Source organism: Zea mays, chromosome 8, assembly GCF_902167145.1.
Source record: "Zea mays cultivar B73 chromosome 8, Zm-B73-REFERENCE-NAM-5.0, whole genome shotgun sequence".
NCBI lineage: Eukaryota > Viridiplantae > Streptophyta > Magnoliopsida > Poales > Poaceae > Zea > Zea mays.
Window position 1 is genome coordinate 173,184,252 of NC_050103.1, and position 121,624 is coordinate 173,305,875.

At 51.5% G+C, this 121,624-nt stretch overlaps 5 protein-coding genes, 1 long non-coding RNA gene and 1 other non-coding gene across 9 annotated transcripts; 5 read left to right on the forward strand and 2 right to left on the reverse strand.

Annotated features, from left to right (window-relative positions):
• The first annotated feature begins 7,104 nt into the window (after nt 1–7,104).
• On the forward strand, nt 7,105–11,298 carry LOC100194251 (Sorting nexin 1). Of its 2 annotated transcripts, none has more exons than XM_020541911.2 (11): nt 7,105–7,255; nt 7,362–7,493; nt 8,153–8,288; nt 8,407–8,540; nt 9,125–9,196; nt 9,370–9,520; nt 9,971–10,104; nt 10,221–10,289; nt 10,378–10,457; nt 10,672–10,732; nt 10,831–11,298. In XM_020541911.2, the coding sequence occupies exons 1-11, from the start codon at nt 7,244–7,246 to the stop codon at nt 11,038–11,040; spliced, it is 1,191 nt and encodes a 396-aa protein (XP_020397500.1). In that variant the 5' UTR covers nt 7,105–7,243; the 3' UTR covers nt 11,041–11,298. The 2 variants fall into 2 exon arrangements, with proteins under 2 accessions (XP_020397500.1, NP_001132764.1); NM_001139292.1 differs by having other exon boundaries at nt 7,196–7,255; nt 9,361–9,520; nt 10,831–11,297.
• Nucleotides 11,278–12,382, reverse strand: LOC100276195 (uncharacterized). 2 transcript variants are annotated; one of them, NM_001174237.2, is made up of 3 exons: nt 11,935–12,332; nt 11,763–11,816; nt 11,310–11,676 (listed from the first exon to the last, which is right to left on the reverse strand). In NM_001174237.2, exons 1-3 carry the CDS (start codon nt 12,238–12,240, stop codon nt 11,443–11,445), a joined length of 594 nt encoding a protein of 197 aa, NP_001167708.2. In that variant the 5' UTR covers nt 12,241–12,332; the 3' UTR covers nt 11,310–11,442. The 2 variants fall into 2 exon arrangements, with proteins under 2 accessions (XP_035817266.1, NP_001167708.2); XM_035961373.1 differs by lacking the exon at nt 11,763–11,816 and having other exon boundaries at nt 11,278–11,703; nt 11,935–12,382.
• A 95-nt stretch (nt 12,383–12,477) lies between these two features.
• Nucleotides 12,478–12,557, forward strand: TRNAL-UAG (transfer RNA leucine (anticodon UAG)). The gene has a single exon. It is a non-coding gene; the product is annotated as a tRNA-Leu (tRNA).
• Nucleotides 12,558–14,825: 2,268 nt separating this feature from the next.
• LOC100284912 (uncharacterized) lies at nt 14,826–16,960 on the forward strand. Its single transcript, NM_001402550.1, has 3 exons — nt 14,826–15,747; nt 15,841–16,009; nt 16,109–16,960. The coding sequence occupies exons 1-3, from the start codon at nt 14,995–14,997 to the stop codon at nt 16,582–16,584; spliced, it is 1,398 nt and encodes a 465-aa protein (NP_001389479.1). The 5' UTR covers nt 14,826–14,994; the 3' UTR covers nt 16,585–16,960.
• Nucleotides 16,961–19,266: 2,306 nt separating this feature from the next.
• LOC103636454 (uncharacterized) lies at nt 19,267–61,087 on the reverse strand. Its single transcript, XM_008658805.2, has 5 exons — nt 61,038–61,087; nt 55,831–56,726; nt 26,599–26,753; nt 19,590–19,918; nt 19,267–19,481 (listed from the first exon to the last, which is right to left on the reverse strand). The coding sequence occupies exons 1-5, from the start codon at nt 61,085–61,087 to the stop codon at nt 19,427–19,429; spliced, it is 1,485 nt and encodes a 494-aa protein (XP_008657027.2). The 3' UTR covers nt 19,267–19,426.
• A 27,557-nt stretch (nt 61,088–88,644) lies between these two features.
• LOC103636456 (uncharacterized) lies at nt 88,645–90,241 on the forward strand. The gene has a single exon (XM_008658806.3). It carries the CDS (start codon nt 89,077–89,079, stop codon nt 89,899–89,901), a length of 825 nt encoding a protein of 274 aa, XP_008657028.1. The 5' UTR covers nt 88,645–89,076; the 3' UTR covers nt 89,902–90,241.
• Nucleotides 90,242–94,265: 4,024 nt separating this feature from the next.
• On the forward strand, nt 94,266–95,090 carry LOC111589954 (uncharacterized). The gene is made up of 2 exons (XR_002749047.1): nt 94,266–94,341; nt 94,423–95,090. It is a non-coding gene; the product is annotated as an uncharacterized lncRNA (long non-coding RNA).
• Nucleotides 95,091–121,624: the final 26,534 nt, after the last annotated feature.

The window sequence follows — 121,624 nt, forward strand, 5'->3', positions numbered from 1 at the left end:
CAAGAACTCTCAAATTGAAAGCTTCCTTGAGGAGGAGGGCATCAAGCATGAGTTCTCTTCTCCCTACACGCCACAACAAAATGGTGTAGTGGAGAGGAAGAATCGAACTCTATTGGACATGGCAAGAACCATGCTTGATGAGTACAAGACACCGGACCGGTTTTGGGCCGAAGCGGTCAACACCGCCTGCTACGCCATCAACCGGTTATATCTTCACCGAATCCTCAAGAAGACATCATATGAACTCCTAACCGGTAAAAAGCCCAATATTTCATATTTTAGAGTTTTTGGTAGCAAATGCTTCATTCTTATTAAAAGAGGTAGAAAATCAAAATTTGCTCCTAAAACTGTAGAAGGCTTTTTACTTGGTTATGACTCAAACACAAGGGCATATAGGGTCTTTAACAAGTCCACTGGACTAGTTGAAGTCTCCTGTGACGTTGTGTTTGATGAAACTAACGGCTCTCAAGTGGAGCAAGTTGATCTTGATGAGATAGGTGAAGAACAGGCTCCATGTATCGCGCTAAGGAACATGTCCATCGGGGATGTGTGTCCTAAGGAATCCGAAGAGCCTCCAAGTACACAAGATCAACCATCCTCCTCCATGCAAGCATCTCCACCAACTCAAAATGAAGATGAGGCTCAAAATGATGAAGAGCAAAATCAAGAAGACGGGCCACCTCAAGATGATAGCAATGATCAAGGGGGAGATACAAATGATCAAGAAAAGGAGGATGAGGAAGAACCAAGACCGCCACACCCAAGAGTCCACCAAGCAATCCAACGAGATCACCCCGTCGACACCATCCTCGGCGACATTCATAAGGGGGTAACTACTCGATCTCGGGTTGCTCATTTTTGTGAACATTACTCTTTTGTTTCCTCTATTGAGCCACACAGGGTAGAGGAAGCTCTCCAAGATTCGGATTGGGTGGTGGCGATGCAAGAAGAGCTCAACAATTTCACGAGGAATGAGGTATGGCATTTAGTTCCACGTCCTAACCAAAATGTTGTAGGAACCAAATGGGTCTTCCGCAACAAGCAAGATGAGCATGGTGTGGTGACAAGGAACAAAGCTCGACTCGTGGCCAAAGGGTATTCACAAGTCGAAGGTTTGGATTTTGGTGAAACCTATGCACCCGTAGCTAGGCTTGAGTCAATTCGCATATTATTGGCCTATGCTACTTACCATGGCTTTAAGCTCTATCAAATGGACGTGAAAAGTGCCTTCCTCAACGGACCAATCAAGGAAGAGGTCTATGTTGAGCAACCTCCCGGCTTTGAAGACAGTGAGTGCCCTAACCATGTCTATAGGCTCTCTAAGGCGCTTTATGGGCTCAAGCAAGCCCCAAGAGCATGGTATGAATGCCTAAGAGATTTCCTTATTGCTAATGGCTTCAAAGTTGGCAAGGCCGATCCTACACTCTTTACTAAAACTCTTGAAAATGACTTGTTTGTATGCCAAATTTATGTTGATGATATTATATTTGGGTCTACTAACGAGTCTACATGTGAAGAGTTTAGTAGGATCATGACACAGAAATTCGAGATGTCAATGATGGGGGAGTTGAAGTATTTTCTAGGATTCCAAGTCAAGCAACTCCGAGAGGGCACTTTCATTAGCCAAACGAAGTACACTCAAGACATTCTGGCTAAGTTTGGGATGAAGGATGCCAAGCCCATCAAGACACCCATGGGAACTAATGGGCATCTCGACCTCGACACGGGAGGTAAGTCCGTGGATCAAAAGGTATACCGGTCGATGATTGGTTCATTGCTTTATTTATGTGCATCTCGACCGGACATTATGCTTTCCGTTTGCATGTGTGCAAGATTTCAAGCCGACCCTAAGGAATCACACCTTACGGCCGTAAAACGAATCTTGAGATATTTGGCTTATACTCCTAAGTTTGGGCTTTGGTACCCTAGGGGATCCACATTTGATTTAATTGGTTATTCGGATGCCGATTGGGCGGGGTGCAAAATCAATAGGAAGAGCACATCGGGGACTTGCCAGTTCTTGGGAAGATCCTTGGTGTCTTGGGCTTCAAAGAAGCAAAATTCGGTCGCTCTTTCCACCGCCGAAGCCGAGTACATTGCCGCAGGACATTGTTGCGCGCAATTGCTTTGGATGAGGCAAACCCTGCGGGACTACGGTTATAAATTAACCAAAGTCCCTTTGCTATGTGATAATGAGAGTGCAATCAAAATGGCCGACAATCCCGTCGAGCATAGCCGCACTAAGCACATAGCCATTCGGTATCATTTTCTTAGGGATCACCAACAAAAGGGGGATATCGAGATTTCTTACATTAATACTAAAGATCAATTAGCCGATATCTTTACCAAGCCACTTGATGAACAATCTTTTACCAGACTTAGGCATGAGCTCAATATTCTTGATTCTAGAAATTTCTTTTGCTAAGCTTGCACACATAGCTCATTTGAATACCTTTGATCATATCTCTTTTATATGCTATGACTAATGTGTTTTCAAGTTTATTTCAAACAAAGTCATAGGTATATTGAAAGGGAATTGGAGTCTTCGGCGAAGACAAAGGCTTCCACTCCGTAACTCATACTTCGCCACCACTCCGAGCAACTCTCTCTTCTTTGGGGGAGAAATGAGCATCAAGGAAAAGGACTTCATCCTTGGGGGAGAGAGTAAAAGCTCAAACGCAAAAGGACTTCGTCTTTGGTATAATCTTAACTCACTTATTTATGACCAAAGGGGAAGATTGCACTTCGAGGGCTCTAATGATTCCGTTTTTGGCGATTCATGCCAAAAAGGGGGAGAAGTGAGCCCAAAGCAAAAGGACCGCACCACCACCACCAAATTCAAAAACTTAGTGCTTTCCAAAAGTCTTTATCATTTGGTATCCTATTGTGTTCAAAAGGGGGAGAAAGTAGTATTTCAAAAATGGTATATCAAAACCCTCTTGAACACTAAGAGGTGGATCTCTTTTAGGGGGAGTTTTGTTTAGTCAAAGGAAAAGCATTTGAAACAGGGGGAGAAAATTTCAAATCTTGAAAATGCTTTTGCAAACTCTTATTTATGTACCTTTGACTATTTGCAAAAGATCTTTTGAAATGGATTTACAAAAAGAATTTGCAAAAACAAAACATGTGGTGCAAACGTGGTCCAAAATGTTATATAAGAAAGAAACATTCCTTGCATATCTTGTAAGTAGTTACATTGGCTAAATTCCAAGCAACCTTTGCACTTATTTTATGCAAACTAGTTCAATTATGCACTTCTATATTTGCTTTGGTTTGTGTTGGCATCAATCACCAAAAAGGGGGAGATTGAAAGGGAATTAGGCTTACACCTAGTTCCTATATAATTTTGGTGGTTGAATTGCCCAACACAAATCTTTGGACTAACTAGTTTGTTCTAGTGTATAAGTTATACAGGTGTAAAAGGTTCACAACATAGCCAATAAAATGACCAAGTGTTGGGTTCAACAAAAGGGCAAAGAGCCAACCGTAGGCCCTCTGGTCTGGGCGCACCGGACTGTCCGGTGTGCCACCGGACAGTGTCCGGTGCACCACCGGACAGTGTCCGGTGCACCAGGGGACTCCAGCTCGAACTCGCCACCTTCGGGAATTTCCAGGGGCTCTCGCGCTATAATTCACCGGACTGTCCGGTGTACACCAGACAGTGTCCGGTGCGCCATGGAGAAGCGGCCTCAGGAACTCTTCAGCTTCGGGAAAAGCCAACGGCTCGTCCGCTATAATTCACCGGACATGTCCGGTGTGCACCGGACTGTCCGGTGTGACTCCAGCGCAACGGCTATCCCGCGCCAACGGCTACCTGCAGAGGCATTAAATGCGCCGCAGCGCGCGCAGACGTCAGGTTTGCCCATACTGGCGCACCGGACAATGAACAGGAGCTGTCCGGTGCGCCACCGGACATCAGGGGTGGCCCACAAGTCAGAACTCCAACGGTCATATTCCAACGGCACTGATGACGTGGCAGGGGCACCGGACATGTCCGGTGTGCACCGGACTGTCCGGTGCGCCATCGAGCAGGCTGGCTCCCCAACGGCCACATTTGGTGGTTGGGGCTATAAATACCCCAACCACCCCACATTCATTGCCATCCAAGTTTTCCACTTCTCAACCACTTACAAGAGCTAGGCATTCAATTCTAGACACATTCAAAGAGATCAAATCCTCTCCAATTCCACACAAAACCCTAGTGACTAGAGAGAGTGATTTGCCGTGTTCTTTTGAGCTCTTGCGCTTGGATCGCATTCTTTCTTTCTCTTTTGCTCTTGTGATCAACACTCAATTGTAACCAAGGCAAGAGGCACCGATTGTGTGGTGGCCCTTGCGGGGAAGTTTTGTTCCCGGTTGATTGAGAAGAAGGAAAGCTCACTCGGTCCGAGGGACCGTTTGAGAGAGGGAAGGGTTGAAAGAGACCCGGCCTTTGTGGCCTCCTCAACGGGGAGTAGGTTTGCAAGAACCGAACCTCGGTAAAACAAATCCACGTGTCACTCTCCTTATTTGCTTGCGATTTGTTTTGCGCCCTCTCTTGCGGACTCATTTATTATCACTAACGCTAACCCCCGCTTGTAGTTGTGATTATTTTTGTAAATTTCAGTTTCGCCCTATTCACCCCCCCTCTAGGCGACTATCACCACCGGACATCGTAACTCTAGCGGTTAAGCTAATCTATGAGCAACAAGGCTTTGATACCAATTGAAAGGATCACGATGCCCAAGAGGGGGGTGAATTGGGCTTTTCTAAAAATCAACACTAATTAAAACCTAAGCAAGAGCTAAACAAGAGCCCAACTTCACCCCAACAACTAGCACTAAGAATATAATACTAGAAATGTAACAAAGCTAAGATAATACTTCAAATACTTGCTAAACAAATACACAATGTAAAGTGCTTGAATTAAGTGCGGAATGTAAAGCAAAGTTTAGAAGACTCCTCCAATTTTTCCCGAGGTATCGAAGAGTCGGCACTCTCCACTAGTCCTCGTTGGAGCACCCGCGCAAGGGTATCGCTCCCCCTTGGTCCTCGCAAGAACCAAGTGCTCACTACGAGATGATCCTTTGCCACTCCGGCGCGGTGGATCCCTCGAGACCGCTTACAAACTTGAGTCGGGTCACCAACAAGATCTTCACGGTGATCACCGAGCTCCCAACGCCACCAAGCCGTCTAGGTGATGCCGATCACCAAGAGTAACAAGCCGTAGACTTTCGCTTGACCAAGAGAAGCCTAATGCAAGTGGTGTGTGCTCTAGGTGGCTCTCACTAGCGCTAATGAGGAACAAGCGCGGATTATGATTCTCTAATCTCCTCACTTAGGCTCTTGGTGCTTGCAATGCTCTAGCAATGTGCTGGAATAAATGTGGAGTGCAAGACTTTGAATATGGTGGGTGGAGGGGGTATAAATAGCCCTCACCCACCAACTAGCCGTTACAGGCAATTCACTGCGCGATGGCGCACCGGACAGTCCGGTGCGCCACCGGTGCGCCAACGGTCACTTCCAACGGCTAGTTCTGACAGAGAGCCGTTGGACTCATGGCGCACCGGACAGTGAACAGTCTATTGTCCGGTGCACACCGGACAGTCCGGTGCGGTGTCCGGTGTGCCACTAAAATTCATCTCCGAAGGCTGCGCTCTCGGGTTTCTGCGAAGGGGAGGACTCTGCCGTGGACCAGGCTGGCCCCACCTGGCAGAGGGTGCACCGGACAGTCCGGTGCACACCGGACAGTCCGGTGCCCCTAAGCCAGAAACAATAAGTCTTGATTTTCAGCTGATTTTCAAATCGGTTTTCGTTCTAACCTGTGTGTGAGTTCTAGAGTGACACCTAGCACTGTATATGAGTGTGATTGTGCACCAACACTACACTAGAACTCTCTTGGTCAAACTACTCATCGACAACCCCTCTTTATAGTACGGCTAAAAGAGAATAAAAGACCTAACTAAATCGCGAGTGTCCACATCTCCTTGACACTCGGACTCCGTAGACCTTCACCTTTTGTTCCGTCGTTTTAGCCGTCGCTTCGAGTTCTTATCTCCGGGATTGTTTTCACCGTTGTAGTACTTCTACCTGTCATGCGACCTAACTTACCATTTGTCTCTGCAAAACACACGTTAGTCACATATAATATTACGTTGTCATTAATCACTAAAACCAACCAGGGGCCTAAATGCTTTCAGTGGCATTAGATTAAATTGCTCATTACATTTTGTTATGTCATCAAGGCTAGAAATATTTACATCTCTTGTTGTTTTGATTAAATTTGTCTAGTGTATTTTTTAGTCAAAATCGTTTATTCACCCCCTCTAGCCGATGTCCTATATCCTACACATATCATGATATCACATGAAGCGATTGTCAAAATATCATTTCCTCTTTTTAAAGAAAAATATTTTGTTTCTACACTTATAGAGTTTGTGGTTCAATTCTCCACATTGCATGTTTCTTTCTCGATCGGAAGAATTCCCGTACAATTTTGCACAACTCTTTATAAAAATTTGTATAATATAGTAAAGTTGCTCTTGATGACCTTAACAATATTTTCAGCTCGATTTGTCGTTGTGTGGAGATAAATCTGTATCCACCGATAGATATGGGTAATTCTATGAGATTTTTTTATCGTGCGTATAAATATGTGATAGTAAGTAGGTATTTACCATTGTCATCTTTAATCCAATAATATGTGGTGTAGCTCGCCCCTCTAGGCCTTGTTCGTTTGTGGATTACATCCGGAATCGTTCCAGCTAATTAAAGTTTATATAAATTAGAGAAGAAATCCGCTTAAAAATCGTTCCGACCCACCAATCTGGCACAAACGAAAACCCTAGCGAAGACGAGAGGGTCATGAGGGTTTTGAGATTCGTGCGCCGTTTCAACGTATCTGGACCGACAACTTCTGGGTCCGGTCCTGAGCGCGGGCACATAACTAACAAACCATTTCTAACCATCTCTAAACAAAAAATAAAGGGAAATTTGGATCATACCATTAAAAGATCATCACTTTGGATCCATACCATTACTATCTCACTTACATGTGGGTCCACATGAGTCAATGACATGTGGGGTCCATGGTATATATCTAAAGTTTGGATCTTTTAATGGTATAGATCCAATTGTTCCAAAAATAAAATCCAATCGAGGGGAAAAATAATCCTTTTCCCGTTCTTCTGAAGCTGTCCTCTTCTTCCCGTCGCTTCGCCGTCCCGCACCAGGGAGGAGAGGAGGCTTCACCGCGAAGCTCGCCATGATCTCGCCGGTAACCACTATGCCCGCTCCCCCGCATCATCTCTTATGCCGCGCTTTTGACGATTGGTTCGGTCGGTTGTAAATTGGTGCTGAATCTGTATACGGGGCTCTCGCAGGAGAGGAGTTCGTCACAGAGCCCGCGGTCGCAGGCGGTGGCGGGGGCGCCATTCCTGTGGATATCTGTCATGGATCCCGTCAAGATGGGCACCGGCGTGCAGGCCTACATCTCCTACCGCGTCATCACCAAGGTAAAAATGTTATTTGGTCTCGGCTGCCGAACCACTCAGTTGCTCCTGGTTTAGTGATTGTTTTTTGTAACATGGTGTTCATCGAGTGCTTTGCTTGCACCTGTGCGGGCTTGCCTAATTTTAGAGCTAGTTTTTGCACAGTATATGTATATGTGGAGGCACAAAAGCCGGACCAGTGGAATTGGATCATAACCTCCTAATATAGATCTGGAAATAGTACCGGTTGTAATCCAGTAGTAATTGGAGCTCATTGGTTTGAAAAACTCATGCATCGCTCTAGATTGGAGTAGAGCTATCAGCAAAGTATTTGCTGGGCAAAGAAGACAGTGGGAAATCAAATTGTTTCTCAAACATTTAAGTCGAGGGGAAATGAAGAACAAACTATTGGGCACTAGGGCTATGAAGGAAGGTGGTATTATGACTTGACAGGTGGTTGTGTTGGAGTTTGTGAAAAATGTATATTTAAGTTTCAATAAGAAACCATAACAGTATCAATTAGATGAAAGATTCTATCTAGTAAGCAAATTAACAATGGAATGACATGATAATCTTATGTCTAATAGCCAGTGTCTATGCACTTTTCTTGTACCGACATATGGGTCTTGTTTTCACCTTCAAAACTAGTTGATTTGCCAGGCTAGTAACATTTGTTTCTGCAGACCAACCTCCCTGAATTTGAGGGACCAGAGAAAATTGTTATTCGACGCTATAGTGATTTTGAATGGTTGCATGATCGGCTTGCTGAGAGGTACAAAGGCGTTTTTATACCTCCCCTTCCGGAGAAGAATGCTGTTGGTAAAATCCCAAATTATGTTTTTTTGTCAACGTTTTTCATTTAATCTCTTGGGACATGGAATCTCTGGATTGCTGTTGTGTTTTGCTTACTGATCTATTTCTATTCTTTTTCCTTCAGAGAAATTCCGGTTTAGCAAGGAGTTCATTGAATTGCGTCGTCAAGCTTTGGATTTATTTGTTAACAGGATAGCTTCACACCCTGAACTCAAGCAAAGTGATGTCTTGAGGACATTTTTGCAGGCAGATGAAGAGGTAAAACATTTCAATGCAGATCAGCAGACTGCTGCGCCTTTTCTTGTGCATTTATTTGGATTCTTATTGAGAACTGACTCAAAACTTCGTTGGATACACGAAATTGGTCCTTAATTAGTTTGTTTTCATAAACTCATGATTCTTGAAATCTGAGTTTTGATTTAATTTTGAGAAATGTGAATTGAAGTCTTTTGGTATTTTCTTTCAATGATTTTTTTGGCATGATATGCACAGGTCTCCGTAGGATAACTGCTAATAACTACGTAACTCTTATGTCCAGTGATCATTTGACCTGATCTCTTGCTGAAATTTCCATCACAACATAAATAATAAGTAAGTCAGACATATCCATGTGAAGGTTTGATAGTTTGAGTATGTTATATGAATTCAACTGCTGACTTTGCAATAGGCATTTGCAGCCTTCTACCTCACATGCTTGGGTGATGGTTGTCTTATAACTTTCTTTATCCATGACTCCATGCCTTGCAAATATCATTCCTTTGACTAAATAATTCTTTGATGGTTACTTGGTTTTGATGGCATTTCTTCTGCTTCTATTTCTTTTTCCCATGCTTTTGAAGCAGATAATGGATAGGGCAAGATCTTATGAGACCGGTATTTTTAAGAAACCATCAGATTTTTTACAGATGTTTAAGGTACTGTCTCTCGTATCTCCTGTGAGACATTCTTGCTACTTTCTGAACATTTTTCTTAGTTCTTACAAGATTAGAACCAGTATTATCAGCTGTATAGCTCCCATACATCCTGGTCACTGTTGATATCACATTGCAAGTTAACAATCGTGGCATCATTTCTTTAGGACGTACAGTCAAAAGTCAGTGATGTTGTTCTGGGAAAAGAAAAGCCCGTGGAGGAATCTACTCCTGAATATGAGAAGCTTAAAAGTTACATATTTGAGCTAGAAATTCATTTAGCAGAGGCCCAAAAACAAGCATACCGTCTTGTGAAAAGACACAGAGGTATATCAGTTGGTCCTTTGAAAACAGGCCCTTCATTACTTCTTTGAGTTTCTTCGTGTTTAAAATACCTTGCAACTTTACAGTTTCCTTTTCATTTCGAGATTGTTTTGACTAATTTCAGCAAACAAATAATGTTTGTTCTGAATTTTATTTTCCAAACAAAAATATCTGTCTTAAACATGTGGGCAGACCTGGTGCAGTGATGAGAGTTGTCTCACTGAGTCATCAGGTTGCAGGTTCAAAGGAACCTCTCTGCATTTTTATGGGCGGGGCAGGGGGGCTCCCTAGACCCCACTTATGTGGGAGACCCAGCACTGAGTCTGCCTTTTATCTGGCTTAAACATCACGAGGAACTCTAGCTCAAAGACGATCAATAAGACCCTCAATTTTTTCCTGTTTTTTAGCACGGATATCAAGATGAATTACACAGTTCTATTTTTGATTCATTAGAACTTGGACAATCTTTGGCGGACTTCGGAAAGGCGATTAAGCTTTTGGGCTCTTGTGAAGGAGATTTGATGGAAAAGGTGTTTTCTGAAGTTGGTTCAAAGTCAGAGATGTTGTCAATAAAGCTACAAAGAGAGGTAATCATGATATACTCTTACTGTCTTTGAAAGTACTGCTTGATACTGGATATCTTACGGAACAGTTTATATGGATGTTTCTGTGACCCTATGATGTTGACACGCTTCTACTGTAGGCAGACAACCTTCTCTTTAACTTTGAAGAACCCTTGAAAGATTATGTGCGTGCTCTACAATCTATAAAAGTGAGCATTTCCCTCTCTCACCATCTCTATGGTATCACATTATTTGTTGTGAAGTCAGAAATTTTAACTAAATTGGGTTTCATTACAGGCCACTATGCTGGATCGAGCTAATGCTTTCAGGCAGCACTTTGATTTGGATCAGGAGAGGAAGTATAAAGAGCTTAATCTGTACGTTTTGCAAAGCCCATTTTTTTCTTTTTCTTTTCCTGACCAGTCTAGAATAATGTTAAGTAATCAGGAAAATAGGAATCCCTGTGTGTTTGCAATATCAAATTCAGAGTCCTCAACGAACTAGTACTCCGTAATTTATTAGTACAGTGCTGATCTCATGGTTGTTACATATTGCAACTTTAAGAACTTTATAATGCTGTTCTCACTGCAGTGAAAAATTGAAGTTCATGAACCCTGAGAAGTATGCCGAAGCAGAATCTGAGTTTAGAGGGGCAAGTTGCTGTAACTTTCCATTGAGGAATTCTTTACATAGCCTTGTGGACGAGGTTTACAGAAGTTTTTGTTCGCTGATGTGTTGCTGTTCTTACAGTTGAAAGCAGACAGTGAGGAGGCTACGAAGAAGTTTGAACACATAGTAAGACTAATGAACGAAGAGCTCTCTCGTTTCCAGGAGCAGAAAACAGCTGACATTGGACTCGCATTCCATGAATTTGCCAAGGGTCAGGCTAAGCTAGCTAAGGACATTGCGGATGCATGGCGCAGCGTCCTCCCAAAGCTCGAAGCTTGTTCCACATCATAAAGTGTGATCCGTGTTTCCTCATGATGTTTGGGAAGGGGTTGGTAGCTGGTGAGGTTTAGGCTGTTTTTTTTTTCCAGCCTGTTTTGACACGGATTCCTGTATACTTGAACTGCGGGTTGGAAATGTACCAGCTGTTAGATTCAGTTGACATAATTTCTTGCTGTTTGAGCCTGTAACCATCATCTCTTCTTAGATCAATTGACACAACTGCTGGAATCGCGTAATAATGGTAATCAATAATGAAGAAATGCTGTACCACGGTGCTGGTTCCTGTAACTTTCTTGGTTTATTTTTTTCCCTGGAATGGTCAAGACTCAAGAGACAACTAGAATAGCAGGGTTTAGAGGGCTCTTAATTAATAGTTACAGAGATGCAGCGCTTGATCGTGTGGCGTTTACACGGTCAAACACGAGCGATCTGAATAGACTTTTCGAGAGCCTGAAGGAGGCTTCTCATGATCCTGGGCTCCCCAGGTGGCTCCTTGTCCTTCATAGGACCGTTCCTGATCGCTCGGAACACCGGACCAGAGCCATCCGGGGCCGGAGAGACCAGGCAATCGATGTACACCAGCGTCCGCGTCGCGCCGTCCTCGACCGCGACGAACCCTAGCCTGATCCCGCCCTCAACCTTGTCCACCTGGTCGATCGCATCAGGTGAAGAAATCTGGATCAACAAGCCATATCAGAATTGTAGCAGGTCGCTCTATTTTTTTGCTCCCCTACCTTGAGAGGCACCGGAAGTGGCAGGTTGGCGCCTTGGCAGAGGCTGTTCCCCCACTGCCAGCGTCAAGTCAAATACCATCAGTGTCAATTACGCACGCTAGAAAACGCAGAAAAAAGATGCACGGAGCTCGTACTCTCTCAGGCACGCACGCACGACACGAACAGCGCTAACCTGGAAGAGCAAGGACTCCAACCGAGCGGTGTCGATGTTGCCCGGCAGCTTCACGGTGCCGAGGCTAACGCCGTCGTCATCGTCGCTGGCCGGGACAATGCCGCCCTTCGCCGGTGAGGCGCGCGGCGGCTTGCCGGCCAGTCTGGCCCTGAAGCAGGGGAGCTCCTCGCGCTTCTTCTTCCAGCTCCAGCATGCGGCGGCGGCGAACTTGCCGACGCCCGCATGCAACTGCTGCGCTGTTGACGAGCAAGAAACGCTGGACAGACGAGTCAGCAACATCTGCCTTGCGGAGCTGCAGCTGCGCATACACGCTCTCGAGGAGGGAGGGAGCGCCGTGTACTATTCATTCGTGACTCGTGAGGGAGAGAATGGATAAGCTGATGGGCCTGAAGGCTGAAGCGAATGGCTCGGCGGCCTCACCTCCTCACAAGGTGTGTGGTTCGCTCGACTCCTCGACCTGCCGCCTAACGTTTGTCAAATTGTTCTGACCATTGCCTAAAATAACTGATATTAGTATTATAAATAAAATTATATCAACAATAAGACAGTTTGGCCGAGTGGTCTAAGGCGCTAGATTTAGGCTCTAGTCCGAAAGGGCGTGGGTTCAAATCCCACAGCTGTCACTATTTTTTTCTTTTTATTTTGTCTGTGCTAAAGTTAATTCTTTTTTGCAGCCGGTACTCCCACTAGCAGTGTAATAATGAAGCACAATAATTTTGTTATCTAGTGCACATCCACCGAAACACAGGTTAATTGCTATTCATAAGGGACGTGGTTCTCCTGGATTTAAGGAACCATGGCAGGTCCGCTGGGATCAATAAACGGCACACGATTTTAGCGAAGTTCTTGTGTACCTATGCATTATGCACGAGCATTGTGATTCGAGAATTAGTAAATTACCTGTTGACATGAATTATATCTAGAGATGGCCAAACGGGTCGGCCCGGCCCGCCAGGCACGATTATAAAATCGGGTCGAGCTGTTTAAGCACGCGAGCTCAATTTCCTGCTCGAGCCCGTGCCACAACGGGCCGGCCCGGCCCGTTGAACACAAAAAACGGGTCGAAAAGCGGGCTTAACGAGTCGTGCCTAGTTTCCTATCCGAGTCCGGCCCGCTTATTCGTGCCGAGTCGGCCCGGGCCCGCATAGAATCGGACTGTGTCAGGCTCGGACCGGGCCCAAACAGCGGGCTTCATTGCCGGGCTCGCGGACCTCGTGCTTATTGGCCATCTATAATTATATTATTAGGCAGCCCTATCCTTTGTTATTAATTTATGTTGTTGGTCGAAGTATTGTTAATTTCCAGGGAATCATATAAGGCTTTGTTTGGTTACATGGGATAAAATCCCATCATAGATTTAATCCAGGCATGGATTAGGTGAATCCATATTCCACACCAAATCCATGGTGGGATTAAATCTATCAACTAATCCATGTGTCTTTTAAAGCTAGTTATTCTTTTGATCCATGGATTCTAATGTAAACTTGTGCAATATCTCATGGATTTATTCCATACCTAATGAGCTATGGATAGAATCCATGTCTTCCATAGTTTAAAAAATTCCCAAACCTTTGGGTTATATTCCATGATGGGTTTAACCGAATAAAAAAATTTAAGTAGTCATGGATTATTTTAGGGCATGGATTGTGGTATGGATTTAATTCCAATCCATGCTAATACAGAGCGGGATTGGTGTAAACGAACAAAGCCTAATTAGGCTAGCCGGGGCGGGACTTCACCACTGCTTTGGAACAATGCCTCCCTCTTTGATCATCTCTTCTCTGCCCGCCCGTGAGTCCAAAATCCAAATAGCAGCAAACAAATGGAAAATGTTGGTTGTTGGTCATGACAACAGTTTTAATAATATAGCAGGTTTAGAAAGAAGGTATGCATGTCTTGAAAATTTTTGATGTCAATGAGTGATAATCTTGTATACTAAGGGACTAGATTATAGGAATCTATGGTCCATCAAATCTATGATACTTCTGAGTTACAGTCTGGAAGACTTATAGTCAACTGAAAACCTAAAATATGCTCTCGTGATGCCTGAAGCATGAAGGTCAACGATTTTCTTTTCAACATAGGTTCAATCTGTCAAGCAACTATTATTACTCAAGAACAAGCAATATTTTGGACCTTTTCCAAATGTTTAGCACGAGCAGTGTCTGGACCTGCACATGTTAAAAGGTTTACATGTGTTCATGTCCTTAATGTTGATTCCAGTTGTTGCGTGCTACCAGGTTGGGTTGTCAATCACATGCTATCAACCTTGGATTTTGAAACTCTCTTTTAGAATTGCAATAACTTGAGGAAGGACAACAGTCATGTCATCTTGGCTAACCTTCAGGCTGCCGTTTACATGTTTAGTTCTTATAGGTAAATTTTAGTAAAGTTCTTGTGTAGCTATGTATTATGCATGAGTATTGAGATTCGAGAATTAGTGAATTGGCTGTTGGCATGAATCGTATCATTAGAGCGGCCTATGCTTTGTTGTTAATTCATGTTGCCGGTTCAAGTATTGTTAATTTTTAGGGAACCATATCATGCCACTGCTTTGGAACAACATTAATGTTCCTCTCAGTGTTACCTGACTAACCCTCGTGACTCCCTCTGTCTCCCTCTTCAATCATCATTCATCTCTTCTCTGCCCGCCCGTGACTCCAAATATGCTGCTCGAAGTCCGATGAGCAAGCACGCTGCCAATCACAAATCAGCTCGTGATCGCGTTATCGCCGCACAGTAGAGTGTTGACTCTGTTTTCTCGTCACTGATCGTCACAGTACGGCATCGGCATTCCACGGGGTGTGGACTGCGAATTTCGCGCCATTTTCCATCCGTTAATTAACGCCGAGCATGACAATATACGTCTCGTCGTTCACCATCAGCGGAGGCGGCCCCGGAACGAGGTGCTGACTGGTGAGCCGACGAGCAAGACGACAAGAGCCACCCCCACCCACCACATCTCAGACCACAAACGCCATCATGCACCGACTCTGATCCAATTTCACACGCATACTAGCGCCGCCGGTAGCAGCACCGGCAGCCGCGTTCCTCTCCGCCATGGATCCCGCGAACAGCAGCGCGGGCGCCGAGCTCGACGACGCGTCCGAGTGGCGCACCCGGGCGCTGGGCGGCACGGAGTACAGCTGGCTCCGCGCCGTGCCGGGCGGCACCGGCACCACGCTGCTCGCGCTCCGCCTATCCCGCGGCGACGCGGCCGAGGCGGCGCTGCGCTCCCTGCGGGACGCGCACCCCGTCCTCCGCGCCCGCCTCCGGACCTCTTCTCCCTCCGGCCCGACGCTGGCGTTCCCCGATCCGGCACCGCCGTTCCCGCTGGCGCCGCTCCCGGCCCCGGGCTCCGCGCCCGACTTCCACGCGCTCCTCGAGCACGAGCTCAACCGCAACCCGTGGGCCGACGACCCCGCGTCCTCCGACGACGCCCCGGTCCTCTTCGCGACGCTCTACGAGCTCCCAGCCGCCACGGGCGACGCGGCGCTGTTCGTCCGGATCCACACGGTCGCGTGCGACCGCTCGGCGGCGAGTGCGCTGGCCAGGGAGCTCGTCGCGCTGCTGGCCGGCGCCGGCGGCGAGGAGCCCGACCCGGAGGATGCGGCGGCGGAAGCGGGGCTGGAGGCGAGGATCCCCCAGAGGGACACCTGGAAGCCGTTCTGGGCGCGCGGGTTGGATATGGTGGGCTACTCCATCAACGGCCTGCGGACGTCCACGCTGCCGTTCGTGGAGACCGGCACGGAGAGGTCCACGCAGATGCTGCGGCTCGGGCTCGGCCTCGACGAGACGACGAGGCTGCTCGACGTAAGTTCAAGCCTGGACTGTTTCTACTCCTGTGCGTGCGAGTGTTTTGCATTGGCAACAGATAAGGCCCGTAGCTCATTGTCCTCTGTCTAGGCGTGCAAGGAGAACGGGGTGAGGCTGTGCTCCGCCGTGGCCGCCGCGACGATGCTCGCCGCGCGGCAGTCGAAGCCGCTGGAGAGCGGCCAGCAGGAGACGTACTCTGTCGTGACCCTTATCAATTGCCGCAAGTTTCTTGAGCCAGTCTTGGAGGACCGCAACGTTGGTGAGTACGAGTCCTCCGTCTCTCCGATAGTAAGCTCATTCAATGTTGCAATGCTAGAGGTACCAGTGTACCACCATTAATCCATTGTTAATGTTGCAGGGTTCTTCTACTCCGCCATCACCAACACGCACACGATCCACGGCGGGGAAGGGCTGTGGGAGCTGGCCAAGAGATGCCACGACTCGTACACCAGCGCCAAGAGCAACAAGAAACACCTCACCGACATCAACGACCTCAACTTCCTCATGTGCCGGGCCATCGAGAACCCCCAGCTGACGACCGCCGGCGCGCTACGGACGGCGCTCGTCTCCGTGTTCGAGGACCCCGTGGTCGCCGACGTGGCCGAGGTGCAGAGCAAGGCCGGCGTGGAGGACTGCGTCTGCTGCGCCACCGTGCACGGCATCGGCCCGTCGATCGGCGTGTTCGACTCGATCAAGGACGGCAAGCTGGACTGGGCGTGCGTCTACCCTTCTCCTCTGCACTCCAGGAAGCAGGTCCAGGAGATCTTCGACAAGGTGACGCAGATTTTGCACCATGCAGCTGCGGCTGAGGAAAATTTTGGAGACTGCACCTAACGATGTCGTCGGGAGCTTTAGACTGTGTTCAACGGTGTGCCCTTGGCTCCCCCTCCCCTACCACTGTAGCCGATTTAGGGGCTACAGTGCGCCCCTAAATCCTTCACCGGCTTCCTCCTCCTCCTCCTCTCCCCTCCCGATTCCTTCTCTCTCCCGCTAAATGGATGGGCACGCTACGCCGGATTTCTCCCCCGCGGTCGGTTCGTTGGGCCACACAATCGCGCGGTCGGAAAACTCCGCGGAGGGCAAAGGAGGCGAAGCAAGGGCGACGTATCCGCCGCCGGAGAAGGTAGCCGTCGATCCGCTTCATTGGAACTTCAAGGTCCACCCGCGATGAGCAAAGCAGGCGGTCGATCCGGCGCGGCGGTCGGGTATGGCGGCCGCGGAGCAGCTGAAGGAGCTGGGGGAGAAGCTGCAGGCGGTGGTGCCGGCTCCTGCGGATGAACTCGCCAAGCTCCTCGAGGTGAGCCCCTAGCTTCTCTGTTTTGGTTGGCTGCGAACCTTAGCCGCCATCCCTTCCCGTCCGGTCTTGTCGGGACGCGATTCGCGCTGTTGCGTTGCGCGGATCGCTGCGGAATTTCGGTTTCCCTGATGGGATCTTCCCGCCGCTTTGCCGTGCAGGTAGTTCTGGTTGATTTGGTTCAAGATGACGGAGGAAAAGGTGGGGCGGATCTTCATCGGCGGGCTGTCGTGTAACACCACGAAGCGCACGCTCGAGCGCACCTTCGGTCAGTACGGCAAGGTCATCGAGGCTCAGGTACAGCAAAGGCTCTGGCCTGCCGTGATGCTTGTAATTTGAGGGGATTGGGGTTAGTTTGTGTTAGCAACGTTATGAGTTTGGGGCTTGTTTGGATGCAGTAGGCGCAGAAATAAATGATTTCTGCTCGATCTGGGGGAAACAGATGATTAAAGATTAAACTGTTGTAACTTGGGTATGTTTAATTTGGTTACCAGGAACTATAGAGTTTCATTGAATTGTTACCAGTTGCATGCTGTCACCATTTTGATTATGTTTCCAGTTTCCACCATTCCTAGTTATAGGTAACTGAAATGTGTCTCATGACTTCAGTAAAGTTATTGTTATTATAAAAAAACCTCATGGTCTTAAGTCGTTTTTTTATAACCGCAGCTATGGCTACAAAATTATATATCATAAACTGGAACAAGTGATGTTTCTTATTTGTGTATGTTATGGTTTGTTTTTCCCCCTATAGTCTTACAATTTCATTCTAATAGCAGCTGCTGATTCACAGAGACTGCAGTCAGTTCAATTTCTGCATGTTAGGAAGTTAGCAAAGTTGCTGGAAAAGAAATTCACTAATCATGTGAGCTCACTGGTTAGCATTTTTGCGGTGATGGGTTCAGTAAAGATCAATTGGAGGCATATACACTGTTAGATTCAGTTTTGCTAGGTGTGATCTGTTTTGTGGACAGAACCAGATACCTGTTTTTGGCTTGTTAGCACTTAAGATAACTGCTGCCAGCTTTAGAACACAAAAGAATCATCACCGGCATGGTTAATGAACTCCAGTCAAGTAAACATGGTTGCATTAAGAAGTGTCTAGCTCTAGCAGGACCTTGAATGCTGTGTTTATACGGTGGTTTAATTTTGGTAATTTCGATACTATTTATCGCAGGAGACAGTTCTATTATGTTTGACATATGTGCATGTGTTGAAAGACCAAATGCCCATCCATATGTGTTAGGGAAGGAAACTGTCCAGTGAATCTTGTGCCATTTGGCCACATTATTGGTATTGGACCCTTATATGTTCTGGCGTGGACTGTTCTATGTTAGAATTTAGGATGTGGACAGCTCCATGGGTTCAACCTTCGTGTGTTAAATAGCATAATTTATAGCTACTTGTTGTATCGATCTCTATTAAGAGGAGTTTGTAGTTGCAATTGCAAACATACTTAATAGCTATCCTGACCGATAGCACTATGGAACCAGGATTTAACTGTCATGTCTTATTTTAGTATTAAATAGGTTGGTCATACATACCTGACATGGGGATTAATTGTGAAGTTTTAATACTAATTACGAAGTTTGCTAATTAATTGTGGACCAAGTTATGGCCGTGTACTATGCATAGAACAAATAAAAATAAAACTAATATTGGATGGTAGTTGAGTTAGTTGATGATGAAAGTATATAATATTGATGTAGTGGGGTATAGAGGTTTGATATAGGGGGAACCGCTGTAGACCGTGGAGGTATAGGGGGAGAGAGAACGCTGACGTGGCACGTGAGTGGGATATAGGGGGAGAAATTTAGGGGGAACCGCTGAAGTCAGTCTTATGGGACATCTCGGTAGAGCTATTGCTCCATTTGTGTCTTTGTGAGCAGTGAGGCATTCTTTTCTCGTGCGGGTTTCAGCTTATAGATTATATAATCTGGATTATAATCTGATTATATAATCTAGATTATAATCTAAATTATCATCTAGATAGATTATAATCTACATTTAGCTGTTTGGTAGTCTAAATTATACAAATGTAGATTATTTAAAAAGACAACAGCACCTTTGTTTGTTTATTTGAGGTGGGGAAAGAAGAATGACATATATTGTGATTTATATTTACATAATCATGGGTAATGAGTCTTTTGCCAAAAAATAATCTCAAATAAGCTACATACATAGCAAACCGGATCACATCTGTGCACGTGAAGCCGACAACAGATCACAAAGTTAATATGGCAACATCCTTCACTGTGAATGAGATTAGCAGTCAGCAGAGAACATCCGGAAATAGAGTAAAGTAGGTCAGAAACAATAATGCCCATTTCAATCACTTCCTTTTTTTCCGTGTAGTTACTCACGCTTGGATAACACAATCAGCTATACACGCCACGCTTTCACAATCGTCCAAAACCCCCCAAATACATTAGCTACACTACACACAAGAAAAAGAAAAGGTTAGAATTCACGGTTTAGCACATGCCGCGTCGCTGCACATAGGGGACTCGAGGTTTATGGGGACTTTACGAGTAGGTGCTCATACAGTTTGGTAGGGTTGTTGTGTATAATTGACGGGTTCGCGTCTTCCAGGCGCTCGGCAAGGGATCTGAGCATGGAGACCAGATGGCGCGTGTTCTTCGTGCATCGGCACACTAGGTCTAAGTATTGCATGGCCTCCTGAGGAAGGAGACCAGTCATGAAGAAGGGGAAGAGCTTCGAGTGTGTCATCTCCATTGTAGATACTGCCTCCGAAGCCCATGCAGAACTGGACCTGCCAGAAACCTTCCCCTCCTCCCGCTGCATCCGTCTTACTTGTTCTAGCCGTGGGAGAAGGTCGCTCTCTTCTTCTTTGAAGTGCTCTTTGGTGCGATCCTGCCAATGTTTTGATAATATCAGAGATACACCGAACGCTAACAGATAGAGGTATAAATTTACAAGCTCACTGCCTAGGAGTTACAATGGCTCATTGAGTTTATTTTATAGGACGCGTCCAGATATGGAGTGTTTGGTATTATCAGCAGACCTCTTTACTAAATAGCTAGTAGGATATTCTATAGACAAGGTTCTCATTATCCATGTAAGTATGCACCAGTCTACAATACTATATTAACAAAAAATATCAAAACAAACTTCAAAGGCCGTTAAGAGCCTAAAGTTTCTTAGCTGGTTCAGAGATAAATTGCTGGCTAATTTTGCCTGACCATTTGTTAACCCATGCTATCAGTAACCAGCTCAAATCAACATAAGCCCACACACTGAATGCAATCACCAAATTTACAGTTTGCAACAAGGACTGTCTGGTGACCACAGAGATGAAGCATCCATGGAATGAGAGTGCTCGCTACGATTGCACCATTTATGGTAAATGGCCTCCGGACCTACGTCAAATTCTTTTCAAAAGCTTGGTAAGAACATGTGAGATAGGGCCAGCTGTAATGAGCACAAAATGTTGAAACCTTTATTGTCAGGTAAAGTAATCATTTCTTAATTGCTTGGGCCAGGCTGCACCCTACAATCTTCCCTCGACTTTCATTACACAATACACATCTTCCAAGTTTCCAATAAAAAGGAGAGCTGTACGCTAACGCTATGGCGGCCCATTCCTATCAATCTCAAAACATTGAAGTTCCCATGCAATATTTTGCTGAAACAATGCCAGTTTTACAGATCAAACAGGCTGAGAATGACACAGACTGCCTCCTACTTTACTTTTTCCTTCGCAACTTTTTCCCAGTATGCACAAAAGCAATGCAGTAGAGCTGTGAAGATAGCGTTATGCGGTATGGTGGTGACTCCAGATCCATTTTGACAGGCCATGCGAGTTCTAGAGACAACAGGTTGGAAGTGTCCTTATCCAGGACCTACATGATCTTCCAATCCAATTCAATGAAAAGTGCAAGTATAAATGGTACTCCCTGTGTCTCAAAATAGTATTTGTTTTAACTCTTGAATTTTATGTCTATATTCATCTGGATAATGATGAATGTAGACACATATATAGAACACATACACCGAATATTGTATGAATTCACTAAAAAGCTAAAACAAATTTCATTCGTCTCAAGTGGAAACGAGTTTTAGAGACAATAGGTTGGAAAATATAACAAACTTTTCCACTTTTTTTTGAAGAATCAGGAGGGGAGGCCCCTACTGAGGATTTTATTAAAGAAGCGAAAAGAAAACGTTAAAACTTAGTCTTTTTACAAACGTTAAAAAGCATTGAATAAGAGAGCACTACTCCTATGCCTGCCACAAACTCAGCCAATTCGGGATAGAGGTGTCAAAGTTCCCCCGCGCTCTGTGTATGATCAACCGCAGCTCTTTGCTGAATTCCTGCGTACAGCGATGCACCGAAGGATCTTTGTTTGAAAACAACCACTCGTTTCGGCTTTTCCAGATGCTCCAAGTCATGAGAATAATAATCTCCATAGAGAAGGGAACGTTAAGCTGGTGGTTAAGGTTCGCTGATGCCTCCTCAGGATTAGAAATTCTAGGCGGAGTTATGCCAATTGAATTCCAGCAGGCTTTCGTGAAATTGCATCTGAGGAACAGATGATAGAGTCTCCTCTCTTTGCCATAGACAGTTCTCGCAAGAATAAGAATCCAGCTCCATGTTTCTCCTTCTCAGCATATCTCTGGTAGTTCCAGCAGGCAATTGAATTTTTCCTGTGCCTAATGGTGGCATGGGCGTGAAAGAAGCGAGAGCAAATGTCTCCATCAGTAACCCACCTAATAGCCGCACGCTGCTTCCAATAGATTTTCTGAATGTTAAGCAATTCGGTCACCTTTTGTCGCAGAATTTCTCTGAAATTCCATTCCTCAATAGATAGATCCCGATGCTCTTCCATGTTGTCAATAAGCTCAATTAGCAGCTTGATGTTCTTCACCGTTTTATCAATTTTTGGCAGCGATCTCTGCCAATCTTTCAGAACTTTTCTTACATACTTGAACTTGGCAGTCAGGTTTTTAGCTTTGTCGGGTATGCTAGGGAGCGCATTCCATGTAGTTTGGAAAAGATTCATGAAACCATCCAATTCAAGCCAGAAGTTCTCAAACCGAAATAACTTAGGTTTAGGAATTCTAGACTTAAAGGAAACCAAACAAGGAACATGATCGGAGATATCTCGCGGCATTGTCTTAGCATGGGAGTCCGGGTAGACAATCGACCATTCTTGAGAGATGAAAAACCAATCCAGCCTCTGAAGAAGAGGTTCCCGCTGTCTGTTCGACCAGGTGTACGTTAGCCCGTGTAGGGGAATTTCAATCAAGTCTAAGTTGCTAATTGCTTCATTGAACTTCAACATAAGGTTAGTATCACCCCCAATCCTATTCCTGTCCTCCGGCCGACGGATTAAGTTGAAATCACCAACGAGAAGCCAAAGTTTGTCAGAAGGCATAGAGATATTATGTAGCCAGTTGAGGAAATCAATTTTCCCATGGTGGGTACAAGGAGCATAAACATTTGTAATAATCCAGGAACAAGCCGACAAATTTGAAGTGAATTCCACCGACTGGGCATAATTGTTTTGAAAGATAACATTCCCCGAAAGCCTTGAGCTCTTCCAAATGATAACAGATCCTCCCGAGTTCCCCATCGAGGGTACAAAAGCAAATGAGTCAAAATGAGCAGGACAAAAGTTTTTAAGGTATGCCGAGTCAAAGAACTCCTTTTTTGTTTCTTGCAAACAAATAACCTCACAACCAGCATCCCGAATAGAACACCGAATAGCATTCCACTTAGCGGTAGAGTTAATTCCTCTAACGTTGTGGCTCAGCACAGACCACTCCAGGAAGTTAACAGTATTGGGATTACTCATTGAGTAAACAAGAAGTTTTTGGGGTATAACAATACCCAAACCAGTGGGTAAAGCCAGATTCAGTCCACAAGCAAAATATTAACAAAACATTAAAACAAGCACGCACAGGTGCTAGCCAAGTATCCAGAAGACCTGCATGAACCAAAAGTAAAACCAAGCACACCCAAAAGTTAATGGGGCCCACTCCGTAGCCCAGATCACCCGCTGTCCGCCTATTGTTTGTCTTGCTTATCTTCATCAGATGAATCATCAGTCTTTTCATCATCCAGATCCTTCCTGCCAACCCTCCGCTGCCCAACAGATCCCACAGTCGATTTCTTTTGCTTTAACCTATGCTCAGAAAGGTCATCCTCAGACAGGTTACAAAACCTGGAGCCCAGATTCCGCAGCACCTTGGAGGATAGCGGGGGGCATCGAAGTTATGTTGGCACATGAGGCAGTTCCTTTTTGGGCAGGCCCCATGCCTGAACCCAGCACGTGATTCTTTCAATCGTTTGCTTCTTCTGAGCTCTGACTCCACAATGATTGGTGACGGCCCACCACAACCGTCAGAATCCTTGGAGATCCCAGAAATGACATCCTCCAGGGAGGAATCATTCGGACATTCCTTAGGGACCACAAAAGGGATGGATTTCATTCCCTGCTCCTGCAAAGTTGGGGGAATATCTGACAGCAGAAGGGTCTTCGACCAATTGAAAGCATCAGGCTGAAGCAGATTCGAAAGGAAAAAAGGTGCCCACTTCTTAGGGATGTCCACCGAGTGGTCAGCCGACCCAGCAGGAGCAAAGTATTTGGCTCAGAGCCTAGAGAACTGGGCAGATCTTTTTCTCTCCTCAAACATCTGGAAAACGGGGTCAGGCTGCCATTCCTGAGAGAGCATGAAGTTCATCTCTAAATTCTGAAGATGATTATTGTTAGGCTCACCAACATGGGCCTGATGAGGCAAGTCCTCCATATCATGGACATGGTCCACCTGAGGCACCGGTCCATCAACCTCCTGAGGCCCAATGAATGGGACAGCATTGATATCAAATCCATCCCCAAGCAGCACATGTCCATTCTCCACAAAATGACCATTCGGAAGGGGCACAAGCTGACCAGCACCAATGGAGCTATCAGACGACAAGCCAGAGTGCTGGTTACCGAGTTGTAGTTCTTCCTGCTGAATGGGTTGCTCCTCTGGCAAGATGGGCTGCGGGACCTGCTGATTGGGCTGGTCATTCACAATCCACTGGTCCCAATCTCCCTGGCCAAAGTCATCCTGCTGAGCCGGCAGCTCTCCACCCGCAGGCTCCGGAGGGAAATTTAGGTCAAGCCCTGCCGGAGGCAAGGGCTGACCCAGCCCGAAGAAGACCAGGGGGAGCTGATGGCCATCCTCGGGGGCCGGGGGGATGGGGTCCTCATCTTGAGCTTGCCCGCCAAGCATGAGTTGCTGAATAATTTCACATTGAACAGTCCAGGAGTCACCAGCAAAGCCCTCAGCCTCCGAAAAAACAATAAATTAGGGGACCTCATCAAGTGAAGTGACACGAACACGAAGCAAAGTTCTAGAGATATTACTCCGATCCTCCTCCCAGAGAATCAGTCTTCCAAACGACCCAATGGCGGCCTGCAAGTACTCTGAAGAACGATAATCCAATGGAAACCCCAGAAGCATAAGCCAGCACTCATGGTTGAAAAGAAGAGCACGGTGATTCCAAGCATCATTATGACGGACCGCGGTGAAAGTAGCATCCAAATATTGCTGGGGGCCAAGCAGAACCAAATTATCCCGTTCCAGAACACTACGAAACTGCACTATCACCTGCCCCAAGTGCGAGCGCTGAATGGCTCGAACACCGACCCTACGATGCTCAACAAGATACTCCCTGACCACATCTCTGACCGCAGGGAACAAGACCTCGTGCTCAGGCAAAGGATGAATATTGATAACCGCCCAGTCCTCATGCATTGGCGGTAAACGCTGCGAGACTGACCTGACCATGATCCCACGATGCTGGACCACCGAGGCGCTGAAGCCTGGTGGGAGGAACGGCTCCGGGTCTACGCGCTGGTACGCCATTGACAGATTCTCAGAGGGTCGCCGGAGAGCCAAGAGCAAAGGAGCGGTTTGGGGTTTTGGTGAAGTGACACCCAGCGAGAGCTCCAAGGACGTTTCGGGCGCCTGTTCGTATATTTTTAATAAGACCGCCCTGGCGAATTCACCGAAGCAGGCAAAGGTGGGAGGGGTCCCACCCGTCAGGGACCCGGGGGGAAGGGCGGAACCAGGACCCGAAGTCCAAGAGGTGAGACGACCCCTCCAAAAGGCAATTACTTTCGAAGGAAGGGAACGAGGAGAGGGGAAATCCAAATTCCGATTTCTTACGATTGCAGAACAATTCCAAATGCCCACTGGCTTTACAAAACTGGCAGAGAAACGCTGAGGAAACCGGACCAGACAAATCCGCCCTCCCAAGGGTGGGGGGGACCGAAAGGCCAGGCCCAGGCCTGAGAGGCCCATTACGCAAAATGGGCCGCCAATGAAGCCTACGAATCCTGGGGAGCCCAGCAGTTGAATTTGAAATTGAAAAGGAGCAATCATCACGGCCCTGACGCCCGCGTCCAATCATGCTTCCGTTAAGCCTAGGAAGACCCACTGAAGGAACAAGCCAGCGATGAAGATCACGCGACGGGGCTCCCGAGGTCGAAGCGGCGATAGGAAACCTCGAGCCCCGAGCTCCTGAGGAGGATCCCAATCTATTGAAGACAGAAATCCTCGGCGCATTCAAATTTCCAGCGAAGCGGGAAGGAAGATTATGACGAAGAACTGGGACAGCGTTCGCACCGGTCAACGGCGGACGCCTAACCATATCAGCGAACGAGATTTTTTTTCTGCCCTAAACAAACCACCAGTTGGCCTTCTCCTCTTGAAGGAATAATCTGAATTCATAATTCCAATTTGGTCCACCAGAGTTCCACAAGTTGAAGAAAGCTTTGAATTCCGGACGAACAATGCATCTAGAGTTGTAAATGTGGAACCCAACATCCTTGGAAGAAACTGTGAAGCGGAAAACCCGGTCAGCAAGCGAGAGGACCTTAAATCCCCTGGCAAAACCACCAAAAGCAGCTTGAAGAAGATGACCAACCGAAACCGGGTCGAGCTTGAAGATGCATCTACCAAACGAGACAACTAGCCAAAAGGCCGACGGAGAGTTCGGACTTCCAGAGCAAACAGGAGAAGAAAACCGGCGCCTAACATCAGCCTCAAATAACGAACCCGGCCGGAAGTCCAAACGAGACAAATCCATCACCCAGCACGAAGAGAGACAAACTTTTCCACTTGAAAACGGAAGGAATCGATTTCCTTCTTTGGTAACATGGTGAATGGTCCCCCTCATCATTCTCATGGTAGGTTATTTGCTAAAGCGATGCAGATTAGGACAGGGCAACATCCACACAAATAAATTATTGCTTTTGCCTGAAGGTCCTATAGAAGCCTTGAAAGTTACAACAGGTGAAGTTTGCAAGCAAAACCTCCTAAGCAGTCGAAGGTTTCCATATGGCTCACTTCTGAAGACACCTAAGATGGCGCTTTGCCTATTCCTTCAAGCGTGACGTTCATAACTAAATACATGCTTCTACCACCAAAAAGCCTTACACTAGTGTATATTCTGAAGTAGAAACGTTTCACAAGCAATGCACATTTGGCAGATAAAGAACAACCAATGCAGTTATTGGATAACACAGGAACTGTACCTGCAACGCTTTGAGGCGAACCAAGAGGTTGACCAGAACTTCATGGAATAGGGGGCTCCCCAATTCCAACGTCAGCAGTGTTTTTATATCCTCTTTGATTCCATTCATTATTGGCAGGTGCCTCCCATGCTGCTCGTTAACCTTGTCGCACACCCCTTGTCACACAAAATATTGGTGTCAGACTAGATTAGATCCTAATCATATCAGTATGCAAACAGTTGATGCTTAAATAAATGTTCTATTAATATCTTGGATCGAAGATGACAAGATGGGCATCTGGTGCGAGTGTGACAGTTGATTCCCACTTCGGTCGTCTAGTATTCACTCCAATCCATATGTATTTCAATCCATATGTATTGAGATGAATTAGAGTGTAAATTAAATTAATTTACACCATAATCTACCTCAATACATATGGATTGTGGTGAATAAAACAAAGCCTTCGGGTGCGGGAGTTAGTCAACCCGGTACTCGTGAAGCCGTTTATTTGTTTTCACTTAAAAACAGCCAAATATCTATCTTTGAGCTAATGCATTTGTAACGCCCCGAATTTTGCAGTTGAATTTTTTTCTTTTCTTTACTCGCCAAATTCGGGCGTTACCTTTTCTTTTTCTTTTTGCCCTCGCTAGACCTTGACTTTTTCCAAAGCTAGCGGGATTCGGTTTGGAATTCCCGTGTAAAGAAAAACTCAAAAAAATACTTTATGTTGTTTGATGCACCATGCCGAGCTATGCATTCTTTGATTGTTTGAAAGTGCAAATGCATTCATCTAGGAAGATCGGATTTCGAAAACAGGGAAATAATCTTTTCTTTTTCTTTCTCTTTCTTTCTCTCTCCCTCTTCCCCTTTCCCTCTCTCCCGCGCCATGGGCTCCTTGGCCGGCCCAGCCGCCCCTTGGCCGGCCCAAGCCCCCTGCGCGCCCCCCCTCTTGGGCCTTGGCAGGCCCAGCCGCCCCCCACCTCCCCTTTTTTTCCCCAATTCCCTCTCCCTCTCTCTCTCCCTCTCATTTTCCCTCTCTCTCCCTAAGCCGCCGCCCCTACCCCTCTGCCCTAACCGCCGCCGCCCCCTGCTCGGCCGCCGCCCTCGCCGTCGGCCGCCCATCGCCGGTGAGCCCCCCCCTTTTCCCTCTCCTCCCTCCCTCTCCCCTCTCCCCTCCTCCCTCCCCTTGGCAGCCCAGCCGCCCGGCCACCCCTGGCCGCGCCCCTGGCCGCCCCCAGCCCAGCCGCCGGCCGCGCCCTGGCCCCAGCCGCGCCTGGCCAGCCTCGGCCGCGCCCTGGCCGCGCCCTCGGCCGCCCCTGGCCCCTGGCCGCCCGCCAGCCGCCCCCTGCCCGCTGGTTCGGCCGCGCCCCTGGCCGGCCCAGCCGCTCGCCCAGCCGGCCGGTTCAACCGCCCTAGGGCCGGTTCAACCGCCCCCCCCCTGTTTTTTTATTTTTTTATTTTTTTTATTTTATTTTATTTACTTTCTGTGATCATAATTACCTTATTTTGGGTAGACTAATCATGGTTCATGCTATGGAAATGAGAAGTTTAATTTAGAATTTCGTTGCGCTAGTTGATTCATTTAGTTAATTGTTTATCCCGTGCAATGTTAATCAACTTAAAATGATTAGGTTCCCACTAGTGCATATAACAGAATTCTTTTGTTAGGAACCTATTGAAACTAGAGTGCATAATTTAACTAATCATTAGTGCATAAACTTTAACCCCCCTGCGAGACCCTTTTCCCGTTTCTTTCTAACCATAACAAATGCAATGTCAAATGTCATACTTGATGCATATTCGCTTTATTTGTTCCCTTGTATGGTGTACTGTTCTTTTGTATTAAATATGTGGATGGATGTATGTATGTTTGCGCTCGCATAGAGAACGATCCGATCGAAGAGCCCGAGGAATTCGCAGGAGAAGCCCCTGAGCAGCAGTCGGTTGGTGGAGGCAAGCGTCCTTTGACCTATCTCTGTCCTAATCATTCTTTAATTCACCTCCCGCATCACACATTTATACCTAAGGATTGACTAGCTTTTTGTTATCCATGTCCTTGTTTACCTATTTGGGTCGGATTATTACTGCTTAGTTTGATGCTATTGCTCAACTTTAATCAATGAACATGATGTGGTTATCTATGATACGCTGTTTTCCCGTTCTTATTTATGATTATACTTGTGGCATTTAAGGGGACTCGAGCGGTTTCTCGAGTGCCTCTCCGTAAGGACCTGTTCAATGGATGACCGCCCGGGAAAACAGTGCAACCATGAGGGTGGAATGGGGTGCCCTTAGCTGAATAATTAGAGGATCCGGGGTGTAGTTCGCTTCGCCGTCGTGCCGTCAATGGGGCTCGGTGTATGCGGCTTGCTCTGCCAAGGTTGATTTGTCCCTTGGGGAGGAGTGCGGTACATTTAGGAAACCTAACGGGTGGCTACAGCCCCGGGGAATCTTTGTAAAGGCTTCGTAGTGAATCCTTGGCCATTCACCTCGGGAGTGAATAAGGGTCTTGCAAGCCCGGGCCAGAGAGGGAATCACGGCTTGTGGGTAAAGTGCACAACCTCTGCAGAGTGTTATGAAACTGATATATCAGCCGTGCTCGCGGTTATGAGCGGCCAAGGGAGCTCCAGAGATTAGTGATACTTGATCAGAGATACTTTGGTACAGGTGACAATGAGATTGATGGTTCTGATTACGATTATGGTATTGGTAAGTGGTATTCTTTCCGTTTGGAAAGGATACATTGGGCTAATAACTTGGGTTAATGTTAAAACCTGGCTTTCTACTAGTAAGTAATAACCTGACCAACTAAAAACAACTGCTTGACTTATCCCCACATAAAGCTAGTCCACTACAGCCAAACAGGATACTTGCTGAGTATGTTGATGTGTACTCACCCTTGCTCTACACACCAAACCCCCCCCCCAGGTTGTCAGCATTGCAACCACTGCTCAGGCGAAGATGAAGCTGTGGAAGGAGACTTCCAGGAGTTCCAAGACTACGACGAGTTCTAGGTGTGGGTTAGCGGCAACCCCCCAGTCGGCTGCCTGTGAAGGCCGCGTTATCTACGTTTCTTTTCCGCACTTTGATTTATTGTAAGAACTATATGGACGTCTCAGACGTATGATGTAATCGACTATTTCCCTTATTAATACTATTTTGAGCACTGTGTGATGATGTCCATATTATGTAACTGCTGTGTACGTGAATAACTGATCCTAGCACGTACATGGTTCACATTCGGTTTGCCTTCTAAAACCGGGTGTGACATAAGTGGTATCAAAGCCGCGCTGACTGTAGGACCGCTAACCTAGAGTAGAATGGTCGTTCTAAGGACTATAGACCTCTGTCCCTACCTTGACTTTGATATCTCTTCAAAAGTTGGTCCTACCGACCAAACCTATGTTCTACTATATATTATACCTTGCTAAAAAATTGTGTTTCATTCTGATCCTTCATTTACTTATGATTCATTATTTGCTGGTCATATTAATTCTGTTCTCACCCTTTTGCTTGCGATGTCTTTTGTAGATGGCTCGACTTAGACACACTGCACGAAAGTCCGTCATCCCCTTCTTACCCTCTCGCCTTGCTGAGCGTCCGCTTCGCCGTCCCGTGGCCGGACAGTCCAGCCACTTGGAGAGACTACACCACCGCCTGCGTGAGGAGCAGGAACGTCGACGACAGGAGCAGCAGGGCTCTTCTTTCTCGCTCCACCAGGAGATAGAGTCTGTGAGGAGCTGCTCTCCTGTGCTTCCTCTGGAGGCGCCCCCTGCACCACCACTGGGCGCCCCAGCTTCTGGAGTAGCTGCTGGAGGAGACCCAGACGACGGAGATGGCGACGACAACTCGAGCCACGACACCGACTTCTCTGCTAACCCTGAGCCGGAAGGATGGGTTGCTCGACCCATCACTCGCGACGCTGCTCGCGGGTGTCACTTCCACGATGCGCTCGACACCCTGCTACGTCGGGCATTTGACCGGCATACTTGGTCCGTCGAGTATCGCTGTGTGGTCTACCAGCATAGTCGCGGGGTCTACCCGGACCGCTGGGAGGCAACTTGCTTGGTGCGCTGCCCGGAGAACAGTCTCCAGGGTGCAGAGGCCTGCTCAGAGCACTATTCTATCTCTGAACGGGACTCAGCTGAGGCAGCCATGCAAGATGCTGCACGGCGTGCATTTTCGCACTACTGCTCGGTTTTCGATGGGGCAGCTGACGGTCTTGACCTGAAGTATTACCCCCGCCGTCCATCTGGCAGCACAGGAGGCGTGATTGTCTCACCTGTCGGTGAGGGCAATCCTAGGTTGAGCAGCACCGTCAACCTAGCCGCCGTGCTAAACACGGAGCTGGACCATGCATTAGACGAGCTGAGTAGGGCTCGTGCTGAGATCGCCCTGCTGCGGGCTGAGCGCGCGGAACGTCGTCATCTGGATGGTGGTTCCCCCGCTCCCGTCGGGACTCAGCACCCGTACCGCTCACCTCAGCGTGGACACCAGCCTTATGGCAATCCCGACTGCAAGACCAAGATAAATCTAGAACCATAGATCGCTAGAGTTGGATCTTGTAATTAATACGAAATATATGCATAGAAGCTTCAGTCTTAGCGTTAATCTCGGTCTTAGTTAGTCTTAGTTAGACAGGGTAGTTTGCTATATCCTGTGCATTTATGTTTGTCATGATGAACTATGTTTGGTTTGGATCTTTGTAATGACTGTTACCAGAGTGTGGGTATCCCCTGCATTTTGGTTTACATATTATGTTAATGGAGTTAGTTATATAGTTGGGAAACCTTTTATTCCACTTTCCTCTTGATCTGAGAAGTTGTGTGGTCTGTGTTGGAGATCAGTGAAGATGCTCACCTGCTCAGTGCTGTTGAAGAATTCTATACTCTTTTCTTATGCTGCAAGATTTGCCAGATCAGTTCTGATGTGTGGTTGCATTCTGCAGATGTCAGAGAACAGGCGCAGAGGAGGAAGGCGTGCTCAGCAGGAGCAAGCCGGTCAACAAGATGAGGCGCCCCAGCAGCAGCAGCTGCCGCCCCCGCCCCCGATGTCGATCGAGCAAATGTTTATGATGCAGACTCAGGCAGTTCAAGCCATCGGTCAGACTCTGGCCGCCATTCAGCAGCAGCAGCAGCAGTAACAGCAGCAAGCACCACCCCAGCCTCAGATGCCTCAGATGCCCAGAGACAAGCGTGCTGAATTCATGAGAGGTCATCCCCCAACGTTCGCTCACTCTTCTGACCCCATGGATGCTGAAGATTGGCTGCGCACTGTGGAGCGGGAGTTGCATACCGCTCAGTGTGATGACAGGGAGAAAGTCTTGTATGGTCCCCGTCTGTTGAGAGGAGCAGCCCAATCATGGTGGGAGTCTTACCTCGCCACCCATGCCAACCCCGACACCATCACCTGGGAAGAATTCAGAGGTAGCTTTCGTCAGTACCACGTGCCTGCAGGTCTGATGACAGTGAAGGAGGAGTTCCTGGCCCTTAAGCAAGGGTCATCATCTGTCAGTGAGTATCGAGACAGGTTTCTGCAATTGTCTCGCTATGCTCCTGAGGATGTCAACACTGACGCCAAGCGACAATACCGTTTTCTGAGAGGCTTGGTCGACCCCCTGCAGTATCAACTGATGAATCACACCTTCCCGACATTCCAGCACCTGATTGATAGAGCGATCATGACAGAAAGGAAGCGTAAGGAGATGGAAGATCGTAAGCGCAAGATCAGTGGACCCCAGCCTGGAAGCAGCAGCCGCCCTCGTTTTTCAGGCAATCAACCTCAGCAGTTCAGGCAGAACCAGCGTCCACCTCAGCAGCGTCAGCAGCATCAGCAGTTCCAAAGGCAGTATCCTCAGCATCAGTACCAGAACCGTCAGAGCAATCAGTCAGGAGGTCAGTTTCAAAGGCAGAATCAGCAAGCACCCCGTCTTCCTACCCCAGCAAACCAGCAGAACAGTCAGGCAGCACCAGCTCAGGTTGGAAACAGGGCATGTTTCCACTGTGGAGAGCAGGGCCATTGGGTGATGCAATGTCCGAAGAAGGCAGCCCAGCAGCAGTCAGGCCCCAATGCCCCAGCAAAGCAGAATGTGTCTCAGCCTGGAGCAGGCAACCGCCCTCAACAGCGCTATAATCATGGAAGATTGAATCACTTGGAGGCTGAAGCAGTTCAGGAGACCCCCGGCATGATAGTAGGTATGTTCCCAGTCGACTCCCATATTGCAGAAGTGTTATTTGATACTGGAGCAACGCATTCTTTCATTACTGCATCATGGGTAAAAGCACATAATCTTCCAACTACTACCATGTCAACCCCCATTCAAATTGACTCAGCTGGTGGTAGAATTCGAGCTGATAGCATTTGTTTAAATATAACTGTGGAAATAAGGGGGATAGCGTTTCCCGCCAACCTTATAGTAATGGGTACTCAGGGAATAGATGTCATCCTAGGGGTGAATTGGTTAGATAAGTATCAGGCAGTTATCAGTTGTGATAAAAGGACAATCAAGTTGGTGTCCCCACTAGGAAAGGAAGTGGTGACCGAGTTAGTCCCACCTGAGCCGAAGAAAGGAAGTTGTTATCAGATGGCTGTCGATAGCAGTGAAGCAGATCCAGTTGAGAGTATCAAGGTTGTGTCTGAATTCCCAGATGTGTTTCCAAAGGATTTACCGGGTATGCCACCAGAGCGGAAAGTTGAGTTTGCCATAGAGCTTCTTCCTGGAACCGCCCCCATCTTTAAGAGAGCTTACAGAATATCCGGACCAGAGTTGGTTGAGCTTAAGAAGCAGATTGATGAGCTGTCAGAGAAAGGTTACACCCGGCCAAGCACCTCGCCTTGGGCCGCCCCTGTCTTATTTGTGGAAAAGAAAGATGGCACCAAGAGGATGTGCATCGATTATCGAGCTTTGAATGAGGTCACGATCAAGAACAAGTATCCCTTGCCCAGAATAGAAGATCTGTTCGACCAGTTGAGAGGAGCCAGTGTGTTCTCCAAGATTGATCTGAGGTCAGGTTATCATCAGCTCAGGATCCGACCTTCGGACATTCCGAAGACGGCATTCATTACCAAGTATGGTTTGTATGAGTTCACAGTGATGTCTTTTGGTTTGACCAATGCACCAGCGTTCTTTATGAATCTGATGAACAGTGTATTCATGGATTACCTTGATAAGTTTGTGGTGGTATTCATTGATGACATTCTGATTTATTCCCAAAGCGAAGAAGAGCACGCAGATCATTTGAGGATGGTATTGCAGAGATTGCGAGAGCACCAGTTGTACGCAAAGTTGAGCAAGTGTGAGTTCTGGATCAGCGAAGTCCTGTTCTTGGGTCACATAATCAACAAGGAAGGATTGGCTGTGGATCCGAAGAAAGTGGCAGACATTCTGAACTGGAAAGCGCCAACGGATGCTCGAGGAATCAAGAGCTTCATTGGAATGGCCGGATACTATCGGCGATTCATTGAAGGGTTTTCGAAGATTGCGAAGCCAATGACAGCGTTGCTAGGCAACAAGGTTGAGTTCAAATGGACCCAGAAATGTCAAGAGGCCTTTGAAGCGCTGAAAGAGAAGTTGACTACCTCGCCTGTCCTAATCTTGCCTGATGTGCACAAGCCCTTCTCGGTGTATTGCGATGCTTGTTACACAGGTTTGGGATGCGTATTGATGCAAGAGGGAAGAGTTGTGGCTTACTCGTCCCGACAGTTGAAGGTTCATGAGAAGAACTACCCAATCCATGATCTAGAGTTGGCAGCAGTGGTTCACGCACTGAAGACATGGAGGCACTATCTGTATGGACAGAAATGCGATGTTTACACAGATCACAAGAGTCTGAAGTACATATTCACTCAGACAGAGCTGAACATGAGGCAACGAAGATGGTTAGAGCTGATCAAAGACTATGAGTTGGAGATTCATTACCATCCAGGCAAAGCAAACGTAGTGGCAGATGCTTTGAGCAGAAAGAGTCAAGTCAATCTGATGGTCGCTCGCCCGATGCCTTATGAGTTGGCCAAGGAGTTCGACAGGTTGAGTCTCGGGTTTCTGAACAATTCGCGAGGAGTCACAGTTGAATTGGAACCTACCTTGGAGCGAGAAATCAAAGAAGCGCAGAAGAATGATGAAAAGATCAGTGAGATTCGGCGATTGATTCTAGATGGCAGAGGCAAAGATTTTCGAGAAGATGCTGAAGGCGTGATATGGTTCAAAGACCGCTTATGTGTTCCCAATGTCCAGTCTATTCGGGAGTTGATTCTCAAGGAAGCTCATGAGACAGCCTATTCGATTCACCCTGGTAGTGAGAAGATGTATCAGGATCTGAGGAAGAAATTCTGGTGGTACGGAATGAAGAGGAAAATCGCAGAGCATGTGGCTAAGTGCGATAGTTGTCGAAGAATTAAGGCAGAGCACCAGAGACCAGCTGGATTGTTGCAACCGTTGCAGATCCCTCAGTGGAAATGGGATGAAATTGGTATGGATTTCATAGTCGGATTGCCTCGCACTCGAGCCGGCTACGATTCTATTTGGGTAGTGGTGGACCGTTTGACCAAGTCAGCCCACTTCATACCTGTCAAGACCAGCTACAACAGTGCAGTATTGGCAGAGTTGTATATGTCTCGGATCGTTTGTCTTCATGGTGTGCCAAAGAAGATAGTGTCAGACAGAGGAACGCAGTTCACCTCTCATTTCTGGCAGCAGTTGCATGAAGCCTTGGGCACACATCTGAATTTCAGTTCAGCTTATCACCCGCAGACAGATGGCCAGACTGAAAGGACCAATCAAATTCTCGAAGATATGTTGAGAGCCTGTGCGTTGCAAGATCAGTCCGGATGGGACAAGCGATTGCCTTATGCAGAGTTTTCCTATAACAACAGTTACCAGGCCAGTTTGAAGATGTCACCGTTTCAGGCGCTTTATGGAAGGAGTTGTAGAACTCCGTTGCAATGGGATCAGCCTGGAGAGAAGCAAGTGTTTGGGCCAGACATTCTGCTTGAAGCCGAAGAGAACATCAAGATGGTCCGAGAGAATCTGAAGATAGCGCAATCGAGGCAGCAAAGCTATGCAGACACAAGAAGAAGAGAGCTGAGTTTTGAAGTCGGAGACTTTGTCTATCTGAAAGTGTCACCGATCAGAGGAGTCAGAAGATTCGGAGTGAAGGGCAAGCTAGCACCCCGCTACATTGGTCCGTACCAGATCCTCTCAAAGCGTGGAGAAGTGGCTTATCAGCTCAGCCTGCCAGAGAATTTGTCTGTTGTGCATGATGTCTTTCATGTGTCTCAGTTGAAGAAGTGCTTGCGTGTGCCAGAAGAGCAGTTGCCAGTGGAAGGTCTTGAGGTCCAGGAGGACTTGACCTATGTTGAGAAGCCAGCTCAGATCCTTGAGATTGCAGACAGAGTCACCCGAAGGAAGACCATCAGAATGTGCAAAGTCAGATGGAATCACCACTCTGAGGAAGAAGCAACCTGGGAGCGTGAAGATGATCTAGTGGCCAAGTACCCAGAGCTCTTTGCTAGCCAGCCCTGAATCTCGAGGGCGAGATTCTTTTAAGGGGGATAGGTTTGTAACGCCCCGAATTTTGCAGTTGAATTTTTTTCTTTTCTTTACTCGCCAAATTCGGGCGTTACCTTTTCTTTTTCTTTTTGCCCTCGCTAGACCTTGACTTTTTCCAAAGCTAGCGGGATTCGGTTTGGAATTCCCGTGTAAAGAAAAACTCAAAAAAATACTTTATGTTGTTTGATGCACCATGCCGAGCTATGCATTCTTTGATTGTTTGAAAGTGCAAATGCATTCATCTAGGAAGATCGGATTTCGAAAACAGGGAAATAATCTTTTCTTTTTCTTTCTCTTTCTTTCTCTCTCCCTCTTCCCCTTTCCCTCTCTCCCGTGCCATGGGCTCCTTGGCCGGCCCAGCCGCCCCTTGGCCGGCCCAAGCCCCCTGCGCGCTGAAAGTCGCCTAGAGGGGGGGGGGGGTGAATAGGCGGAACCTGAAAATTAAAACTTTATCCCCCAACTAGATCCCTTGATTAGTGGATAGAACAAGATATACAAATATCGAAGAATAGAAACTAAGTTCTTGCTAGTAAAGAGTATAGCTTTCAAATAATGTGAAAGTGATAAATCTATACAACTAATAGTTCTATGATAACAAAGCAAGAAAGCTTAGATGAAAAAGAGCACTGACTCAAGTTCTTTTCTTGCGGAGCGTTGCTTCACTTAAATGAGATTTTAACTTGAAGCAACACCAAATGATATGAGCAAAGAATAGCGCAAGAGAACTTAGAGTAAGGGAAAGCAAACAAATCACAAGCAAAAGCACAATGAACACGGGTGATTTGTTTTACCGAGGTTCGGCCCTCGAAGGCCTAGTCCCCGTTGAGGAGTCCACTTAAGGACGGGTCTTTTTCAACCCTTTCCCTCTCTCCCGATCACACAAGGATCGGCGAGCTCTTCTTCTTCTCAAGGATCACTCTCGATCCCACAAGGACCACCACAATCTTTGGTGTCTCTTGCTAGCTTTTACAAGCCTCCAACACTTTGGAGGAAGTTCGAATGGGAGTCAAAAACTCCACGCGCAAATGAACACAAAGATGTAGCACACACTATCTCTCAATGAATCTCACAAGGCGCTAGGGCTAAACTCAATTGAGTAGCTCTCAATTGCTTGCTCTCTTCTTTTGTGGCACTTGTGTTGGTTGTAGTGGACTAAATCTTGTGTATAGGATGGATCAATGAATATAGGTGGTTGGGAGGGCTTGAGTATGTCAACTAGATGACTTGGAATGTTGCTTGGACTCCCACACATTGAAGTGGCCGGTTGGGGTGGTATTTATAGCCCTCAACCACCCATATAGCCGTTGGGGCGCATCTGCCAGAAATTGCACTTGCGGACGGTCCGCGGCTAGGGCCCGGACGGTCCGCGACCCTCCAACGGTCGATTCTGACATCTTCAACGGATACATCTGTCAGATCAACGGCTAGATCAACGGCTATCTGCCTCGGTGACACCACGCGGACGGTCCGCCCTTGGTCCCGGACGGTCCGCGCCAGCTCTATAATTCCTTTTGCTCAACTTGTCACCTTCGGGCTGAACCAGGTCTTCACCTGCGGACTGTCCGCAAATTATAGCCGGACGGTCCGCACGTTGCAGCTGGACGGTCCGCGGTTTAGTCGGACTGTCCCTGATTTGTAGTTCCTGGTCGAAGTCAACTCGGTGTCGCGGACGGTCCGCCGCAGGGGCCCGGACGGTCCGCGCGTGGTCTCGGACGGTGTTTGCTCTTCCATCGGACGGTCCGCAGTAGAGACACATGTTTTGCATTGGTTCTGTCCGAGGTTTATTTAGGTGTCGCGGACGGTCCGCGCTTGGCCTGATTTTCCAAAAAGCTTCTCCTGTCCGGAATAATCTACGGTATTCCGGACAGTCGATTTAGTATAGTTGTAGATGAACCTTTGGCACCTGTAGAGCATATAATCTAGAGCAAACTAGTTAGTCCAATTATTTGTGTTGGGCAATTCAACCACCAAAATCATTTAGGAAAAGGTTTGAGCCTATTTCCCTTTCAATCTCCCCCTTTTTGGTGATTGATGCCAACACAAACCAAAGCAAATAAATAAGTGCAGAATTGAACTAGTTTGCATAAGGTAAGTGCAAAGGTTACTTTGAAATTAGACCAATTTACATTTAATGTTTTAGACCATGCATGCACCATTTGTTTTGTTTTTGCAAACTCTTTTGTAAATTCTTTTCAAAGTTCTTTTGCAAATAGTCAAAGGTAAATGAATAAAATTTTGAGAAGCATTTTCAAGATTTGAAATTTTCTCCCCCTGTTTCAAAATGCTTTTCCTTTGACTGAACAAAACTCCCCCTCAATGAAATCCTCCTCTTAGTGTTCAAGAGGGTTTTAAGAGTTCAATTATGAAAATACTACTTTCTCCCCCTTTTGAACATAATAAGATACCAATTTGAAATTTACCAATTGAAAATCATTAGTTTTACCAATTTGAAATTAGGAGGTGGTGGTGCGGTCATTTTGCTTTGGGCCTAATACTTTCTCCCCCTTTGGCATGAATCGCCAAAAACGGATACTCAGAGTGAAATGTAGGCCCTTAAATAACTACTTTCTCCCCTTTGGCAAATAAAACATGAGTGAAGATTATACCAAATACGGAGAGACGGCGGGATACCGGCAAAGAGTGGATAATACCAATGGAGTTGAGTGGAAGCGATGTCTTTGCCGAATACTCCATTTCCCTTTCAATCTAAGACTTAATACATGAGATGCTCATGAAAACATATTAGTCTTAGCCTTGGCACACAATGAAGATAAGAAATATGCAAATGTACCAAAGGAAAGAGACATGATTAAAAAGGATATGTCAATTAAGCTTAAACAATTCTATACAATATAGATTGCTCCCCCTAAATATGTGCATGGAGAGAAACATATATTTTGGCCTTAAATGCCAATTGCACATAATTAGGTTAATGAGAACATATCTATATTATACGGAATGTGAAGTGCATTGTGTAATATTATAAGTGTGATGCTCAGGTCAGTTGATGCACTTATGAAAGCATGTTGCAAACATTTTAAGCATTTTCCTTTAAAGATTTCAAAGAGACTTAAGGACCATCCACCTTTGGAACAAAGGTAGCTTATCCTCGTTACAAGGTTAAGCTTTAAGCTCTTTGACAATAGAACCACTTCATCTAGTTTTAGCAAAGATGCAATAATGCATGTGTGAAATTTTATACCAATTGAAATTTTAAGAGGTTAAACTAGGTATGAAGCAGGGATAAATGCAAAGGTCATGCTTTCTCTTCCTTTTATACAAGATATGCAAAGAGTGTATATAAGAGGAAGATTTAGGTACAAGTTTAAATGAAAGGAAGTGGTTTTACCCTTTTGTACCTTCTCATAGAGACGCTCTCTTCATTGTGCTTTGTCCTTAGTCTTAGTTGCTTAAGACCTATACTCAAAGACAATATATGGAAATACTTTGCACAAGAGAGAGTTCTACAACTAGTGATCTTTTTCAAGTTATTGTTAGCGTATATCAAATGGATCACAAGTTGCATAAATGAATCATGAATTCTCCTTTTTCCTTAGTGCATATCAAGATAGATGATGATTAAAATTACATGAGGTACTAAGAAGCATAAGTGATACTTGAAGTTGTTCAATGATCAACCAATATGCGATCAAGAAAACAACAACGGCATTAAATAATCAAGCTTAAAAATAGGAGAATCCAATAAGCATGCTACTTTTGAAATGAAAGCAACAATCCTTGATAAAAGCGACATTATTTTAACAAGCTGGATTGATGTGTAGTAGCATACTATATGAGAAACATTATTCTCATGTAAGAGACTATATGAAACTTCTAAGACAAAGCAATAGTCTCAACATAATCAAAATATAATAATGGACTCCCCCTACAGATATGCATCAAATAATTTAAAGAATTGATTTCGATGCATTCACTTTTAAGAACATAAAGGGAGAAGCATTATACATTTTGATCAAGGCTCATAAATTTAGCAATAAACAACTTGAGCCTGAAAATCTCATAATGAAAAAGGATTTAGAATGCTTACAACCACATCATTGATTGTTGTGAAGACCTTATTGTCCAGGTAGATGTTGTTGTCCTTGATGTTCTTTCTTTTTCATTTGAGTGTCCTCCCTTTATATTTGACTCTTTTACCTTCCAAACTTATTGAAAATACTCAAGAGACATGTTAATAGCGCAAGGGAGTCTATGGTGAAGGATGATTACTTTAGATAATTAGCATACAAGATTCATCATCCACAAGTCACACAGACATGAAGCAAAATCCCTAGCATTAGTGCACATCATAGGAAAAGAGGAGTATGCACTATTTAACCATTTGATCAATCATAGGAATTTACTTCTTCATATTGAGTTTATTAATCATTACTTTAAAAACAAGTCAATATGAGAGCATTTATAGCAAAGGCATGAATTAGATTCTAATGGATAAGTGCATTTATGAGAATGTGATTGAGTGCACATCAAGACAAATTTAGTCCTCCAAAGAATCTATTCTTCAAGAATGATAATTTAGAGTGAATAACCTTTGAAGGGAACTATATTAAAGAGATGAGTTCCCATACCTTTGCTTTTACCTTTCTTCTTTTGGGTGAAGATCAACCCATGAGGCTTGTGTACTTTCCCTTCTATGCATATTTATAAGTAAGCTCAAGAGATACGTTAGTAACACAAGCACTAGTTTCCATTTAGTAATCATTTTGACAAAGAATGAAAAGTGAATTACTATTGGCAAGGAAACTTTATAATATGAACTAGATTATTCCATGAAGTATGCCTAGTTTTAACTCATAAAACAAGCATGGTTAAATTCTTGAGACTTAAGGGAATAAATCTAATTCATAACATGGAGAGCGATAAATGTAGAAGAATCATATCCAATTTAAGCAATAAAACATACAACATACATTATTGGATTGATTTTCCTTGTCAAGATAAATTACGCATCTCCAAAGAGAAATTTATCTCTACAAGTGAGACTACTTAAATTACTTAGATAAAACATTAGTCTCACTTTTCTAGCTATAGAGAGAATTTTTCCTTTTATAAGTGTCCTAAGTATTTGAATTTCTTACATGACACCTTATTCTTTTAAGAACATGAAATATCTTTCTATATCTAGAGCATGGCACTAATAGAATAATTAAAGTAAAATATGCCATGGGAACTTGCAACAATTTAAAGCATGTAGATTGTCATAATATAGAATTGATAAATACACAATCTACCATATGAGAGGAATTTCTTCAAAGAATGATGACATAATTTTAAAACATGCTTAAGTGCTTTCTATTTCTATGTGACTACACAAGACAATTTAAGATAATTGCACTTAAGAATATAAATGTTACCATCCTTTGATTTTCCTCCATGTTGTAGGCTTTGATATTCCGCACATGATGATTCTTTATTTCCTACAACATTAATATCTTCCCGAGATGATATGAGTTTTGAATACAATAAATTGAAGTAACCTTGGGTCAATCTTGAATATGTAGATCATTTGAAGATTGATAGCTTGAGTTGATAAGAATTGAATTAACTCCCTCAAGCACCCCAAGGGTTCATACCATCTCCTTCTCCTACAAAGCTTGTCAAGCACATTTTGGTACCCATCGCTTGATGGGTCCGTTAAGGTTAGTGAACAAAGATCTAGGAACCCAAGTGTCCTTTGTGCTAGCGCTTGGTAAACTTGTTACCTTTCTAGCACAAGTTGCAATCTTGGGTTGCCTAGTTATATATGAATCTAATGACAAGTTAGGAGTGGGAATTTTACCAATGGGACAATCTTTGCATTGATGTCCCTTCTTTCGGCATGTGTAGCATAGCCGTTTTCCAAGTTTTGAAGATTTCTTCTTTCCTTGTTTGTTGCCTGCTACATGGTTAGTAAAAACCTTCTTTTCTAACCCTATGCCTTTTTGTTTTAAATGGGGACAAGATCTAAGCATGTGTCCCTTCTTGGAGCATTTAAAACAAAGCCTATCATCCTTGTTAATAATCAAGCCTTTTTTAATGTAGGGACATGACCTAATCAAGTGCCCCTCTTCAAAGCATTCACTACACCTCTTAATGTGAAGTGTGGCTTGATCATTACCTTGGATGTTACCTTTTGTGGAGGCGTGGTTGAGGCTTTTGGAGGAGGTGTTGAATTTCTTCTTTTGTTTATTCCTCTTGGCAATCCTCAAATCCTTGACATTTTCTTCAAGGGATGTAGTGCATGCCACGGTTGTTTCCGTCTCAAGCTTCTTCACCATGTGATCACGGTTATCTTGAGAAGGTTGGGCAATGCATTTCCCTTTAAGTTGTGTCAAGCTCTTCTTTAGCCTCTCATTTTCTTCTTTGAGCTTTTGATATGAATCATCATTTGTTCCTGCAGATTCTAGCTCAAAAGAAGATTTGCTTGTCGACGAACAACAAGCATTAGCACATGGTAATATAGTATTAATTTGAATACATGTGCACGAGTGAGGTTGTTGGGATTTTAAATTTTCTATCACAACCTCATGAGCAATGTTTAATATGATATGATCATCTCTAAGATTTTCATAAGAGCATAGGAGCATATCATATTTTTCTTGAAAAGCTAGATTTTCAATTTTTAGCTTTTCCACTTGGTCCTTAAGCAAGGTATTCCTATTTACTAATTGAGCGATACAATGTGAAGCGTTATTTTGCTCAATTGAAATAGTTTCATACCTTTGGACCAAATCAACATGAGAGCACTTTAGCTCCTTATGTTCTTTAGTCAACTCGTCAAAGTGTTGCATCTTTATGGAGAGAATATCTTCTAGCCTTTGACGAGCTTCGCTTTGCTCTCTCGCTCTTTCTAGAAGTTTGAGCATGACCGCCTTATCTTCTTGGCTTAGGCGAGCGTAGAGATGCACAAAACTTCTTTCTTCCTCCTCATCCTCATTTGTGCTTCCGCTATCATTTTCATTAGCCACACAACACATGTGGGAATCGAAATGGGAAGACAAACCTTTTGGAGAGGTGGATTCATCGTTTGGTCTCCATCGTTCATTTTCTCCTTCTTCCTTGCAAGGGTTAGTATCACAAAAACTAAAGGAAGTAGAGGCATCAAATGAACTATTATGTTTGGACTCATCAAACTTGATTTTAATTCTAGTCCAAATATCATGCGCATCGGGAATGGATTCGTTATAGTTTGATATGAAGGCATGATAATCTTCTTTGCTAAGAGAATTGTTTAAGATGTCAAAAGCTAGGTAGTTTAAGCGATAACATCTTTGATCCTCTTCGGAATTAATTTTTCCATTAAAACTAGAGGGAAAAATACTCTTGTCAATAATTTGTTCTAATTGAGGATGTATGGTTCTAAAGGCATTTATCACACTAGTAGACCATGAATCATAATTAGAACAATCATCACATAATATCTCAAGAGTTACCTCCTTCCGAGTTGGGTTCTCCTGGGTTTTCTTGTTCTTTTGGGATCTTCTACGAGCCATCACTTCGAGTTGTTAGACTCAAGATGAAGTGCCTAGCTTTGATACCAATTGAAAGTCGCCTAGAGGGGGGGGGGGTGAATAGGCGGAACCTGAAAATTAAAACTTTATCCCCCAACTAGATCCCTTGATTAGTGGATAGAACAAGATATACAAATATCGAAGAATAGAAACTAAGTTCTTGCTAGTAAAGAGTATAGCTTTCAAATAATGTGAAAGTGATAAATCTATACAACTAATAGTTCTATGATAACAAAGCAAGAAAGCTTAGATGAAAAAGAGCACTGACTCAAGTTCTTTTCTTGCGGAGCGTTGCTTCACTTAAATGAGATTTTAACTTGAAGCAACACCAAATGATATGAGCAAAGAATAGCGCAAGAGAACTTAGAGTAAGGGAAAGCAAACAAATCACAAGCAAAAGCACAATGAACACGGGTGATTTGTTTTACCGAGGTTCGGCCCTCGAAGGCCTAGTCCCCGTTGAGGAGTCCACTTAAGGACGGGTCTTTTTCAACCCTTTCCCTCTCTCCCGATCACACAAGGATCGGCGAGCTCTTCTTCTTCTCAAGGATCACTCTCGATCCCACAAGGACCACCACAATCTTTGGTGTCTCTTGCTAGCTTTTACAAGCCTCCAACACTTTGGAGGAAGTTCGAATGGGAGTCAAAAACTCCACGCGCAAATGAACACAAAGATGTAGCACACACTATCTCTCAATGAATCTCACAAGGCGCTAGGGCTAAACTCAATTGAGTAGCTCTCAATTGCTTGCTCTCTTCTTTTGTGGCACTTGTGTTGGTTGTAGTGGACTAAATCTTGTGTATAGGATGGATCAATGAATATAGGTGGTTGGGAGGGCTTGAGTATGTCAACTAGATGACTTGGAATGTTGCTTGGACTCCCACACATTGAAGTGGCCGGTTGGGGTGGTATTTATAGCCCTCAACCACCCATATAGCCGTTGGGGCGCATCTGCCAGAAATTGCACTTGCGGACGGTCCGCGGCTAGGGCCCGGACGGTCCGCGACCCTCCAACGGTCGATTCTGACATCTTCAACGGATACATCTGTCAGATCAACGGCTAGATCAACGGCTATCTGCCTCGGTGACACCACGCGGACGGTCCGCCCTTGGTCCCGGACGGTCCGCGCCAGCTCTATAATTCCTTTTGCTCAACTTGTCACCTTCGGGCTGAACCAGGTCTTCACCTGCGGACTGTCCGCAAATTATAGCCGGACGGTCCGCACGTTGCAGCTGGACGGTCCGCGGTTTAGTCGGACTGTCCCTGATTTGTAGTTCCTGGTCGAAGTCAACTCGGTGTCGCGGACGGTCCGCCGCAGGGGCCCGGACGGTCCGCGCGTGGTCTCGGACGGTGTTTGCTCTTCCATCGGACGGTCCGCAGTAGAGACACATGTTTTGCATTGGTTCTGTCCGAGGTTTATTTAGGTGTCGCGGACGGTCCGCGCTTGGCCTGATTTTCCAAAAAGCTTCTCCTGTCCGGAATAATCTACGGTATTCCGGACAGTCGATTTAGTATAGTTGTAGATGAACCTTTGGCACCTGTAGAGCATATAATCTAGAGCAAACTAGTTAGTCCAATTATTTGTGTTGGGCAATTCAACCACCAAAATCATTTAGGAAAAGGTTTGAGCCTATTTCCCTTTCACGCGCCCCCCCTCTTGGGCCTTGGCAGGCCCAGCCGCCCCCCCACCTCCCCTTTTTTTCCCCAATTCCCTCTCCCTCTCTCTCTCCCTCTCATTTTCCCTCTCTCTCCCTAAGCCGCCGCCCCTACCCCTCTGCCCTAACCGCCGCCGCCCCCTGCTCGGCCGCCGCCCTCGCCGTCGGCCGCCCATCGCCGGTGAGCCCCCCCCCCTTTTCCCTCTCCTCCCTCCCTCTCCCCTCTCCCCTCCTCCCTCCCCTTGGCAGCCCAGTCGCCCGGCCACCCCTGGTCGCGCCCCTGGCCGCCCCCAGCCCAGCCGCCGGTCGCGCCCTGGCCCCAGCCGCGCCTGGCGAGCCTCGGCCGCGCCCTGGCCGGCCCCGGCCGCGCCCTCGGCCGCCCCTGGCCCCTGGCCGCCCGCCAGCCGCCCCCTGCCCGCTGGTTCGGCCGCGCCCCTGGCCGGCCCAGCCGCTCGCCCAGCCGGCCGGTTCAACCGCCCTAGGGCCGGTTCAACCGCCCCCCCCCTGTTTTTTTATTTTTTTTATTTTTTTTTATTTTATTTTATTTACTTTCTGTGATCATAATTACCTTATTTTGGGTAGACTAATCATGGTTCATGCTATGGAAATGAGAAGTTTAATTTAGAATTTCGTTGCGCTAGTTGATTCATTTAGTTAATTGTTTATCCCGTGCAATGTTAATCAACTTAAAATGATTAGGTTCCCACTAGTGCATATAACAGAATTCTTTTGTTAGGAACCTATTGAAACTAGAGTGCATAATTTAACTAATCATTAGTGCATAAACTTTAACCCCCCTGCGAGACCCTTTTCCCGTTTCTTTCTAACCATAACAAATGCAATGTCAAATGTCATACTTGATGCATATTCGCTTTATTTGTTCCCTTGTATGGTGTACTGTTCTTTTGTATTAAATATGTGGATGGATGTATGTATGTTTGCGCTCGCATAGAGAACGATCCGGTCGAAGAGCCCGAGGAATTCGCAGGAGAAGCCCCTGAGCAGCAGTCGGTTGGTGGAGGCAAGCGTCCTTTGACCTATCTCTGTCCTAATCATTCTTTAATTCACCTCCCGCATCACACATTTATACCTAAGGATTGACTAGCTTTTTGTTATCCATGTCCTTGTTTACCTATTTGGGTCGGATTATTACTGCTTAGTTTGATGCTATTGCTCAACTTTAATCAATGAACATGATGTGGTTATCTATGATACGCTGTTTTCCCGTTCTTATTTATGATTATACTTGTGGCATTTAAGGGGACTCGAGCGGTTTCTCGAGTGCCTCTCCGTAAGGACCTGTTCAATGGATGACCGCCCGGGAAAACAGTGCAACCATGAGGGTGGAATGGGGTGCCCTTAGCTGAATAATTAGAGGATCCGGGGTGTAGTTCGCTTCGCCGTCGTGCCGTCAATGGGGCTCGGTGTATGCGGCTCGCTCTGCCAAGGTTGATTTGTCCCTTGGGGAGGAGTGCGGTACATTTAGGAAACCTAACGGGTGGCTACAGCCCCGGGGAATCTTTGTAAAGGCTTCGTAGTGAATCCTTGGCCATTCACCTCGGGAGTGAATAAGGGTCTTGCAAGCCCGGGCCAGAGAGGGAATCACGGCTTGTGGGTAAAGTGCACAACCTCTGCAGAGTGTTATGAAACTGATATATCAGCCGTGCTCGCGGTTATGAGCGGCCAAGGGAGCTCCAGAGATTAGTGATACTTGATCAGAGATACTTTGGTACAGGTGACAATGAGATTGATGGTTCTGATTACGATTATGGTATTGGTAAGTGGTATTCTTTCCGTTTGGAAAGGATACATTGGGCTAATAACTTGGGTTAATGTTAAAATCTGGCTTTCTACTAGTAAGTAATAACCTGACCAACTAAAAACAACTGCTTGACTTATCCCCACATAAAGCTAGTCCACTACAGCCAAACAGGATACTTGCTGAGTATGTTGATGTGTACTCACCCTTGCTCTACACACCAACCCCCCCCCCCACCCAGGTTGTCAGCATTGCAACCACTGCTCAGGCGAAGATGAAGCTGTGGAAGGAGACTTCCAGGAGTTCCAAGACTACGACGAGTTCTAGGTGTGGGTTAGCGGCAACCCCCCAGTCGGCTGCCTGTGAAGGCCGCGTTATCTACGTTTCTTTTCCGCACTTTGATTTATTGTAAGAACTATATGGACGTCTCAGACGTATGATGTAATCGACTATTTCCCTTATTAATACTATTTTGAGCACTGTGTGATGATGTCCATATTATGTAACTGCTGTGTACGTGAATAACTGATCCTGGCACGTACATGGTTCGCATTCGGTTTGCCTTCTAAAACCGGGTGTGACAGCATTACATTCTATTTTATTTCAGTTTAATCTCTAAATTAGTAAATACGGAAACTCTGTATTTAACAATTTAGATACTAAAATAAATAGATTAAAATTAGTTTCGAGAAATCAAACACCCCTTAGCGAACAAGTGGCTACACTTCCGTCGCCCAGTCGTCTCGCGCAGGACTCCATCGTCTGCCGCCGTCGTCAAAGGGGACCGCCATCGCCAGTCGTGATCCACGCCACCGCCCAGGATCGCTGCACACGGAAGCCCAGGATCGTCAGGATTCAGCAAGCCAACTGAAGAATGTGTGACTCGATTTTTGGGCAGAGCAGGAATATGCTCTCAGGGTGATCTCGCGGTGCGGCTCGCCGCGTCCGCCTCTCGCGGGCGGCCCCGCCATGCTCCCCCTGTGGGTGTGCTTTGCATCGAGGTTCTGAGCAAGGTGCACTTTGTGCCTTTCCTTTCCTCTCTTCTTGGTCTTCTTCGCTCCCCCCCTCCCCGCCTGGTCTTCTTCGTGCTGGGTGATGGATTTGTCTCGTTTGGACTTCCGGTCGGGTTCGTTATTTGAGGCTGATGTTAGGCGCCGGTTTTCTTCTCCTGTTTGCTCTGGAAGTCTGAACTCTCTGTCGGGCTTTTGGCTAGTTGTCTCGTTTGGTAGATGCATCTTCAAGCTCGACCCGGTTTCGGTTGGTCATCTTCTTCAAGCTGCTTTTGGTGGTTTTGCCAGGGGATTCAAGGTCCTCTCGCTTGCTGACCGGGTTTTCCGCTTCACGGTTTCATCCAAGGATGTTGGGTTCCACATTTACAACTCTAGATGCATTGTTCGTCCGGAATTCAAAGCTTTCTTCAACTTGTGGAACTCTGGTGGACCAAATTGGAATTATGAATTCAGATTATTCCTTCAAGAGGAGAAGGCCAACTGGTGGTTTGTTAAGGGCAGAAAAAAAATCTTGTTCGCTGATATGGTTAGGCGTCCGCCGTTGACCGGTGCGAACGCTGTCCCAATTCTTCGTCATAATCTTCCTTCCCGCTTCGCTGGAAATTTGAATGCGCCGAGGATTTCTGTCTTCAATAGATTGGGATCCTCCTCAGGAGCTCGGGGCTCGAGGTTTCCTATCGCCGCTTCGACCTCGGGAGCCCCGTCGCGTGATCTTCATCGCTGGCTTGTTCCTTCAGTGGGTCTTCCTAGGCTTAACGGAAGCATGATTGGACGCGGGCGTCAGGGCCGTGATGATTGCTCCTTTTCAATTTCAAATTCAACTGCTGGGCTCCCCAGGATTCGTAGGCTTCATTGGCGGCCCATTTTGCGTAATGGGCCTCTCAGGCCTGGGCCTGGCCTTTCGGTCCCCCCCACCCTTGGGAGGGCGGATTTGTCTGGTCCGGTTTCCTCAGCGTTTCTCTGCCAGTTTTGTAAAGCCAGTGGGCATTTGGAATTGTTCTGCAATCGTAAGAAATCGGAATTTGGATTTCCCCTCTCCTCGTTCCCTTCCTTCGAAAGTAATTGCCTTTTGGAGGGGTCGTCTCACCTCTTGGACTTCGGGTCCTGGTTCCGCCCTTCCCCCGGGTCCCTGACGGGTGGGACCCCTCCCACCTTTGCATGCTTCGGTGAATTCGCCAGGGCGGTCTTATTAAAAATATACGAACAGGCGCCCGAAACGTCCTTGGAGCTCTCGCTGGGTGTCACTTCACCAAAACCCCAAACCGCTCCTTTGCTCTTGGCTCTCCGGCGACCCTCTGAAAATCTGTCAATGGCGTACCGGCGCGTAGACCCGGAGCCGTTCCTCCCACCAGGCTTCAGCGCCTCGGTGGTCCAGCATCGTGGGATCATGGTCAGGTCAGTCTCGCAGCGTTTACCGCCAATGCATGAGGACTGGGCGGTTATCAATATTCATCCTTTGCCTGAGCACGAGGTCTTGTTCCCTGCGGTCAGAGATGTGGTCAGGGAGTATCTTGTTGAGCATCGTAGGGTCGGTGTTCGAGCCATTCAGCGCTCGCACTTGGGGCAGGTGATAGTGCAGTTTCGTAGTGTTCTGGAACGGGATAATTTGGTTCTGCTTGGCCCCCAGCAATATTTGGATGCTACTTTCACCGCGGTCCGTCATAATGATGCTTGGAATCACCGTGCTCTTCTTTTCAACCATGAGTGCTGGCTTATGCTTCTGGGGTTTCCATTGGATTATCGTTCTTCAGAGTACTTGCAGGCCGCCATTGGGTCGTTTGGAAGATTGATTCTCTGGGAGGAGGATCGGAGTAATATCTCTAGAACTTTGCTTCGTGTTCGTGTCACTTCACTTGATGAGGTCCCCTAATTTATTGTTTTTTCGGAGGCTGAGGGCTTTGCTGGTGACTCCTGGACTGTTCAATGTGAAATTATTCAGCAACTCATGCTTGGCGGGCAAGCTCAAGATGAGGACCCCATCCCCCCGGCCCCCGAGGATGGCCATCAGCTCCCCCTGGTCTTCTTCGGGCTGGGTCAGCCCTTGCCTCCGGCAGGGCTTGACCTAAATTTCCCTCCGGAGCCTGCGGGTGGAGAGCTGCCGGCTCAGCAGGATGACTTTGGCCAGGGAGATTGGGACCAGTGGATTGTGAATGACCAGCCCAATCAGCAGGTCCCGCAGCCCATCTTGCCAGAGGAGCAACCCATTCAGCAGGAAGAACTACAACTCGGTAACCAGCACTCTGGCTTGTCGTCTGATAGCTCCATTGGTGCTGGTCAGCTTGCGCCCCTTCCGAATGGTCATTTTGTGGAGAATGGACATGTGCTGCTTGGGGATGGATTTGATATCAATGTTGTCCCATTCATTGGGCCTCAGGAGGTTCGTCTGATAGCTCCATTGGTGCTGGTCAGCTTGCGCCCCTTCCGAATGGTCATTTTGTGGAGAATGGACATGTGCTGCTTGGGGATGGATTTGATATCAATGCTGTCCCATTCATTGGGCCTCAGGAGGTTGATGGACCGGTGCCTCAGGTGGACCATGTCCATGATATGGAGGACTTGCCTCATCAGGCCCATGTTGGTGAGCCTAACAATAATCATCTTCAGAATTTAGAGATGAACTTCATGCTCTCTCAGGAATGGCAGCCTGACCCCGTTTTCCAGATGTTTGAGGAGAGAAAAAGATCTGCCCAGTTCTCTAGGCTCTGGGCCAAATACTTTGCTCCTGCTGGGTCGGCTGACCACTCGGTGGACATCCCTAAGAAGTGGGCACCTTTTTTCCTTTCGAATCTGCTTCAGCCTGATGCTTTCAATTGGTCGAAGACCCTTCTGCTGTCAGATATTCCCCCAACTTTGCAGGAGCAGGGAATGAAATCCATCCCTTTTGTGGTCCCTAAGGAATGTCCGAATGATTCCTCCCTGGAGGATGTCATTTCTGGGATCTCCAAGGATTCTGACGGTTGTGGTGGGTCGTCACCAATCATTGTGGAGTCAGAGCTCAGAAGAAGCAAACGATTGAAAGAATCACGTGCTGGGTTCAGGCATGGGGCCTGCCCAAAAAGGAACTGCCTCATGTGCCAACATAACTTCGATGCCCCCCGCTATCCTCCAAGGTGCTGCGGAATCTGGGCTCCAGGTTTTGTAACCTGTCTGAGGATGACCTTTCTGAGCATAGGTTAAAGCAAAAGAAATCGACTGTGGGATCTGTTGGGCAGCGGAGGGTTGGCAGGAAGGATCTGGATGATGAAAAGACTGATGATTCATCTGATGAAGATAAGCAAGACAAACAATAGGCGGACAGCGGGTGATCTGGGCTACGGAGTGGGCCCCATTAACTTTTGGGTGTGCTTGGTTTTACTTTTGGTTCATGCAGGTCTTCTGGATACTTGGCTAGCACCTGTGCGTGCTTGTTTTAATGTTTTGTTAATATTTTGCTTGTGGACTGAATCTGGCTTTACCCACTGGTTTGGGTATTGTTATACCCCAAAAACTTCTTGTTTACTCAATGAGTAATCCCAATACTGTTAACTTCCTGGAGTGGTCTGTGCTGAGCCACAACGTTAGAGGAATTAACTCTACCGCTAAGTGGAATGCTATTCGGTGTTCTATTCGGGATGCTGGTTGTGAGGTTATTTGTTTGCAAGAAACAAAAAAGGAGTTCTTTGACTCGGCATACCTTAAAAACTTTTGTCCTGCTCATTTTGACTCATTTGCTTTTGTACCCTCGATGGGGAACTCGGGAGGATCTGTTATCATTTGGAAGAGCTCAAGGCTTTCGGGGAATGTTATCTTTCAAAACAATTATGCCCAGTCGGTGGAATTCACTTCAAATTTGTCGGCTTGTTCCTGGATTATTACAAATGTTTATGCTCCTTGTACCCACCATGGGAAAATTGATTTCCTCAACTGGCTACATAATATCTCTATGCCTTCTGACAAACTTTGGCTTCTCGTTGGTGATTTCAACTTAATCCGCCGGCCGGAGGACAGGAATAGGATTGGGGGTGATACTAACCTTATGCTGAAGTTCAATGAAGCAATTAGCAACTTAGACTTGATTGAAATTCCCCTACACGGGCTAACGTACACCTGGTCGAACAGACAGCGGGAACCTCTTCTTCAGAGGCTGGATTGGTTTTTCATCTCTCAAGAATGGTCGATTGTCTACCCGGACTCCCATGCTAAGACAATGTCGCGAGATATCTCCGATCATGTTCCTTGTTTGGTTTCCTTTAAGTCTAGAATTCCTAAACCTAAGTTATTTCGGTTTGAGAACTTCTGGCTTGAATTGGATGGTTTCATGAATCTTTTCCAAACTACATGGAATGGGCTCCCTAGCATACCCGACAAAGCTAAAAACCTGACTGCCAAGTTCAAGTATGTAAGAAAAGTTCTGAAAGATTGGCAGAGATCGCTGCCAAAAATTGATAAAACGGTGAAGAACATCAAGCTGCTAATTGAGCTTATTGACAACATGGAAGAGCATCGGGATCTATCTATTGAGGAATGGAATTTCAGAGAAATTCTGCGACAAAAGGTGACCGAATTGCTTAACATTCAGAAAATCTATTGGAAGCAGCGTGCGGCTATTAGGTGGGTTACTGATGGAGACATTTGCTCTCACTTCTTTCACGCCCATGCCACCATTAGGCACAGGAAAAATTCAATTGCTACCTTGACTGACGACAATGGGATCACTTTCCTCGAGCATGAACATAAATCTGGTCTTCTCTGGGACGCTTTCAAGTGCAGATTGGGTTCGTCTGACTTTTCAGGCATTGGTTTTGACCTCTCAGAACTTTTAACCAGTAATGAGCAACTTCACGAGTTAGACTCACCGTTTACTAAATTGGAGATCGATAGCATTATAAAACTTTTACCTTCGGATAAATCTCCGGGCCCCGATGGTTTCAATACAAATTTTATCAAGAAGTGTTGGCATGTCATTGCTCCAGATTTCTATGATCTTTGTGATAAATTCTATCATGGTGAGGTCTGCCTTAGAAGTATCAACGGGTCCTTCATTGTTTTGATCCCGAAGATGGAGAATCCTCAGAAGGTGGGGGATTACAGGCCAATTTCACTTCTAAACAATAGTATGAAAATCCTAACGAAGCTGTTGGCAAACCGTCTGCAACCGTTCATGTCTCGGTTAATTCACAAGAATCAGTATGGTTTCGTCAAAGGGAGGTCTATTCAAGACTGCTTGCCCTGGGCCTTTGAATACATTCACTTATGCCACTCCTCAAAAAAAGAGATCATTGTGCTCAAGCTGGACTTCGAAAAAGCTTTTGACACTGTTGAGCATGAACTGATTATCCAGGTTCTGATCCACAAAGGTTTCGGTCCTAGGTGGATCAACTGGATTCGGAGCATCCTTCTCTCTGGCACGTCTTCGGTGTTACTCAATGGTGTTCCTGGTAAGCCCTTTCATTGCAAGAGAGGTGTTAGGCAGGGTGATCCTCTTTCGCCTCTGTTGTTTGTCCTGGCAGCTGACCTTCTTCAGAGCATCATCAATAAAGCTAGGTTGTGGAATCTTCTTAAGCTCCCTTTACCGGATATTGGTGACCAGGATTTCCCGATTGTTCAGTATGCAGATGACACTCTTTTGATTTTGGAGGCATGCCCTAAGCAACTTTTCTTCCTCAAGGCAATCCTCAACTCTTTTGCTTCTTCTACTGGCCTGAAGGTTAACTATAATAAATCAAATATGTTCCCTATAAACGTGCTCCCTAAAAAAATGACGATCCTGTCCCGTACCTTCAATTGCCAGATTGGAGAGATGCCATTCACCTATCTTGGTTTGCCTCTGGGCCTTGCGAGACCCAGAAAGGAACACTATTTGCCTCTTATTCAAAGGATTCAGAAGAGGTTGTCCTGCTCCTCAAACTTTCTGTCTCAGGCTGGGCACTTGGAATTGGTAAATTCAGTCTTTTCAGCCCTACCAACGTTCTTTATGTGCACGCTCAAGATACCTAAAACCATCATTAAGGAAATTGACATGTTCAGAAAGCACTGTCTGTGGAGAGGAAATGACATCAATTCCAAGAAGCCACCTCTGATGGCTTGGAATGCGGTTACTCAGAGGAAAGTGAGTGGTGGGCTGGGGGTTCTTCGCTTGGAAACCCAGAACGAGGCTCTTCTAATCAAATTCTTGCATAAATTTTTCAATCACAGTGACTTACCTTGGGTGCGTCTCATCTGGAATAAATACTATTTATCCCGTGGTCTCCCTGGTCATAGAAACATTGGCTCTTTCTGGTGGAAGAGCATGATCAAGCTTCTTCCCAACTTTAAGGGACTGGCTATCCCTGCTATTGGCAATGGCAGATCAATTTCGTTATGGGATGATCAGTGGAGTCAGAGCATCCCGAGGCATAATTTTGCAGAGCTATTCTCCTTTGTCAAAAACACAAAATTGACTATTAAAGAGACCAAAGAGCAGGAGCAGTTTGATGGTTTTTTTCATTTGCCTATCTCTGAACAAGCGTATGATCAATATCTGGTGCTGAAGGGGTCTTGGGAGCAAATTGTCCTCAGTGACGCCCATGACCGTTGGCGGTACATTTGGGGATCTGACAAATTCTCCTCTCAAAAAGCTTACAGATTTTTTATGGGCCAGACGCAGATTCACCCTATCTACAGACTATTATGGAAAAGCAAATGTCAGCCTAAGCATAGAGTCTTCTATTGGTTGTGGCTCAAAAATAGGCTAAATACCAGAGATATGCTGAGGAGAAACATGGAGCTGGATTCTTATTCTTGCGAGAACTGTCTATGGCAAAGAGAGGAGACTCTCTATCATCTGTTACTCAGATGCAATTTCGCGAAAGCCTGCTGGAACTCAATTGGCATAACTCCGCCCAGAATTTCTAATCCTGAGGAGGCATCAGCGAACCTTAACCACCAGCTTAACGTTCCCTTCTCTATGGAGATTATTATTCTCATGACTTGGAGCATCTGGAAAAGCCGAAACGAGTGGTTGTTTTCAAACAAAGATCATTCGATGCATCGCTGTACGCAGGAATTCAGCAAAGAGTTGCGGTTGATCATACACAGAGCGCGGGGGAACTTTGACACCTCTATCCCGAATTGGCTGAGTCTGTGGCAGGCATAGGAGTAGTGCTCCCTTATTCAATGCTTTTTAACGTTTGTAAAAAGACTAAGTTTTAACGTTTTCTTTTCGCTTCTTTAATAAAATCCTCAGTAGGGGCCTCCCCTCCTGATTCTTCAAAAAAACACCCCTTAGCGCTAGTTTCACAACAATATTTTCTTAAAAGATTTTTTATTTTTCTAAGAGAAATTAGTTCATTTTTTCTAGAAAAAATTAGAATCCCTTAAAAATAGAGGTGCCAAACTAGACTGTTAACTCCTTTTACCAATCAGAATAAATGGTGACGTGTACAGCTACAGTAGTAGGGAGAATATTCCGTACATGTTTTGGACCAGAGTACAGGAACACATGAAGAAATGATTTCTGAAAAGTCGCCAGCGCAAGTGAACGACTCCTCAAAATAACCAACGTACCCACAATATAATGAGCACTACGAATTGAAGCAGGGCTCCAATTGTCTAGACGCAGTCACGCAGATGCGCTGCTATTTTGCGACAGAAAACGGTGAGTGCAGAAAGGTAAGCAGGTTCATAAATTCTCAAAATCGCCAATACAGAGAAGTGAAAACAAGCAATACAGACAAATGCACTAAACCTCTATGAACATCAAGAGCATAATGCAATGCGGCACAAATAAATAAGATCAAACCCAAGTCGACCTGGAAACGATGCCCTCTGTATGTCAGGGAAGATAAGGGTCTCCTCCATCCTTGCGTGCTCCAGCATCACCTCCATTGCGTCCCCGTACCACTTGCCGAGACTCCTGACCTCAGCACCCTCTACAACGCTCCTCCCCTTCCCGGACTTCTTCCCCTTCTTGACCATCTCCACCACCTTCGCCGCCACGCCCTCGAGGTGCCTCTCCGCGCTGCGGTGCTGCAGCCGCACCAGCTCGGCGACCTCAGCCGCGGCTGCGGCCGCCGCCGACGGCGACCCCGTGCGGGGCCTCTCCGGCGGCGCGACGCGCGGCTTGCCCTCGAACCGAGCGTCCACCTGGCGCAGCAGTTCGTCGGGGGTGCCGCATACCTCCGGGTCGGCGGCGGAGAGGCGGAGCACCGGGCGGCCGAGTGGAGCCGCCTCTGAGGGCGTGAAGTGGAGGGGCGCCGCCGCCTTGTAGAGGAGCGAGACGCGGAGGCGCCACGCGACGGGGCACCCGTCGGAACCGTAAACGCGCACGACGCCGCCGTCCTCGGCGTCCACCGCAGCGGTGGAGACGGAGGGGGATCTGGCGAGCGGGTAGGGGGAGACAGAGATGGAGTTGACCGTCACGATGGGCCGGACACGGTGCTGCCGAGCGGCGGCGAGCCTGGCTCCGTCGGGCGGCGGCGCCGCGGAGACGGGGAGCAGTTGCCCATACGAAGTGAGTGGGAGTGCGTGGGTAGAAGAGTTTGGGAGTGGGTGGGACTGGGGAGGCGCGGCGTGCGGCGCGACGGACGAGTGGGAGCGCGGGGCCGCGGGGGAGCTTCCGTGGGAATGTGAGAGGCGGAGGTGGTGAGAGAGGCGTCGGGGTGCGGGCGAGGTTGGCGGAGGGATGGGTGGGACCGGGCCGGACGGACTTTATGTATACAGTGCAAGAAAAATATTTAGGTAAGACAAGACTAGTTACTACTTGAGCTAAAAGTTAAATTAAATTTGTTAAATTTAGCTAGTTAATTGGCTAACAACTAGTCGAGGACCTGTCTAAAAAACTAAATTGCTTATTAGCGCTCTTGGGTGGATGTAATATAACTAATTTTTAGCTAGCTAGGTGATTGTACCCAAATAGGAATTAAGTATCATTGGATTAATTGTTGAATATATTTTTGTAATAAACGTATTGGATATATAGATTTTGCTAATATTTTCTATAAATCAAGTTAACATTTTAAAAGTTTGACCAAAACAACATTCATTTTGAGACAAAGGGGTAGTTACTAGCTCAAAGGTTATTTCTTCAATAATATTAACTTTTAACACATAGCTTCTAAAGCCTCATATAACATTCCCATGTATTCTTTTAAATACGTACAAAATACTAGCTCTCAAATATAAAATAATATATTTAGAGCTAGCTTATCTTGGAGCTTCCCTTACTATCACGCTGATGTTTGACCCTTGGACACTAGCATTTGTGACTAAATAACATGCTGTATCAAATCAAAGCATGCTCCAGTAGATACAATCCTGTGAAATGTCAATATATTTTTAGTGTACTCCTCCAGGAATGTCGTTCTTGTTTTTAAGAAGTTAAACATATTTTACTTTGATCAAATATATAGAGAAATATTGAAATTTATATTGTATAGTTACTATCATTAGATAGATCGCTAATATGTTTTTACATCACATTTTTTTGGATATAAATATTGCTAATGATTATAAATGGAGACAAATTTAATAAAGTTTGATCAGTGTGAACACCATAACGACACACTTTTTACAGCAAAAGAGCAAAAGGAGTAAGTAAATAACTATATTGCTAGGTGTCGGCGTTTCGAGACCGAGGGTCCCTAAGCCGACGAGTGAGTGTGCCGCGTGCCCCAGCCCAGATGGGTCGAGCGCGTGGGCGAGCGCGAAGGGGGGAAAAGGCGAGGTGGCCGGAGACGGGCGTGAGAGAGGTGGAGATCCCGCGGCCTTCGTGTTCGTCCCGCGCCCAGGTCGGGTGCGCTTGCAGTAGGGGGGTTACAAGCGTCCACGCGGGTGAGGGAAGCGAGCGGCCCCAAGAGAGCGCCTGTCCTGTCCTCGGTCCCGCGCGGCCAACCTTCTCTAAGAAGGCCCTGGTCCTTCCTTTTATAGGCGTAAGGAGAGGATCCAGGTGTACAATGGGGGTGTAGCAGAGTGCTACGTGTCTAGCGGAGGGAGAGCTAGCGCCCTAAGTACATGCCAATGTGGCAGCCGGAGAGATCTTGGCGCCCTGCTGGTATGATGTCGTGGCTGTCGGAGGAGCAACGGAGCCTGGCGGAGGGACAGCTGTTGGAGCGGTCGAGTCCTTGCTGACGTCCCCCCGCTTCCGTAAGGGAGCTGAGAGCCGCCGTCGTCACAGGGCACGCGGGGCACCATCATTGCCTATCTGGCGGGGCTAGCCAGATGGGACGTCGGTCTTGTTCTCTGTGGCCCGAGTTGGCTCGGGGTAGGGTGATGATGGCGCTCCCTGTTGACGTGGCGGGCCCGCGCCCGAGGCCGGGCGACGTGGGGGTTCCTCCGAAGCTGGGGTCGAATCTGTCTTCCGTTGCCGAGGCCGAGCCCGAGCCCCCGGGGTCGGGCGAGGCGGAGGTCATTCGGCAGAGGCCAGGGCGGAGTCCGAGCCCTAGGGTCGGGCGAAGCGGAGTTCGTCGTCTTCCGGGTCTTAGCCCGAGTCCGAGCCCTGGGGTCGGGCGGAGCGGAGTTCGCCGTCTTCCGGGTCTTTGCCCGAGTCCGAGCCCTGGGGTCGGGCGGAGCGGAGTTCGCCGTCTTCCGGGTCTTAGCCCGAGTCCGAGCCCTGGGGTCGGGCGGAGCGGAGTTCGCCGTCTTCCGGGTCTTAGCCCGAGTCCGAGCCCTGGGGTCGGGGCGGAGCGGTGTTCGCCGTCTTCCGGGTCTTAGCCAGAGTCCGAGCCCTGGGGTCGGCGGAGCGGAGTTCGCCGTCTTCCGGGTCTTAGCCCGAGTCCGAGCCCTGGGGTCGGGCGGAGCGGTGTTCGCCGTCTTCCGGGTCTTAGCCTGAGTCCGAGCCCTGGGGTCGGGCGGAGCGGAGTTCGCCGTCTTCCGGGTCTTAGCCCGAGTCCGAGCCCTGGGGTCGGGCGGAGCGGAGTTCGCCGTCTTCCGGGTCTTAGCTTGAGTCCGAGCCCTGGGGTCGGGCGGAGCGGAGCTTCCTATGGCGCCTTTGGCAAGACCTGACTGCCTGTCAGACTCACTCTGTCGAGTGGCACTGCAGTCGGAGTGGCGCAGGCGGCGCTGTCCTTCTGTCAGACCGGTCAGTGGAGCAGTGAAGTGACGGCGGTCACCTCGGCTCTGCCGGGAGGCGCGCGTCAGGATAAAGGTGTCAGACCACCTTTGCGTTAAATGCTCCTGCGACTCGGTCAGTCGGTGCGGCGATTTAGTCAGGGTTGCTTCTTAGCGAAGGCAAGGCCTCGGGCGAGCCGGAGATGTGTCCGCCGTTAAAAAAGGGGGGCCTCGGGCGAGACGGAAACCCCTCGGGGTCGGCTGCCCTTGTCCGAGGCTAGGCTCGGACGAGGCGTGATCGAGTCACTCGCATGGACTGATCCCTGACTTAATCGCACCCATCAGGCCTCTGCAGCTTTATGCTGATGGGGGTTACCAGCTGAGAATTAGGCGTCTTGAGGGTACCCCTAATTATGGTCCCCGACAGTAGCCCCCGAGCCTCGAAGGGAGTGTTAGCATTCGCTTGGAGGCTTTCGTCGCACTTTTTTGTAAGGGGACCAGCCTTTCTCGGTTGCATTTTGTTCCGGTGGGTGCGCGCGAGCGCACCCGCCGGGTGTAGCCCCCGAGGCCTCGGAGGAGTGGTTTCACTCCTTCGAGGTCTTAATGCCTTGCGTAACGCTTCGGCCGGTCTGGTTGTTCCCTCATGCGAACTGGCCGTAGCCCGGGTGCACGGTCGGGGCCCAAGCTCTCGGGCTGGTATGTTGACGCTGTCAACGGTTTGGCCGGAGCCGGGTTTGCGAGAGCAGCCCCCGAGCCTCCGCACAGGGTGAGAGGGCGATCAGGGACAGACTCAGCTTTTTACATACGCCCCTACGTCGCCTTTCCGCAAGGAGGAGGGGGGGAGTGCGCCATATTACCCTCGATGGGCACCGAACATGGTGTCTCCGGTGAGCTGCAAGCGGGTAATCCGAGTGGACGTCCGTGCCCCGTTCGTTGGGGGTCGGCTAGGGGCCCAGAGGCACGCCCAAAAGTACCTGCGGGTGATCTGCCGGACCCGGTCCCCTGGCGACGGGGTCCGAGGGCTCGATGCCTCCCTCCGATGGGATTCCGTTACAAGATCGCTCCCGCTGGTCTCGGAAATGTCCTAGGGTACCTCAGGAGCGCAGCCCGAGCCTCGGTTATGTATTGAACGTACCCCTGGTCATCCCTCGCTCGGCGTCTGAGGCGACTGTGAACCCTTCGGGGGCCAGCCTTCGAACCCCTGATCAGTAATGGGCGCGGAGCCCGAGTAGCCTGAGGCGGCCATGGAGCCCTTCGGGGGGCCGGCCTTCGAACCTCTGACCAGTAGTGGGTGTAGGGCCCACGCGATCTGAGGCGACTGTTGAACCCCTCGGAGGGCCAGTCTTCGAACCTCTGATCAGTAGGGGGGGCTCGGAGCCCGGTTCCTTCACAGGGAAGGATCCTTTTCGGGGTATCCCCCTTTCCCGGTCCCTGTTGCAAGAGATAGAGAAAGAGGAAAAAAGGAAAAGGATACGAAATCGAACGACGTGGCGTACCTTTTTTGGCGCGGTTATTGCGGCAAAGGCGAAGCGGCGCCCGCTTCTCCTGCCAGAGGCGCCGCCTGTCCCGCCGCGAAGTTAATGCGACGGGGCGAGTGGTTGGCGGGGCGGCCGCTGCGCGTGCACGAGCCGTTCGAGGGACGACTATTTCGCTTTGCACTTTTTGAATCCCGCGTCCGGTCCGGGCGGAGCGCTGGAAACGGTCTCGCCCTGGTCTTCATATACCCGGGAGAGGGCCTGGTGACGGCTCTTCGCTCCGCTTCTTGCCTCTTTCTTTAGGTTTTCGCAACCCGAGAGGCTTTGACCAGAGAAGAGAAAACCGCTCTTCCTGCCCCTTGCGCCGCCATCCCTTCCGTCTTGGTGATGGCTGATCGGGTGACCATCATCTCCCCGCGCGATCCGTGGCCCTTTTCCACGGTGACGGCGAGCGATCTGGAGGAGCTGGTCGGCGAAGGTTTGCTTCGCCCCCTCACCGACGGGCAGCAACCTGAGTGGATTCCTCCCATGGGCGGAGTCGCTCCATCCCCACCGCCGGGGTACGTCGTGAGCTTCGTCTCCTTCCACGAGCGGGGATTCGGCGTGCCGACGGGCCGCTTTATGCGGGCAATCCTGTTCCACTATGGGGTGGAGTTGCACAACCTCACCCCCAACTCCATCTCGCAGGCCGCTATCTTCGTAGCGGTGTGCGAAGGGTATTTGGGGATCGCCCCCCATTGGGATTTGTGGACCCATCTTTTCCTCGCCGAGCCTTTCGCCTTGCCGACGGGGGAGAGGAGGGTCCGTGCAGCGGTGCGGGCCGGCGACTGCACTCTCTTGCTGAGGCAGTCGCGGGCGTCGCAGTACATTCCTGCCATCCTCGCGTCCTCGAACAAGGGGTGGCAGCGCCGGTGGTTCTACCTCCGGAATGACGGCGAGTTGCTCCCACCGTTCTCCCAGCGAGTAGTCACCGCCGCCACCGACGCCTGGCGTCACGGGACCCCGCACGAGAGACAGAAAAATCTCGAACCCCTTCTCGAGGCCCTGAAGGCGTTGCGGGAGGGGGGACTCACCGCTGCGGGAGTGGTTGCCGCCATCCACCGTCGGAGGGTGCTTCCCTTGGCGGAGCGGCGGCTGCCGCTTTGGGAGATGACCCCGGAGGCCGACTGGGAGGGCTCGCGAATGTCCCCTGATCCTCTTCCCTTCGATGCCCTTCAATGGCGGGTGTCGGCTGCGATGGGGAAGCCGGACTCCCACGCCTACTCCCAGCTTCGGATGCGCCCCGACCAGGGGTGTGTAACTTTGGTGAGTGTTCGCTCCTTCCTTCTTCATACATCGGGTTGCTCCGGGTTCTTATGATCGGGTTTCTTTCTCCCCTTCTTTTAGGAGGTGGGGTGGCACAAGCCCTCCCTGCCACGGGTCCCGGAGGACGCGGTGGACCGTGCAGCGCGGCGGGTCGCCGCGGAGGAGAAGAAGAAGAAGAAGGACGCGGAGAAGGCCCGGGCCCGTGAGCGGAGGCGGGCTCGAGACGCCTTGGAGAAGCGTCGTCGCCAGCAGGAGAGGGAAGGACTCCCGAGGGAGCCGTCACCGGAGACGCCCGACGACGACGATGACGACGATGATGAGGAGGAGGACGACATGGCCGCCCGTCTCGGCCTCAGTCCCGGCTTGGGGTGTGGCCAGGAGCCGTCGAGCCAGCCCCCGAGCGGGCCGACACCATCAGTCCCCGGAGTTGGGGTGTCGGGGTCCCGGCCCGAGGCACGGGGGCGACCCGAGAGGTCACCTGACCCCTCGGCCGGAGGAGCTGAGGTGGCTCCGGAGGGCCAGGTCAGGGCGTCTACTCCCTAGGGGCCGTCGCTCGTACCGGCAGCGCATGGGGGTGACCCTCAGGTCATCGCGACTGTGCCCGGGCAATCTGCTCCCCGGGCGCCCAAAGCAAGGGTGGCGCCGAAGTTGCCAGCGAGGCGAACCTCGGCGGCTGTTTCGGGAGCCGGGATCCAAGAAACCTCCCCCCAGGCGCGGTGGATAATGGCCCGGAGTGGGTGAGTATCTCGGAATGTCTTCGTCTTGGCTTCCCATCCATATGTCTTGGCCGTGATTTTCCTTTTCTCTCCCTCTCTTCTTTTTTATATCCAGCAAGCGAAGCCATGGCCAGACCGACCTGGCACCCCGGAAGGCCCTTAAGACGGCGCCGGACTGTGCGGCCAGCGCCGCCCCGGGCCTTGTCGTTCAGCCGACCCTTTCGCGGGGTATTTCACCGCAGGGGGCTCGGGCGTCGCCTGTCTCTGGGGAGCGGGCTCCCGAGGCCGGCTCTTCTGCCGAGGCGGCCATCGTGGTTGGGGAGGCGGCTGACGCCGACGTGGTCCCGAGCCCGCCTGTCGTGCCGGCCATGCTGGCGCCCGCCACCGCCGAAGTTGCCGCTGTCCCTGTCAGGGAGCGACCGGTTGCCGCCAGCGTCGGGATGGCTGATGCGTCGGCGCCCAGCGCCTCAGAAGAGGTGGGCGCGGACGCGCGATCCGTCCAGCCGGGTGGTAGCCTCATCGCTGTGCGGCGAAGCCCCGTGGCCCGGCGCCCGTTGCTCCGATTCCGGACCCGCGAGGCCTCGGACCCTGTCTTTGTTCTCGACGATGAACATGAGGACCAGTCCTGGGACGAGCTCCGCGAGCGTGCTGAAGCAACGGTGGGGTCGCTCCGGTCGTCGCTGGAGGTTTTCTGCAGAGACGTCCCCAAAATCCTCCAGGTAGCGGTTTCAGGCATACCTTTTTCCTTCTGTGAGCGAGACATTCGCCGTGACGCCCTGTTTCCTTCCCCCAGGATCTGACGGACCGGAGCGCCGCCAAGTCGTCGTTCATCCGCCGCGAGGTCGATGTCTGGGGCTCGCTGCGATCCCTGAGGACCTCGCTCGCCGGGGCTACTGCGCGCCTCTCTCAGCAGGATGCCAAGGTAGCGGACCTCCAGTTGCTCTGTGCTGACCTGAGAGCCGAGGCGGCAGCAGCGCGTGCGGAGGCACAACGGCAGCGATCGGAGTTCGTCCAGGTCGTCGAGGAGCGGGACCAATCTCGGGGTCGGGCTGCCGAGGCCGAAAGCCGAGCCAAGACCCTCGCGGCCGACCTAGCCGCGGCCCAGGTCGCGGCCTCGGAGCAGCGTGCCCGAGCCGGAGGTACGCCTTGGCCCTCTCCGGTTCTTGTTCTTGTCTGTTTCCTCTGCTTGTGCTTGAGGTCTTTCTCCTGGTTGTTCGCAGAGCTCGAGTCCGCCCTTGACGAGTCCGCCAAGGCGCTCGCCGAGGCGCTTGCCGGAGCTGCCGAGCAGAGGGAAGCTGACCTCGCGGCCATGTCCGAGGCCGTCTCAGACGTTTATCGTATCCTCGGCTCCGGCGACGTCCCTTCAGGAAGCTCCCCTCAAAGCTGCCTTCAAGCCTTGGGTGATCACGCGCGCGACAGAGTCCGCGAGGCGCTACACCACGGCGTCAGGCGGGCCTTCGCCGTGCTCGCTTCCCACTACGTTGTGGACCTGGAACGAGTTAGTGAGGGGTACTGTCTTCCTGACAAAGACGAAGCTACCCTGGCAGAAGTCCAGCGGCTCGACGCGGTCGCCGCGGGTCCGAGCGCGGCGCTGGCGACCACCTTTGAGGCGGAGATCCTTCCCCCTGCGCCGTCACCGGAGGCCGAGATGGACCTTACCGACGGCGGGGACGGAGCTGAGGGCGCGGCTCCTTCCCAAGGCGGCGCCTAATTCTTGTTGGAACAATTTCTTGTTGGATGTGCGTCTCACCGCGGCCGCTGAGGCCTGAACACTTTGTCTTTCTTGCATGAAGTCGTACTCTCCTTTCTTTCCATTTGCGTGTCCGTCCTAGCTTGTCAATAATAGGGTGGCTTCCCGAGTTGGGTCATTCTTCGTGGCAGGTGATGAGTGAGGTATCCCTAACCCGGAGGCACAGGAGTTCCTCGGCTCAGTCGGCCTCGCCATTTACATGTACCCACGTTCGCTCCTCGGGACCCTGCTTCTGACATAGCCGGGAGAACGCAAAAGGCCCCTTTTTTGATTGAGAATTTTTGATGCGGAGAAGTACACCCAATCTCGACGCAGAGGGGTTCCCCCTTTTTAGCCCCCGAGGGAGGGTCGGGCTCTGCCGAGGCGAGGCCGACCCTTCCTTGATGACCGAGGCGCAGAGGCTGCCTAACGGGTCGGACTCAGGCACGAATATCCAGCGAGTGCTCGGCGGCGTCCCTCGGTATGCCGGGCATGTCCGAGGGACTCCACGCAAAGACGTCGGCGTTTGCGCGGAGAAAGTCGGCGAGCACTGCTTTCTATTTGAGGTCGAGCCCGGAACCGATCCGGATTTGCTTGGAGTCATCGCCACCGGGGCTGAGAGGGACGGCTTTAACCGTCTCCGCTGGCTCGAAGTTGCCGGCATGACGCTTCACATCTGGCACCTCTTTGGAGAGGTCCTCTATGTCGGCGATGAGGGCCTCGGACTCGGCGAGGGCCTCGGCGTACTCCACGCACTCCACGTCGCATTCGAACGCGTGTTTGTACGTGGGGCCGACGGTGATGACCCCGTTGGGGCCCGGCATCTTGAGCTTCAGGTAGGTGTAGTTGGGGACGGCCATGAACTTCGCGTAGCATGGCCTCCCCAGTACCGCGTGGTAGGTTCCTCGGAACTCGACCACCTCGAACGTCAAGGTCTCCCTTCGGAAGTTGGTGGGCGTTCCGAAGCAGACGGGAAGGTCGAGTCGTCCGAGGGGCTGGACGCGCTTCCCGGGAATGATCCCGTGGAAGGGCGCAGCGCCTGCCCGGACGGAGGACAGATCGACGCGCAGGAGCCTGAGGGTCTCGGCGTAGATGATGTTGAGGCAGCTGCCCCCATCCATCAGGACCTTGGTGAGCCTGACGTCGCCGATGATGGGGTCGACGACGAGCGGGAATTTCCCCGGGCTCGGCACGTGGTCGGGGTGGTCGGCCTAGTCGAAGGTGATGGGCTTGTCGGACCAGTCTAGGTAGACCGGCGCCGCCACCTTCACCGAGCAGACCTCCCGGCGCTCTTGCTTGCGATGCCGAGCCGAGGCATTCGCCGTATGCCCACCGTAGATCATGAAGCAGTCGCGGACCTCGGGGAACTCTCCTGCTTGGTGATCTTCGTTTTTGTTGTCGTCGCGGGCCCTGCCACCCTCTGCGGGTGGCCCGGCCCTGTGGAAGTGGCGCCGAAGCATGACGCACTCCTCGAGGGTGTGCTTGACGGGCCCCTGATGGTAGGGGCACGGCTCCTTGAGCATCTTGTCGAAGAGGTTAGCACCTCCGGGGGGCTTCCGAGGGTTCTTGTACTCGGCGGCGACGACAAGGTCCGCGTCGGCGGTGTCGCGTTTCGATTCCGACTTCTTCTTGCCTTTCTTCTTGGCGCCGCGCGGAGTAGACGCCTCGGGAGCCTCTTCCGATGGGCGGCCCTGGGGCTGCTTGTCCTTTCGGAAAATAGCCTCGACCGCCTCCTGGCCAGAGGCGAACTTGGTGGCGATGTCCATCAGCTCGCTCGCCCTGGTGGGGGTCTTGCGACCCAACTTGCTCACCAGGTCACGACAGGTGGTGCCGGCAAGGAACGCGTCGATGACATCCGAGTCGGTGATGTTGGGCAGCTCGGTGCGCTGCTTTGAGAATCGCCGGATGTAGTCCCGGAGAGACTCTCTCGGCTGTTGCCGGCAGCTTCGGAGGTCCCAGGAATTCGCGGGGCGCACGTACGTGCCCTGGAAATTGCCGGCGAAGGCTTGGACCAAATCGTCCCAGTTGGAGATCTGCCACGGAGGCAGGTGCTCCAACCAGGCGCGAGTGGTGTCGGAGAGGAACAGGGGGAGGTTACGGATGATGAGGTTGTCGTCGTCCGTTCCACCCAGTTGGCAGGCCAGGCGGTAGTCCGCGAGCCACAGTTCCGGTCTCGTTTCCCCCGAGTACTTCGTGATAGTAGTCGGGGGTCGGAACCGGGTCGGGAATGGCGCCCGTCGGATGGCCCGACTGAAGGCCTGCGGACCGTGTGGTTCGGGCGAGGGACTCCGATCCTCCCCGCTGTCATAGCGTCCCCCACGCCTGGGGTGGTAGCCTCGATGCACCCTATCGTCGAGGTGAGCCCGACGGTCGCGACGATGGTGCTCGTTGCCGAGGTGGCCCGGGGCCGCAGGCGCGGTGTTGCGCGTGCGCCCGGTGTAGACCGAGGCTTCCCGCATGAATCGGGAAGTCGCGGCATGAGGTTCCGAGGGGTATCCCTGCCTTCGGGAGGCAGTGCTCTCGACCCGTCGGGCCGCAGCGCCTTCCAGGAGATTCTTGAGCTCTCCCTGGATTCGCCGACCCTCGGTGGTTGACGACTCCGGCATCACGCGGAGGAGCATCGCCGCGGCTGTCAGGTTCTGACCGACCCCGCTGGATGCGGCGACGGCCTGACCCTGACGTCGTTGGCGACGCGGTGCTGGAGACCTTGGGGCAGGTGATGTATTTCTCCGGCCGGGGGTTGGCCCGCCCATACCTGCCCGACGTCCCGACGGATCGGCTCAAGCGCTCCTGCTCCCTCGTCGAGCCTGGCCTGCGCCCCGCGGACTTGCTCGAGCTGTGGGTCGTGACCCCCCGCCGGAACGGGGACCACAGCTAGCTCCCGCGGGATGTCGGCGCGAGGCACCGGCCTAGGAAGATCACCGTCCTCCGGCATGCCAAGATGGTTGCCTTCGGAGGGATCCCCTAGCTCGACGTGGAAACATTCGCGGCTTGGGCCGCAGTCCTCGTCGTCAAGGCTGCGGCTACTGTCGGAACAGTCGGAGAGGCAGTAGTCACATGCGGTCATGAAGTCCCGCATGGCACTGGGGTTGCCAAATCCGGAGAAATCCCAACAGATGCTGGGATCGTCATCTTCCTCGAACCCAGAGGGCCCGTAGGTCGAGACGTCCGTCAATCGGTCCCAAGGCGACCGCATACAAAACCCCAGTGGGGTTGCACTCGCCTCAATGAGAGCGCCCGCCAAAGCAAGGTTGCCAGGCGGGTTGAGGCCGAGTCGAAATGACGTAAGATGGGAGTTAGTCAGTACCTTTTGGTCGACGAGGGGCGACGTAGTCACATCGGGGACTGGTTGCACCGTCGTCTCAGGTACGAGGGCGACGTCCTGCAAGCTCTCCGCGAGCGCGCTGGCGTCGTCTTCTTGCTCGGGATCAGCGTGTCGCGGGGGGACGGCGCCTGCCTTCGTCTCGAACGCGAGGTCGACGCCCGGCGTGCCTTCCGTTGGGGCGTCGGGGGCGTCGATTCGCTCGACGGCCGACGAAGCGCGGCCTCCCGCTCGGCCTTGGTTGCCCCACCTCCTCCTCCGTTGGCGGGGGAGAGGACGGAGCGAGCTCGAATGTTGTTCTTCCACCACGCGGGGAAGATGCCGTCGATTCCGCCGCCGGCGGGCGGGTTGTCGGCCGCCATTGTCGTTGTCGCGCGGCGGTGGAAGGAGTATCATGTCGTAGCTGCCGTCGAAGGACATGAATTCAAGACTCTCGAAACGGAGCACCGTCCCGGGCCGTAGAGGTTGCTGGAGACTGCCCATCTGGAGCTTGACGGGAAGCTGTTCGTCAGCACGCAGCGTGCCCCTACCTGGCGCGCCAACTCTCGGCGTTTCGAGACCGGGGGTTCCCTAAGCCGACGAGTGAGTGTGCCGCGTGCCCCAGCCCAGATGGGTCGAGCGCGTGGGCGAGCGCGAAGGGGGGAAAAGGCGAGGTGGCCGGAGACGGGCGTGAGAGAGGTGGAGATCCCGCGGCCTTCGTGTTCGTCCCGCGCCCAGGTCGGGTGCGCTTGCAGTAGGGGGGTTACAAGCGTCCACGCGGGTGAGGGAAGCGAGCGGCCCCAAGAGAGCGCCTGTCCGGCTGTCCCGTCCTCGGTCCCGCGCGGCCAACCTTCTCTAAGAAGGCCCTGGTCCTTCCTTTTATAGGCGTAAGGAGAGGATCCAGGTGTACAATGGGGGTGTAGCAGAGTGCTACGTGTCTAGCGGAGGGAGAGCTAGCGCCCTAAGTACATGCCAATGTGGCAGCCGGAGAGATCTTGGCGCCCTGCTGGTATGATGTCGTGGCTGTCGGAGGAGCAACGGAGCCTGGCGGAGGGACAGCTGTTGGAGCGGTCGAGTCCTTACTGACGTCCCCCCGCTTCCGTAAGGGAGCTGAGAGCCGCCGTCGTCACAGGGCACGCGGGGCACCATCATTGCCTATCTGGCGGGGCTAGCCAGATGGGACGTCGGTCTTGTTCTCTGTGGCCCGAGTTGGCTCGGGGTAGGGTGATGATGGCGCTCCCTGTTGACGTGGCGGGCCCGCGCCCGAGGCCGGGCGACGTGGGGGTTCCTCCGAAGCTGGGGTCGAATCTGTCTTCCGTTGCCGAGGCCGAGCCCGAGCCCCCGGGGTCGGGCGAGGCGGAGGTCGTTCGGCAGAGGCCAGGGCGGAGTCCGAGCCCTGTGGTCGGGCGAAGCGGAGTTCGTCGTCTTCCGGGTCTTAGCCCGAGTCCGAGCCCTGGGGTCGGGCGGAGCGGAGTTCGCCGTCTTCCGGGTCTTTGCCCGAGTCCGAGCCCTGGGGTCGGGCGGAGCGGAGTTCGCCGTCTTCCGGGTCTTAGCCCGAGTCCGAGCCCTGGGGTCGGGCGGAGCGGAGTTCGCCGTCTTCCGGGTCTTAGCCCGAGTCCGAGCCCTGGGGTCGGGCGGAGCGGAGTTCGCCGTCTTCCGGGTCTTAGCCCGAGTCCGAGCCCTGGGGTCGGGCGGAGCGGTGTTCGCCGTCTTCCGGGTCTTAGCCCGAATCCGAGCCCTGGGGTCGGGCAGAGCGGAGTTCGCCGTCTTCCGGGTCTTAGCCCGAGTCCGAGCCCTGGGGTCGGGCGGAGCGGTGTTCGCCGTCTTCCGGGTCTTAGCCCGAGTCCGAGCCCTGGGGTCGGGCGGAGCGGAGTTCGCCGTCTTCCGGGTCTTAGCCCGAGTCCGAGCCCTGGGGTCGGGCAGAGCGGAGTTCGCCGTCTTCCGGGTCTTAGCCCGAGTCCGAGCCCTGGGGTCGGGCGGAGCGGAGCTTCCTATGGCGCCTTTGGCAAGACCTGACTGCCTGTCAGACTCACTCTGTCGAGTGGCACTGCAGTCGGAGTGGCGCAGGCGGCGCTGTCCTTCTGTCAGACCGGTCAGTGGAGCAGTGAAGTGACGGCGGTCACCTCGGCTCTGCCGGGGGGCGCGCGTCAGGATAAAGGTGTCAGGCCACCTTTGCGTTAAATGCTCCTGCGACTCGGTCAGTCGGTGCGGCGATTTAGTCAGGGTTGCTTCTTAGCGAAGGCAAGGCCTCGGGCGAGCCGGAGATGTGTCCGCCGTTAAAAAAGGGGAGCCTCGGGCGAGACGGAAACCCCTCGGGGTCGGCTGCCCTTGTCCGAGGCTAGGCTCGGACGAGGCGTGATCGAGTCACTCGCATGGACTGATCCCTGACTTAATCGCACCCATCAGGCCTCTGCAGCTTTATGCTGATGGGGGTTACCAGCTGAGAATTAGGCGTCTTGAGGGTACCCCTAATTATGGTCCCCGACACTAGGAATGTTACAAATATGCAATTCAATATATAACGAGTTGCTCCTTTCATATAGTTGTCCTAAGTCAATTTTGTGTAGGTTTGGCAGAATTTATAGACTTGTGTTGATGATATAAATATATTATGAAAAAATTAATCTGTTCTAATGTTACTAATTTGGTGCCATAAATTTGGATCTGTTTTCTATAAGTTTAGTTGAATTTTAGAAAGTTAAAACAACTCTAAGAATTAATTTATTCGCAGACAGAAGTATATATTATATAGATATTTTAGTATTGCAGTCTTGTGTTGTCAATCAATATAAAATTTTAAATATTCATTGCCCAAAATAGAGAAATGACTTACAATACACTTAGACACGTGAAAAAGCTTATTTTTGTGATTGGGTGATGTGCGCATAATCATAAGAGCAACTTTAAAAGGAGGTTAAAAATTTTACCCCAAAATTGATTATTAAGAGTAGGCTAAAAACTTTTAAGAGTGAATTATAATGGGTACCCCAATAGTTTCTTTAAATGTGACATGTGGCACAATCTGTATAGTCGTTGGGAGGCCGTGGTTGATCTGATACGTTGAGGAATAGATCGGAGAGGAATAAAACACACCAAAATATGAGGGAGATGAGGTTGTGGATGCGGGACGCTATTTTTTTGGAAGAATGAGGGAGTTGTTGGAGTAAGAAAAACACTATTCTTGACTAGTGTCTGTTTTGGGGTTAGTTTACACATTCTTTTGGAGTTGCTCTAAAGAGCCTATTTAGTAATAGTAACACAGTTTTCTGAAAACCCATGGTTTATAAAAACCACATTTTGCGATTGATGTAACACCAAAACCTTGGTTTCCACATATTGCAACAAAAGTCCAGTATTTACGTAAACCCAGATTTGTTTGGTTCCAAAGCTCAAACAGGGAAAGAGTAGTATTCAATGAACATTAAAATCGGTGAATAATAGCGTGCCAAAAAACTTTGCTCTAGAACTCTGTATCCAATATTAGGGATGGCAACGGGCACATTTTATCCACGTGCCCGTGGATAAAAACACTATAGGGTGCGGGTTTGGGTGTGAGTTTGTACCCGTGGGTATGTGTCGGGGACCATAATTAGGGATACCCTCAAGGCTCCTAATTCTCAGCTGGTAACCCCCATCAGTATAAAGCTGCAAAGGCCTGATGGGTGCGATTAAGTCAGGGATCGCTCCATTCGAGGGACACGATCACGCCTCGCCCGAGCCTAGCCTCGGACAAGGGCAGCCGGCCCCGGAGGATCTCCGCCTCGCCCGAGGCCCCCCTCCAGCGGCTAACGTATTTCCGGCTCGCCTGAGGCCCTGTCTTCGCCAAGAAGCAACCCTGACCAAATCGCCGCGCCGACCGACCAAATCGCAGGAGCATTTAATGCAAAGGCGGCCTGACGCCTTTATCCTGACGCGCGCCCTTCAGCCGACAGAGCTGAAGTGACCGCTGTCACTTTGCCGCTCCACTGACCGGCCTGACAGAAAGACAGCGCCACCTGCGCCGCTCCGACTGCGGTGCCACTTGATAGAGTGAGGCTGACAGGCAGTCAGGCCCGGCCGCAGGCACCATAGGAAGCTCCGCTTCGCCCGACCCAGGGCTCGGACTCGGGCTAAGCCCCGGAAGACGGCGAACTCCGCTCCGCCCGACCCAGGGCTCGGACTCGGGCTAAGTCCCGGAAGACGGCGAACTCCGCTCCGCCCGACCAGGGGCTCGGACTCGGGCTAAGTCCCAGAAGACGGTGAACTCCGCTCCGCCCGACCCAGGGCTCGGACTTGGGCTCAGCCCCAGAAGACGACGAACTCCGCTTCGCCCGACCCCAGGGCTCGGACTCCGCCCTGGCCTCAGCCGACAGTCTCCGCCTCGCCTGACCCAGGGGCTCGGACTCGACCTCGGCCACGGAAGACAGACTCGACCTCGGCTTCGGAGGAGCTTCCACATCGCCCAACTTAGGGCGCAGACCAGCCACGTCAACAGGAGGCGCCATCATCACCCTACACCAAGCTGACTCGGGCCACAGGGAACAAGACCGGCGTCCCATCTGGCTCGCTCCGCCAGATAGGCAATGATGGCGCCCCGCATACTCTGTGACGACAGCGGCTCTCAGCCCCCTTACGGAAGCAAGAGGACGTCAGCAAGGACTCAATAGCCCCGACAGTTGTCCCTCCGCCAGGCTCCAGCTCCTCTGACGGCCACGACATCACACCAGCTGGGTGCCAAAATCTCTCCGGCTGCCACAACGGCATGTACTTAGGGCGCTAGCTCTCCTCCGCTAGACACGTAGCACTCTGCTACACCCCCCATTGTACACCTGGATCCTCTCCTTACGCCTATAAAAGGAAGGACCAGGGCCCTCTTAGAGAGGGTTGGACGCGCGGGGACGAGGACGAGACAGGCGCTCGCGTGAGGCCGCTCGCTCCCTCTCCCGTGTGGACGCTTGTAACCCCCTACTGCAAGCGCACCCGACCTGGGCGTGGGACGAACACGAAGGCCGCGGGATTTCCACCTCTCTCACGCCCGTCTCCGGCCACCTTACTTCCCCCCTTCGCGCTCGGCCTCGCGCCGACCCATCTGGGCTGGGGCACACGGCGACATTTCACTCGTCGGCTTAGGGACCCCCCGGTCTCGAAACGCTGACAGTTGGCGCGCCAGGTAGGGGCCTGCTGCGTGTTGACGAACAGCTTCCCGTCAAGCTCCAGATGGGCAGTCTCCAGCAACCTCTCCGACTCGGGACGGTGCTCCGTTTCGGGAGCCTTGAGTTCATGTCCCTCGACGGCGGCTACGACATGATACTCCTTCCACCACCGGACGACAGCGACAATGGCGGCCGACAGCCCGCCCGCCGGCGGCGGAATCGATGACGTCTTCCCCGCGTGGTGGAAGAACAACATTCGAGCTCGCCCCGTCCTCTCCCTCGCCAACGGAGGAGGAAGCAGGGCAACCAAGGCCAAGCGGGAGGCAGCGCCTCGTCGGCTGTCGAGCGAGTCGACGGCCCCAGCGCCCCAACGGGGGGCGCGTCGGGCATCGACCTCGCGTTTGAGACGAAGGCGAGCGCCGTATCCCCGCGACACGCCAATTCCGAGCAAACGGACGACGCCGACACGCTCGCGAAAGGCTTGCTGGACGTCACCCTCGTACCTGAGACGACGGTGCAGTCAGTCCCCGACGTGACTTCATCACCGCCCATCGACCAAGAGGTACCGACCGTTTCCCATCCCACGCCTTTCAGATTCAGCCTCGACCCGCCTAGCGGCTTCGCTTTGGCGGACGCTCTCGTAGAGGTGAGTCCGAACCCTCTGGGGTTTCGTATGCGGTCACCTTGGGACCGGCTGACGAACGTCTCGACCTACGGGCCCTCTGGGTCCGAGGAAGACGACGAGCCCAGCTTCTGTTGGTATTTCTCTGGACTTGGCAACCCCAGTGCCATGCGGGACTTCATGACCGCATGCGACTACTGCCTTTCCGACTGTTCCGACGGTAGTCATAGCCTCGGCGACGAGGACTGCGGCCCAAGCCGCGAATGTTTCCACGTCGATCTAGGGGGTCCCTCCGAAGGCAACCATCTCGGCATGCCGGAGGACGGTGACCTCCCTAGGCCGGTGCCTCGCGTTGACATCCCACGGGAGCTAGATGTGGTCCCCGTTCAGGCGGGGGGCCATGACCCACAGCTCGAGCAAATCCGCGGGGTGCAGGCCAGGCTCGACGAGGGAGCAGGAGCGCTTGAGCCGATCCGCCGGGACGTCGGGCAGGAATGGGCAGGCCAGCCTCCGGCCGGAGAAATACGTCATCTACCCCAGGGCTTCCAGCACCGCATCGTCGACGATGTTAGGGTCAGGCCGCCACCCGCATCCAGTGGGGTTGGCCAGAACCTGGCTGCAGCAGCAATGCTCCTCCGCGCGATGCCGGAGCCATCAACCACAAAGGGGCGGCGAATCCAGGGAGAGCTCAAGAATCTCCTGGAAGGCGCCGCGGTCCGACAGGCCGAGAGCTCCGCCTCCCGAAGGCAGGGGTACCCCTCGGAACCTCATGCCGCGACTTCCCGATTCATGCGGGAAGCCTCGGTCTACACCGGGCGCACGCGCAACACAGCGCCTGCGGCCCCGGGTCGCCTCGGCAACGAGCACCATCACCGCGACCGTCGGGCCCACCTCGACGAGAGGGTGCGCCGAGGCTACCACCCCAGGCGTGGGGGACGCTACGACAGCGGGGAGGATCGGTGTCCCTCGCCCGAACCACCCAGTTCGCAGGCCTTCAGCCGGGCCATACGACGGGCGCCGTTCCCGACCCGGTTCCGACCCCCGACTACTATCACAAAGTACTCGGGGGAGACGAGACCGGAACTGTGGCTCGCGGACTATTGTCTGGCCTGCCAACTGGGTGGAACGGACGATGACAACCTCATCATCCGCAACCTCCCCATGTTTCTCTCCGACACTGCCCGCGCCTGGTTGGAGCACCTGCCTTTGGGGCAGATCTCCAACTGGGATGACCTAGTCCAAGCTTTCGCCGGCAATTTCCAAGCCACGTACGTGCGCCCCCGGAATTCCTGGGACCTCCGAAGCTGCCAACAGCAGCCGGGAGAGTCTCTCCGGGACTACATCCGGCGATTCTCGAGGCAGCGCACCGAGCTGCCCAACATCACCGACTCGGATGTCATCGACGCGTTCCTCGCTGGCACCACCTGCCGCGACCTGGTGAGCAAGCTGGGTCGCAAGACCTCCACCAGGGCGAGCGAGCTGATGGACATCGCCACCAAGTTCGCCTCCGGCCAGGAGGCGGTCGAGGCTATCTTCCGAAAGGACAAGCAGCCCCAGGGCCGCCCATCGGAAGATGCCCCCGAGGCGTCAACTCAGCGCGGCGCCAAGAAGAAGGGCAAGAAGAAGTCGCAAGCGAAACGCGCCGCCGCCGACGCGGACCTTGTCGCCGCCGCCGAGTACAAGAACCCTCGGAAACCCCCCGGAGGTGCCAACCTCTTCGACAAGATGCTCAAAGAGTCGTGCCCCTATCACCAGGGGCCCGTCAAGCACACCCTTGAGGAGTGCGTCATGCTTCGGCGCCACTTCCACAGGGTCGGGCCACCCGCGGAGGGTGGCAGGGCCCGCGACGACGACAAGAAGGAAGATCACCAGGCAGGAGAGTTCCCCGAGGTCCGCGACTGCTTCATGATCTACGGTGGGCAAGCGGCAAACGCCTCAGCTCGGCACCGCAAGCAAGAGCGCCGGGAGGTCTGTTCGGTGAAGGTGGCGGCGCCAGTCTACCTAGACTGGTCCGACAAGCCCATCACCTTCGACCAAGCCGACCACCCCGACCATGTGCCGAGCCCGGGGAAATACCCGCTCGTCGTCGACCCCATCATCGGCGACGTCAGGCTCACCAAGATCCTCATGGACGGAGGCAGCAGCCTCAACATCATCTACGCCGAGACCCTTGGGCTCCTGCGTGTCGATCTGTCCTCGGTCCGGGGCAGGCGTTGCGCCTTTCCATGGGATCATCCCCGGGAAGCGCGTCCAGCCCCTCGGACAACTCGACCTTCCCGTCTGCTTCGGAACACCCTCCAACTTCCGAAGGGAGACCCTGACGTTCGAGGTGGTCGGGTTCCGAGGAACCTACCACGCGGTACTAGGAAGGCCATGCTACGCGAAGTTCATGGTCGTCCCCTAATAGTCGCCTAGAGGGGGGGTGAATAGGGCGAAACTGAAATTTACAAATATAAACACAACTACAAGTCGGGTTAGCGTTAGAAATATAATCGAGTCCACGAAAGAGGGCGCAAAACAAATTGCAAGCGAGTAATGAAGTGAGACACGCGGATTTGTTTTACCGAGGTTCGGTTCTCTCAAACCTACTCCCCGTTGAGGAGGCCACAAAGGCCGGGTCTCTTTCAACCCTTCCCTCTCTCAAACGGTCCCTTGGACCGAGTGAGCTTCTCTTCTCAAATCACTTGGGAATCAAACTTCCCGCAAGAGCCACCACACGATTGGTGCCTCTTGCCTCAATTACAAGTGAGTGTTTGATCACAAGAAAGAATGCGAAAGAAAAGAAGCGATCCAAGCGCAAGAGCTCAAATGAACACTACAAATCACTCTCTCTAATCACTAATGCTTTGTGTGGAGTTGGGAGAGGATTTGATCTCTTTTGGTGTGCTTTGCAATGAATGCTAGCTCTTGTATAGTGGTTGGAAGCTAAAAAACTTGGATGCAATGAATGGTGGGGTGGTTGGGGTATTTATAGCCCCAACCACCAAATGTGGCCGTTGGGAGCCTGTCTGCTCGATGGCGCACCGGACAGTCCGGTGCACACCGGACAGTCCGGTGCCCCCTGCCACGTCATCACTGCCGTTGGATTCTGACCGTTGGAGCTTCTGACTTGTGGGCCCGCCTGGGTGTCCGGTGCACACCGGACAGGTACTGTTTGCTGTCCGGTGTGCCAGTATGGGCGCGCCTGACTTCTGCGCGCGCTGCGCGCGCATTTAATGCGCCGCAGGTAGCCGTTGGCGCCGACTAGCCGTTGCTCTGGAGTCGCACCGGACAGTCCGGTGTACACCGGACAGTCCGGTGAATTATAGCGGACTAGCCGTTGGAGTTTCCCGAAGCTGGCGAGTTCCTGAGGCCGCTCCTCCTTGGCGCACCGGACACTGTCCGGTGTACACCGGACAGTCCGGTGAATTATAGCGCGAGTGCCTCTGGAAATTCCCGAAGGTGGCGAGTTTGAGCTGGAGTCCTCTGGTGCACCGGACACTGTCCGGTGGTGCACCGGACACTGTCCGGTGTACACCGGACAGTCCGGTGCTCCCAGACCAGAGAGCCTTCGGTTGCCACTTTGCTCCTTTGTTGAATCCAAAACTTGGTCTTTTATTGGCTGAGTGTGAACCTTTTACACCTGTATAATCTATACACTTGGGCAAACTAGTTAGTCCAATTGTTTGTGTTGGGCAATTCAACCACCAAAATTAATTAGGGACTAGGTGTAAGCCTAATTCCCTTTCATCCCCAACTACACCTACCTGAAGCTCAAGATGTCGGGCCCCAATGGGGTCATCACCGTCGGCCCCACGTACAAACACGCGTTCGAATGCGACGTGGAGTGCGTGGAGTACGCCGAGGCCCTCGCCGAGTCCGAGGCCCTCATCGCCGACCTGGAGAGCCTCTCTAAGGAGGTGCCAGACATAAAGTGTCATGCCGGCAACTTCGAGCCCACGGAGACGGTTAAGTCCGTCCCCCTCGACCCCAGCGGCGACGCCTCCAAGCAGATCCGGATCGGCTCTGAGCTCGGTCCCAAATAGGAAGCAGTGCTCGTTGACTTTCTCCGCGCGAACGCCGACGTCTTCGCGTGGAGTCCCTCAGACATGCCCGGCATACCGAGGGATGTCGCCGAGCACTCGCTGGACATTCGAGCCGGAGCCCGACCCGTCAAGCAGCCTCTGCGCCGATTCGATGAAGAAAAGCGCAGAGCCATAGGCGAGGAGATCCACAAGCTAATGGCGGCAGGGTTCATCAAAGAGGTATTCCATCCCGAATGGCTTGCCAACCCTGTGCTTGTGAGAAAGAAAGGGGGGAAATGGCGGATATGTGTAGACTACACTGGTCTGAACAAAGCATGTCTGAAGGTTCCCTACCCTCTGCCTCGCATCGATCAAATCGTGGATTCCACTGCTGGGTGCGAAACCCTGTCTTTCCTCGATGCCTACTCAGGGTATCACCAAATCAGGATGAAGGAGTCCGACCAGCTCGCGACTTCTTTCATCACGCCCTTTGGCATGTACTGCTATGTCACCATGTCGTTCGGCTTGAGGAATGCGGGTGCGACGTACCAGCGGTGCATGAACCATGTGTTCGACCAACACATTGGCCGGACGATCGAGGCCTACGTCGATGACATCGTAGTCAAGACGAGGAAAGCCTCCGACCTCCTTTCCGACCTTGAAGTGACATTCCGATGTCTCAAGGCGAAAGGCGTCAAGCTGAATCCCGAAAAGTGTGTCTTCGGGGTGCCCCGAGACATGCTCTTGGGGTTTATCGTCTCCGAGCGAGGCATCGAAGCCAACCCGGAGAAGATCGCAGCCATCACCAGCATGGGGCCCATCAAGGACTTGAAAGGCGTACAGAGGGTCATGGGATGTCTTGCGGCTCTGAGCCGCTTCATCTCACGCCTCGGTGAAAGAGGCCTGCCTCTGTACCGCCTCTTAAGGAAAGCCGAGTGCTTCACTTGGACCCCTGAGGCCGAGGAAGCCCTCGAGAACCTGAAGGCGCTCCTCACGAAGGCGCCTATCTTGGTGCCCCGGCTGCCGGAGAAGCCCTCTTGATCTACGTCGCCGCGACCACCCAGGTGGTTAGCGCCGCGATTGTGGTTGAGAGACAAGAAGAGGGGCATGCATTGCCTGTTCAGAGGCCAGTCTACTTCGTCAGCGAGGTACTGTCTGAAACCAAGATCCGCTACCCACATGTTCAGAAGCTCATGTATGCGGTGATCCTGACACGGCGGAAGTTGCGACACTACTTCGAGTCTCATCCGGTAACTGTGGTGTCACCCTTCCCCCTGGGGAGATCATCCAGTGTCGGGAGGCCTCGGGTAGGATTGCAAAGTGGGTGGTGGAAATCATGGGCGAGACAATCTCGTTCGCCCCTCGGAAGGCCATCAAGTCCCAGGTCTTGGCGGACTTCGTAGCTGAATGAGTTGACACCCAGCTCCCAACAGCTCCGATCCAGCCGGAGCTCTGGACCATGTTCTTCGATGGGTCGCTGATGAAGACAGGAGCCGGCGCAGGCCTACTCTCCATCTCGCCCCTCGGGAAGCACCTACGCTATGTGCTACGCCTCCATTTCCCGGCGTCCAACAATGTGGCCGAGTATGAGGCTCTGGTCAACGGGTTGCGGATCGCCATCGAGCTAGGGGTCCGACGCCTCGACGCTCGCGGTGACTCGCAGCTCGTCATCGACCAAGTCATGAAGAACTCCCACTGTCGCGACCCGAAGATGGAGGCCTATTGTGATGAGGTTCGACGCCTGGAAGACAAGTTCTACGGGCTCGAGCTCAACCACATCGCCCGGCGCTACAACGAGACTGAGGATGAGCTGACTAAAATAGCCTCGGGGCGGACAACAGTTCCCCCGGACGTCTTCTCCCGAGACCTGCATCAACCCTCCGTCAAGATCGACGACACGCCCGAGCCTGAGGCACCCTCGGTCCAGCCCGAGGTACCCTCGGCTCAGTCCGAGGCACCCTCGGCTCGGCCCGAGGCGCCCTCGGTTCAGCCCGAGGTACCCTCGGCCCCCGAGGGCGAGACGCTGCACGTCGAGGGGAAGCAAAGCGGGGTCGCGCCTGATCAAAACTGGCAGGCCCCGTACCTGCAATATCTCCACCAAGGAGAACTACCCGTCGACCGAGCCGAAGCCCGGTGGTTGGCGCGGCGCGCCAAGTCGTTCGTCTTGCTGAGAGATGGGAAGGAGCTCTACCACCGCAGCCCCTCAGGCATCCTCCAGCGATGCATCTCCATCACCGAAGTTCAGGAACTCCTCCGAGAGATACACTCGGGGGCTTGCGGCCATCACGCAGCACCTCGAGCCCTTGTCGGAAATGCTTTCCGACAAGGTTTCTACTGGCCGACGGCGGTGGCCGACGCCACTAGAATTGTCCGCACCTGCGAAGGGTGTCAGTTCTACGCAAGGCAGACCCACCTGCCCGCTCAGGCTCTGCAGACGATACCCATCACCTGGCCTTTTGCTGTGTGGGGTCTGGACCTCGTCGGCCCCTTGCAGAAGGCACCCAGGGGCTACACGCACCTGTTGGTCGCCATCGACAAATTCTCCAAGTGGATCGAGGTCCGACCCCTAAACAGCATCAGGTCCGAGCAGGCGGTGGCGTTCTTCACCAACATCATCCATCGTTTCGGGGTCCCGAACTCCATCATCACCGACAACGACACCCAGTTCACCGGCAGAAAGTTCCTGGACTTCTGCGAGGATCACCACATCCGGGTGGACTGGGCCGCCGTGGCTCATCCCATGACGAATGGGCAAGTAGAGCGTGCCAACGGCATGATTCTACAAGGACTCAAGCCTCGGATCTACGACGACCTCAACAAGTTCGGCAAGCGATGGATGAAGGAAGTCTCCTCGGTGGTCTGGAGCCTGAGGACAACACCGAGCCGAGCCACGGGCTTCACGCCGTTCTTTCTAGTCTATGGGGCCGAGGCCATCATGCCCACAGACCTGGAATACGGTTCCCTGAGGACAAGGGCCTATGCCGACCAAAGCAACCAAGCTAGTCGAGAAGACTCGCTGGCCCAGCTGGAAGAGGCTCGGGACAGGGCCTTACTACACTCGGCGCGGTACCAGCAGTCCATGCGATGCTACCACGCCCGAGGGGTCCGGTCCCGAGACCTCCAGGTGGGCGAACTGGTGCTTCGGCTGCGACAAGACGCCCGAGGGCAGCACAAGCTCACGCCCCCCTGGGAGGGGCCGTTCGTCATAGCCAAAGTTCTGAAGCCCGGAACGTACAAGCTGGCCAACAGTCAAGGCGAGGTCTACAACAACGCTTGGAACATCCAACAGCTACGTCGCTTCTACCCTTAAGATGTTTTCAAGTTGTTCATATACCTCGCTCCTACGCAAAGTTTAGTCATCAAGGAAGGGTCAGCCTTGCCTCGGCAAAGCCCGACCCTCCCTCGGGGGCTAAAAGGGGAGAACCCCCTCTGCGTCGAAATTTTTCCTCGAAAAAAGATCTTTTCTGCCAGAATGTCTTTCGTGCTTTTCGACTGCTTCGAAAGTGGATCCTGAGAACGACGGAGTACACGTAAGCATCCAAGGCTGACCGAGCCGAGGGACTCCTACGCCTCCTGGATACGGATACCTCACTCATCACCTTCTGCGATAAATAACTCACGTTCGGATGAGTGATTCCGCAGACCGAACAAGTCTTCACGTTCGAAAGTCCTTCTACCGGAGCGATTCTTCGAGCCTTCTCGACTGCGTCGGTGACAGAGCCCCATGGACGGGTAAGAGTGCGCGTAAGCGGCAAGGCCGACCGAGCCGAGGGACTCCAACGCCTCCGGGATACGGATACCTCACTCGTCACCTTCCGTGAGAAGCAGCTCTCGCTCGCACGAACAATTCTGTTACCGACAAAAAAGTCCGGATACTCGAAACAAGAGGAAAAGAGACACAGCTTTACAACACGGCGAGGGTGTGTTTTGGCCTCGGCGGCCGCAGAAAACACGCGCTACAAGATGATCCGATCCTGCAGGCTCGGATCTTGACGCTTGAAGGGAGCAGCAGCACCCTCGGCGTCGACAACACCTTCGGCGAGGTCCGACCTAGCCTCAGACGGCGACGCAGTCCAAGGGTCTCCGCTCTGAAGGACAACGTCATCACCAAGCCTGGGTCGTCGCCGCCAGGGTCTTCTCTGAGAATCCGGCTCAGGCAGGCGGCTCGGCTGGCCACCCCGAGGCCTCGGCAAGCTGTCCCCCGAGGACATCAGCCCGACCCGAGGCCTCGGCAGGTCAATTTCGGCATCGGTCCCGCTAACGGACGACCCGTCCAGGCTCCGGTCGACCAGGTCTTCTTTCCGAGCCAACTCTGTCTCTGTTCACGCTGACACCGCTACCCCTGGCACGGGGACTGAGTCTTCTCCAACACGCTCCAAGGTCCTCCCCCAACGGCGCGGGGACTGGGTCCCACACGTCATGCAAGCCGGCCCAGAGCAGAAGAAGCCAAACCGCCGTGCGCGGTGCGTGCAACCGCCCAGCGGTTACAAGCGGCTCTCCACTTTTGCCCAGACCAGCGGGCGAAAGGGCGGGCAGCCATGCAGGCGGCATGCAACCGCGCCAAGTGGGCGCACTTCTCCGAGTCCCAACACGCCCAGCATGGAGGCCCAGGCCCACGCGTCATGCAACCGGCGCGCCGAATGCTTCGTGCATGCAACTGCACCGCCACTTGCGCCACCACCGCGCCTCCTCGACTGCGGAACCAATACCACGACTCGAGGCGACCCAACGCACGACCCAGCAGCGCCAGCCTGGCGCGACGGTCAATGCGGCCAAAAATGGGCCGACAGTAATGGCGGTGGCAGGCGGGCAGGAGCAGCGGTCACGTCGTCAGCCAAGCTTACGTCCCATCCAGGGGCAACGAGAGAACCCTCTCTCACGGCGTGAAGACAACGCGCCCGTGTTCCGTTCCTCGAACGGCTCGCGCACGCGCAACGGCCGCCCCGCGAACCACTCGCCCCGTCGCATTAACTCCGTGGCGGGACAGGCGGCGCCTCTGGCAGGAGAAGCGAGCGACGCTTCGCCTTCGCCATAATGACCGCGTCAAAAAAGGTACGCCGCGTCGTTCGATTTCGTATCCTTTTCTTTTTTTCCTCTTTCTCTCTCTTGCAACAGGGACCGGGAAAGGGGGATACCCCGAAAAGGATCCTTCCCCGTGAAGGAACCAGGCTCCGAGCCTCCCTACTGATAAGAGGTTCGAAGGCTGGCCCCTCGGAAGGGTTCGATAGCCGCCTCAGATCGCGTGGGCTCTACACCCACTACTGGTCAGAGGTTCGAAGGTCGGCCCCTCGGAAGGGTTCAACGACCGCCTCAGGCTACTCGGGCTCCGCGCCCATTACTGATCAGGGGTTCGAAGGCTGGCCCCCGAAGGGTTCACAGCCGCCTCAGACACAGAGCGAGGGATGACCATGGGTACGTTCGATACATAACCAAGGTTCGGGCTGAGCTCCCGAGGTACCCTAGGACATTTCCGAGACCAGCGGGAATGATCTTGTAACGGAATCCCATCAGAGGGAGGCATCGAGCCCTCGGACCCCGTCGCCAGGGGACCGGGTCCGGCAGATCACCCACAGGTACTTTTGGGCGCGCCTCTGGGCCTCTAGCCGACCCCTAACGAATGGGGCACGGACGTCCACTCGGATTACCCGCCTGCAGCTCACCGGAGACACCATGTTCGGCGCCCACTGAGGGCAACATGGTGCTTTCCCCCCTCCTCCTTGCGGAAAGGCGACGCAGGGGCGTATGAAAAAAAGTCGACTCTGCCTCTGATCGCCCTCTCGCCCTGTGCAGAGGCTCGGGGGTTGCTCTCGCAAACCCGGCTCTGGCCGAACCGTTGACAGCGTCAACATACCAGCCCGAGAACTTGGGACCCGACCGTACACCCGGGCTACGGCCAGCTCGCATGAGGGAACGACCAGACCAGCCGAAGCATTACACGAGGCATTAAGACCTCGGAGGAGTCAAACCACTCCTCCGAGGCCTCGGGGGCTACACCCGGCGGGTGCGCTCGCGCGCACCCACCGGAACAAAACGCAACCGAGAAAGGCTGGTCCCCTTGCAAAAAAAGTGCGACGAAAGCCTCCAAGCGAGTGCTAACACTCCCATCGAGGCTCGGGGGCTACTGTCGGGGACCATAATTAGGGGTACCCTCAAGGCTCCTAATTCTCAGCTGGTAACCCCCATCAGCATAAAGCTGCAAAGGCCTGATGGGTGCGATTAAGTCAGGGATCGGTCCATTCGAGGGACACGATCACGCCTCGCCCGAGCCTAGCCTCGGACAAGGGCAGCCGGCCCCGGAGGATCTCCGCCTCGCCCGAGGCCCCCCTCCAGCGGCTAACGTATTTCCGGCTCGCCCGAGGCCCTGTCTTCGCCAAGAAGCAACCCTGACCAAATCGCCGCGCCGACCGACCAAATCGCAGGAGCATTTAATGCAAAGGCGGCCTGACGCCTTTATCCTGACGCGCGCCCTTCAGCCGACAGAGCCGAAGTGACCGCCGTCACTTCGCCGCTCCACTGACCGGCCTGACAGAAAGACAGCGCCACCTGCGCCGCTCCGACTGCGGTGCCACTTGACAGAGTGAGGCTGACAGGCAGTCAGGCCCGGCCGCAGGCACCATAGGAAGCTCCGCTTCGCCCGACCCAGGGCTCGGACTCGGGCTAAGCCCCGGAAGACAGCGAACTCCGCTCCGCCCGACCCAGGGCTCGGACTCGAGCTAAGTCCCGGAAGACGGCGAACTCTGCTCCGCCCGACCAGGGGCTCGGACTCGGGCTAAGTCCCGGAAGACGGTGAACTCCGCTCCGCCCGACCCAGGGCTCGGACTTGGGCTCAGCCCCAGAAGACGACGAACTCCGCTTCGCCCGACCCTAGGGCTCGAACTCCGCCCTAGCCTCAGTCGACGGTCTCCGCCTCGCCCGACCCAGGGGCTCGGACTCGACCTCGGCCACGGAAGACAGACTCGACCTCGGCTTCGGAGGAGCTTCCACATCGCCCAACCTAGGGCGCAGACCAGTCACGTCAACAGGAGGCGCCATCATCACCCTACCCCAAGCTGACTCGGGCCACGGGGAACAAGACCGGCGTCCCATCTGGCTCGCTCCGCCAGATAGGCAATGATGGCGCCCCACATACTCTGTGACGACGGCGGCTCTCAGCCCCCTTACGGAAGCAAGAGGACGTCTGCAAGGACTCAACAGCCCCGACAGCTGTCCCTCCGCCAGGCTCCAACGCTCCTCCGACGGCCACGACATCACACCAGCTGGGTGCCAAAATCTCTCCGGCTGCCACAACGGCATGTACTTAGGGCGCTAGCTCTCCTCCGCTAGACACGTAGCACTCTGCTACACCCCCCATTGTACACCTGGATCCTCTCCTTACGCCTATAAAAGGAAGGACCAGAGCCCTCTTAGAGAGGGTTGGCCGCGCGGGGACGAGGACGAGACAAGCGCTCGCGTGAGGCCGCTCGCTCCCTCTCCCGTGTGGACGCTTGTAACCCCCTACTGTAAGCGCACCCGACCTGGGCGCGGGACGAACACGAAGGCCGCGGGATTTCCACCTCTCACGCCCGTCTCCGGCCACCTCACTTCCCCCCTTCGCGCTCGGCCTCGCGCCGACCCATCTGGGCTGGGGCACGCGGCGACATTTCACTCGTCGGCTTAGGGACCCCCCGGTCTCGAAACGCGGACAGTATGGGTACGAGTTTGATTCTCAACCCGTTGAGTTTTTTTCTCGTGGGTATGAAAATGTTGTACTCGTGCCCGCAAACCCGCATACCCGCGTGTGTGTGTCTGTGTAGACTGTATAGCACATGCATCTCAATTTAGTGCCATCCCGAAAGCTTTGAACGAGCGGAGCCAATCAAATGATATAAAAGAAGACTACAGGCGCCAGGGAACTCGTAAAACTTTTGGCTAAGATCGGTACATGTTTTTATCAGTTTAATAAATATTTATTTTTATGTGCTATCAGTTTAATATATATTTATTATATGACTGTGCCCGCGGGTGTACCCGCGGGTGCCATCAACCCGCGGGTAGCGAGTTTGGGTAACATATGCTACCTGTCGCGGGTGCGGGTTTAACATTAATCTCGCGGGTATGAGTTTGTAATCTTTGTACCCGCGGGTTTTTAACCCGTTGCCATCCCTATCCAATACTAAAAAAATAATGTGTTTCTTTGGTAAATCATGGTTTTCAAATATGTAGTTTGTAAACCTACGCCGCTCGGTCGCTCCTCACCCGTCTGCTCGCCAGCACCAGCACGGGCCATGCTCCATCTCCTTAGACGTCGAGCCCCCAACGCGACGACGACGGTAGCACAATGCGACAACGGTATCACAATACCACGGTAGCCCCCTGCTCACATCTATATATGCATTTCTTTAATTATCTGCATTTCTTTGTTGACTTACTGGGGCACGAAGGTATCCGCGCAGCTTTTATGCAATCTAGCATCTAACCAAACATGTATCTTCAACTATAAATTATCTACTTAATTTGGCTAAAGTTCTACTATAAATTATTTACTTAACGTTATTGACCCCAAACGAATCCATAACTAGGTGGAAACTCATGGAAAACCCGTGGGTTCAGCTTGTTAAGACAACAGCATACATAATGACAAATTTACAGGTAGCTTCAATGTCATTGTGTGTTTTTTACCGGTAGCTTCAATGCCTTAACAAGTTGAAACCGCGGGTTTTCCATGAGTTTTCATCCAGTTATGAATTGGTTTGAGGTCAATAATGGTGGGTTGGGTTTATTTTTCTCCTTATATTTTTGGGTGTTTGTGGGATAAATGTCAAACTTAGGATTTGGGTGTGGGTTGAATGTGGATTGAGGTTTTTTTTTGCCATTACAAGGCTTCGGCCCAGCCAGACGCGGCCGAGGCGAGCGCCAGGAAGCCAACCGGATCAGGAGAGGCACGACCAGGATGGGTCAACTCGAATTATATTGGTTTAGAAGTAACATTTTAGCTTATAAGTAGTAAGCGGTGTTTTGATTTTTATACACAACAGTTTTTGAGTTTTAGTTTATATCTAAAAATCAATGGTTTTTTAGATTTCGTGGAGAAACATTTCTAGTGCTTCTGGAGAGCACTTACTATACACAATCTTGGTGATTAAGGTGATGTTATGCAAGATTAGTGTAGAAATCTAGTTCCATCTCTGCTCATTATTTGCATACCTAACTTTGTTCTATATTTGATTTGCTAATCTCAAGTGTCACTCTTAATTTGGTTCGCTTAGATCATTGGTGAGACATCAAGTTAGTGATATGCAAAGTTTGATTATTTAATCTTTTCTGTGGTTCTTGGTTAATTACTAAATTAGAGCACGATCAATTTCTATCATGCTCTGTCCTGTCACAGTAGTTTTGTCTCGTTGATATCTTTAGATCCAAAAGTCCAATCGACTTGCTTCCAGCTAAGTTAGTTGTGTTATTTTATCTAGTGCTAAGTTATTTCTGAACATCTCGCTTTTACTAACAGAGTTCTGTCCTGTTTAAAAATGCGAATTAATTCTGTTTTTCAATTATGAGGTGTTATAATTATTTTTTTAAGTTTCTGCAATCATTGACCTCTAACTGATTGTCTATCTTTATGTCTTATGATTCTAAATATGTAGGACTATAGAGGATTATGGATAGAGAAAGCTTAACCAATATCCTAGTAGTCTAATTGTGGGCGTTTGACGTTTCTTTCGGTTGGAGAATGCTCTCGATAGATTGACAGGGAGCTCAACCAAACACACCTGACGTTCCTGCTAATTTCCACAGTCTGCAGCCTAACTTTGTCTATTGTGAACTATCAAGTAGGCTGGTATGAAGTTCAGTTGTAGAAATAAAATCGCGTAGATATTATAGGTTATAAGAGATCATAGCTTTCTTATTGGTTAGCATTCACGGCTTCATTTTTTTTAACAAATTTCTGGATCAAGTTATAATAAACCATCTAGCCCAAACAAAAAGAGTGCTTAGTTGCGATTTAGAAACTTTTTTTTTTTAAAAAAAATCTTCATTTAGCTTGTGCATTTGGTCCGAGTCCTAAAATACTTGCATCCAGCTGTGCAATGTGATCATTGTATAGTTGAGATTATACTAATACCAATTTCGACTAACATGCTTCGGCAATAATACTCGTCAATAACTCCTAGAATTACTTAGGTTCATCAATGCAAAAAAAAAAAAATCCTGCCTTTTTAGATGCTCGTTATACTGTGGCCATATCGTTACCCTACTAGTATCATTGAAGAAGCATTCTTGTCTGCAGGAATTATTCCTTTTGGAACTCCAAGGATATTGTTTTCAATTCATTGTACCTGACACTTGATCTTAATATGGTTCCTTCCTCGTCCCATTCTTCGCTGTCCTGTAATGTGAACCAAGGTCCAAGCATGGGGGACCTCTTGGGAACCAAGGCCAACATAGCTCCATAGGTTTCTACAGATACAGTGATACACTCTAGATATGCCCTTGCACCTCCATGCCAGAAATCTAGAGTTCTCAGGTTTAAAACGGATGCCTGCTCTCAGATTTCATTCCTTTGCACCACTTCTAAGATTTCTAGGTTCCTGTGTGTTTGAACCCTGCAGGCTGAACCATCAGTGTGCCGGTGTATCGTTAGGCTTGAGCCACTGCACAAGATCAGGCTGGCATGTTTAGCGAGCAGGGAACCTAGAACACCGAGCAAAAACGGGCACGTTTACAAAACAGTACAGACGGGCAGCTTTATATGTGCAGGGAAGCCAACAACAAAACAGTACAGACGGGCGTGGCATGGCGTGGCGCGCCGCTGATACCTTCTGCTGGGGGGCTCACTACCCAGCCCGACATCGCCATGTGGTAGCCAAGCAGCACTAATGTGCCCAGAACTGGCCCCTGATTCCATTTTTACCAAGCCTTGCCCTGCGTCCTGATCAAGTGACCATGAACAGTTCTGCAGGGTAGGTACTTTGTTTATACCCTTAAAAATCTTGGTTCTGACCTCTGTAAGATTAGGTGTCCTCTGAACTTATATGTTAGTTAGAGCTCGAAATTATTTTTAACTGAAGGCAGGTGTCGACGGGCTGATGATAGGCCCGGCTGTTATTTATTGTTTTGTTTGCGACAATCATAAAGCGCAGCGGCAGATTCTTCACATGTCTTTGTGGTCACCGTCCACTGCTGCGTGTCTCAGGGGATCACTGGGCGTTCCGCGCTCAAACCTGAAATGAAAAGACTAGGCTTATTTAATTGGGAGGGCCACCGCAGAAAATGGGCTCTGTCGGAGGTCTCCAGATCGGCAAAAACCGCCTCGGCCACTCTCACTCCTGTCTGCTTCACTCCTGTCTGCTTCACCGTAGAATTGCCCCTGCTGACCTTGTAGATAATCCTTGTACCAAAAAAAAAGCCCTTAGTAGGCTGTGCCAATGTCATCATTTGCCCTTTTAACCTCGGCTAATGAATCGGCAGTAGGTGAGTGAGGACTCCGTTCAGCTCACCGGGACTGGTATTTTTTGGGAGACAAAACAAATAGCCGAGATCCGTTTTTGGAGCTCGTTTCGTTTCAGAGGTGGCATTTTCTGCGTCACTTTTATTATTTGTGTATATAGGACAGCCTCCGAGCACTGCTGGTGCAGCCAGCCTCGTCCATCTTCCTCATCAGAATTTTAAAGACGAGCGTCTGCTAGCAGCCACTCCTCCCTGTCTCTGCTTCCTTCTTCGCTAGCAAGACAGCGAGCCGCGCGCGCAATGCCCCAGGTGGACCTGGTGTGCGGCGCGTCGGGCGCCGGCGCTGGCGCCGGGGACAGGAAGGTGTCGTGCGAGACGGTCATCGCGGGGGGCAGCGGCGACGCCTCGCCGCCGCCGCCGCCGCCGCCGGACCCGGACTTCCCTCCCGACTCGATAACCATCCCCATCGGCGACGACGCGGCGTTCTCAGAGCTGAACCCGATGTACGAGCGGGACGACTCCACCAAGGGCAGCACCAACCCCAAGTCCGCGGCCGCCGCCGTCGCCAACCCCATCGTCGCGGCCAAGACGCGGTCCAACTCCACGCGCGCCGCGGGGGGCGCACCCCCGCCCCCCGCGTCCGGCACCACTTTCTTCGGCCTCCCAGCCAGGATCCGCCCGACCTTCTCCCGGCGCCGGCCGTCGCAGTCGCAGTCGCAGTCGCAGTCGCAGGGCCGGATCTTGCGCGACAAGCGCGCGGGCGGCGAGGTGGAGCCGCGGTCGCCCAAGGTGTCCTGCATCGGCAAGGTCCTCTCCGACCGGGAGCGGCACGGGCGGCGCCGTGGCTGGTGGCACGGCGTGGCGGCCATGTTCCGGTGCGACGGCTGCGCCCGCGTTGCCCGCGGCGCGTCCAGGAACATGGCGGCGCTGGAGGACGATGGCGTGGAGCAGCAGCAGCAGCAGCAGGCGGGCGTTGCGGGAATGCGGAGGTTCAAGTCCGGGAGGAGAGCTGCTTCGTGGGGAGACGAGGCGCTGGCCACGGCGGCGGTGGGCGATGTGGACGAGGGGATGGAGATGCCCGACAGCCAGGACGCTGAGCAGTGGTCCCGGCGGCCGGTAATTTAGGTTGTGGCGAGAAGGCGGGAAACGACTGGCGTCGCCGGGACCCGCCGACTGTGGTCGCCGATAGGTGAGACCGACTGCCCGAGGCGTCTCGAGTTGGTCGTATCGTCCGTCTCTGCCAGGGATGGGCGATCGCAGACTGGCCTAGAACTTCGAGTTTTGGATTTCGGTGGATTGTTTCTGCATGCAATTTCGCAACCCCTTTGGAAGGGATTGTTTGTTGAAAATTCAACCGGTCGTCGGGGAACGCTGTGTATAAATAGTAGTACTACCTAAGCAGTGGCAGTGACACGAGCGCACAATGTGCTCCACCATTCGCGTGTCTTCCTCTTCTTCATCGCAACTGTTCTTCAGACATTGCATGCGGTTCTCCCCAAGTTCTCCACCTACGTGACCGAATTTTTTACAATTTAGCCCTTAAACAGAATTAAAATCACATTTAGACCTAAAAAAATTTAATCTCAAATTTGGACCCTTAGCTCGGCGCCATAGCCTATGGTGCCGAGCGGTGACGTGGCCAGGGCAACCGGCGCTGACGTGGCTGCGGGCGTGGCACCTAGCTTAGCGCCACAGATCTTGGCGCCGAGCTAGGACTTAACCTTCGCAACGGTTTCTTCTCCGCGCGTCTGTTCTCTGTTTCTTCCTCCTACCGCAACGCCGCCGCGCGCACGATAGCTCGACCGCGCCCTGGCTTCCCCGCCCACCGCGCGCCCGCCCCGGCCGCCGCGCCGCGCGCCCCCGCCGCGCCATGCGCGCCCGCCGCCGACACCGCAGCTCGCCCGCCACCGCCGCCGACACCGCAGCGCGCCCGCCACCGCCGCCGCGCGCCCGCCAGGTAAATTTTTTACTGTTGTTAGTTACTTAGTTAGTAAATTGTCAGTGTTTAGCATATTGTTAGATATTGTTAGTGTTTACTACTTAGTTAGCTATCCACATGTTTAGTGTTTAGTAAATAGTTAGCTATTTTCTTGTTAGTGTTTAGTAAATAGTTAGATATTTATTTGTTTAGCATATTGTTAGTGTTTAGTAAATTCTTAGTAATTATATAGTTAGCATTTTGTTTAGCGCATTGATATTACATGTTAAGCATATTGTTTATTACGTAGATATCGTGCAGTTTTCTGTGTTGGCAACCATCGTGTTGTCGTTTATTTGCAGGTTTCGAAACATCACTTTACAGGGGAGGTGCTGCCAAATTTTTTATTGACAATATTATTTTTTGCACATAGGTGTTGTTCCGACTTGACCTTCTCCACCGTTTGGTGGACTTGTACGAGATCTCAGGTATAAATTGTTTTCGTACATTATTCATAGATTATGTAATTTCGTTTGATGTCGTCATTTAATATTTATTATATAGTTATTAGTTAATAAATAGTTACTATTTATTTATTATTTAGTAAGTTTTTAGGCTTAAGTACGTAGCCATTATTAAGTTAGTAATCCATTTTTGCAATAGATGGACACCCTAGTGACACTATACCATGGAGGAAGCGTGGTGATAGATGCTTATGGGAATGTTACTTTTGATGGTATGAAGATCGTGACCATGTTGTTCGATGAAAGACCATCTTTTGACAAGATTTTCGCTCGAGCTTGTGAGGAGATTAGTTGCGACATAAACGACCCTAGAATATCAATTCAGGGTTTGTTGTCCCATATTACATATGGAACAGTTGTCCGACGGTTGATCTCCATTGCCTCAGAAGATGATTGGGTGAGATATGTAAGAATCGTGAAGACCATGCTTCCACCATGTTTGGATGTGGTTGTTCAGCCGTTATCTGTTACTCATCGTGATGCTCCAGTCGGGTTGACTCCACAAATTCCCAATGCATCTCGTATTGAAGCTCCTTTGGTAGAGCTTCCGGAAGAAGTGGTTGTTGTGCCCGATGCTCAATCGGGGCCGCACGAGTATGGGATTTCTCGTCCTCTTCCTGGCGTTTGTGGGGCTTCTAATCCAGTGGTACCCCCCAAGAGATCCCATTGACCCAGTATCCAGTTCAGGATCATCCTAGTAAGTGTCTTTGACACGTTGTTCATATCCATCGTTATTTCGTTTGATTAGACTTTTGAATGTGGTATTTCTTGCTTCCATCTGATGCAGGATCTCCACAAATCGATAATGGTGCTTATCTTGATGTGCCTGTGTCATATAATATGGACAACATATGCAGGGCATCCAATAGTGTTGATGTTCAGATTGAGGATGAGGAGGAGCCATATGAGGCTGCACGGGCCTTAGATTCTGATGATGACCGTCCGGTTCAAGAAATGACCGAGCAAGAAATTGAACTCATAAGACGTTTGTGTCCGGAGCGTGACCCTGCAGTACATGAATTTAGCAGTCTAAGTCATTCCACCCGTGTATATGCTGAAGGACGTGATGATGAACTGCTAGAGGCTCCGGATAACGCCGACAGCATTGAGATTAAGGTAGGCTTACTTTTCAAGGACCTGCCTACACTGACACGATGGCTACAGGAATATTCTGTGAACCGCAAGAGGCCGTTCAAGGTGAGACATTCGTATGCACAGCGTCGTTACACTGTTGTGTGCGAGGTGTCGGAATGTAATTGGAGGGTATGTGCCCGAAGGCAGAAGGACACCGGAAAGTTTAAGATCACCAAAATTGTAGGTCCACACACTTGTGCCCAAACAGAGCTGAGCTCTAAGCATCGTCAGTTGACATCTACCCTGATTGCAAAAAGGATATTGGGGATATTGAAGGGTCAGCCAAAATTGAAGGTGAAGTCAATTATGACCATGACTTCGGAGCTGTTTGGTTACAGGATCAAATATGGGAAAGCATGGAGGGCAAAGCAGCGAGCATGGAAGATGATATACGGGGATTGGGAGGAGGGTTATGAGAAGTTACCAGCATTGTTTAATGCAATCAAAGCAAAAAACCCAGGCATGCATTACGAGTACATCCCCAAACCTAATGAATGGAGGAACGACAGAGAGATATTTTTTCGTGTTTTCTGGTGTTTTTCGCAGTGCGTAGAGGCCTTCAGGCATTGTCGTCCCGTGCTCTCTATTGATGGTACTTTTCTGCTTGGGAAGTATAAGGGCACATTGTTGGTTGCCATATCATGCGACGCAGACAACGCACTGGTTCCTTTGGCATTTGCTTTGGTGGAGAGGGAGAACAGAGATAGTTGGTCTTGGTTCTTGCGGCTTGTACGCATCCATGTCGTAGGCCCTGGACGCGAGGTTGGTGTCATATCTGACAGACACCAAGATATTCTTAATGCAGTGCAAGAGCAGATTCCTGGCTACGCACCCATGCACCACAGATGGTGCACTCGACATCTAGCAGAAAATCTTCTTCGAAAGGATCATAACAAGGCTAACTTCCCCCTTTTTGAGGAGGTATGTCGACAGTTGAAGGTTTCATTTTTCGAGGATAAGTTGAAGGAACTAAAAGATGCAACAAATGATGAAGGTAAGAACTGGATTGCTGGATTGCTGAGGGAACCGCAGAAATGGACAAGGGCCTACGACGAAGGTGGCTGGCGGTTCGAGTTTCAGACTAGCAACATGGCCGAGTCATTTAACAGTGTGCTCAAGGGTATACGGGGCATGCCAGTCAATGATATAGTAACATTCACTTTTTATAGGCTTGTGGCTTGGTTTAATGATAGACACGCGCAGGCCAAGGCAATGCAGACGCGAGGGCAGAGATGGGCACCTAAACCAACATCACACCTTAATAATGCAAAGGAACGTGCCCATAGACATGAGGTACAATGCTTTGATGAGGAGTTGGGTAAATACGAGGTAACAACACTAGGCGGCATAACTTCCGACGGTGAGATGCGACCTTCGAGGACACATGTCGTGTTACTTGATGCATTCTCGTGCGGTTGTGGTAAACCTAGACAATACCATTTTCCATGTTCTCATTATGTTGCGGCCGCACGTTATCGTAACTTTGCATTTGAGAGCAGAATACCTTCTGAGTTCAGTGTAGAGAGCTTAGTACGTACCTGGAGCCCTCGTTTTGAGCCATTTCTTGATGAGTCACAATGGCCAACGTACACGGGTCCGGTATACGTTGCTGATCCAGCGCATCGATGGGACAAACGTGGTAGTAGGAAAAGGAGCCGGTGCAACATGGTTATGGATCAGGTTTCCGGACGCAGTAGGAGAGGTCGAGCGTCCCCCTTTCTCGTGGACCCAGAGAAGAATGAATGCGGAAAATGCGGTAGACTTGGCCACAACTCACGTACATGCATTTGGTCACTTAGTCAGGTGTGATACATTTTAATATTTTATTGTACACAACTTTTATTCTAATATGTCGATATTTTTGTTACACTTTGTACACAACTTATATTCTAATATGTTGATATCTTAATTTGCAGGATGGCGCAGTTCCACTTGCTGGACCCTCACTACGATGAGCACCACAGGGGCCGTCTCACCGCAGAGGGAGAGGTAAAATTTTGCACATATATTAAATTTTCGAATTAATATATGTGACGTATATTTGACTAATGAAATTCTTTTGATTGCTAGGTGTTGCCCGTTCTGCGGGTCCGGACCCACGACCGGTTTCTGGAGGAGATGAGGTACGATGAGAGGTACACTCCTCTCCTACAGAGGGCTGGCTTGGACGTCGTATCGTACCAGGTTTATTTGTATGTTGTAACATATGTCTGTAACTAATATTTCAATTACAGAGGGTATCACGTCGTCTTCGTCGTGCAGCGGCTCGGTGTGGATGCCGGTCTCTAGCGGGCGTTGACGTGCAGCTGCCTGTGCCTCGTATGCAGCAGGACGTTCAGCCTCCCATTTGTGCAGTTGGACCATCTACAGCAGGACTGAGCTCCTCGCGATCGACGCGGGACACGTTTGAGGACGTGGCCCACGAGGACGAGGACAAGGACGACGACACTGGCGCTGGCGCCGCAGGTCAGGAGGAGATTGGACCATCTCAGTTGCAGGATGCTCCTACAACTCAGCCATCACAGCTGACACCACGTAGAAGGCGTCCACGAGACCCTTACACTCCAGGCACCGACGCTCTTGGGGCCAAGGGCAAGGGTAAGACTAGGAGGAAATGAATACTTTTGTGATGTTGGTCTTATGCTGAAAACTTTGTGATTTGGACTCATGCTTGAGACGTTGTAATGTGAACTATGTTATGTGATTTGGACTATGTTTTATGGACATTGTATTTTGGACTTTGTTTGTGGACATTGTATGAAGAACTATGTTCTGTGGATGTTTTTATATTAGATGTTATTTTGTGATGTATTATATGTTGAAATGTGGTCATGTCTTATAATATGTGATTATTTCAACTGTGGTTGTTAATAAAACAAGGGGAACTCTTGCAAAAAAATTTTGTGAATTGTAAAAAACATAACAAGCAATAAGTAACGCATCTTTAGAGTTCTAAAATAGTTTAGATATTCAAGTAGAGTTCTAAATTATTTTGGATACGAAAATACTACATAACAGACTACAAGTTTCTTCAGTCTGAATCACAATCTATAAGTAACTCATCTTCGGAGTCATCCGTCGCGCAATCCTCAACGACAACCTCATTCCACTTGCTACATTGTCCTGCATCACACTTGTCACCAGTTCTCTTGTAATAATTGGCTTCTGCTTCATCTGCAGCTTGGGAGAATAGCTCATCCTCAGCCTCAACCTCATCAGACTTCTTCTTGTAATAAGCCGCCTCTACCTCTTCGGCGGCCTGAGACATAAACTCATCCTCTTTCTCTTGAGCACGTAATCCTGCCTCAGCTAGTGCGATGAGCTCACTCAACCTTGATGTGTCGTCCTCCTCTTCTTCATGTAATCCTGCCTCTTCGAGAGCGATAAGCTCACTCAATCTAGATGTGTCGTCCTCCTCCTCCTCCATCAGCTCAACCGTCGCCATTTTATCCTGAACATATCTTGCATGCGCCTCATCGGCCAAATAGTTTACGCCACATCCAATCTCTGCAAATATAATGAGCAAAATAAGTTAGCAAAGTCAAGATAAATAAATTGTACTAACATAATTATAGTATCATTTTTCTCACTCACTTCCCTTGAGGCGATCAGCAAGATTATCCAACATCTGTTTCTCGGCTTGAGCCGCTTCCCATTCTCTTGCATCCTGTGCTCTCTTCTCATCTGCCGCCTTCAACCTCCTATACTCTGCACGCTTCGGGCTATCATAAAAGGCAGATTTTGCTTTCCTACGCATATCGCGTATGCGATCGTTAATGTACGAATCGACGAGTTGAGATCCACAACACATCTTCTGTCCCATTAGTCTCTTGGACTCTATTATGCGCATCACCTCTCCTTTGTCGTCGTAACTCTCCCAATTGCATTTCCTCGTCTCCTACAAGAAAATAGTAAGTACCGCTATAACATTACAACTGGTGCAAAAAAATAAATAAATACCAACCTCATCGTAATCGACCATATGTCCACAAAAATATCCAACACCAAGCTCGGAAGGAACTAATCCATACTTAGCTTCAATACCACATTTGCAGAGTACTAGTACTGGATCAAATTTCACCTCTTCTTCCGCCCACTGATTGTATCTCTTTTCCTTTACCTCTGGCTCTGGCCAATGGGACAAAGGACCATACAACCACTCTCTGAAACGACACTTACGCTACCCGTATGGCTGCAGGAGAAAAAATAGTAATTTATTGTAAATAATAACTAGTTCATAAATTTAGCGTATCGATGGGCTCACATAATCAATGTTCGGACAACAGAACTGCTTCTCATAGTCTTCATTGATGACATCACGGTCTCCACAATCGCATCGAGGCGGTGAGTCCATCCGTCTTTCTGTTGCTACCTTCTTCTCCGCATCCGTCATTGGTGGAGGATTTGGGGGAGGAGGTACCCAACGCTTAAAACGGTCATGACTAGTCCTTCCACTCAACCAATTAACGAAAAAGAAGATATCGAGGGTCAAATTTATCAGGACCGTCGATCCACTGGAAAAAGAAACACCTCTGATGCCCCTAAAATAATGGAAAGAAGCACTATTACACATCTACAAAATAATGAATGCGAACAAAATTAAGTGACAAGTCATAAGCTACGTACGTCCAAACCGCCATAAAGGTAGTAGCAGCGAGCAGCCGTGTCTGGATGTTGTGATTGATATACCCAAGCCAGTCTGCCACAGTCACAGTTAGGCACAGGGAGTTCAGGAGGAATAGGAGTGTCGGCGTTCCGAGACCGGGGGGTCCCTTGGGCCGACGAGTGAGTGTCGCCGCGTGCCCCAGCCCAGATGGGTCGAGCGCGAGGGCGAGCGCGAAGGGGGGGAGGAGCGAGGCGGCCGGAGACCGGCGTGAGAGAGGTGGGAATCCCGTGGCCTTCGTGTTCGTCCCGCGCCCAGGTCGGGTGCGCTTGCAGTAGGGGGTTACAAGCGTCCACGCGGGAGAGGGAAGCGAGCGGCCCTAAGAGAGCGCCTGTCTCGTCCTCGTCCCCGCGCGGCCAACCTTCTCTAAGAGGGCCCTGGTCCTTCCTTTTATAGGCGTAAGGAGAGGATCCAGGCATACAATGGGAGTGTAGCAGAGTGCTACGTGTCTAGCGGGGGAGAGCTAGCGCCCTAAGTACATGCCGTCGTGGCAGCCGGAGATATTTTGGCACCCAGCTGGTGTGATGTCGTGGCCGTCGGAGGAGCGATAGAGCCTGGCAGAATGACAGCTGTCGGAGCGGTTGGGTCCTTGCTGACGTCCTCTTGCTTCCGTAAGGGGGCTGAGAGCCGCCGTCGTCACAGAGCATGCGAGACGCCATCATTGCCTATCCGGCGGAGCTAGCCAGATGGGACGCCGGTCTTGTTTCCTGCGGTCCGAGTCAGCTCGGGGTAGGGTGATGATGGCGCCTCCCGTTGACGTGGCTGGTCTGCGCCCTAGGTTGGGCGAGGTGGAAGCTCCTCCGAAGTTGAGGTCGAGTCTGTCTTCCGTGGCCGAGTCCGAGCCCCTGGTCGAGCGAGGCGGAGGTCGTTGTTTGAGGCCAGGGCGGAGTCCGAGCCCTGGGGTCAGGCCGGTCAGTGGAGCGGCGAAGTGACGGCGGTCACTTCGGCTCTGCCGGGGGGCGCATGCCAGGATAAGGGTGTCAGGCCACCTTTGCATTAAATGCTCCTGCGATTTGGTCGGTCGGTGCGGCGATTTAGTCAGGGTTGCTTCTTAGCGAAGGCAGGGCCTCGGGCAAGCCGGAAATATGTTCGCCGTCGGAGGAGGGCCTCGGGCGAGACGGAAATCCTCTGGGGTCGGCTGCCCTTGTCCGAGGCTAGGCTCGGGCGAGGCGTGATCGAGTCGCTCGAACGGACTGATCCCTGACTTAATCGCACCCATCAGGCCTTAGCAGCTTTATGCTGATGGGGGTTACCAGCTGAGAATTAGGAGCCTTGAGGGTACCCCTAATTATGGTCCCCGACAGTAGCCCCCGAGCCTCGAAGGGAGTGTTAGCACTCGCTTGGAGGCTTTCGTCGCACTTTTTCGCAAGGGGACCAGCCTTTCTCGGTTGCATTTTGTTCCGGTGGGTGCGTGCGAGCGCACCCACCGGGTGTAGCCCCCGAGGCCTCGGAGGAGTGGTTTCACTCCTTCGAGGTCTTAATGCCTCGCGTAATGCTTCGGCTAGTCTGGTCGTTCCCTCATGCGAGCTGGCCGTAGCCCGGGTGTACGGTCGGGTCCCAAGTTCTCGGGCTGGTATGTTGACGCTGTCAACGGTTCGGCGGGAGCCAGGTTTGCGAGAGCAGCCCCCGAGCCTCTGCACAGGGCGAGAGGGCGATCAGGGACAGACTCGGCTTTTTTACATACGCCCCTGTGTCGCCTTTTCGCAAGGAGGAGAGGGGGAAGCGCCATGTTGCCCTCGATGGGCGCCGAACATGGTGTCTCCGGTGAGCTGCAAGCGGGTAATCCGAGTGGATGTCCGTGCCCTGTTTGTTAGGGGTCGGCTAAGGGCCCAGAGGCACGCCCAAAAGTACCTGCGGGTGACCTGCCGGACCCGGTCCCCTGGCGACGGGGTCCGAGGGCTCGATGTCTCCCTCCGATGGGATTCCGTTACAAGATCGCTCCCGCTGGTCTCGGAAATGTCCTAGGGTACCTCGGGAGCGCAGCCCGAGCCTTGGTTATGTATCGAACGTACCCTGGTCATCCCTCGCTCGGCGTCTGAGGCGGCTGTGAACCCTTCGGGGGCCAGCCTTCGAACCCCTGATCAGTAATGGGCGCGGAGCCCGAGTAGCCTGAGGCGGCCGTGGAACCCTTCGGGGGGCCGGCCTTCGAACCTCTGACCAGTAGTGGGTGTAGGGCCCACGCGATCTGAGGCGGCTGTCGAACCCTTCGGGGGGCCAGCCTTCGAACCTCTGATCAGTAGGGAGGCTCGGAGCCCAGTTCCTTCACGGGGAAGGATCCTTTTCGGGGTATCCCCCTTTCCCGGTCCCTGTTGCAAGAGAGAGAGAGAAAGAAGAAAAGAGGAAAAGGATACGAAATCGAACGACGCGGCGTACCTTTTTTGGCGCGGTTATTATGGCGAAGGCGAAGCGTCGCCCGCTTCTCCTGCCAGAGGCGCCGCCTGTCCTGCCGCGGAGTTAATGCGACGGGGCGAGTGGTTGGCGGGGCGGCCGTTGCGCGTGCGCGAGCCGTTCGAGGAACGGGTCACGGGCGCGTTGTCTTCACGCCGTGAGAGGGGGTTCTCTTGCTGCCCCCGGATGGGACGTGAGCTTGGCTGACGACGTGACCGCTGCTCCCGCCCGCCTGCCAGCGTCATTACTGCCGGCCCATTTTTGACCGCATTGACCGCCGCGCCAGGCTGGCGCTGCTGGGTCGTGCGCTGGGTCGCCTCGATTCGCGGTATTGGTTCCGCAATCGAGGAGGCGTGGCGGTGGCGCAAGTGGCGGTGCAGTTTCTTGCATGAAGCATCCGGCGCGCCGGTTGCGTGACGCGTGGGCCTGGGCCTCCATGCTGGGCGTGTCGAGAGTCGGAGAAGCGTGCCCACGTAGCGCGGTTGCATGCCGCCCGCATGGCTGCCTGCTCCTTTCGCCCGTTGGTCTGGGCAAAAGTGGAGGGTCACTTGTAACTGTTGGGCGGTCGTGTGTACCGCGCGCGGCGGTTTGGCTTCTTCTGCTCTGAGCCGGCTTGCATGACATGTGGGACCCGGCCCCCGCGCCGCAGGGGAGGGCCTTGGAGCGTGTTGGAGAAGACTCAGCCCGTGACGGTTGAGGACACGAGTAGGGATAGTCGTCTTTAAAAGGAGGGTGACCCCCTTGGAAGGCGACCATGTCTTCGCGCTCCCTTATGCATCGTGTCTTTCCACCTTCCAAGCCCCCGGATGGGGGATACCCGCCGTCTTTTCGCCTCATCGTTGGAGGAATGCAACTCCGTGGGAGTTGGTACCTTTCGGCCATCGTTCGGCTTCAAGGATTTTCATCATGCAGCCCGGCTGCACCCCTCCGCTGGCGGTCACCCAAGACGGTAACTGAGAGCACCTAGAGGGGGGGGGGTGAATAGGTGATCCTGTAAAACTTAAACTTATAGCCACAGAAACTTGTTAAGTGTTAGCACAATAATCGCCAAGTGGCTAGAGAGGAGTCTCAACAAAACACGATACCACAAGAGATCAAACACAGAGATGACACAGTGGTTTATCCCGTGGTTCGGCCAAGACCAACGCTTGCCTACTCCACGTTGTGGCGTCCCAATGGACGAGGGTTGCAATCAACCCCTCTCAAGCGGTCCAAAGACCCACTTGAATACCACGATGTTTTGCTTTGCTTATCTTTATCCCACTTGCGAGGAATCTCCACAAATTGGAGTCTCTCACCCTTACACTTAAAGTTCACAAAGAAGCACGGAGTAAGGGAGGGAAGCAACACACACAAATCCACAGCAAAATGCGCACACACACGGCCAAGAATCGAGCTCAAAAGACTATCTCAAAGTTCTCACTAGAACGGAGCTCGAATCACTGAGAATGACACACGAATGCGCAAAGACTGAGTGTGGATGATCAAGAATGCTCTAAGGTTGCTTGGTTTTTTCCTCCATGCGCCTAGGGGTCCCTTTTATAGCCCCAAGGCAGCTAGGAGCCGTTGAGAGCAAATCTGGAAGGCTGATCTTGCCTTCTGTCGACTGGTGCACCGGACAGTCCGGTGCACACCGGACACTGTCCGGTGCCCGATTTCCTTCCTTAAATAGCGAAGCCGACCGTTGGCGGCCTTGGATCCGTTGGCGCACCGGACATGTCCGGTGCACACCGGACAGTCCGGTGCCCCCTTTCGACCGTTGGCTCGGCCACGTGTCCCGCGCAGATCGCGCGGCCGACCGTTGGCCCGGCCGACCGTTGGCTCACCGGACAGTCCGGTGCACACCGGACAGTCCGGTGAATTATAGCCGTACGTCGCCGGTAAATTCCCGAGAGCGGCCAGTTCGCCCGAGTCAGTCTGGCGCACCGGACACTGTCCGGTGCACCACCGGACAGTCCGGTGCTCCAGACCGAACAGCCTTTTGGCTGTACACAGCCAACTTTTCTCTGACTCGATTTCTCCTGTTTCAAGCACTTAGACACAATACATTAGTCTTCAAAACAATGTACTAAGGCTTAGAAACATACCTTTACTCTTGATTTGCACTTTGTCCATCCATGGGTATAGATTCACATTTAAGCACTTGTGTTGGCACTCAATCACCAAAATACTTAGAAATGGCCCAAGGGCACATTTCCCTTTCAATCTCCCCCTTTTTGGTGATTTATGCCAACACAACATAAAGCAACTAGAACAAGTGCAATATCACTTCAAATAAAACTCAAATTTATTTTGATTCAATTTTGGCATATATGGATCAACCTTTGCCACCACTTGGTTTGTTTTTGCAAATCAAAACTCAAATTTCTATCTCTAGGTCAAACACACATGTTAAGTCATAAAGAGAGTCATTTCAGGAGTATTTGATTCAGGATTCCAAAAACTCCCCCTTTTCCCATAATCAACATTTCTCCCCACAAGAAGCCAACTTTTGACAAGAGAGACAATAAAAGAGTTTTGACAAAACAAAAACTCTATTCTACTATTTTCAAAATTTCTCAAGTGGTAGCTGATCCATTTATCACTTTGGCCTTTATTTTATCCCCCTTTGGCATCAAGCACCAAAACGGGATCAATCTTGGCCCTTTAACCCCATTGCCTCACCAAAATCTTCAATTAAGAGCAAATAGGCAATAAGAGTTAAAAGATGAACTTGTAAAAGTTACCCTTTTCATCGGAGTGCAGTGGAAGTCTTGCATGGTCCAAGTCCACCTTTTCCCTTTTAATTCTCCTTCGAGACTAAAACAAGAAAACTCAAGTATATGGTTAGTCTCAAAGGGTCAAGTTGTAACACATCTCCCCCTAAAACTGTGCATCACTTTGCAACAGACTTGTGAGGTCCAGGGAGTGTTTGTACAACTTGAGCACCATACTAAACAACAAAATGCAAAAAGGAACATGATCAAAAGCATAAATACATGTATGCTACAATTCAATCCAAGTTCCGCGAATCTAAGACATTTAGCTCACTACGCAACCTGCAAAAGGTCTTCTCATCTAGAGGCTTGGTAAAGATATCGGCTAGCTGGTTCTCGGTGCTAACATGAAACACTTCGATATCTCCCTTTTGCTGGTGGTCTCTCAAAAAGTGATGCCGGATGTCAATGTGCTTTGTGCGGCTGTGTTCAACAGGATTTTCCGCCATGCGGATAGCACTCTCATTGTCACATAGGAGTGGGACTTTGCTCAGATTGTAGCCAAAGTCCCGAAGGGTTTGCCTCATCCAAAGTAGTTGCGCGCAACACTGCCCTGCGGCAACATACTCGGCCTCAGCGGTGGATAGGGCAATGGAGGTTTGTTTCTTAGAGTTCCACGACACCAGGGACCTTCCTAAGAATTGGCACGTCCCTGATGTACTCTTCCTATCGACCTTACATCCAGCATAGTCGGAATCTGAGTATCCAACCAAGTCAAAGATAGACCCCTTTGGATACCAGAGCCCGAAGCAAGGCGTAGCAACCAAATATCTAAGAATTCGCTTCACCGCCACTAAGTGACACTCCTTAGGATCGGATTGAAATCTAGCACACATGCATACGCTAAGCATAATATCCGGTCTACTAGCACATAAATAAAGTAAAGACCCTATCATTGACCGGTATGCTTTTTGATCAACGGACTTACCTCCTTTGTTGAGGTCGATGTGTCCGTCGGTTCCCATCGGAGTCTTTGCGGGCTTGGCGTCCTTCATCCCAAACCGCTTTAGCAAGTCTTGCGTGTACTTCGTTTGGGAGATGAAGGTGCCGTCCTTGAGTTGCTTCACTTGGAACCCAAGGAAGTAGTTCAACTCGCCCATCATTGACATCTCGAATTTCTGCGTCATTACCCTGCTAAACTCTTCACAAGACTTTTGATTAGTAGAACCAAATATTATGTCATCGACATAAATTTGGCACACAAAAAGATCACCATCGCAAGTCTTAGTGAAAAGAGTTGGATCGGCTTTCCCAACCTTGAAAGCATTAGCAATTAAAAAGTCTCTAAGGCATTCATACCATGCTCTTGGGGCTTGCTTAAGTCCATAGAGCGCCTTAGAGAGCTTACACACATGGTCGGGGTACCGTTCATCCTCGAAGCCAGGGGGTTGCTCCACGTACACCTCCTCCTTGATCGGCCCATTGAGGAAAGCGCTCTTCACATCCATTTGATACAACCTGAAAAAATGGTGAGCGGCATATGCTAGCAAGATACGAATGGACTCTAGCCTAGCCACAGGAGCAAAAGTCTCCTCAAAGTCCAAACCTGCGACTTGGGCATAACCTTTTGCCACAAGTCGAGCCTTGTTCCTCGTCACCACTCCGTGCTCGTCTTGTTTTTGCGAAACACCCACTTGGTTCCCACAACATTTTGCTTAGGATGAGGCACCAGTGACCAAACTTCATTCCTTTTGAAGTTGTTGAGCTCCTCCTGCATGGCCAACACCCAGTCCGGATCTAGCAAGGCCTCTTCTACCCTGAAAGGCTCAATAGAAGAGACAAAAGAGTAATGCTCACAAAAATTAACTAATCGAGATCGAGTAGTTACTCCCTTGCTAATATCACCCAGAATTTGGTCGACGGGATGATCCCTTTGAATCATCGCTCGAACTTGGGTTGGAGGTGTCGGTTGTGCTTCTTCCTCCATCACATGATCATCTTGTGCTCCCCCTTGATCACACTCCTCTTGATGAACCTGTTCAGCATTTTGAGTTGGGGGATGCACCATTGTTGAGGAAGAAGGTTGATCTTGCTCCAATTGTTCCTGTGGTCGCATATTACCAATCGCCATGGTGCGCATAGCGGCCGTTGGAACGTCTTCTTCATCTACATCATCAAGATCAACAACTTGCTCTCTTGGAGAGCCATTAGTCTCATCAAATACAACGTCGCTAGAGACTTCAACCAAACCCGATGATTTGTTGAAGACTCTATACGCCTTTGTATTTGAGTCATAACCTAACAAAAACCCTTCTACAACTTTGGGAGCAAATTTGGAATTCCTACCTTTCTTCACTAGAATGTAGCATTTACTCCCAAATACACGAAAGTACGAAACATTGGGTTTGTTACCGGTTAGAAGCTCATACGACGTCTTCTTGAGGAGGCGGTGAAGGTAGACCCTGTTGGTGGCGTGGCAAGCCGTGTTCACGGCTTCCGACCAAAAGCACTCGGGGGTCTTGAATTCTCCAAGCATAGTCCACGCCATATCTATGAGCGTCCTGTTCTTCCTCTCTACCACACCATTTTGCTGAGGTGTGTAGGGAGCGGAGAACTCGTGCTTGATCCCCTCCTCCTCAAGGAACTCTTCCACTTGAAGGTTCTTGAATTCGGACCCGTTGTCGCTCCTTATCTTCTTCACCTTGAGCTCAAACTCATTTTGAGCTCTCCTTAGGAAGCGCTTGAGGGTCCCTTGGGTTTTAGACTTATCCTGCAAAAAGAACACCCAAGTGAAGCGGGAAAAGTCATCAACAATAACTAGACCATACTTACTTCTTCCTATGCTCAGATAGGCGACGGGTCCGAAGAGGTCCATATGTAGCAGCTCCAGGGGTCTTGATGTTGTCATCACATTTTTGGTGTGATGAGAGCCTCCCACTTGTTTCCCTGCTTGACAAGCTGCACAAGGTCTATCTTTTTCGAAATGAACATTGGTTAAACCTATCACATGTTCTCCCTTTAAAAGCTTGTGGAGGTTCTTCATCCCCACATGTGCTAAGCGGCAATGCCACAGCCAGCCCATGCAAGTCTTAGCCATTAAGCATGCATCTAGACCGGCCTCTTCTTTTGCAAAATCAACTAGGTAAAGCTTGTCGTCTAGTACACCCTTAAAAGCTAGTGAACCATCACATCTTCTAAAGACAGACACATCTACATTTGTAAACAAACAGTTATATCCCATATTGCATAATTGACTAACATATAGCAAATTATATCCAAGAGACTCTACTAAAAACACATTAGAGATAGAGTGCTCATTTGAGATTGCAATTTTACCTAACCCTTTTACCTTGCCTTGATTCCCATCACCGAATATTATTGAATCTTGGGAATCTTTGTTTTTGACGTAGGAGGTGAACATCTTCTTCTCCCCCATCATATGGTTTGTGCATCCGCTGTCAATAATCCAGCTTGAACCCCCGGATGCATAAACCTGCAAGGCAAATTTAGGCTTGGGTCTTAGGTACCCAACTCAGGTTGGGTCCTGCAAGGTTAGCACAAATATCCTTAGGGACCCAAATGCAAGTTTTGTCTCCCTTGCATCTTGCCCCTAATTTTCTAGCAACTATCTTCCTATCCTTTCTACAAATAGCAAAAGAAGCATTTAAAGCATGATATATTGTAGAAGGTTCATTTACTTTCCTAGGAACAACATTTCTCCTAGGCAAATTATGAACAACATTTCTCCTACCAACATTTCTATCATGCACATAAGAAGAACTAGAAGCAAACATGGCATGAGAATCAAAGGCATTATATGCATTACAACTCCTATAAGCATTTCTAGATTGTCTCCTATCATGGTACATAAAAGCATGGTTCTTTTGCACACTACTAGCCATAGGGGCCTTTCCTTTCTCCTTGGCGGAGATGGGAGCCTTATGGCTTGTCAAGTTCTTGGCTTCCCTCTTGTAGCCAAGTCCATCCTTAATTGAGGGGTGTCTACCAATCGTGTAGGCATCCCTTGCAAATTTTAGCTTGTCAAATTCATTCTTACTAGTCTTAAGTTGGGCATTAAGACTAGCTAATTCCTCATTTAATTTAGAAATTGAAACTAAATGATCACTACAAGCATCAATGTCAAAATCTTTACACCTATTACAAGTTTCAACAATTTCTACACAAGAATTAGATTTACTAGCTACTTCTAGTTTAGCATTTAAATCATCATTAAAACCTTTTAACTTAGCAATAGTTTCATGACAAGAAGATAATTCACTAGAGAGCATTTCATTCCTCTTAATTTCTAGAGCAAGAGATTTCTGAGCTTCTACAAATTTATCATGTTCTTCATACAACAAATCCTCTTGCTTTTCTAACAGTATATTCCTATCATTCAAGGCATCAATCAATTCATTAATTTTGTCTACCTTAGTTCTATCTAATCCCTTGAATAAGCATGAGTAATCTATCTCATCATCATCACTAGACTCATCCTCACTTGAAGAAGCATAAGTACTAGTATTAGGAGTGCTTACTTTCTTCTCCCTTGCCATGAGGCAAGTGTGACGCTCGTTGGGGAAGAGGGATGACTTGTTGAAGGCAGTGGCGGCGAGTCCCTCATTGTCGGAGTCGGACGAGGAGCAGTCTGAATCCCACTCCTTGCCAAGATGAGCCTCGCCCTTTGCCTTCTTATAGTTCTTCTTTTTCTCCCTCTTGTTCCCTTGATCCTGATCACTATCATTGTCGGGACAGTTAGCAATAAAATGACCAAGCTTACCGCATTTGAAGCATGAGCGCTTCCCCTTGGCTTTGGTCTTGCTTGGCTGTCCCTTGCGACCTTTAAGCACCGTCTTGAATCTTTTGATGATGAGAGCCATCTCTTCATTATTAAGTCCGGCCGCCTCAATCTGTGCCACCTTGCTAGGTAGCGCCTCCTTGCTTCGTGTTGCCTTGAGAGCAAGGGGTTGCGGCTCGTTGATCGGACCATTCAAGGCGTCGTCCACGTACCTCGCCTCCTTAATCATCATTCGCCCGCTAACAAATTCCCCAAGAACTTCTTCGGGCGACATCTTGGTGTACCTGGGATTTTCACGAATATTGTTCACCAAATGAGGATCAAGAACGGTAAATGACCTTAGCATTAGGCGGACGACGTCGTGGTCCGTCCATCGCGTGCTCCCGTAGCTCCTTATTTTGTTGATAAGGGTCTTGAGCCGGTTGTATGTTTGTGTCGGCTCCTCGCCCCTTATCATCGCGAACCGTCCAAGCTCGCCTTCCACCAACTCCATTTTGGTGAGCAAGGTGACATCGTTTCCCTCATGAGAGATCTTGAGGGTGTCCCAGATCTGCTTGGCATTGTCCAAGCCGCTCACCTTGTGATACTCGTCCCTGCACAAAGAGGCTAGCAACACAGTAGTAGCTTGTGCATTTTTATGGATCTGTTCATTAATAAACACAGGGCTATCCGAGCTATCAAATTTCATTCCACTTTCCACAATCTCCCAAATGCTTGGATGGAGAGAAAACAGGTGAGTACGCATTTTGTGGCTCCAAAATCCGTAGTCCTCTCCATCAAAGTGAGGGGGCTTGCCAAGTGGAATGGGGAGCAATTGAGCATTTGAACTATGCGAGATGCGCGAATAATCGAAAGAAAAGTTTGAGTTAACCGTCTTTCGTCTATCATGGTCGTCGTCGTCCTTTTGGGAGGAGGAAGATTCGTCGCTGTCGTAGTAGACAATTTCCTTGATGCGCTTTGTCTTCTTCTTCCTCCCGTCTTTTCTTTTGTGGCCCGAGCCTGAGTCGGTGGGCTTGTCATCATTGGGCTCGTTGACGAAGGTCTCCTTCTCCTTGTCGTTGATCATCATCCCCTTGCCCTTAGGATCCATCTCTTCGGGCGGTTAGTCCCTTTCTTGAAGAGAGCTGCTCCGATACCAATTGACAGCACCTAGAGGGGGGGTGAATAGGTGATCCTGTAAAACTTAAACTTATAGCCACAGAAACTTGTTAAGTGTTAGCACAATAATCGCCAAGTGGCTAGAAAGGAGTCTCAACAAAACACGATACCACAAGAGATCAAACACAGAGATGACACAGTGGTTTATCCCGTGGTTCGGCCAAGACAACCGCTTGCCTACTCCACGTTGTGGCGTCCCAACGGACGAGGGTTGCAATCAACCCCTCTCAAGCGGTCCAAAGACCCACTTGAATACCACGATGTTTTGCTTTGCTTATCTTTATCCCACTTGCGAGGAATCTCCACAAATTGGAGTCTCTCGCCCTTACACTTAAAGTTCACAAAGAAGCACGGAGTAAGGGAGGGAAGCAACACACACAAATCCACAGCAAAATGCGCACACACACGGCCAAGAATCGAGCTTAAAAGACTATCTCAAAGTTCTCACTAGAACGGAGCTCGAATCACTGAGAATGACACACGAATGCGCAAAGACTGAGTGTGGATGATCAAGAATGCTCTAAGGTTGCTTGGTTTTTTCCTCCATGCGCCTAGGGGTCCCTTTTATAGCCCCAAGGCAGCTAGGAGCCGTTGAGAGCAAATCTGGAAGGCTGATCTTGCCTTCTGTCGACTGGTGCACCAGACAGTCCGGTGCACACAGGACACTGTCCGGTGCCCGATTTCCTTCCTTAAATAGCGAAGCCGACCGTTGGCGGCCTTGGAGCCGTTGGCGCACCGGACATGTCCGGTGCACACCGGACAGTCCGGTGCCCCCTTCCGACCGTTGGCTCGGCCACGTGTCCCGCGCAGATCGCACGGCCGACCGTTGGCCCGGCCGACCGTTGGCTCACCGGACAGTCCGGTGCACACCAGACAGTCCGGTGAATTATAGTCGTACGTCGCCGGTAAATTCCCGAGAGCGGCCAGTTCGCCCGAGTCAGTCTGGCGCACCGGACACTGTCCGGTGCACCACCGGACAGTCCGGTGCTCCAGACCGAACAGCCTTTTGGTTGTACACAACCAACTTTTCTCTGACTCGATTTTTCCTGTTTCAAGCACTTAGACACAATACATTAGTCTTCAAAACAATGTACTAAGGCTTAGAAACATACCTTTACTCTTGATTTGCACTTTGTCCATCCATGGGTATAGATTCACATTTAAGCACTTGTGTTGGCACTCAATCACCAAAATACTTAGAAATGGCCCAAGGGCACATTTCCCTTTCAGTAACCACCAGCCCCTGGGTGGGGAGAAGCAAGCCGGGCTGCGATCTTGGTCCCACCCTCAGCTTCAAGGATGTTCATCATCCTCGCTGGGGTGGAGGCCGGGCTGAGCCGGAGCTCTACCTCCCGCGCGGGTTCGTGGGTCGCCCTCTCTTGCGGCGTTCGAGGGAGAGGGCGCTCGCTGTCCCTGCGGGCGGCCCGGACTTTGACAACGCGGGGCTGGTCGACGGCGGGCGTCGTCACCCCCAGCGTGTCGAGCTCGTCGGCTTGGCCCTTGGCGGCCCCTCCTGCCGGAAGGCGGCTGTCGCGCCGTGTGCACGGAAGGACCGCCCAAGACGCCGCACGCTGCTAGGGCGGCGTTCATGTTCTGGGGTGGTCCTGCCTTTGCACTGGTATGGCACCTCCGCGCGGGGATCAGTGCCCCACTCGTCCGGGAGGATTTGAGTGGGGATCTGCCAGAGGGCTGATGGCTTCTGGCGCCGGTGCCAAGGTGGAGGCGGCTCGAGAAGTCCCCGTCGCCGACGGGGTCACCGCCACCATCCGTGCTTCGGGCCTCCGGCTCTTTGTACTTGTCCTCGCCCCTCGAGCGTCGGCGTGGGTGAGGGCAAGATTGCAGCAGCGCCCACCCCGAGGCCTGCGCCGCTGCAGTTCGGCCACCCGGAGCGGGGGTCGTTGTCGTCGCTGTCAGAGCGGGCGGCGGCGAGCCGCCCGTCAGTCTTCCGTTGCTCCGCAGGCCCTCCCCCATGGAGTGGGGTTGTTCGTACCTGCGGAGGGGGAACCGGAGTTCCGTTTGTAATGGCACTTTGAATGCCAGTGTTTTTGTTCATTGTGGTTGTCGAGGCCTGAACATGTATGTAACTTTGGCACGGAGCCATGTTTTTTCCTTATTTTCGAGCACTAAGACTTGCCTGTTGGTTGTCTGAACCACTTCACCAAGCGTGAGTCGCCCCGTGTCAAGGTGACGAGTGAGGTATCCGTATCCCGGAGGCGTAGGAGTCCCTCGGCTCGGTCGGCCTTGTTGTCTGAGGCTTCTCTAGCTTAGTTAAAGGGACCCCTTGGCCGCTCCTCGACGAGCCGAGGCCAGGGGTAGCGATATCAGCACGAACAGGGGCAGAGTTGGCTCAAAAATGAAACCTGGTTGGCCGGAGCCTAGCCGGGTTGTCCGCTGGCGGGACCGACGCCGGAGTTGACCAGCCGAGGCCTCGGGTCGGGCCGGCGCCCTTGGAAGATGGTTGGCCGAGGCCCCGGAGTGACCGGCCGAGCCGCCTGCTCGGGCCAGATTTCCGGAGAAGACCCAGGCAGCAATTGCCCGGGCGTGGCGATGACGTCGTCCCTTAGAGCGGAGATTCTTGGACCGCGTCGCCGTCCGAGGCTAGGCCGGACCTCGCCGAAGGTGTCGTCGATGCCGAGGGTGCTGCTGCCCCCTTCCAGTGTCAAGACCTAAGCCTGCAGGATCAGATTGTCTTGTAGCGTGTGCCTTCTGCGGCCGCCGAGGCCAGAACACACACCCTCGCTGCGTTGTAAAGTTGCGTCTCTTTTCCTCTTGTTTCAAGTATCTGGACTTTTTTGTCGGCAACAGGGATGTTTGTGCGAGCGAGAGTTGCTTCTCACGGAAGGTGATGAGTGAGGTATCCGTATCCCGGAGGCGTGGGAGTCCCTCGGCTCGGTCGGCCTTACCGCTTACGCGCACTTTCACCCGTCCATGAGGCTCTGTCACCGACTCAGTCGAGAAGGCTCGAAGGATCGCTTCGGCAGAAGAGCTTCCAAACGTGAAGACTTGTTCGGTCCGCGGAATCACTTATCCGAATGCGAGTTACTTATCGCAGAAGGTGATGAGTGAGGTATCCGTATCCCGGAGGCGTAGGAGTCCCTCGGCTCGGTCAGCCTTGGCTGCTTACGTGTACTCCGTCGTTTTCAGGATCCACTTTTCGAAGTAGTCAAAAAGCACGAAAGATATTCTGACAGAAGAGATATTTTTTCGAGGAAAATTTCGACGCAGAGGGGGTTGCCCCCCTTTTAGCCCCCGAGGGAGGGTCGGGCTTTGCCGAGGCGAGGCCGACCCTTCCTTGATGACTAAACTTTGCGTGGGTGCGAGGTATATGAACGACTTGAAAATATTTTGAGGGTAGAAGCGACGTAGCTGTTGGATGTTCCAAGCGTTGCCGTAGACCTTGCCTTGGCTGTTGGCCAGCTTGTACGTTCTGGGCTTCAGAACCTTGGCGATGACGAACGGTCCCTCCCAGGGGGGCGTGAGCTTGTGCTTCCCTCGGGGGTCTTGTCGCAGCCGAAGCACCAGGTCGCCTACCTGGAGGTCTCGGGACCGGACCCCTCGGGCGTGGTAGCGTCGCAGGGACTGCTGGTACCGCGCCGAGTGTAGTAAGGCCTTGTCCCGAGCCTCTTCCAGCTGGTCCAGCGAGTCTTCTCGGCTGGCTTGGTTGCTTTGATCGTTGTAGGCCATCGTCCTCGGGGAGCCGTATTCCAGGTCTGTGGGCAAGACGGCCTCGGCCCCGTAGACTAGGAAGAACGGCGTGAAACCCGTGGCTCGGCTCAGCGTGGTCCTCAGGCTCCAGACCACCGAGGGGAGTTCCTTCATCCATCGCTTGCCGAACTTGTTGAGGTCATTGTAAATCCGAGGCTTGAGCCCTTGTAGAATCATGCCGTTGGCACGCTCTACTTGCCCATTTGACATGGGATGAGCCACGGCGGCCCAGTCCACCCGGATGTGGTGATCCTCGCAGAAGTCCAAGAACTTTCTGCCGGTGAACTGGGTGCCGTTGTCGGTGATGATGGAGTTCGGGACCCCGAAGCGATGGATGATGTTGGTGAAGAACGCCACCGCCTGCTCGGACCTGATGTTGTTCAGAGGTCGGACCTCGATCCACTTGGAGAATTTGTCGATGGCGACCAGCAGGTGCGTGTAGCCCCCGGGCGCCTTCTGCAAGGGGCCGACAAGGTCCAGACCCCACACAGCAAAGGGCCAGGTGATGGGTATCGTCTGCAGAGCCTGAGCGGGCAGGTGGGTCTGCTTCGCATAGAATTGACACCCTTCGCAGGTGCGGACGATTCTAGTGGCGTCGGCCACCGCCGTCGGCCAGTAGAATCCTTGTCGGAAAGCATTCCCGACAAGGGCTCGAGGTGCTGCGTGATGGCCGCAAGCCCCCGAGTGTATCTCCCACAGGAGTTCCTGACCTTCGGCGACGGAGATGCATCGCTGGAGGATGCCTGAGGGGCTGCGGTGGTAGAGCTCCTTCTCATCGCCCAGCAAGACGAACGACTTGGCACGCCGTGCCACCCGGCGAGCCTCGGCCCGGTCGAGGGGTAGCTCTCCTTGTTGGAGATATTGCAGGTACGGGGTCTGCCAGTTTCGATCAGGCGTGGCCCCGCTTTGCTCCTCCTCAATGTGCAGCGCCTCACCCTCGGAGGCCGAGGGTACTTCGGGCTGAACTGAAGGCGCCTCGGGCCGAGCTGAGGGTGCCTCGGGCTGTGCCGAGGGTACCTCGGGCTGGACCGAGGGTACCTCGGACTGGGTCGAGGGCGCCTCAGGCTCGAGCGGGTTGTCGATCTTGACGGAGGGTTGATGCAGATCCCGGGAGAAGACGTCCGGGGGAACCGTTGTTCGCCCCGATGCTATTTTAGCCAGCTCGTCCGCAGTCTCGTTGTAGCGCCGAGCGATGTGGTTGAGCTCGAGCCCGTAGAACTTGTCTTCCAGGCGCCGAACCTCATCGCAGTAGGCCTCCATCTTTGGGTCGCGGCAGTGGGAGTTCTTCATGACTTGGTCGATGACGAGCTGCGAGTCACCGCGGGCGTCGAGGCGCCGGACCCCTAGCTCGATCGCGATCCGCAACCCGTTGACCAGAGCCTCATACTCAGCCACATTGTTGGACGCCGGGAAATGGAGGCGTAGCACATAGCGTAGGTGTTTCCCGAGGGGCGAGATGAAGAGTAGGCCCGCGCCGGCTCCCGTCTTCATCAGCGACCCGTCGAAAAACATGGTCCAGAGCTCCGGTTGGATCGGAGCCGTCGGTAGCTGGGTATCGACCCATTCGGCTACGAAGTCCGCCGAGACCTGAGACTTGATGGCCTTCCGAGGGGCGAACGAGATTGTCTCGCCCATGATTTCCACCGCCCACTTTGCAATCCTGTCCGAGGCCTCTCGGCACTGGATGATCTCCCCCAGGGAAAAGGATGACACCACAGTTACCGGATGAGACTCGAAGTAGTGTCGCAACTTCCGCCGCGTCAGGATCACCGCATACAGCAGCTTCTGAACTTGTGGGTAGCGGATCTTGGTTTCGGACAGTACCTCGCTGACGAAGTAAACTGGACTCTGAACGGGCAATGCATGCCCCTCTTCTTGCCTCTCGACCACAATCGCGGCGCTGACCACCTGAGTGGTCGCGGCGACGTAGACCAAGAGGGCTTCTCCGGCAGCTGGAGGCACTAAGATAGGCGCCTTTGTGAGGAGCACCTTCAAGTTCCCGAGAGCTTCCTCGGCCTCAGGGGTCCAAGTGAAGCACTCGGCCTTCCTTAAGAGGCGGTACAGAGGCAGACCTCTTTCGCCGAGGCGTGAGATGAAGCGGCTCAGGGCCGCGAGGCATCCCATGACCCTCTGTACACCTTTCAAGTCCTTGATGGGCCCCATGCTGGTGATGGCTGCAATCTTCTCCGGGTTGGCTTCGATGCCCCGCTCGGAGACGATGAACCCCAAGAGCATGCCTCGGGGAACCCCGAAGACACACTTCTTGGGATTGAGCTGGACCCCTTTCGCCTTGAGACACCGGAATGTCACTTCAAGGTCGGAAAGGAGGTCGGAAGCTTTCCTCGTCTTGACTACGATGTCATCGACGTAGGCCTCGACCGTGCGGCCAATGTGTTCGCCGAACACATGGTTCATGCACCGCTGTTACGTCGCACCCGCATTCCTCAAGCCGAACGGCATGGTGACATAGCAGTACATGCCGAAGGGCGTGATGAAAGAGGTCGCGAGCTGGTCGGACTCTTTCATCCTGATTTGATGATACCCTGAGTAGGCATCGAGGAAAGACAGGGTCTCGCACCCAGCAGTGGAATCCACGATCTGATCGATGCGAGGCAGAGGGTAGGGAACCTTCGGACATGCTTTGTTGAGACCAGAGTAGTCTACACACATCCGCCATTTCCCCCCTTTCTTTCTCACAAGCACAGGGTTGGCAAGCCAGTTGGGATGGAATACCTCTTTGACGAACCCTGCTGCCATTAGCTTGTGGATCTCCTCGCCTATCGCTATGCGCTTCTCCTCGTCGAATCGGCGCAGAGGTTGCTTGACGGGTCGGCCTCCGGCTCGAATGTCCAGCGAGTGCTCGGCGACATCCCTCGGTATGCCGGGCATGTCCGAGGGACTCCACGCGAAGACGTCGGCGTTTGCGCGGAGAAAGTCGACGAGCACTGCTTCCTATTTGGGGTCGAGCCCGGAGCCGATCCGGATCTGCTTGGAGGTGTCGCCACTGGGGTCGAGGGGGACGGCCTTAACCGTCTCCAATGGCTCGAAGTTGCCGGCGTGACGCTTCAAGTCTGGCACCTCTTTGGAGAGGCTTTCCAGGTTGGCGATGAGGGCCTCGGATTCGGCGAGGGCCTCGCGTACTCCACGCACTCCACGTCGCATTCGAACGCGTGCTTGTACGTGGGGCCGACGGTGATGACCCCGTTGGGGCCCGGCACCTTGAGCTTCAGGTAGGTGTAGTTGGGGACGGCCATGAACTTCGCGTAGCATGGCCTTCCCAGTACCGCGTGGTAGGTTCCTCGAAACCTGACCACCTCGAACGTCAGAGTCTCCCTTCGGAAGTTGGAGGGCGTTCCGAAGCAGACGGGAAGGTCGAGTCGTCCGAGGGGCTGGACGCGCTTCCCGGGAATAATCCCATGGAAGGGCGCAGCGCCTGCCCGGACGGAGGACAGATCGACACGCAGGAGCCCGAGGGTCTCGGCGTAGATGATGTTGAGGCTGCTGCCTCCGTCCATAAGGACCTTGGTGAGCCTGACGTCGCCGATGACGGGGTCGACGACGAGCGGGTATTTCCCCGGGCTCGGCACGTGGTCGGGGTGGTCGGCTTGGTCAAAGGTGATGGGTCTGTCGGACCAGTCTAGGTAGACTGGCGCCGCCACCTTCACCGAGCAGACCTCCCGGCGCTCTTGCTTGCGATGCCGAGACGAGGGATTCGCCGCATGCCCACCGTAGATCATGAAGCAGTCGCGGACCTCGGGGAACTCTCCCGCTTGGTGATCTTCCTTCTTGTCGTCGTCGCGGGCCCTGCCACCCTCCGCGGGTGGCACGGCCCTATGGAAGTGGCGCCGAAGCATGACGCACTCCTCAAGGGTGTGCTTGACGGCCCCCTGATGATAGGGGCACGGCTCCTTGAGCATCTTGTCGAAGAGGTTGGCACCTCCGGGGGGCTTCCGAGGGTTCTTGTACTTGGCGGCAGCGACAAGGTCCGCGTCGGCGGCGTCGCGTTTCGCTTGCGATTTCTTCCTGCCTTTCTTCTTGGCGCCGCGCTGAGTAGACGCCTCGGGAGCATCTTCCGATGGGCGGCCCTGGGGCTGCTTGTCATTTCGGAAGATAGCCTCGACCGCCTCCTGGCCAGAGGCGAACTTGGTGGCGATGTCCATCAGCTCGCTCGCCCTGGTGGGGGTCTTGCGACCCAACTTGCTCACCAGGTCGCGGCAGGTGGTGCCGGCGAGGAACGCGCCGATGACATCCGAGTCGGTGATGTTGGGCAACTCGGTGCGCTGCTTCGAGAATCGCTGAATGTAGTCCCGGAGGGACTCTCCCGGCTGCTGCCGGCAGCTTCGGAGGTCCCAGAAATTCCCGGGGCGCACGTACGTGCCCTGGAAATTGCCGGCGAAAGCTTGGACTAGGTCGTCCCAGTTGGAGATCTGCCCCGGAGGCAGGTGCTCCAACCAGGCGCGAGCGGTGTCGGAGAGGAACAGGGGGAGGTTGCGGATGATGAGGTTGTCGTCGTCCGTTCCACCCAGTTGGCAGGCCAGACGGTAGTCCACGAGCCACAGTTCCGGTCTCTTCTCCCCCGAGTACTTTGCGATAGTAGTCGGGGGTCGGAACCGGGTCGGGAACGGTGCCCGTCGGATGGCCCGGCTGAAGGCCTGCGGACCGGGTGGCTCGGGCGAGGGACTCCGATCCTCCCCGCTGTCGTAGCGTCCCCCACGCCTGGGGTGGTAGCCTCGGCACACCCTCTCGTCGAGGTGGGCCCGACGGTCGCGATGATGGTGCTCGTTGTCGAGGCGGCCCGGGGCCGCAGGCGCGGTGTTGCGCGTGCGCCCGGTGTAGACCGAGGCTTCCTGCATGAATCGGGAAGTCGCGGCATGGGGTTCCGAGGGGTATCCCTGCCTTCGGGAGGCAGAGCTCTCGGCCCGTCGGACCGCGGCGCCTTCCTGGAGATTCTTGAGCTCCCCCTGGATTCGCCGACCCTCGGTGGTGGATGGCTCCGGCATCGCGCGAAGGAGCATCGCTGCTGCAGCCAGGTTCTGGCCGACCCCACTAGACGCGGGTGGTGGCCTGACCCTGACGTCATCGGCGACGCGGTGCTGGAGACCCTGGGGCAGATGACATATTTCTCTGGCCGGGGGTTGGTTCGCCCATGCCTGCCCGACGTCCCGGCGGATCGGCTCAAGCGCTCCTGCTCCCTCGTCGAGCCTGGCCTGCATCCCGCGGATTTGCTCGAGCTGTGGGCCGTGACCCCCCGCCGGAACGGGGACCACAGCTAGCTCTCGTGGGATGTCAACGCGGGGCACCGGCCTAGGGGGCTCACCGTCCTCCGGCATGCCGAGAAGATTGTCTTCGGAGGGACCCCCTAGATCGACGTGGAAACATTCGCGGCTTGGGCCGCAGTCCTCGTCGTCGAAGCTGCGACTACCGTCGGAACAGCCGGAGAGGCAGTAGTCACATGCGGTCATAAAGTCCCGCATGGCACTGGGGTTGCCAAGTCCAGAGAAATCCCAACAGATGCTGGGCTCGTCGTCTTCCTCGGACCCAGAGGGCCCGTAGGTCGAGACGTCCGTCAGCCGGTCCCAAGGAGACCGCATGCGAAACCCCAGAGGGTTTGGACTCGCCCCTACGAGAGCGTCCGCCAAAGCGAGATCGCTAGGCGGGTTGAGGCTGAATCCAAATGACGTAGGATGGGAATCGGTTGGTACCTTTTGGTCGACGAGCGGCGATGAAGTCACGTCGGGGACTGACTGCGCCGTCGTCTCAGGTACGAGGGTGACGTTCAGCAAGCTCTCCGCGAGCGCGCTGGCGTCGTCCGCTTTCTCGGGATTGGCGTGTCGCGGGGAGACGGTGCTCGTCTTCGTCTCAAACGCGAGGTCGATGTCCGGTGCGCCCCTCGTTGGGGTGCCGGCGCTGTCGACTCGCTCGACAGCCGACGAGGCGCTGCCTCCTGCTTGGCCTTGGTTGCCCCGCCTCCTCCTCCGTCGATGGGGGAGAGGACAGGGTGAGCTCGAATGTTGTTCTCCCACCACGCGGGGAAGACGTCGTCGATTCCGCCGCCGGCGGGCGGGCTGTCGGCCGCCATTGTCGTTGTCGCATGGCGGTGGAAGGAGTATCATGTCGTAGCTGCCGTCGAAGGACATGAACTCAAGACTCCCGAAACGGAGCACCGTCCCGGGCTGGAGAGGTTGCTGGAGACTGCCCATCCGGAGCTTGACGGGAAGCTGTTCGTCAACACGCAGCAGGCCCCTACCTGGCGCGCCAACTGTCGACGTTCTGAGACCGGGGGGTCCCTTGGGTCGACGAGTGAGTGTCGCCGCGTGCCCCAGCCCAGATGGGTCGAGCGCGAGGGCGAGCGCGAAGGGGGGAGGAGCGAGGCGGCCGGAGACCGGCGTGAGAGAGGTGGGAATCCCGCGGCCTTCGTGTTCGTCCCGCGCCCAGGTCGGGTGCGCTTGCAGTAGGGGGTTACAAGCGTCCACGCGGGAGAGGGAAGCGAGCGGCCCCAAGAGAGCGCCTGTCTCGTCCTCGTCCCCGCGCGGCCAACCTTCTCTAAGAGGGCCCTGGTCCTTCCTTTTATAGGCGTAAGGAGAGGATCCAGGCGTACAATGGGAGTGTAGCAGAGTGCTACGTGTCTAGCGGGGGAGAGCTAGTGCCCTAAGTACATGTCGTCGTGGCAGCCGGAGAGATTTTGGCACCCAGCTGGTGTGATGTCGTGGCCGTCGGAGGAGCGATAGAGCCTGGCGGAGGGACAGCTGTCGGAGCGGTTGGGTCCTTGCTGACGTCCTCTTGCTTCCGTAAGGGGGCTGAGAGCCGCCGTCATCACAGAGCATGCGGGACGCCATCATTGCCTATCCGGCGGAGCTAGCCAGATGGGACGCCGGTCTTGTTTCCTGCGGTCCGAGTCAGCTCGGGGTAGGGTGATGATGGCGTCTCCCGTTGACGTGGCTGGTCTGCGCCCTAGGTTGGGCGAGGTGGAAGCTCCTCCGAAGCTGAGGTCGAGTCTGTCTTCCGTGGCCGAGGCCGAGTCCGAGCCCCTGGTCGGGCGAGGCGGAGGTCGTCGTCTGAGGCCAGGGCGGAGTCCGAGCCCTGGGGTCGGGCAGAGCGGAGTTCGCCGTCTTCCGGGACTTAGCTCGAGTCCGAGCCCTGGGTCGGGCGGAGCGGAGTTCGCCGTCTTCCGGGACTTAGCCTGAGTCCGAGCCCTGGGTCGGGCGGAGCGGAGTTCGACGTCTTCCGGGGCTGAGCCCGAGTCCGAGCCCTGGGTCGGGCGGAGCGGAGTTTCCTGTGGTGCCTTCTGCAGGACCTGACTGCCTGTCAGCCTCACTCTGTCGAGTGGCACTGCAGTCGGCGCGGCGCAGGCGGCGCTGTCCTTCTGTCAGGCCGGTCAGTGGAGCGGCGAAGTGACGACGGTCACTTCGGCTCTGCCGGGGGGCGCATGCCAGGATAAGGGTGTCAGGCCACCTTTGCATTAAATGCTCCTGCGATTTGGTCGGTCGGTGCGGCGATTTAGTCAGGGTTGCTTCTTAGCGAAGGCAGGGCCTCGGGCAAGCCGGAAATATGTTCGCCGCCGGAGGGGGGCCTCGGGCGAGACGGAAATCCTCCGGGGTCGGCTGCCCTTGTCCGAGGCTAGGCTCGGGCGAGGCGTGATCGAGTCGCTCGAACGGACTGATCCCTGACTTAATCGCACCCATCAGGCCTTAGCAGCTTTATGCTGATGGGGGTTACCAGCTGAGAATTAGGAGCCTTGAGGGTACCCCTAATTATGGTCCCCGACAAGGAGCATCCTTACTAGATACGTCCGGATATAACTCTCGAGGACGACCTCTCTTCTGCCACAACGCCTCTCGGTACATGTCTTTCATCTAATAAACGATTATAATTATCACTTGTACCTAATATGCTTTATAATAAGTTTACACAAACTAATAATCGAAATGATAATATAATAGGTTTATACAAACTATTAAACTATGAAACTATGAGCAACTATGAAACTAACAACCCAATATACAAAACGAATCAGTTGGACACCATACCTCGGTCTACGAAGTGAACCAACTCAAATCTTTGAATCCAGCAAATTTTGACGAAGTTTGGAAATGAGAGGAAATGTGCTGCTCTCGGCCAGCCGCGCGACCGTTTTTATAGGCATCCGTAGCTCGGTGCCAAGATATGTGGCGCCGAGCTACGAGGCCGCGTCGCCACCACGTCGGTGTCAGGTCAGCCCTAGGCGAAGTTAGCCGTTGCTGCCACGTCAGACATCGGCGCCACAGCATATGGCGCCGAGCATCGAGTCCAAACTTGCAAATAAAATTTCTGGGGGTCTAAACGTAAATTTTTGTCAAAAAAGGGCTAAAAAACAAAAAAATTCGGCCACCGTGACTGTGTGATTCACTCGTGTGCTCATCGCGTACCCTCACGACCAACCCATATATTTCGTTGGTGCCTCAATGCAGTGAAGGCCGGGAGTGGGCCGCCCGCGGCCGGCTTCGCGCTTTCTGCTCGGCACGCAGATACGGCACGCTAGGCAGTAGACACCGAGATTGCCGGGCGGAAGGGCTTGATCGCTTGATGCGCTGGCCTGCTACGGCATCTAGGACGTCTATAGACGTTCACTTTAGGCCTGTTTGGTTGTCTGTATGGCTGAACCTGTCTCGTATCTAGTGAGCCTGGCTCTGACTACACACATGCAACTTTTTATGTTTGGTTGTATACATGCGATCAGTCTCGTTTATGAGAGATGTTGTTTAGTTGTCAGTATGAATATTTGTTGTATGAGTTAAAAAATGTTATTAAATAAATGAAAATTGTATTAGTAGACAATAATTATATGTTAAAATTATTTAAAAGACGCTAACTATATGTTAATAAACGCTAATTATATACTAATCTTAATCACGTAAATTTTTTTATTTAAAATATACATAGCATGTGTAGTCTAGTTTCGTTCGTAAAAATATCAGAAACACACATATGAAATCGGTTCGGTAATTAAATCTTTTAATTACCAGATATAACAAAAAACCAACAAAATCAATATCTCGATTTGCGTGCCTGAGGAAACAGCCGGCTCACCCAAGCCTGGCCGCGCGCGTGCGACCGCGCCAGGGTTCCCGCCGGGCCTGGCTGGCGGCGCTTTAAGTTTCGTGCTAGCCTATCTCTCGTAATAAAGGGAACCAAACAAACACTAAAATTTGTATATGCAGATACAGTTACACCCATCGGGAAGGCAACCAAACACATGGTTTCTGAAGTCTGAAATCATATGATATCTATGCACGGTTCGTGCAAATGGATGCTCCATTGTCAGACTTCAAGCTTCTAGATAAGTTTATTTTCTTTCATTTCTTATGAATCATGCTACAACAGATTATTTACTAGCCAATAGATGCATAAAACATAATCGATTATAGCTTAGGGATTGGAAGATGATGCCAATGATCTTCACACTTCAAGAATTGCAATTTCACTTTCCTAGCTTCATCACGAAATAACTTCAACAGATTGATTACGCGAGTTTTAAGAGTGTTTGGCTTGCACATATAGACTACAGCTTCTATAATACAATTAATTTGTATGAGTTTCCTTAATTACTCTTGATGATTAGCGGGTGGAGAAAACAACTTGAATCTGTAGGTCATGTAAACAATGGCATGGTGGATAATTTTTGTGCAACTTCATGCATGAGGAGGCATGAAAACAGCGTTTTTGAAGCACACTCTAAGGAGTTTCGAAAATTTCATGAAACCGATCTACAGTTCAGTGTTTTTTGAAGTTAGAGCTCGTAGAGCTGCACATGTTTGGATAGAAGAAGCCGAAATAGATTTGAAATTCTTGAAATGGAGCTCTCCCAAACATAGCCTTAATTTAACA

Coding starts and splice junctions, on each gene's coding strand:
- LOC100276195 (NM_001174237.2), bottom strand. CDS start 12,240: ATGCGCAGCTGCAGCTCCGCAAGGCAGATGTTGCTGACTCGTCTGTCC. Junction 11,817..11,934: donor TGGAGTCCTTGCTCTTCCAG/GTTAGCGCTGTT, acceptor TGACGCTGGCAG/TGGGGGAACAGCCTCTGCCA. Junction 11,677..11,762: donor CACTTCCGGTGCCTCTCAAG/GTAGGGGAGCAA, acceptor GCGATCGACCAG/GTGGACAAGGTTGAGGGCGG.
- LOC100194251 (NM_001139292.1), top strand. Junction 8,541..9,124: donor TTTTGCAGGCAGATGAAGAG/GTAAAACATTTC, acceptor CTTTTGAAGCAG/ATAATGGATAGGGCAAGATC. Junction 10,733..10,830: donor CAGAATCTGAGTTTAGAGGG/GCAAGTTGCTGT, acceptor CTGTTCTTACAG/TTGAAAGCAGACAGTGAGGA.
- LOC103636456 (XM_008658806.3), top strand. CDS start 89,077: ATGCCCCAGGTGGACCTGGTGTGCGGCGCGTCGGGCGCCGGCGCTGGC.
- LOC103636454 (XM_008658805.2), bottom strand. CDS start 61,087: ATGGAGCGACTCCGCCCATGGGAGGAATCCACTCAGGTTGCTGCCCGT. Junction 26,754..55,830: donor ACAGAGGGCATCGTTTCCAG/GTCGACTTGGGT, acceptor TTGTGTGACAAG/GGGTGTGCGACAAGGTTAAC. Junction 19,919..26,598: donor TTCGCCTCAAAGCGTTGCAG/GTACAGTTCCTG, acceptor AAACATTGGCAG/GATCGCACCAAAGAGCACTT.
- LOC100284912 (NM_001402550.1), top strand. CDS start 14,995: ATGGATCCCGCGAACAGCAGCGCGGGCGCCGAGCTCGACGACGCGTCC. Junction 15,748..15,840: donor AGACGACGAGGCTGCTCGAC/GTAAGTTCAAGC, acceptor TCCTCTGTCTAG/GCGTGCAAGGAGAACGGGGT. Junction 16,010..16,108: donor CTTGGAGGACCGCAACGTTG/GTGAGTACGAGT, acceptor TTAATGTTGCAG/GGTTCTTCTACTCCGCCATC.